This window comes from Zalophus californianus, chromosome 10 (genome assembly GCF_009762305.2).
Source record: "Zalophus californianus isolate mZalCal1 chromosome 10, mZalCal1.pri.v2, whole genome shotgun sequence".
Classification (NCBI taxonomy): Eukaryota; Metazoa; Chordata; class Mammalia; order Carnivora; family Otariidae; genus Zalophus; species Zalophus californianus.
The window spans coordinates 70,445,274-70,578,582 of record NC_045604.1 but is presented as its reverse complement, the minus strand read 5'-3'; the positions used below and the strand labels follow the sequence as shown (position 1 = coordinate 70,578,582).

The window sequence follows — 133,309 nt, the reverse complement described above, 5'->3', positions numbered from 1 at the left end:
AGGGGAGACTGATAATCTGACTACTATTTCTTCAGCGACAGCAGGTCCCCAGCATAGAAAGACCACACAGGGTATTATCTCTGGCCCCTCCCCTTTTTTGAGCTTCTAATGCCTAGGGGACCCAGGATGGCCCACCATTCATAGCAGCAATCCCCTACAAGTCCACAGACCCTAACACCACAGGAATAGGGCAGAGAAGACAGTATCACCGCGGGCGGCCACATCCACATTCGGGAAGCTTTGTGGGCAGTGGGATTCCAGGAGGGCAGAGTGGCCTGGGGAAGGTCTTGGAGTCAGGGCTGAGACAGCTTCAGGAGGGCTCTGGTCACTGAGAATTTGGTCTGAGCTCTGTCCAGCAGGACAAGGGAAGCCATGCAGTGTTTGAAGCAGGACAGTCTGAACACGAATCTCATGTGATCGGCCATCCCCATGGGGTCAGTGACAAAGCCCCCCCCCGCGATGCGTTCTGAAGCATGAGCCACCTGCAATCCATCAAACCCCACCTATGACCCGAGTCTGTTGTGTTTCTGGGTAAGGACAACATGACCCAGAGGAGCCCTTCTCATGCTATGGGGACCGGGGCCTGGCAAGAAGCTGGGGCTGGTTTCTCCCTTCCCTGCCCTGCCTGCTTGTCCTCCAGAAGGGCCACTGGTCCAGCACAAGTACAATCAGGCACCTCATCTGTCTGACAGCATTGTCCTGCTGGGCCACAGAGATGCCTCCTGACCTCCAGCAGGACCCACGGACTGCCCTCACTTCTCTACCCCTGGATGTCTTCACAGGAACCCCATTACCCAGTCTGCTCAGTCTACACACACCCAGCCCCAGCCCCAGCCCCAGCCCTGCCTGTGCTTCACGCCTGTGCGCCGGGCCACAACCCAGGGGCCATCACGCTGCTCTGGTCCATCACTCGAAAGGGCAAAGCCAGATGACACAAACGAGAAAACACCCTTTTTTAAAAGCACGTTGTTCTTAGAATTCCCAAAAGAGCGCTGCACAGTCATTGTGGGGAAAATTGAAAACCCTGTCCAACTTCTCTTATTTTAGTTTTAGTTCTGATTTTGAGTTGTGTGAAGGGAGGGGCTCTGTTAACTTCTCAGCCTCAGAGCCTCTAAAACACTTTGTAAATCTTTTCCTTTTGAAAAGTTTCCCAACCAAAAAACAGAAGTTGCAAGACGAACACATTGCAGGTCATTCACGTTGGGCCTAGACTGACCGCGTTGGCCTTGGGCCACATCTGCTCCCCTCTGTCGCTGGCTCCCTGCCCCCACGATGAGGCAACTACACACCTCGCAGCCCATCCACCTGCATGCACCCCGTGTCTCCTGAGAACAAGGACCTTTCCTGCGGTGACCCCAGGACAATGCTCAGCCTTGGGCGGGGAACCCAGCAATCCCACCACCCAGCCCAGTGCATGCCCAAGCTTTGCCAGTTGTCCCAGCAAGGCCAGAGCCGCCAGGAGCCTTCAGCCGTCCTGTCTCTTCAATCCCATCCCAGAGGGCAGTCCCGGCCCTTCGTGGCGGAACAGAGCGCCTCGCGGTTTAGCCGATGTCCCTCAGTTTGGGTGCGTGTGTGATTCCCCCCCTGATGAGGGCACTCGGCGAAGCAGCTTCTGCAGCAATGCCCCAGGAGCCGTGTGTCCTCCTCGGCACAAGCCCCGGGAGGCCGGGCGGTGCTCAGCCTGTCCTGGGCTCCAGGGGCATCCACCTGACTTCCAAGATTCCTTCCCTTTCCTCGTTATCGGTAACCCGCCGGGAGATACCGAGACCGCGCACAGGCCCGGGCGCAGGAGACCTGCCCGGACGGCGGAGCACGCGCCTGCGACCGGTCATTTCTCCCGCGGCGGCCAGGCTGCCGGGTGTCCACCCGTCCTTCTTCCCGCGCCGATTGGTCGGTCTCCACCTGCTCCAGGAGGGGCTGCCTGCCCGCCTTCCTCCCCCGTCCTCCTGTCCCGTCTGCGCGGAACCCGGCTCCATTCTCCGTTCCTGCCGCGATCCGTTCTCGGGGACCGGGTCCCCGCTGGTCACCCGAGTGGCCGCGGAGCCCCCTCCGCCCAGAGGGCGCCAGAAGTGGGACTACAACTCCCAGAAGGCCCCCCGCGCGCACGACCCTGCGCGGCCGCCGCCGCGCGTCACGTGGCCCGGTCTCGTGGGTCACGTGGCCGCGGCGCGGGTCACGAGAACAAACACTCGGCCGCCGCGCTTTTCCGGCCAGTCGGTCCTCCGCGGGCCATGGCCAACGTGTCCAAGAAGGTGTCGTGGTCCGGCCGCGACCTGGACGACGACGAGGCGGCGCCTCTGCTGCGGAGGACGGCGCGGCCCGGGGCGCCGGCCGGCGAGAGCACGCCGCTGTTGAACGGGGCCGGGCCGGCAGCCGCCCGTCAGGTGAGGCCCGTCCGCCGGGAGAGCCCCGGCCCGCGCCTAGTCTCCCCACCGCCGGGAGCCGGCGTCGCAGTGGCGGGCGTGGGTCGGGCCTTCCCCGCCGCTCCGACTCGGGAGTCAGCGGCTCTGGCAGGCGGAGGGTCGCTCACTGGCCGGTGGCTGGCCCTGTGCCTGGCGGGTGGTGACCGGCTCATCGGTGCTTCCATCGTTCCCCCCCGCCCCCCCCCCCCCGGTGAAGAGGAGGGAATTGAGCCACAGACGGGTGCGGGAACGTGCCCCGGGTCTTCCTTGGCAGATGGCATTTGCTGGCATCGGAACCTAGGCCCTGGGGTTCTGGAGTCTTGGGAGGAAGCTCTGGGCCGGGTGACTGGTGGGGTTCGAGGAGCAGGCCGAGCTCACCATGACACTGTTTTCTGAGCGCGCACGAGCCTCCGCCTGCCGAGTTTTCTCTTGCAGTGTGGGGCTCTGTGGGCCACCCTTCTCTGCAAGAATCGGTACAGGGCGATCTTAGAAATGACAGATATTTGCACCCAGTTTTCCTTACCAACTAAATGAAATGAGAGCGTGCAGACAGACGCTGTAAGCAACAAGTCAGAGTGGTTGCGGTGTGTTCGCATTAGCGATGCGGTTTGCAAAGTCTTTGCATGCACATATGTGTGTTGTGTTCATTTTTATTTGATGGCTGTTTTTATGTGTTGTTTGGTCTTATTCTATTTTTGGTATTGTTCTTCTGTTGTTTAGTATCTGTCCTTTAAACGTTAGAATGGTCCTTAAAAATTAGGAAGGACACAGCGTCAGGCTGTTTCTGTAGGGCTTATCTTCAGGTTCCTCCAGTCCCTTGGAAACGCATCAGAGTGAAAGTGCAAGTCTGTTTTTCGGGTGAAATTTTGTCCTGAAATGCTCTCTCTGTGTCTACGTGAGATGTGATCTGAAATGGCTAATTTGGAGGGGAGCCTTAAGGGTGCTTTATTATTTTCTTCTTGGAACGTTATTTTTTCCCTTTAAAAGAAAGTAACCTGGGGTCTACCAAATGGAATTGTAAAACTGGCTTTAAGGGTCGTCAGGTAAAGAGACTGGAAACGGTGAGGTGGTATTTGGGTTTATCTCAGGACTGAATGTGCGTTTCCCACTTCTCTTTGCAAGTAGATACGGGAGTTGGGTTTTTTTTTTAAGAAGAGCTTTTTGAAGTCTTAAAAAAAAGTCATTCTGTTAAAAAAAAGTTTGCAACTTTTATTGTTCATTTGTGTTTAGCGACAGCCGACTAGTTTCTCTTAAGCAATTAAAAAAGAATTATTATGCACCTACTGTGTGCCCAGGTGCATGCAGTTTGCCTGGAACACGGGTGCAGAAGCAGCTTCCTACTGGATGTAGGCTCGTGAAGAAACACGCCTGGTGCTCTGTGAAGATTGTGTGAGGGGCCCCAAGGGCAGGAGAGGTCCCATTTGGGTCCAGTCTTGAGGAGTGCAAGACCCTCAGGCGGGCAATAGGTGGGAAAGGATGGAGAGTGTGTTTGAGATCCTCTGTGAGTTTGGAAAGTAGATCGGAGTGGGGAGAGAGGCGGGTCAGACCTGTAGGGGACAGCTGCTGCCTTTGAATTTGGCTTTACTTCAGGGAGAGTTCTGCAGGAAGCTGGAGATTTCAGTCTTCAAGGATCCTAGCCCGTCTTGTGTGGACTGGTGGCAAGGGGGAGGCTGCTCCGCATCCCGGGAGGCAAGCCCCGTGGCCTCTTCTGCCTCAGGGTCCTCCCTGCAGGAAGGTGAATGTGTGTGCTGTGCTGAGCAGTGCCTGTCCCGGTTGGTGGACGGTAGCCACTCTCAGTGTATTAGTATTGGAAACAGCAGCACGAAAGCGACTGTCATTGGGTTATCGTTCATGGTGTGACTCTGCTGGCCGCTGACGGGATTCCTTGATGCCGCTTTCTTGTGGGGAAGGTCTGCTCTGGGCCCACAGGCTGAGTTCGGCACTAGGCACTTCGGCTCTGCAGCAGACGGTGGCCTGTAAGCTGCTGTTAGTCCGGGGCCATTTGAACTAAAATGACAGCCCGGATCAACAACCACCCTACAGGAACGTTCTAGTGAATCAGACGTGGGAGCTCATGGCCACCTCCTGGCCCTTTGGGGTTTGTTGCATCATGTCCAGAGTTGGATGGTGGTGGTGTTGGCGCGAGCGGAGCCTGCCGAGCTCCTGAAGTAGCTGCTCTGGGCAGTGTGTGCCATGTGGCTACCCTGCCAGGCTGCTGAGTGCCCAGCGGGGAGTAGGCACGGCCCCTGGCAGGATAGACTGGTGACTGTCCTGAGCTCAGCCTCCAGCTTCCCAGGAGCAGGCTGTTGAGAGCCACCTGTTGGTTGCTGTTCCCTTTGTCAGGCCCCTGGGCCCGTCGTGCTGGAGTGTGGGGTGATGGTGAGTTACCAGCGAGTCACTGCCATTCTCCCGCTGGGACAAGGAGGGGGTGAGGTCAGCCAGCAAGTCATGGTCATATGTGTGGGCAGTGGGAAGCGGAGCATTTCGAGAACTTATACAGGGAACTCTGAGGCAGAAACAGATGCTCCAGAGGTGGAGGAGTGGGGTATTTACAGTGTTTGTAAATGCAGGACGATTCCAGGGACCTCAGCTTTAGGAAGCTCCACCTGAGACACCTTGGGGCCGGCGGGGGGTGGGGGTGGTGCGGGTGTAGGACTCTCAGGTTAGTGTTTAGAGTCAGTTCTACAGATCTTGTTTCTCTGGGAACTGGGTTACCTTTGTGTCCTGCCTTGGCGGCTGGAGCCACAGACCACAGCCTGAGAGTGTCAGGGGCGGGTCACCTGTTGTCCTCACTGACCCCTTGAGTTCTCCTCTACAATAAGTGAGCACTCCGTCTTTCTCCTAGGTGGCTCTCAGCACCGGGCTCAGCTCTTCTGGAAGTTCCTCTGCTTCAGTATCCTTGACCTGACCTCCTCCCTCTCTGTCTCCCTACGCACAGCCTCACTTTGTAGGGTTCAGGCTGGCTGCTGCAGTGCCCTCCCTGAGGGTTCCCCAGATCTGTGTCCCTCCTGCCTTCAGTACCACCGGTGCAGGGTCAGTGGGGGCGGGACAGACCACCGCCTGCAGCAGGGGCGTAGACTCGAGAGCTGAGGGACAAGGCTGGGCCCAGGCCTGGACAGAGGGTCCCAAGAGCCCCCTGCTGTACAGCTTAGTCCTTCTCCTCATTGGGGTTCAGCCTGCAGGCCTCCTTGTCCACCTGACGTCACAGGCTTCCTCACGTTTGCACTTACTTTGTTTACGGGCATCTGTGTGCTTGGCCTGGAAGCCTCTGGCTGCTGGAGCCCTCTGTCCTCCTTGCTGAGCGTGGAGCCTGCTAGAACACATAACAGCCCAGCGGGACAGCAAATGGCCTTCAGATTATTTTTAAACTTGGTTTTACTTTGAGTGAAAACGCATAACAAAATTTACCACCTTGACCAGTTTGAAGCGTACAGCTCAGTGAGGTTAGAGGCATTCATGTGTTGTGTAACCAGCCCCGCCACCCACCCAGGGAACTGGTCCGTCTTGCACAACTGAAACTGTCCCCATGAAACACTCAGCCCAGCCCCTCCTGCCCACCCTTCTACTTTCTGTCTCCATAAACCTGACTGTTCTAGAAATCTGTGCTGTGAGTGGAGTCATATGGTGTTGGTTTTTTCGTGACGGGCTGCTTTCTCTTAGCATAACGTCCCTGAGGCTCGTCCATGTTGTAGCGGATTGCAGAATTTCCTTCCTTTTTAAGGCCAGGAGACTTTGTGTTGCCCGTATGGGCCATGGTAGGTTTATCCATTCATCCGTCAGGGGACACCAGGGCTGCTTCCACCCCTTGGCTGATGTGAATCATGCTGCCATGGGCATGGTGTGCAAGGGTCTCTGGGTTCCCGTTTCCAGCTCTTTTCAGGACACACCAGGGGTCAGATTGCTGGGTCACATGGTCATCCTGTGTTTAATTTTCCAAGGAAGCGCCACACTGCTTTCCACAGCCGCTGCACCGTCGTGCTCCCCCACCCCGGCGTGCAGGGCACCAGCTTCCCCCATCCTCCCCACACACGCTGCTCTGTGGTTTGGCTGGTGGTGTTGAGCACGTTTTCATGTGCTTATTGGCCATGCGTGTGTCACCGTTGGAGACGTGTCTTCAGTCCTTTGCCCACTTTTTTTAACTGGGTTGTTTTTGTTGTTGACTTGTAGGAGTTCTTGACATGTTGTGGATGTAAACTTTCGGGTATGCGATGTGTAATATGTTCTCCCGTAGTGTAGCCTGCCTTCTCGCTCTGTTGTCTCCTCTGATGCACGGAAGTTTCTCAGTGTGATGTGGCCGTCCCTTTTGCATGTACATTTTTAAAATGTTTACAGATAAGTGTGGATTTACAGGAAGTTGACAAGACTATACAGAGAGTGCCCGTGCGCCTTCCCCCAGGTTCCTCCACGGCCTCCGGCCCACAGAATGACAGCACCGAGCTGACACCGGGATGTCAACGTGGGCATGTGGGCACTTCTCCGCCCTTAAGTCCCACGTCTGCACCCCTGCGGTCAGCATGCAGAGCGCGAGCCTCAGCACGGAGCTCTCTTGTCCGGCCTCTGTGGTCACCCCTCCTGCACCCCGATCTGTTCTTCCCCTGGCCCGACGTTTTGAGTGTCAGGTCTGTGCGGCTGATCAGTGTGTTATCTTTTACACACTTTTGGGATTGTCTGCTTTCACTCAGCATCACACCCCAGAGATTTCGTCCGGGCTCTTGTGCGTGTCAGCAGTTTGAGGACCCGGTATGTAATCTAACCTGTGTTCAAGACAAAGAAACAGACACAGCTGCAAGTCAGTCACTGAGCTCTAAGTAAATGGCTTGTTTCATCACGAAAGATATTTCCTGGAAGATGCACTTAAAGCCCAGAAAAGAGAAGTGGGGGGAAGGGAGGGGCCTCCACCTCCCGGTCCAGGCTGCTGTCTTGGGATGCAGGCTGCCCTGCCCCGCTCACATTCTCTTTCTCTGGTCAGGTGCTGAGGACCTGTGTCACCTGAGCAAGTGAGTCTGTGTCGACTAGACCATTCTTATTTTTTTTGTAAGATTTTATTTATTTGAGAGAGAGAGAGAGCACGAGCAGGGTCAGAGGGAGAAGCAGGCTCCCCACTGAGCAGGGAGCCCGGCACGGGGCTTGATCCCAGGACCCTGGGATCATGACCTGAGTCGAAGGCAGACGCTTAACGACTGAGCCACCCAGGTGCCCCTGACCGGACCATTCCTGTCACACCTCTCCTGAGGCTGCAGCCTGGCTCTTGGAAACTGCAGATGTGAGAGGAGATGTGTGATGGGCCCCGACTTTGGGCCCACTTGTTGTGGAGGGATGACTGCCCAGTGTAACCGAGCTTCTTTCCTGATCAGTGGTGGGTGAGATGCAAGTGGCCAGGCTGCCTTTCTCTGTGGCTCCACCTGCTGGGCCGGAGGGCGGGTCACGTTCTCCTGTGCCTCTCACACTTGGACTTTCAGCACTGCCTGGCCTTGCTCTGCTGGGTTTGTCCGTCTTTGCGTGGACATTCAAACCTGCCTGCCTGGGTGGTCTGCGTGTACAGACACATCCCCAGGGACGTGCATTTGGTGTTGCTGTGGCCAGGCTGGTGGCCGGGTGGTGGCCCAGAACCCCCACTGCTTACAAGTGTCCTGTGTGAGTAGAGGCTACAGCCAGGTCCAGGGCCCTCCTGGCTACCGTTGGCTTGAGAACTGGGATCCCTTGCTAGGCCGGCACACTGGCGAGTAGGGCCAGCCTTCCTGCCCGAGGCTTGGAGCCGCGGAGCCCCACCCTGCCTTTCTCATTGGATTCAGCAGTTTGGGGGCATTGTCAGTGTTTTTAAAGAGAAACCCGTATTTCTCTCCGCACCCCACCCCCCGTGTTACTGGTCCTGAGCGCATGCACGTGGAGTAGAGTGCCCAGCTGTGCACAGGGAGCACGCTGATACCACGTGAGCACGCTGCTCGGAAGCTCCCCTTGTTGTGGGACGAGCATGTGCTGCTGTAGCTGAGGTAAGGGGGGGTGTTGGGACGACCGTGTTCACTGTAGGCGCCTGTCTCTGGCAGTTAGTAAGTTAAGCACAGTGAAAGGTTAGGGCAATAACTGGTAACAAAGTAGAACAATTGTAGCAATATACCCTCACCCGTGCTCCTGTGGGGGTGTGAGGTGGCAAATGCCCATGTGATGGTTTCAAGTGAGGAGAGCGGCCCCTTGTGATGCAGCACGAGGAGACTGCTGACCTTCTGACCACACGGCAGTAGGACGGTCATCTGCTTCCTGCTGACCACATGCGCCCAAAGCCTTGGAGCAGGGGGACGATTATAGGATTTGTTCTCGTTGCTGCGGCAGGTTTTCCACCGTGTGCAGAGCCGCCGGATAAACGGCAGGGCGCCCAGCCCCACCTGCACTTAAGAGAAACCACGGGTCATGTTTCCCCGCGGCATCTGGGACCTACTGACCCTGAAACGTGTTTTTCTGAATTGCAAAGGTGGCAGGTGCCTGCGTTCTGCCTCCTAGGCCTCTGCCATGGCCGTGTGGTGCCTGCTTGTCTTCCCCGGTGGCTGGCGGCAGTGTGGCCACGTGCCTGGAGGGCCTACCTGGAGGCCGGGCACAGCTCCCCGCCTGTTGGAGCTCCTCAGTCTCATGATGAGGGGATACGGGAAGTGGGTGGGGTGGGGGAGCCTGGAGGTTGCTGGCGTGGGCACCCTGCAGCCCTTGGTCCCCAGGGCTGGCAGGTGTCTGCAGTCTCAGCCGTGCCTTAGGCTAAGGGAGGGGAGCGGGGCCTCTGGGGTAAAGAAGGCCTGGACTCATGCAGAGTCTGGACTTCTCTGGGGTCCAGCACTGACCGCACGACCTATGACTGAGCACCCCACGATTTGTCTTATGCTTCTAGTCACCACGTTCAGCATTTTTCCGGATTGGACAGATGAGCAACGTGGAGCTGGACGATGAGCTGCTTGACCCGGTGAGTAGTAGACTCATTCCCCATCCTTTCAGTTCTCAGCGCCTACCTGCCCCCAGGAAGGACGAGGCCTGCTCTTGTGGAGGTGCCAAGCAGAGCGCAGGCAGTAAACGCCCAACAAGAAGGTGGTGGACGACAAGCAGGGCCATGCAGAGCAGGAGGGCAGGTGTGGGGAGTTCCGACCGGAGCGGGAGGGCAGGTGTGGGCAGTCCTGTGCAGAGCGGGAGGGCGGGTGTGGGCAGTTCCGACCGGAGTGGGAGGGCAGGTGTGGGCAGTTCCGACCAGAGTGGGAGGGCAGGTGTGGGCAGTTCCGACCAGAGTGGGAGGGCAGGTGTGGGCAGTTCCGACCAGAGTGGCAGTGTGGGCAGTTCCGACCAGAGTGGGAGGGCAGGTGTGGGCAGTTCCGACCAGAGTGGGAGGGCAGGTGTGGGCAGTTCCGACCAGAGTGGGAGGGCAGGTGTGGGCAGTTCCGACCAGAGTGAGAGGGCAGGTGTGGGCAGTCCTGTGCAGAGCGGGAGGGCAGGTGTGGGCAGTTCCGACCAGAGTGGGAGGGCAGGTGTGGGCAGTTCCGACCAGAGTGGGAGGGCAGGTGTGGGCAGTTCCGACCAGAGTGGGAGGGCAGGTGTGGGCAGTTCCGACCAGAGTGGGAGGGCAGGTGTGGGCAGTTCCGACCAGAGTGAGAGGGCAGGTGTGGGCAGTCCTGTGCAGAGCGGGAGGGCAGGTGTGGGCAGTTCCGACCAGAGTGGGAGGGCAGGTGTGGGCAGTTCCGACCAGAGTGGGAGGGCAGGTGTGGGCAGTTCCGACCAGAGTGGGAGGGCAGGTGTGGGCAGTCCTGTGCAGAGTGGGAGGGCAGGTGTGGGCAGTTCCGACCAGAGTGGGAGGGCAGGTGTGGGCAGTTCCGACCAGAGTGAGAGGGCAGATGTGGGCAGTCCTGTGCCAAGCGGGAGGGCAGTTGTGGGCTGTTCCATGCGGGGTGGGGTGGGGCAGATGAGGTGTGGGCAATTCCCTACAGAGCGGGGCCGGGGGGGGGGTACAAAATGAGGAGTAGACCGTGGGGCCGCCAGAGCCTGGGCGACCAAAGAAGTTGGTTCTGAGGGTCCGTGTCCCCTGAGGCTGAGCCAGGTGAGCAGAGATGGGACAAGTGCATCCCAGGAGGGAGCACAGAGCCTGTCCTGTGGAAATGCAGGAAGCAAGGCCAGGGGAGCAGGCACCATGTGTGGGAGAGGGGCCCTGAGTGGCCTGGAGGTGAGCTCTGGGGACAGGGATCTCAGGGGTTAGGGGCCTTTGGACAACGTGATATTCTCTTCTCCCGCCCCCGTGCCACGCTGTCTGGCAGCTACTGGGGAATGTTTTCTGAGCCTGCCCTGCTCTCCAGCCTTGCATGTGATTTCCTCCTCAGGGTTTTGTAGTTCGGACCTGCGTCCCTCTCATGCCTGGTGATGGCCAGTTGATCTTTCCTGTGCTGGTGGCCATGCATGTGTCGTCTTTGCAGAAACGTCAGTTCAGATCCTGTGCCACTTTAATTGGGTTGTTTGTGTTTTTATCATCAGGTTATAAGAGTTCTTTGTACATTAGATGTACATTGCTCATCATGTACGAAATCTGCAAAAAGTTTCTTGCGTTCTTTGGGTGGTCTCACTTTCTCAGTTTCCTTGGAAGCACAAAACCTTTTATTTATTTTTTTTAGAGAGTAGGTAGGTGGGGCAGGGGCAGAGGGAGAGGGAGAGAGGGAATCTTAAGCAGGTTCCACGCCCAGCACAGAACCTGACTTGGGGCTCAGGCCCATGACCCTGAGATCACGACCTGAACCGAAATCAAGAGTCAGACGCTCGACCAAGGGAGCCACCCAGATGCCCCACAAAAACTTTTTAATTTTGATGAAGTCCTGTTGACTGTGTTGTTGCTGTGCTTTTGGTGTCGTATCTAAGAAGCCACTGCCCAGTCCAGGGTCATAAAGATTCTCTTCTGAGAATTCTGTAATTTTAGATCTTCTATTCCTTTTTCGCTAACTTTGTCTGGTGGAAGACAAGCGTACTGTTTCATTTGTGTATGGGTGTCCAGTTTTCCAGGACCATTTCTCAGAAAAAAACACTCTGCCTAATGAGTCGTCTTGGCAAATGTCAGAAAATCAGTTGGCTGTAAACGTGGGGGTTTCTCCCAGGGCTCTGCTTCCACTGATCCCCACGTGTGTGCTCGTGTCAGGGCCACACCGTCTGGAGGACTAGAGCTTCTGTGGTGAATTTTAAAACCAGGAAGTGAGAGTTCTCCAGCTTTGTTTTCCTTTTTTTTTTTTTTTTTTTAAGATTTTATTTATTTATTTTGAGAGAGTGCATGAGCATGACCAGGGGGAGCAGCAGAGGGAAGGGAGAAGCAGGCTCCTGGCCAAGCAGGGAGCCGGATGCAGAGCTCGATCCCAGGACCCTGGGATCATGACCTGAGCTGAAAGCAGACGCTTAATGACTGAGCCACCCAGCCACCCCTGTTCTCCTTTTTCAAGGTCATTTTGACTGCTCAAGACCCCTTGCATTTCCATGTGGTTTTAGGACCAGCATGTCCATTTCTTCAAGGACGCCAGCTGGGACTTCATGCTTAGTCTTCTGACCCGCGAACACAGTGTCTTTCCATTTATTCACATCTCCTGTTCCTCTCAACAGTGTTTTGTGGTTTTCAGCGCACACGTCTTATATTTTTCCGTTGAATGTATTTGAGGAATAAATTTTACTTACTTTATTCTTGACACTGTTGTGCATGCAGTTTTCTTAATTTCATTTCTGGCTGTTCCTTGCAGGTGTGTAGAGAAGCCTTTGATTTTTGCATATCAGTCTCATATCCTTCAATGTTAATGCGTCATTCTAATAATTTTTTTAGTGTATTTTTGGGGATTTTGTGTATATGAGGTCATGTCATCTGCAAATAGTGAGTTTCATTTCTTCCTTTTCATTCTGGATGCCTTTTATCTCTTCTTGCCCACCTTCCCTGGTAGGACCTCCCGGACCTTGTGGAGTGGGCGGGGCCGGAGCAGGTGCCCCTTGTCTTGTTCCTGATCTTAGGGGAGAAGCTTCAGTCTCTCACCATCGAGTGGGACCTCACCATGGGGTTTTCCTAGACGCCCTGATCAGGTTGAGGAGGTTCCTTTCTGTTCTTTGTGACGTATTTTCGTCATGAAGGAGTGTTGAATTTTTATTAGATCCTTTTTCTGAATCTGTTGAGGTGATCGTGAGGATTTTGTCCTTTATTCTGTTGAAATGGTATTGAGCTGTTTTTACTCACAACACTGCAGACACCAAATGTGTGGGTTTTCCTCGGCAAGCAATTTTCCAGTTCTCTGCAGACATCAACTGAGTGTCCTACAATTTAACTCAATTCTGACACTATCTGCCTGGCATGAATGCAGACCCCCCTTCCCCCAGGCTGAAGGCCCCATTCCATGAATTCGCCACCACGTCCAGGCTGTCACCAGCTGTAAGTTCTCACAACCCCCTTCTCAAGTGCCATAATTTGCTAGAATGGCTCACAGAACTCAGGGAAATACCTTACTTCAGCTACTGGTTCATCATCAAGGCTGACTCGGGAACAGCAAATGGAAGACACCCACAGGGCGGATAGGGAAGGAGCACGGAGCTTCCAGGCCCTGCCCCTTGCCAGGCAGTGCCACCCTCCCCCTCCTGGCACCTCCATGTGCCCGGAGGCTCTGGGACCCCTTCATTTCGGGTTACACAGGCGTGGTTGATGAGATCATTGGTCGAGGGTGTTGGGCTCAGTCTCCAGCCCCTCCCCCTCCTCAGAGGTCACAGGTCAGGGTGTGGAGCTGAGAGTTCCACCCTCTAGTCAGCCTTGGTCTCTCTGGCTAGCAGCCCCCACCTGTGTCCGAGCACACATAAAACACCCTCCAGAGAGGCTGCAGGATTTCAGAGTCGGGTGCCAGCACCTGGGACGTGCATTAATAACGTATTTCTCACGGTTCCACAAACATGATGTCATTCGATTTTCGGATGTGTCGCTGGGACCCAATTTGCTGGCACCTTTTCTGGGACATGTGTCTGCATTCTTGAAGGGCGTGGGCCTACACTTCCAGAGTCCTGGAAGGCTTCGTGGGATGGACGGACATCTGCCCCCTCCCCTTCCCATTCGTGCTTTGTTCCCACATGTGCAGGCTGTCAAGTGTGTGGCTCTGCCTCTTTCTTCTGCAGGAGATGGACCCCCCTCACCCTTTCCCCAAGGAAATCCCGCACAATGAGAAGCTCCTGTCCCTCAAGTACGAGGTGGGCCTTCTCCCTCTGCACCCCCATCCCACGCAGCCCCTGGGCCCCTTGTCCCCCTGCCCACCTCCACCTACTGTGAACCCGGAGCGTCGGGGTCAGCCCTGCGTTGTGTGTGCTGTCCTGCAGAGCTTGGACTACGACAACAGTGAGAACCAGCTGTTCCTGGAGGAGGAGAGGCGCATCAACCACATGGTGAGTCTGGGCTGCAGTGTCCTCGCAGCGCGCCCTGCTTACCGGGCTGGGCACAGCCATCTCCCGCTCCCTCTGTGGTCCTCGAGCCTCTGATTCTGGAGCCACCATTCATTCTACTGGTTTGTGTCCTGGAGCCAGAGATGCCAATACAGGACACAGGGTGGGAGTGGGTGTGTTGGGTGTGATGGGAAACGACATGCAGAGTTGGGTGCCCGGGCTGTCAGTCACCAATTGTGAGCTGGTTGGGAAGGCCCACTGCCTCTGAGACGTTGACCAGAGGCTACCTCCCCAGGATGCAGGGTCCCACACGCGGCATGCTGTTGCTGGTGGTGGCCTGCAGAACCCCAGGGGCTGGTGGCACCGTCTCCAGAGTGGCCTGTGAGCAGAGACCACCCCCACTGCACCTGTTTCTGATGGTTGCCCTCCCCGTAGGCCTTCCGGACGGTGGAGATGAAGCGCTGGGTCATCTGTGCCATGATTGGGATCCTCACGGGCCTTGTGGCCTGCTTCATTGACATCGTGGTGGAGAACGTGGCTGGCCTGAAGTACAAGGTCGTCAAGGACAGTATCCTTTGTCCCCAGCACAGAAGGGGGCACGGGCTCTGCCGCAGAACACCCTGGTCCCTGGAGGGGCCAGCGGTGAGGCCTCCGAGCCGGGCGTGTTTGCCAGCCACATGGGGGAGGCATGGCTGCATGGTGGTGTCTCGCGCCCGGGATGGCGCTCTGGCTCAGGAGGCCGGGCTGCAGGAGTGTGGCAGGCAGGCCAGGGGTGAAGCTGCCACTTGTCCTTGATGAGCGCCAGATATCGACAAGTTCACAGAGAGAGGCGGGCTCTCCTTCTCCCTCTTGCTGTGGGCCACACTGAATTCTGCGTTCGTGCTTGTGGGCTCTGCGATCGTCGCCTTTGTGGAGGTATGGCCACCAAGAGGTCACAGCAGGGGTTCCTGTGGGTTGGAACCCTGACTCCTGCCGGCAAGGTTCGCGTGGCTACACTGGCGGGGCCTCTGGTGCAGGCGTTAGGTTTGCAAAGCAGAAGGCGCCTGGGTCCCGTGGTGCCACTCCTGCCCCGCACAGCAAGGACTGGGGGGTGTGCCCAGGCCGTGCAGGGCCTCAGCAGCAGGGCTGGTCCAGGTGGAAGGGAGCACCCCTTCGTTCCGGGACTTCTCCCAGAAGCCTCTGTTCCTGTGGCCTGCCTCTTGGCTTCTCCCTTGTCATGGGTGTAGCATCTGGAAGCTTCTATCTGCAGTGCAGTGTGATGCCCCCCTACTTCCCTTTGGGGACACTGGGCCTCCTCTGCTCCATTCCCGACCCCTCCCATGGCCTGTTCCCCACTACTCCCCATCATCACTGCCTCTGGAATGGGGAGAAGCGGGAACCCCTCCATGGGCAGCTGTCCCCTGCTCGGGCACCGCGTGGCCATGTCCACCTGGGCCAGTGTGGCCTTAGCACGGCCTCTCTCTCCTTCCAGCCGGTCGCCGCTGGCAGTGGGATTCCCCAGATCAAGTGCTTCCTCAACGGGGTGAAGATCCCCCATGTGGTCCGGCTCAAGGTGAGGCCTGGAGCGGACGCTGGGCTGGGTGCTGGGCTGGGCTCTACCGATTTGCCTCCCAGCACCTCTGGGACTTGGCCTCGCTCACTCCCTGTGCTGCCCATGAGCACGTGTGTGCATTTCACATAAACTTTCTTTGGAAGGGGGTAAAATTTTCTCTTACGTGTTTTAAATTATGCACACGTGCTTAAATGGGGCGTCTGCTGTGATCACAAGCTGTGTGGAACGTGTAAAGTTCTGCACGGTGGTTACTATCTCAGGAAGAGAAAGGCTCTGTTAGAGTGGTAGGTATACTTACTGTGAGGTTTTTCCTGTTATTATAGTTTTCTTTTTTTTTTTTAAAGATTTTATTTATTTATTTGAGAGAGAGAATGGGAGATAGAGAGCACGAGAGGGAAGAGGGTCAGAGGGAGAAGCAGACTCCCTGCTGAGCAGGGAGCCCGATGTGGGACTCGATCCCGGGACTCCAGGATCATGACCTGAGCCGAAGGCAGTCGCCCAACCAACTGAGCCACTCAGGCGCCCCCTGTTATTATAGTTTTCTTTGATATTCATTACACTTAACATTCTCGGTAATGCCCCGTTTCTGAGGAGATGGGGGTGTCAGGAGCATGGTTCCTTGATGGTCATTTCCAGGTGTTGGGTTGGCCCGTCCGGGGCGGGATGCTCCTGGGGTCTGCAGCTGTACCAGGGGTGCAGGACCGGTGGTGACAGCCTGAGGGAGCAGGGCGGCCTCGGGGAGGGCCTGTGCCCGCCACACACAGCAGGGTCCACCCTGGTGGGCACAGGGTTAGCAGATAAACCTGGTATGCGTCCAGAGGAGCAGGACTTGCTGCTTTCGGCTCTCTGGGGCACATGTCTTCTCGGGATAGAAAATTGGAAGGTTCGCAAAAGCAGGAAAGAATCGGCCCGAAGCCCAGCACCGAGGATGCCCACTGTGTGCTGGCCCTCCTGTGCACCTTCCTCTGTCTCATGGGTTTGGGGCTGGGCGCATAGTCTGGATCGCTTCGCGGACACAGTTTTGCTACATGTTCTCAGACTGTGTGTGGCCTTTAATCAGAGACTCGACATACCTTCCTTTGTGTTCTAGACCCTCGTGATCAAAGTGTCTGGTGTGATCCTGTCCGTGGTGGGCGGACTGGCAGTGGGAAAGGTAATGGAGCCCTGCTCACGGCCTGTGACCCAAGGCCACTTTGTTCTCTCGGAGCCATGCTTATCTTGAGGGCGGCTGTCCTGTGCTTCTAGGAGGGGCCAATGATTCACTCGGGCTCTGTGATCGCCGCCGGGATTTCCCAGGGGAGGTCAACGTCGCTGAAGCGAGATTTCAAGGTGAGTGCTCTTCTCCCAACGTGGACAGCCCCAGCATCCCCAGGAGGCTCTGCTGGGACCATGGTCTCGCCCAAAGGCGCGTGGAGCCTCGGAGGAGGTCAGGAGCAGCTCACGTGCAGATTGAAGCTGCTTTGTTTTCAGTTTGTAGCGTTTCCCTCAAAAGCCAGCGTTCTGATGGGTGTTGCACTGACTTTACGTGGGAGTTCAGAGATGTTTGCGGTTTTTACAGAACACTCTTGTGTTTTTACATCAAGATCATGTTTTCAGTGGCTCGTTTATTTGGCCTTTGTCCCATCTCCCGCGGGGTTTTGAGTCGTGTGATGGGTCTCTGGCGCGGTCTGAAGGTTCCTCATCATCTCGAGCCTCCTTTCTTGGCTATTGGCCTGTGAGGGCGCGTTCAGTGTGTGCTGCTGCATCTGTTCTGTGGTCTTCGTGAATCCACGTCAGTGGACCGTCCGGAGGCCCGTCTGTGTCCCCTGTCCCTTTCCCTCGGTCCCTGTCTCCATGGTGCTCACCAACCTTGCCGCGCTCTGAAGGGAGCGCCCTTGGGGAAGCTGGCTGAAGCGTCTTCCCTTGTGTCCCCATTGCAGATCTTTGAGTACTTCCGCAGAGATACGGAGAAGCGGGACTTTGTCTCAGCGGGAGCTGCGGCTGGCGTGTCTGCCGCATTTGGAGCCCCCGTGGGTGAGGGGGACGGCTGCATGGGGGAGGCCGTGGTCCCTCCTGTGTGGAGGAGGGGTCTTGGTATTTGCTGACTCTCAGTACAGGGTGAGGGTGCAGGCGCGTTTCCCCGACAGGCCCGGGGGCTGCCTCTGCCAGTCTTGGTGCCCCAGGGTCGTGGGGTGTGAGGCTGCATGGGGGCGGGCTCCCCTGTGTGTCCTGGGGAGCACATCCAGGCTGGGCTGCTTCTGTTCCAGGTGGGGTCCTGTTCAGCTTGGAAGAGGGTGCCTCCTTCTGGAACCAGTTCCTGACATGGAGAATAGTAAGTGCCTGCAGAGGGCCGCTTCCTCGTGGAGGTCAGGCCATGCTGTCCCCTGGGCTCTCTGATCTGCTGTGCAGGGAGCCGTGCCCCCACAGGGCTGCTATGTCCGGCTCTGCCCATCGCTCAACCTGAGCTGCTCACTGTCCTCCCACCACATGTGCCTCCCCTGTCGGCCGTGGGCTTTGTTTGCACCCTGTTGTCTTCCTCATCGGGCCCCCCAGAGCACGCTGCTCACCTCTTCCCTCAGCTCCATCACTGGCTTGGCCCTGACACTTAATCCAGACAAGGCTGCAAAGCGTTCACCCAGCCATGAGGGGCTGGGCACCTCCTGAGTGACGGGAGGGGAGGGTCCCCCTTCAAACCCCCTCAAGCCCGCAACCCCCTCCTGGCTCCCCGGACCTCCCAGCCCCGGGGCTTCAGCTGGGCGGGCTTAGTTCTGATGGCACTTGTGTTCCTCTCTGCCCACAGTTCTTTGCTTCCATGATTTCCACTTTTACCCTGAATTTTGTCCTGAGCATTTACCATGGAAACATATGGGACCTGTCCAGCCCAGGGCTTATCAATTTCGGAAGATTTGACACAGAGGTAATATGCTGTGCTTTCTTGTTCTCTCTTTCTCCGGCTGGGGCCATGGCCATGTACTTAAAGTTCATCCTGAGGATGTGGACTCTTGGGAAATGGTTGCTCTTATCTGCAGGATTGAGCTCTAGGGGCCGGGAGGTGACTTAGGGAAGCTCACAGCTGACCTACCCATGCAGGTTAGGACGCCTGATACCCGCTGCGTGCACTCGTGGTGTCTGGGCTGGGCAGTCTGCAGACTGTCGGATAGGGTGCTGACACCACCTGGGGCACATGGGTGCTGTGCACTGGGACCCTGCTCCCAGGGGTGCTGCGCACGTGGACACAGCAGAGCCCTTGGGTCACTCAGGGTCATGAGATGTGTTCCTGGGGCTCCTCCTCACTTGTGCCCCCCTGATTCCCATTTGGCAAAAGCTCGGGCCATCCCCCACCTTCAGGTGGACAAAGACCCGGGCTGGGAGCAGGCAAAAGCCTTAGAGAGAGTGTGGTCTGCTGTGAACTACCCATGCTTCTCACCCGCGGATGCCCACAATTGTGCATGCAAGTGCCGGAGGCCCTGTCTGTGCTCGCATCAGAGCGGAGAGGGCTGGCGATGCTCTCCTCACAGGTTGCTCGTTCTCTTCTGTGCAGACGATGGTGTACACGATTCATGAGATTCCTATCTTCATCGCCATGGGCGTGGTGGGTAAGGGCCGTCCTGTGAAGGAACGCTTCCTGTCCCTCATCCTCCCCGCCCCAAGGTGGCAGCAGGCGACTTCTAGTGGGGTCAGAGTGTGTGGAGGGGTCAGGGCCTGGCAGACCCTAGGCCTGGCCTGGCTTTGAAGTAGCCGGAGGGGGCTGTGGCCCCCACAGCCCGTGAGCTGTCCTCCCATGCCCCGCCCCGTTCACGCACCCCTAGGAGGGAGCCCACAGCTGAAAGACCAGAGCTTTACCTCTGCTGGAGAAGCCCCTTGGTGGGGCACTTGTCTAAGAAATAGAATGAGCTCTGAACAGTGCTTTCTACTTGGAAAAACCTTTTTCCCTGGAAGGAAGGCCAAGCCTTTGAGAAATTCGCCTGTCCGCCTGCCAGGCTGTGCTGACAAAGAGCACACAATGACACAGAGCCTGTTCTCCTGTCCCTTACATGCTGCTCCTCCTGGTCGTAGGTGGTATTCTTGGGGCCGTGTTCAATGCCTTGAATTACTGGCTGACGATGTTTCGAATCAGGTGAGAAGTCTCCGTTTTGTGGACCTGGGACCTTTGAAAATGGGTGTGTTGAGGGTCTGTGCCTGTGGAGTTGCATGGAAGGCCATGTACCCACGGGCCTCCTCGGTGGTCGTTCGTATCGGGGGTGGAGACAGACCAGCACTGGCTGGGGGGTGCCCATGAGGCTGGGCGTGGCTGGAGGCCTGGGAGGTCCTGAGCCAGGGGACAGTTGGGCCTGCAGAGGCTGTCTTCCTGTGAGGAGAGCAGTTCTGGGAGCTTTCAGGTTTCTGAAACCTTCGGGCGGGCTCTGGGCTCGAGGAAGCACTTCTTTCTTATTCTCTTGCCCGGATTTAAAATGCCATCGACGAGTGCCCCGGAGACGACCTGGTGATTGCGTGTGCTGTGTCACCCCCAGTCGTGCCCTGCGATGGGCTCTCAGGCACGGACTCCGGTGCCATGGCAGCTTCTGGGGAGTCCAGCCGTCCTGAGGCCCGGTCCATCCTGCTGTTGACTCTAGGTACATTCACCGGCCCTGCCTCCAGGTGATCGAGGCCATGCTGGTGGCTGCAGTCACGGCCACAGTCGCCTTCGTGCTCATTTACTCATCCCGAGATTGTCAGCCCCTTCAGGGGAGCTCCGTGTCCTACCCCCTCCAGGTAGGAGGCCCAGGCCCGGTGGGCGGGTCCACCAGGCAGGACAGGGCCAGAGGGTGGCCAACAGCTGAACTCCAGGCTCAAGTGGGCTTCACGGGCCTGGCGGGCATCGGGAGAGAGGACATTATGCTGGGTGGATTTCCCCGGTCCTCCTCCCAGAGCAGCACCCCGCCCAGGGCCACATGGGGACTTCAGAAGTGGGGGCTCATGGGTGTGGACTCGAGAAGCCCTGAAACCCGCACCGACATGCTCGCTGCAGCGTGTCCACGGACTGCGGGGATCAGGCCAAGTGTCCGCCAGCTGGCAAACCGATCAGCAAAACAGGGTTTGTCCATAAGTGGGTTTATTTGGCCGTGGAAATAGCTGAAATCTTGACATGCTGCCACGTGGATGAACCTCGAAAACACCATGGACAGAAGCCAGACACACAGGCCCCTGTGTCATGTAATTCTGTGTATGTGAAACATCTGGCGAAGCCACGGAGGCAGAGCAGATGCTTGGTGGCTGGGGGTGGGTTGGTGGGGAGGGGGACCTAGGTGTCACGGAACCACGCTCCGCTCAGCCTGGGAGGGCTGAGCCCACCGGTGCCAGGGCCCAGGTGCTGACTGCTGAGCCCCGGAGTCCCTGTGTACCCCAGCGACAGACTCACCGGCCAGTGTCCTGTGGACCGGCCCGCGCATGCAGGACCTGCCTTTGAAGCCCTCTCTGTCCCCGGGCCTGGCTCTTTGCATCCTGCCTCCCCCTGAGGCCACGACCTGTCCCAGCAGTCAGTGGTTGCCCCTGGCACCGTGCAGGCCGAGACAAGTCTGCCCCACCGGCCCATTCTCTCTTCCAACCTTACAGCTCTTCTGTGCAGATGGCGAGTACAATTCCATGGCTGCCGCCTTCTTCAACACCCCAGAGAAGAGTGTGGTCAGCCTCTTCCACGACCCCCCAGGTGCGTGCCTGAGCTCCGTGCCATCAGCCACACGTCCCCACACCGGCCTTGACCCCTCCAGGCTACTCTGAGACTGACCCTGGGCCTGGGGGTCCCCTTCCGGCCAGCTGTGCCCTGAGGGCGGAGGTCACCACCTTTGCTGCGGTCGGGGCCCAGGGGTGGGCCAGGCCCTTCCCCTCCTGGAGGGCAGCTGCTGGGGCTGCCTGCATCAGTGATGACATTCCTGTCTGCTCAGTGTTTTCCTCCTGGGAGCTGCTTGCACAGGGCACCCTCCAGCCTCCACGCACACCAGCCACGCACGTCCACCCCCACTGTGGGGCTCAGACTCACGACCCTGAGGTTAAGAGTCACACGCTCCTCCAACTGAGCCGGCCAGGTGCCCCCAGCCGTGTGCGTTTTTAATTAAAAAAAAAAAACCAGCGTGTGAGTGCAGACCACTGCTCTTCAGCACACGTCTTCCATGGCACTGATCTGGGCAGCAGCCTCGCCTTCACCCACAGCACATGGGCCCCCGAGAGCGCCTACTGTATGCACCCATAGACACCAGCGTGTGGTCATCCTGTGACATCACCTTTTCTGTTTGGGGGTCCTTTAGGGCATCTCTGATTGCTCCTTGTCACAAACAAGGTCACTGAGAAATTTCTAGTCTTTATGCCTCTGTGTACGTGCGATGGGTCCCCGCAATTTGCCAGGAAAGCTTAAATATGGGGTGAGGCTAAGCCCTTGGGACAGAGCACCGAGCAGGGCCCTCGGGCAAGCAGCAGCCTCCTGGACTGGTTGGTCCCAGGCTTTGATGGTTTTTTTCTGGCATCTGGAAGTGTCTCCTATGGATTGATGGCTGATGGCCTCCCTCCCCTGACATCCAGGGGTCTGCACATTCTTCCCTTGACCCCACCGGGTCCCACCCACCAGGCGGCCATCCTCCTGCCTCGAGGACTAGGCCTCTGAGATCCGCGCTGTGGCCCCTGAGGATGGGGCTAGTTCTGGGCAGCTGGGCAGGGCGGCTGTGTTCCAGGTGAATCCACCTGGCAGGCCCTGGCCAGCCCCCTCTCCCCTAGGCTCCTACAATCCCATGACGCTTGGCCTCTTCACTCTGGTCTACTTCTTCCTGGCCTGCTGGACCTATGGGCTGACGGTATCTGCCGGTGTCTTCATTCCATCCCTGCTCATCGGGGCTGCCTGGGGCCGGCTCTTCGGCATTTCCCTGTCCTACCTTACAGGGGCCGCGGTGAGTGTGGGCTTCTCCGTGCACCAAGCCTGGGACCCAGGGCTCCCAGTGCAGGGAGGACAGGTGCATCTGAGCCCTGGTCGTTCAGCGTGGCCTCGAGTTTTCTGGCTGCTGATGTTTGATGCGAGCACTCGATCAGCATGGCCGTCCGCAGACGGGATGGACAGATACGCACATTAGGAGAGATGTTCCGTCTTACTAGAGTGCATGATTGAGGCATGTGTGTGCCTGGTCTCTGGGGGCTAGGCTTTCATTTTTTGTATTTTCTTTTCTTATTTGAGTCTTTGAAATAAGATTTCTAAAACCATGGGAGGACCAGGGAGGGTCTCCCGCACCCCCGCCTGCTCCTTTTTCCAGGTTTTGGCCGTGCTTGGGTCACGTTTCCTTCCAGTTGTGGTTCTGGGTTTTTCTTTTTTAGTTGAGAGATGATTCACGTACTGTCAGGCCTCCCGCCGTGGAAGTTTGCAGTTTGGGAGTTGTTCGTGTGCGATAGTTACCTGGATCACACGTCTAGTGTCATACATGGTGTTCTTCTCTCCCCAGGAAATCTGCCCACTGCGATCACTGCCATACCCCCAGCCCCTGCAGCTGCTCGCCCGCCCTCTGTGCGGATCTGCCTGCTGCAGGCATTTCCCAGGGGAATTGCTCAGGCGTGGCCTCTGTGTGGTCTCGCCCATGCTTGTCCGTGCTGGGCTCTCTCTACACACCCAGGGGCGCCGCCGTCCTTCCCTGCACGTACCTGTCCCTCTTCCCTCCTCGGCACTGGGAATGCGTGCTCCTGCCGTAGCTGCTGAGTTGTATGTGCAGATGGCACAGATCCTTCGGGGCCTCCCGAGCAGAGTACACCCAGGGTGTTTCCAGACTTTGTTGATGTAGATGCTGCCACAGACCAGGTTGCACGTGTGTGGGGGGTGTAGGACTTTCTCCTAGGGCTGGCGTTGCTGGGCCCGGGGGCCCCCGGGGCGGGGGAGGTCACATATCTCGGTGGGCTTGAGTAGGGGGCTGCCTCCCCTCTGACACCGCCTCTGTCATCCCTACAGATCTGGGCGGACCCTGGCAAGTATGCCCTCATGGGAGCAGCTGCCCAGCTGGGTGAGTCACAGCTGCCGTGTGAGTGTCCCAAGGTCAGGAGGGGGCACCTTCCCTTGGGGAAGGGAAGGCCGCGAGTCCATTCCGTGGTGGCGTGCAGGGTCGCTGTCTCCACTCTGCAGCCTGCAGGGCTAGACCACTAGGATGAATGGGTGGGGGTGCTGGCACGAACAGTCAGAGATGAGGGTGGTGTCACGAAGTGGCCTGCAGGGGCTGGAGCCTACCCCCAACCTCCCCGGGCAGGTGGGATTGTGAGGATGACCCTCAGCCTGACAGTCATCATGATGGAGGCCACCAGCAACGTGACGTACGGCTTCCCTATCATGCTGGTTCTCATGACCGCCAAGATCGTGGGGGACATCTTCATCGAGGTGTGGCTTATGGGAAGAGGCCTGCCTGCGTTCCTTGCCCCCTGCTCTGTGTATCCCCCCACCACGCCCCCGGCCGGGAGCCTGAGACTGGGGGCTGGGAGGTCTGCAGCGGAGGCGGCGGGAGGGGCACTCCGCCTCTCAGCATCCCCTGCTGCCCCTCCTCAGGGCCTGTATGACATGCACATCCAGCTGCAGAGCGTGCCCTTCCTGCACTGGGAGGCCCCCGTCACCTCTCACTCGCTCACTGCCAGGTATGGCCGGCGGGGGGCCAGTGGAACAGTAGGGAGGTTTGGAAGGGCACACCGGTGTCTGGGTGTCCGGGCGGCTGGCCTCCTGGCTTCTTGTCCCTGGGTTTCCTGCATCTGGCAGCTTCCTGCCTGTCAAGCTTCAATTTTGTTGTGAAGGGAGGGCGTCCGTCACGTGGTCGGTAATGGTGAGGCCACAGCAGATGTTCTTCCTCAGGGAGGTGATGAGCACGCCGGTCACCTGCCTACGGAGGAGGGAGAAGGTGGGCATCATCGTGGACATACTCAGCAACACGGCATCCAATCACAACGGGTTCCCCGTAGTGGAGTTCGCTGGTGACACCCAGGTACCCAGGGCTGCGGGTGCAGGGGGTGGCCGTCCCACATGTGCACGTGGACATCCTGCGCAGGCACATCAAGCTCACCTCCACCAGCTGCAAAGGAAATGGGTCACGCGGCTGGGAGGCGGCAGCCTGGGGGGTGCCAACCACTGCTCAGGGCTGCTGGCGTTTGCGGGCTCAGGCTTCTACCCCAGGCCACGCCGTCAGCCCGGGAGTCGGCGGTGATGCGTGTCGGGAGCCATCTGGATGGACGTAGCGTGGCTGGCGGTGCACGTCTCACCACGGCCTCTTGCTGCCTCGTCCATGCTCTGTGGTCACATCCCGCTGCCGCTCCCCGGACTCTGGGCAGCGATGAGCGCGTGGACTGCCTGCGGTGGGGCCAGTGCCCAGAGTTGGCGGCCACGTGTCGAGGGGGAGCCTGGCGCGGTGTCCCCGCAGCAGATGCAGAGGTCACGGCAGGGTGCCCCGCCCCATGGCGGGAGGGGTCTAGGTCTTGGGCTCCTCGCAGACAATGGTCTCTTCCCGCAGCCTGCCCGGCTTCAGGGCTTGATCCTGCGCTCCCAGCTGATTGTCCTCCTGAAGCACAAGGTAGCTGCCAGGCATGGGGGGGGGGGGGGGGCGGGAGACAACGGGGCCCCGGGCTCTGACGCACTCTGCCCCCCAGGTGTTCGTGGAGCGCTCCAGCATGGGCCTAGTGCGGCGGCGGCTGAGGCTGAAGGACTTCCGGGACGCCTACCCACGCTTCCCACCCATCCAGTCCATCCACGTGTCTCAGGATGAGCGCGAGTGCACCATGGACCTCTCGGAGTTCATGAATCCCTCCCCCTACACGGTGCCCCAGGTGCCTGCCACGGGTTGCTGCTGGGGATGGGGCGGCTTGGTCGTGTCGTGACGGGGGTGTGCGGTCCTGGGCTTGGTCGTCCTGCCTCTGTTCCGTCCTTCTGCGGGTGGGCCCAGCTGGCGGCTCAGCAGAGGCCCTGTCCCCTTTGCAGGACGCGTCCCTCCCGCGGGTGTTCAAGCTGTTCCGGGCCCTGGGCCTTCGGCATCTGGTGGTGGTAGACAATTGCAACCAGGTGAGTGGCCGGGGTTTCCTGTCTGCCCTGCTCACGGCGGGTAGGGGGACTTGCTCTCAGCCCCTGGGGGAGCTCAGGGGTCGGGACCCAGACTGGCCAGGTGCCCAGTTCCGGGGCTCCCCCAGGGCGTGGCGCCTGGTTTCCACAGCAGCACGAGGCTGCCCCCTTGACCCGGCTTTGCTCCCGCAGGTGGTTGGACTAGTGACCAGGAAGGACCTGGCCAGGTACCGGCTCGGGAAGGGGGGCCTGGAGGAGCTCTCCCTGGCCCAGACGTGAAGCCCTGGCCCCTCCCTGGGGCCCCCACCTCGCTCCCCGGGGCAGCAGTGGATACAGCATCCCCCAGTCCTCGGGACGTGTGTGTGTCTGTGTGTTTGTGCGTGTGTGAGACAGCGAGCGAGCCGGCCCCCAGGGCGGGGCCTCTTGCTGCTTCTGTGCTGTCTGCTTCCCTACGGGCCGGCCCAGGGGGACCACACTGTCTGTGCTTCACCAGCTGGGGCCTGGGGGACATGCAGCTGCTGCAGAGCCCCGTAGCCTTGCCCCTTTGACGCTGTTTACGGCCTTGGGGTGATGGGCCTGGACTTGGAGGCAAAGGCCCTGGGGAGCAGACGCAGCAGCGGGCTCTAGCGGGAAGCCAGCTGTTTTCCCAGACTTAGCACGTGGCCCTCTGGGGTCTTGGCCAGAGAGGGAACTGAACCATCTGTGGGCCTGAACACCTCCATTCCCCCCGACGTCCAGACTGATGTCTGTGGCCCCTGTGCACCAAGAGCCTGGCACTCCTAACCAGGGGGGCTCCCGCCGGCCTCCGAGGACCCCTGGCCCAGGGCCACTTTCTGAGGCAGCTCTGGTCCCAGTTCTGGGGCAGGCAGCCTCTGGGATGGGCCGGTGAGCCTGGAGCAAGGGTACTGTGACTCTTCCTGGCTGGTGTCCTGTGTCCCCAGGGCCCCAGGGGACCTTTTCTGGAGGTGATTTCCCTGGCCTGCTTCGGAGATCAGGCTACACAGCCACCGTTGTGGCAGCCTGGCGGCGTGGGGGGCAGTTCACCTTGGTTTGGGCCCCTTTCCAGGGAGCAGGGCCTCGAAAAGCCAGTCCCTTCCTGGCGGGAGCCCTGTGGGGGATGTAGGGAGATGAGGACGGGGGGGGGGGGGGGGGGGCGGGGCTCGGGAAGGGAGAAATAAAGGAATTGTACCCTGATGGCCAGCGCCGGCTCCCTGGTTCCTGCCCAGCACAGACCACGGTCCAGCTGTCGGAGATTTGCAGGGCCACTGAGCAGGGGACATGCGGGATGGGGCTGCCTTGACCACCCCCCCCTGCCCCCCGGAGGAGATGGAGGCAAGAGGCCCAGAACCCCTGTGAGGAGGCAGTGGTGGCCCACGCACGTCTGTGGAATATGCCGGCACTGGCCCCGGACGCCCGGGGGCCCTCGGCCTGGACACCACTCTGGGCTGCGAGGGGTGTGGAAAGGCCCCCAGACTGGGGTTGACTTTGGACCCGTCGCCTTGTCCTGGGGAAGCCCTGGTCAGCCCTTGGGCGGGTCTGGGTCATGGGGCACAGGGAGCACGGGTCCATGCTGGCCTGACATGAACCAGGGAGCACTGGGCCGGGCTTTGAAGACCTGGAGTGGGGAAAGCGGGGACATCGCGGTTCATGTGATGACAACTTGAACCAGCCACTTGGCCCCCACACTGGGTTAAATAAAACACTGGAAACTCGCACCTGTCTCTTTGCTTTCTTACTGTGGCTGCGAGGAGCCTGGAGGCACCACGCAGCCCACGCCTGCACCCTGTCCCAGCTCCCGGGGGCGCCCTGGCTGCATGCCATCCCACCAGCCGGCCCAGCTCTCCTGCCCCTCCCCTGCAGGCCAGCCGCCACCACCCACACCTGCCGGCTCAACAGCTCTTCCTCAGATCTTTCCAGAAATGGGCAGTTGGGAGGCCTTGCAGGGCTGGCAGAGTCGAGGGTCCAGGTTCCACTGGCAGTTGGGCCACAAAGTCACCAGGTTCTGGTGAGAGAAAGATGGTTCCAGAAGAGCCTCTGCTGCGCACCTACCCTGCTGTTGTCTTGGAAGGAGAGATGTGAGGGCAGGGGCTCCCTCTTCACATCCCACGTGCTCCCCAAGGCCCCAGAGCCTTCCAGCCCCACCTTCCCTGCCTCCCTCCAGCCACCCGGGTGTCCAGCTCTGGGCAGCCCTCGGTGCGAGGCCCAGGGCCTCTGGGCAGTGGCTGAAGCTGTACCAGGTGAGCCTGGTGCCAGTAGGGGCTGAGCCAGAAGGACGGTCCAGGGAAGGGCCTGTGTGGGTGTGCAGTGTGGGCCGCCCAGGGCAGCTCTGCTTCCTGACATCTCAAGGGGCCTTACTGCCCCAGGGCTCCCTCTGGAGCTGGGCAGGCAGAGCACGGTTCTGTTTTTGCTTCCTGGTGCTGTGTGTCCTCAGGTGGGAGCCTGGGCCTCTCTGAGCCTGAGCTTCCTATTGTGAGGCAGCAAGTGCTGAGCCCTCCCAGGGTCAGGCTGCGTGACTCAGCAGGACAGGCCAAGGTGAGCTCAGTGGACGTGCTTAGCCAATCGCTGCAGTGATTTGGGTCCCTGTTATCCTGAGCCCCACCTGGAGCCAGCATCCTTCATCAGCCCAGAAGCCACCTTCTTGCAGAGCTGGCTGCTAGCAAACCCTCGTTGGGGGCTTCACCCTCCTCCCAGACAAGCACCATCACCCTGGGGGACCTGGGGCTCCCCCTCGAGGAAGGACCGGCCAGTCCCGAGCTCTTGAGTCTGGAGGAGATCTCTGAGAGGTATGAGTCCAGCCACCTGGCATCCACTGTCTCCATCCCAGAGCGGGACTCCCCCAAGCACTGGACGCAGCTAGAGCAGTGGTGAGCCTGGGCAGAGCTGGAGTGGGAGAGCCATGCCACCCACCCCCAGCACACATGGCCCGACTCAGCCTGCTCCTCACCCCGGCCAGGGTGGCCGACCTGCAGGCTGAGGTGGCGTCTCTGCGGGGGCACAAGGACCGCTGTGAGCGAGCAATGCTGAGCCTGCTTCGGGAGATGCTCCAGCTGCGTACCTGCATGCAGTTGCAGGACGCAGAGCTCAAGAGGCTGCAGCAGGACCTACGGCAGGCAGCTTGGGCCCCAGAGAAGGAGGCCCTCGAGGTGAGCCACCACTGTCCCCACCCAGAGGCGAGGCTCCCCTGCTCCCGGGACCCTGTGCTCAGCTCGGACCCCCGTCTGTGCCAGTCGGGCTATGAGGCTCAGCCTCCCTTCCTCCTTGCAGTTCCCCAGCCCCGAGAACCAGAACCAGATGCAGGTGCTGGACAAGAGGTACTCCCCCACCCCACCAGTGGTGCAAGCCTTAGTGGTAGGGCCAGGGGCAGTGGGAAAGCAGCAGCTGGGGCGGGACCCCAGGGCATCAGCCTGCCCCCTGCTCCTTGTCTTGCTCGGGTAAGCAGCATGCCTCCACGGCCCGACTCAAAAAGGCCTGGGTTTGTATGAACATGGCGGGAGGCCTGCTGATAGGGCCCCTGGGCCAGGACCCTGACCCCCAAAGGCAGGCAGGAGGGCCGGTCGGGCAGGCCCCAGGCAGAAGCAGGTCTTGTGTGCCAGGCTGGTGGAGGTCCGGGAGGCCCTGACCCAGATCCGGAGGAAGCAGGCACTCCAGGACTCTGAGCGGAAGGACACCGAGCAGGAGGCCAACCTCAGGTGGACGCCGCCTGCCTCCCTCTTGGGGGCTGGCTCTGGACCCACCATGTGTGGTCACTGAGAAAAGAGGCTTGAGCCCGGAGTCCCTGCCCCCTCCCCCACCCAGTGGCCCTGGCCCAGGCCGCTCCCAGCTCCCCACCTGGGGACATAGAAGTCAGTGTCTTGCCCTTGTCTGTGTTTGCCCAGGTGGGGTTATCCACCCCATGCCTTGCCGGCCTGGAGGTCAGCCTGGGCCCCCCAGCGGCAGGCCTGGGCTCCCCAGCGGCAGGCCTGGGCCCAGGAAGCATTCTCAGTGTCTCAGGGCCCTGCCAACTTCCCGGTGGCTCCCCAGCCAGGCCGGCCGGCTGGACTGCTGTGACCGGTGGCTGGTGCCCTAGGCTGGCCGAGCTGGCCGGGAAGCTGGAGCAGGAGGGACAGTTCCGGGAAGCGGCCTGCAGTGCCCTGCAGAAGAGCCAGGAGGACGCGAGCCAGAGGATGGACCGTGAGGTGGCCAAGATGCAGGTACTGGGAGGGAGGCTGGGCCCGGGCAGCCAGGCGAGCCACCTTTCCTGGCAACATGGTCGGCCATGGGGGGGGTGACCCCGAGGTCCTGCGCGGTCCGGTCTGTGGCCACCAGCCGCATGTGGCTCTGTCTAGAGAAAGCTAACATTTTTGGTCCCTCGGTTGCATGAGCCACGCTTCAGGGGCCTCACGGCCACGTGCAGCCCGTGGCTGACAGTTTGGGCAGCGCCAAGATGGAGCTCATGTTTCATCACAGAAGGTCCCTCCCTGGCAGCGTCTCCGCCACGGGTCCTTCTCCGTCGTGGGATCCACACCCAGATCTGGAAATAGAGCATCGTAGGCCTGAGGCCCCTTCCTCAGACATTCCCGGGGCGGCCCCACCCCTGGCTGGTGCAGGTTCCCCTCCTGCCCGAGACCCAGCCTCTTCAGCTCTGCAAACAGAGCCCAGGGACCGCGTCGCCCGTGCAGCAGGTGGGGGCGCCGGCCCAGTGCTCCCCAGCTGCTGCCCACATAGCTCGGCTGCCCAGCTTCGGTGGCCTTCCCCTTGCTGCTGCCCTTTGGGGAGTTCTTGTCTTGGCCCAACCGAGATACTGCCCACCGCTGCGGCCGGGAGCTCCGGAAGGCACCAGGCCCGGGGATTCCTGCTGCACCAGGCATGCACGCAGGGCACTGCCTTTCCCCCCACCTGCTCTCTAGGCCGGGGTCGGCACACTGTGACCACCACCTGTTTTCGTCAAGTCTGATGGGCACGTGGCCACACCCGCTCATTTACTATAGCCCGTTCCTGGGTTTGCACTGGAACCACGGAACTGAGGACCCCGGGTCCTGGGGCTCCTTACAGAAACGGCCTGCTGACCACCCTGCATGTGGTGTGGGTGCCGGCGGGGGCTTAGGACGCACCTGCCCTGTGGCCGAGGGAGCTGGGGCCTCAGGCCTTGACGCCTTGTCTTGGGCACACTCAGACCCTTGATGCCCAGGAAGGGAGCCGGCAGGGAGAGGGGGAGGGGAAGGGGCCCCACCCTCGGCCTGGAGGGGCAAGGGCAAAGTGTGTGTGCACTCATATTTCCTTGGCTTCCCTGACGGAGGCTCCCAGCTCAGGATGCGATTCGGCGGCGGCTGAGCCCCCTGCCCTGGGTGGCGTCTGTGGTCACCGTGGGCACCAAGCATAGTCTGGATCCGCACGAACTCGGCCTGTAGGCCCTTCACAGCCCTCGTACCTGGCCCTCCGGGGGGACATGTGGGCCCTGCCTTCCTTCCTAAGGAGGGTGTGGTGGGCCCTGCCCTGCGAGACTCAGGGACAGCAGGGGACACAGGGCCCGGAGTCCTCAGTGATGGACACGGTTGGGCAAGAAAACAGACCAGCCCGAGCTCGGCCAGGGGCCAGGAGGCGGGGGGCAGGGGATGGACGAGGCAAGGAGAACGGTCAGATCGCATGGCAACCACACTGACTCCCACAGGCCCAGGTGACCAAGCTCGGTGAGGAGATGAGCCTCCGCTTCCTCAAGAGGGAGGCCAAGCTGTGTGGCTTCCTGCAGAAGAGCTTCCTGGCCCTGGAGAAGGTGGGGGCCCATGGGCCTGCAGCTGGGCCGTGCTGCCCACGCCCCCGCTCACGGCAGGCGGGCCGGTCTCCCCACAGAGAATGAAGGCGTCAGAGAGCACCCGGCTGAAGGCGGAGAGCAGCCTGCGGGGTGAGCTGGAGAGCCGGTGGCAGAGGCTGCAGGAGCGGGCCGAGGAGCGCATGCAGGCCCTGCAGGGGCAGCACGAGGTGGGCAGCCCAGGGCCGGGGGCAGAGGGGCAGCGGGGGCATCCGTGCGGGTGTCCAGGGCAGGGTCTCAGGGCCACCTCTCCCCACAGCAGGAAGAATTCCGCCTCCTGGAGCAGTGCCGGGGCCTGCACCAGGCCGTGATCCAGCTGACCAAGTTCGTGCGGCAGAACCAGGTGTCGCTGAACCGGATCCTCCTGGCCAAGCAGAAGGCCTGGTGAGTGTCCAATCAGCCTTTCTCCCCAGCGCCCAGTGCCCTCGGACGGGGGCTCCTGGTCCCCTGCAGAGGACTCTGCACCCACCAGTGGACGCAGCCCCGTCTGGGGGGCCCTGTAACCATTCTCTATCCCCTGCTCCCTGGGGTCTCCTGGGTGGTTCTGGAGCCAGCAGCCAGGCTCCTCTGGGCCCAGCCCTGAGAGGGGGGCAGCCTGGGCCGAGGGACAGCCTGTGTTGGCACCAACCCCCAGGGACAGCAAGGGGCACCTGGAGGAGAGCCAGGCCAGGGAGCTGGCTGCCTTCCTGCAGGAGAGCCTGGAGGCCGGCCAGCTGGCACAGCAGGAGGCCCACAGCACGCTGGAGCTGGTGAGGGTAGCAGGGGGGTGGTCAGCGTCCCCAGGGGGCTCCCGCCTCCCCAGGCAGCCATGTTAAAACCCCCCTCCCACAGCTCCAAGAGAAGAGCCAGGCCCTGGAGGTGTCGCTGGCCGAGCTGGGGAAGCAGGTAAAGGACCTGAGTGACCACTTCGTGGCCCTGAGCTGGAGACTGGATCTGCAGGAGCAGACGCTGAGTCTGCGGCTAAGCGAGGTGAGTGCGGTGCTGGGGGAGCCGCCAGCCCCAAGGCCCGCCATGGCCCCCAGCACGCGGCGGCTTCCACAGCAAGCCCTCGTGCAGGGGCTCATTCCTCTTTCTTGCATGGTGTCACTGACACACGGTTCCTACGGCGTGTGGTCCACCCTTGCGAAGCCTGGGGTTCGGCAGCTCCTCATGTCCTCGGGGCTGAGCTGTGGTCATGTCACTGGGACATCTCCGTCACCACAGACAAAGCCCTGTGCGGCTAGCGGTCCCTCCCCACCCTGCGGTCCCTGGCGACCACTGACTGGCTGCCGGCCTCTGTGAATTCGAAGGGTGGTCTCCCTCTCCTGCAGCTGTGGGCAGCTGTCCATCCCCGTCCCTGTCGACTGCTGGCAGGCAGGGGGCTGAGCCAGGCCTTCCTATGGACGTGGTTCTGTTCAGCCTGGAGTACCCAGGTCCCCAGAGAGCTGTCTGTCCCCACCGTGCAGACTGTGGGGAGCTCTCAGCTACGGGGTTGACCCTCTTGGCTCCAACTCTGGCTCTAGGGGGCCCCATCCCTCTGTCCGTCCCCCTCCATCCCCCAGCTCCGGCCCTCACTGGCATCTGTGTTCCAGGCACAGAGAAAGTGGGAAGGCTCAGAGCAGAAATCGCTGGAGGGCCTGGCCCAGAGTCAGAAGGAGGCCGAGGCGTCCCTGAGGGAGGTGCGGGAGCGAGTGGACAGCCTGCCCCAGCAGGTGGGTGAGGGCCAGGGGTACGGCCTCCCAGCCCCACTGGGCTGCCTGGGCTGCCCGTCCACCCTGCGTCTGTTGCAGATAGAGGCCATCTCTGACAAGTGCATCCTGCACAAGAGTGACTCAGACCTCAAGATCTCAGCTGAGGGCAGAGCCAGGTGAGGCCCCAGCCCCGGCCGCGGCCCCGAGGACTGCAGCAGCTGGAGGTGCATCCACGAGGCTTCCCCTCCCGCAGCCCCGGCCCCTCTGTGGCTCTGGGCTCGGCTTCCCCCAGGTGCAGCCCACACAGGTCCTTGAGCTTCACTGTCTATCACCCACTGGGGACCCGCCAGGTCCCACTGGAGGGGTGGCAAAGATGAGCACCCACCCCCTGCACAACCTGCCCTCCTTCCGCACCTGCCCTGTCCCTGCCCCCGCCCCCCCCAACAGTCTCTTATTCCGACAGAGAGTTCGAGGTCGGGGCCGTGCGGCAGGAACTTGCCACTCTGCTTTCGTCCATGCAGCTGCTCAGGGAGGGCAACCCCGGGCGGAAGATTGCCGAGATCCAGGGCAAGCTGGCTACGGTACCCCTGGGGCCCCCATGCCCATCACGCTCAGCAGAGGGGCCCCAGAGAGGCCCTGGATCCCAGACACCTGGAGGTCAAGTGGCTCACAGAGCCAGTGTGAAGTGAGGGGCACCTGTCTGGAGCCCCCACATGCTGGGGGTGTCGTTACGGGGAAAGGAGCCAGCCTGAGCGCTGGCCAGGTCCACCGGGTCACCCAGCAAGGGGCCGGGACCCAGTATCAGAGGCTAGATCCTGCCCTGGGGGCCTGGGGTGCAGGCTGCCCTCGGGCCGGCCGACTCGCCACGTCCGGGCCGACAAACAGGGGCGGCCTTCAGTTTCAGAACCAAATAATGAAATTGGAAAACAGCATGCAGGACAACAAAACCATCCAGAACCTCAAGTTTAATACAGAAACCAAGCTGGTGAGAGGCGGCCCCTGTGCTGACCCCGCCCCGGAGGCTCCCAGCCCCTCACCCCTCCCTGCGGGGCCCCTAGCTCTGTGGGCTTCCCTACGGCCATCGGTCTGCGTGTCTGGCCCAAGCAGGGTTTCCTGGTAGATAAGACCCAGGTCTGTCCAGAGAGAGATAAATCCTGGGGGCTGTCCTGTCCCCCTCTGGCTGGATTCCTGCGTTCCTGCAGCAGCCCCTCCTCCCAGCGCCCTTGTCCGCAGCGCATGGAGGAGACGGCCAGCCTGCGTGAGAGCATCATGCGCCTACAGAGTGAGGAGGGCCCGTGGGCCCTGCGACTGGGCAGCAGGAGGGTCCTCATGTCCCTGGGGAAGCAGCAGTTCTTCGTCAAGGACGCGGCCCCCGGAGAGGTGGTCCCCGTGAACCGCTGGGGCGTGTATCAGGCCGTGAGGTGGGCCGTGGGGAGCTGCCTTCTGGAGACCCCTCCAGGTCTGGGGCGGTCCTGGGGGAGGTCCCGAGGCCACTGGGCATGAGCTGTGTCTCGGGCAGGTGGCTGCAGTGGAAGGCGGCCCTCATGAACCTGGGGGTCCAGCAGAGGACACGCGCATTCCTGGAGAAGTCCTTCCGCCAAGAGGCTGCCTGACAGCTCCCATCCTTGCCCCTTTCCCAGAAATAAATCTGCCGCTCCTGTACCCGTCAGCGTCCCGAGCTCCTCCTTCCCAGGAGCCCGACTGAGCCCCAGGCCTGGCGCCTTCCTGGGCTGTCCTGCCCTCAGCTGCAGCGTCCTGGAGCCCCACCCGCTCCTTGCAGGCCCCCAGAGGGCCAGCTGGCCCAGGCGTGGGGTCCCGTGGCTCCTACCCCTTGGCGGCCGGCCGTGCCCTTCACACCCGCACCATGGCCAGCAGAGGAAGTAGCTCTTCCTGTCCTAATCTAGGGAGCAAACAGCTTGTTTGCTCACACACTCAGGCAGCACCCCTTCTTCCTGCCTCCAAGAAAACCCTGCTCATCCCACAGTAGCTGGTCCTGCCACTTACCGTGGGGCCTGGGGGACGGGCAGCCCTAGCACCAGCCAGCCGGGCGGCTGCCGACCTGGGATCTCAGGGCTGGTCTGGATGGCCAGTGGGCCTCACCAGAGTGGGGCACAGTGTGCAGACCGCCTGAGCCCAGGGCCTCCCCTCCTGGGGGCAGAGCTCCGAAGGTTGAGGGCCAGCATGCCTGGGATGGCAGCTCCTGCCCATTCCCTGCCCAGGTGGCCTCTGGCAGTGGTGGCAGCTCCGGGCCGCAGGAGGAGCCTGGCCTGTCCTCCCGGGCCTGGGAAGTCCCTCCCTGAGCTGGCTGGTTGGACGGCCCCTGGGCTCTGACAGAGAGAACGTGACAGGTCCCCCTCCTTAAGGAAAGGCGAAGCTGCCGCCCCGCTCGCCCCCACGGACCCTGGCCCACTGGCTAGGCCTCGGCCAGCTGTACCCCGTCCAGGGCCTGGCCACCCCCCGCAGGCAGCTCAGGGCCAGTCTCCGCTGACCAGCTGGCCAGCAGGTCGCTGAAGTCGGGCGTGCCAGGGCGGAGCAGGCCCAGGGGGCCGGGGGCCGGTTCCTCCCAGAAGGAGAGAGGCAGCTTCCTCTGGGTCATGGGGACGATGTGGCCGTACTTTCGCTCCAGCCTGAGCCGCCTGCCGGCCAGGGCCCCAGACCCTGAGTACTGCCGCAGCCCATAGTCGAAGAGCTCGGCCAGGGGCCCCAGCCCGCGGGCCTGCCCCTCGAGACCCCTGGGAGAGAGGACTCCAGGCTCCGCAGCCTGGTCGCCGTCTGGGGGCCCGCCCGGGGCCAGTCGCGCCAGGTCAGTGCATGGGACGTCCCGGGGTGCGCTGTCGTCCGCGTAGATGTCGCAGGCGTCGGGGTCCTGCCCCCTCTCCTTGCGGCCAAAGTACCGCTGGATGTCGCCACTGATGAGCTCGGAGAACCGCAGCAGCTGCAGGGGTGTCTCGGGGCTGCTGGGACCCGGGGGGCCTGCTTCTGGGGCCCAACCCGAGGCTTGGGGGGCTGGGCTGCAGCCGCCTGGCCCCTCCGGCTCCTCCTCGTCTTCCTCGTCCTCCTCGTCCTCAGAGGTCTCCTGGGGCTCCGGGTCTGAGGGCAGGAAGGGCCGGCGGGTGGGCAGGGGCAGCCGGAAGTCACAGAGAGGTCGGATCACGCCCGTGGCCATCTCCTCGGGCCTGCGTTTCTGCGGCAGCAGGTGCGACTGGGGAGGGAGGTGGAGAGCGGACAGGTCAGGACAGGTCAGCCCGCAGGGCCCAAGGCCTGCCCAGCCACACTTGTGCTTGGAGCAGGTGTCGCATTCGGGAGCCGGGGAGGTGTGGAGAGAGACTAGGGCCGTGGGCGCTGGGGGCCGGGGTGCAGAGACGGTTCTTGATCAACAGGCCCACCTGCTGAGGGGGCATCTGCCCAGGTGCTGGCAGGCGGGGGCCCCTGGGAGCTGGGCCTGGCTGTCTGGATCAGTGCGCTAGGTCCAGGTCCCAGAGCCCCTGAGGCTTCGGGGGTCTTGCAGGCTTAGGGCAGCACCCAGAGCCGGGTGCTGGTTCCCCCGCGCTGTCTGATGACAGGGATACAGTGCAGGCCCCAGGCTTTCATCTGCTCCCTGGCCCCTGGGGTTTGGAGGGGTCGGCAGGTCAGCAGGAAGCAGGGAAAGTGTGTGGGTCTGGGGCTCAGGGCAGGGTGGGTGGAGTGGGATTTGGGGAGGTGACAGAGACCGGGTGGCCTGAAGCCAAATGGGGCTGACTCTGAGCTTTGGGAGTGCTCTGGCCCCTGGGGACGAGTGCGGGGGGCGCGGCTTGCAGCGGGGAGGGCCCTTTTCCCTCCCTGCAGGAAGGGAAGAAAGGGAGGGTGGTGTGGACAGAGGGAGAGGGGGCTCCCAGCTTGTCAGAACTCCCACCCCAGGGAGGCTCACTTGGGCGGGGCCGCCCTCCTGCCTGCCGTCTGCCGTCCATGCTGTCCCCTGGCTCTCGCTCACCCCGCTGGGCCCCTCGTCCCTGCCAGGGGTCCCATGGCCCCAACAGTGGGCTGTGGGGAAGCCAACGTGGGCGCCCCCTTCCCCAGCCACGCCCCTTGTCCTACCGCTGGGTGGGTGGTCCGCACGGCCCACCTGGCCAGAGGGCCCACGGCCTTCCGGGGAAGGGGGAGGAGGCCGGTCCCCGCCACCAGCTCCAGCACCCTCCCCGCCCGCCACCTAGCCCGGCTCCTACCTGCCGAGGCCTGCAGCTCCTGTGGGGCAGGCCCACCTCCACCTGGGCTCAAGCATTTATAGCTGGGCTCTGCGGCCAGCGGGCTGGCAAATATTTGGTGACTGCATTGTCATCGCAGACTGGGCAAATAGAGCCCGTTTGCTTTAGCGCCCAGCAACCAGGGCCCCGCGGGGGGAGCCTCAACCTGCCCGGGGACCGTGGAGTGTTTGCTGCAGGCCCAGCTGGCTCACACCCGGGGCCGAGGACCCTTATCTCTGCCACTGATTGGGACCCGGACCAAGCCTTGTCAAATAAGCGGAAAATTAAATTTCATGCTATTTTGACTTCTGGAGTAGCCTTCTCTAGAGGACATCCTGCTTCTGCGGTTCTCTGGGTAAACGGTGTTCCAGGCCGGCAGTAGGAGCTGGGCAGGCCAGGGACCGGAGGCTGTGGGGACCACTGGCCAGGGCCCGGGTGGTGGCCTCTCATATGCAGGGGGCCGCCTCCAACTGCCGGGCCCTCCTGGGCGCTGTGACCAGTCTCAACCCTGCCAGGAGTGGCTGCAGGACTCCCAGCCCCTCCAGCCAGCTCCTGCTACCCCAGAGCTGCAGATGTGTTTACAACAAACCCAACTCAGCCCCTGCTGCCCCCGACACAGGGCCTCACCCCCAGGGCCCAAGCTGGTCCTGCGCCGCTGCACCCCGCACCGCGGAGCCCACCTAGGGGCATCCCCCATGAGCCTCCCTGCAGGGTTATAGCTGACACCAACCGCAGGACCCCGGGGGGCTGCTGCCTGGAACTGCCTGAGTGTCCTGGGGCCACGGTAGCCAGTCACCCAAATTGGGGGGCTAGGAGCAGCAAAGGGGTGTCATCCAGGTGGGAACCCACGCTTCCCTCCCAGCGTCCACTGTGGGGACGCTCCTTGGCTGCAACCGTATCACCGTAACCTCTGTCTCTATCCGTGCATGGCCTTCGTCCCACGGGAGCCTGGGTCCAAGTTTCTCTCTTACAAGGACACCCATCATTGGATTCAGGGCCCACCGGGATCCAGTCTGACCTCGTGTTCATTACAGCTGCAAAAACCCTATTTCCGCATGAGGCTCCATTCCGGGGTTCAGGTGGACGTGAGGTTTGGGGGACAGTCATTCACCGTACATGGCTTCTGCTAGGTGCCTCGCTCCCAGCTGGGAGGACTCCAGAATCCTGTCCGCTGTGGCTCAAAGCCACCCCTGCTTTTGGGCCAGCCAGGTTCTGAGGATAGGTTGGTAGCCCCTTCCCAGCTTGGCAGGCCCCCGGTCCCTGATCTCCCTGCCACCAGAGAGGGCTCACCCTTCCAGGGACACCCTCCCAGTCCTCCCTGGGCCCTTGGTCTTGGCTCCAGGCTCTGCTCCCTTCAGGCAGGAGCCAGCACCTGTCCTACCTAGTGATGCCCCATTACACGTGGGGTGTGGGCACAGACCCAGACATTTTCTGCAAGTGGGGACCATGGGGGGATAGCTGCTGGGCATTTCTTGGGCATTCGGAGGGCCCGATGCAGGAGTCATGGTCAGGACGCCCAGGTTTGGGGGAGTGACAGGGAAATGAAGTGTGGGACCCACCTTGGGCCAGGCTGGTGACTTGCCGTAGGTGGGTCTTTGGAGCTGCCAACATCTCCCAAGCAGGTGGTCTAACTGGGCCAGGGCCCGTGCAGGGAGAGTGCAGGGTGGTGCGGCATGCCAGGCCTCCTATAGCCTATGGTTCGTGGTTTCCTGATCATCACGGCCCCTTCCCCACGTCCCAGGGCGAGGCCGGGACACAAGTAATCTGTCTCGTGAGTCCAGTCTGCATTTGGAGCTCGGTCCCCAGAAACTGACTTCAGGCACGGCCACAGTTCTGCCCCGAGACTCCGGTTTCGATGACACTGTTGTCCAGGCTCCAGCCGTGGGGCAGACCTCCCCCAGCCACTGTCGTCCCCTCTGACCCAGCACAGTCAGCGTCAGCCCTCTGGGACGGCCCAGGTCCCCAGGGAGGGGCCCAGTAGGTGCCCGGACTGTGGCCACAGCGCCCCCTGCTGCTCCTCGGGAAGGACTGGGGCCAGGACCTGGGAAGGGTGTCGGCTGGGGCAGGTGTCTCTTTGCTTAGCTGCCCAAGGTGGGCCCCGAGGACTCGAGGGGAGCGCAGTCTGGGTGGAGACTCCAGGAGGGCATTTGGGCTCGGTCTCCAGCCCTCATCGGTGCCCTGTCTGAGCTGGGCAGTGTGGGGGCTCTGGGGAAGGATAGATATGGCCCTGCCCGCGAGTATGTCCCCTCTTGTATGACCAGAAGAGGGGCTTCATGGAGGAGGTCATTTGGTCGGCGCCGATGGGACCAGGAGCTCACCCGGTCCATCTGCGTGAAGTGCAGGTGTCCAGCAGAGGAGACGGCCTGCAAAGGCCTAGGCCACAAGGAGCTGACACCCCATGGTTGGTGGCCCTGCAGATGTCCACACCCTAATCCCCTGGGACTGTGGACATGTTATGTCACAATGCAAAGGGCCCCACAGATGTGATCCTGGATTGTCCTGGGGGCCCAGTGTCATCACAGGGGTCCTGACCAGAGGGAGGGCAGTTAGGGTCAGAGGGGGAGATATGAGCAGAGGGGCAGGGTCCCTGCTGGCTTTGAAGGTGGAATGGAGGGTCCCCGCGTCTGGAAAATGCAAGGAAGTGATTCTCCCCGGAGCCTCCAGAGCGCCTTGGGGGCTGCTTTGGACTTATGACGTCCAGGACAGCAGGATAATGCATCAGCGCTGAGCCCCTCTGTCTGGGCTCTGCAGCCACAGGACACTCCCAGCTGGAAGCATCGGCTGGACGGTGGGGTGAGGTGGTGGCCTGCAGGGCCTCCTGGCTGGGCCATGGAGTTTGGCCCTTTCTCCAAGGCAGCCTGGGCACTCAGCTCTGCCCTCTGTGGCTGGAACAAATCTCAGGGTGAGGGTGAGGCTCTCCCAGAGAGGACCCACCATGGTCACCACCCCCACCCAGGGCCCACTCCTTCCCAAGGGCACTTGTTCCCCAACCCCCCACAGGCCTACTTCTCCATCCTGGCCTCTGCCTCAGGCCCCTGGTCAGTGGAGCTGGGGCTTTGGTGGGGGTTTGGGTCCTGCAAGTGGCCCAGCGAGGAGATGTTCACTAATGCCAGTCATGGGAAGACTGTCCACAAATAGCCAGATTCTCCCTGTCTGTTTCTGCTGGCATAATCCCAATGCTTTTTTCTGCCTGACCAGAGACCAAGGAGGAAACCCCAGCCTAGGACAGAGAGTTTTAGATTCGAGGAGACATCAGAGCAGATAAAGGTTTAGCAAGAGGAAACTGGGCAGTGCAGAGTGGGGTGGGCATCTGGACAGAGGAAGCCTGAGCCTGGAGACCAGGGAGGGTGCTATTGCACTAAGTCCCAGCAGTCAATGATAGGGCCACACAAAGCACAGCCTGAGGGAGTAAAGTTGGGGGGACAGGCATGAGAGGGATTTAAGAAGCAGATGTGAGGTCTTATTAGGGGTGTGCATGAATTATCCCCATCCGTGCCACTCCTGAGTCTGAGCCATGTTTAAGAGGAACACAGGAGTCCAGCGAGTGGAGGCTGAACTCTGGCTTTTGTTACTGGCAAGGGTGGGTTGGTGGAGACACACTTTCCCAGAATCACTGTGCACACAGTCCAGCCAGGTGTTGGGTGACGAGGGCCAGGCCAAGTGACATGGGTGTCCCAAGCCCCCTCCGCTGCCCACCAGGACCCCTGGAGTGGGGCTGGGACTGATGCACTCAGGCTGCCAGGCTTGGGCCCCCGCACATGTCCCAGCACCTGCCGCCAGTCAGCTCCGGTGTGGGCCATGCCTGGCCTTACAGAGCTCAAAGCCCTCGCTGGCCCCGCCAGTCCCTGCCCCTGTGGTCAGGCCTCCGTCCCTGGAGAAGAGGCTCTGCTCTTCAGAAGGCGTGGACCTGCCTGTCCCCACGCCCCCCATATTGATCTTCCTGGGGAAAATCAATAGCCCCAATATGTCAGCTCTCAGGTGAACCAGCCCTGCCATTGGGCGCACAAGGGCTGGGTCCTCCCCGCCCATTAGCGAGACATTAGACCCCAGAGAGGTTTCTCTGTGTGCTTTGAGATAATGAAGGCCGAGGCGTTGGTTTATGCCCTGAGGGGGTGGGGGAGGGGGGCTCGGACCAGACCAGAGCCGGCAGCGCCTGGCAGCCCAGCCCCCGGCACCTGTCACCCAGCGCCCTGCCAGGGGAGTGCTGGGGTCGGGGAAGGGGGGCGTGGCTGCCTCAGGAGGAGGGTGTTGGAAAGGGCTGTGGGTTCGGGCCTGTGTCATGCGAGGGGCTTGGCTCTGGGCAGCTTGCTGTTGGAACACAGGGGGCTCTGCGACCAGGCGTCCTGGACCCGCATCCTGGGGCCACAATGACACACCCCGGGTGATTTAATACAACAGCAAGTTCTTCTCTCAGTCTGGAGGCCAGTCTGAAGTGAAGGTGTTGGCACAGCCACCCTCCCAAGGGTCCAGGGGAGGGTCTGTTCCGGGACTCTCTCTCTCTCTCTCTCTCTTCTGGTGTTGCTGGCAATCCTCAGTGCTTCTTGGTTTGGGGCCTCTCCGCATGGCCTCCCCCATGTGTCTCTGTGTCTTTTCTCCTTCTCTTAGGAGGACACCAGTCCTTGGATTTAGGGCCCCCCAATCCCGGGTGACCTCCTTAGACCCACATCTGCAAAGACCCTATTTCTAAATAAAGTCATGTGCTAAGGTTCCAGGTGAATGTGAATGTGGAGGGACAGAGTTCAGCCCCGTATGGCAACCTAATGCATCTTATCCAGGAGGGCAGACGTGCTTGGGGGGCTCCAGACGTGCTTGGCAAAGAATGGTTTCCTTTCCATCAGCCAGGATGGGAGGAGGTGTCGGGTCTATTCTGGGCTGTGTATTTTGTGTGTTCAGATGTGATTACAGAAAGGTCTTGTTTCGTCATGAGCAGTCACGCAGTAGTCTGATACACACTTGTCCTCGGAAGTTGCTTATGCCCAACAGGAAAGACCCAGCTATGCACCAGGCCAGCTCCCAGAGGCCAGGGGCTCTCGCCCTTTTCGGACTCTATGCGACCAGGGCGCCTGGCTGGCTGTCGGTGAAGCTTCTGCCTTCAGCTCAGGTCACGATCTCCGGCTCCCTCTGCCCCTCCCCCATCCCCATCCCCCACTCATGCCTGCTCTCTTTCACTCTCTCTCAGGTAAATAAATAAAATCTTAAAAAAAAAAGACTCTACAGGACCTATGTTTTTTGTTTTTTGCATAGTGCTTTCACCTATAATGGAGACCAAGTGGCAGCAGGATTTGGGGACAGAGGGGGGTCATTTGGATACATGGATTTGCTTTTTTTTTTTTTTAAGATTTATGTATTTATTAGAGAGAGCATGTGTGCAAGAGAGAGAGAAGGAGCAGGAGAGGGGCAGAAAGAGAGGGAGGGAGAGAATCCTTGAGCAGACTCCCCACTGAGCAGGTCCACCCCTAAACTCGGAGGTCTTTGATTTCCATCTCCTCCAGGAAGCCCTCCAGGCTGCACACCAGGATGATTCCGCCTCACTCTCCCACAGTTTGAGTCCCCTCCTCCAGTCCGCAGCAGGGGCTCCTGGGGTTGCCTGTAGGTGAGTTGGTTTGGCAGTGATTTCGGATGGGGTTCTGAGGTAGATGAGAGAAAAGCTCTCTAAAGTCTGATATACAAGGGAAGCCACTTTAGATTTCTGTATTGGGATGACTTTACATAAACTTTAAATCCAAAGCCTGACTTAAGGCCCTCCACACACCCATTGTTACATCTGTTTTGTGAATGAGTTGCCTAAGGGAAAACCCTCTTGTCTTTTGAGAGATCATCCACACTCCTGCTCCCTGCATTCCTCGAAGTTAAAATTCATAATTCTTGCTTAAACACTAATCTATAATCTTCTGAGCTTTTACAAGACGTAAAAAAGTATTTAACTCTGTAAAAACAGTTCATTCTCCAGAACTCTTTCTTCCCAGTTAAGATCTGTTTCCTGGGCAGCTCTCCTAACTCGGGTTTGAATAAAACTCTGTTTTCTTTTTATATTCGAGCGTTCTCGCTGGTACATTTGCATCGACAGGGTGGAACAGGTGGGGTGGGGCCCAGCGAGGAGGACCCGGACACACAGGTGCCTCTGTTGACACAGTAGCTCTGAACACAGTCCTGGGCTGGGAGCTGAGCCCAGGGCATCAGGGGCTGGCTTCCCAAGGTCGGCGGACTCCCAGATGTTGTTGCGCCGGGAACATCTCCAGCCTGCCACCCTCGCCCTACTTTCTGGAGAGTCCCTGGCGGGGCGGGGACGGGGCGAGACACAGAACCGGTCTGGTGTCTCTCCGGGAAGCAGGTACAGGAGAGAGGCGCTCCAGAGATAAAGATGCTGAATTAGGGAGGCAGCACATCAGAGTTCACAAGGTGGCCTCGTGATCTGATTTTGTCACCAGTCACCCCCCTACACACACACACATCCCCACAACGTCTGTGATGATGCCTGGATGCCCTGCGTGGTCTTCTGACGGGAAAGATCAGCCACACCAAGGCCAGTCCGCCCTGAGAACAAAAGCTCCAGCAGCTTTCCCACCGGGCGGAGTACAAAACCCCGGGACAGCCCGAAGGACAACCCCCAGCCTGATTCGGGAAGGCGGGCGGGAAGGTGCCCCAAGAGGCAGCGCTCTGGGCCCCACGCACGCGGGCACGTGTTCCGCGGGCCCCGGGCGAGCAGGCCGGCCGCGCGGGGAGCGCCGTGAGCGTGCCCTGCGGCGCCAGCTGACGGACCGCGGCCAGGAGGCCGAGCACTGCGCCGAAACGCCGCCACACAAACCGTCTGGGGCTAGACGCAGCTCTGGGTGCGCTGCACGGAGCAACGCAGAGCACCAGGACGTGGGCGAGGACCTGCGGTGACGCAGCCGCACGGGTCCCGGGGTTGCGCCTGCACCGCGGGAAGGGTGCGGGGTGCGTGGGGGTCAGGGTGACGATCTTGCTCCAGCCGGGCCCTGCACCCAGGGCCCTCACGGCTCCTTCCTCTTCGGGCTGGGAGCGAACTACACTTCCCGGCATGCCCTGGCGGCCTACCGAGGGTGGCTGGCTGCGACGGAAGACACCGCCTGAGAGTGCGCGTCATTTCCGTCGCGCGAGTGGACCCACGTTCTGTAGTCGTGAACGGAGGCCTCGAACGGCGTCCGGCTTCCGGTTTCGCGCATCGGAAGTGACGCAAACAGGCCGCGCCCGGGCGCCGAGTGTGGAGGTCTAGTCGCGATGCGCGGCGTCTTGTGTGTGCCGGCGGCTGGGTGAGCTGTGCGGCTTCTCGGAGGGGCCGAGGGTGGGAGCCACTGACGGGCGCGCTCACGGCTGTCTCTCTTCTAGGGCCGTCCGGGCGTTTAGGTTCGTGCGCTGGGCTTCCCGAAACCAGCCGCCGCCCGGTGGCCGGGCTCAGGCTCCGCCCGCGGCCGAGGAAGAGGACGACCCTGACCGTCCCATTCACTTCTCCTCCAGCAGAGCCCACCCGTCCTGCTGGACGGTGCAACATTCCCTGGGAAAGGAGCAGCAACGGCCCTGGTGGAGGGTGTTGCCCTTCAGCCTCTCCCTCACGGTTCTGGTCATCTGGTGCTTCTTTAGGCAGGAGACCGGCGCGGACCGGTGGTTGAAACAGGTGTTGGGAGAAGAGGAGGCGGAGCCCGGCGATGGTTCGCAGGAGGCTGGAGCTCCGGCTTCCCACCAGGCGAGAACGTAGCGGGCTGCTCGCGGATGCTAGCGGCGAGGGGACAGGCAGCCGCCCTGATGCTTTTGCCATCGCGTTTGGCCGTTTCTGCTGTGGTTATGCGCGTCCCCGGAGTGAAGGACTCGGCGCACCTGGCCACGCTGACGTGCGTTGAAGGCGGAGCAGAACGTTGTCACGTCGGAACCGGCTCTTTTCCGAACACTTGATGCCCAACGAATACGTCCAAAAGACATTTCATTTTCAGATCCCCAGAAAAGGTTTCGGTTGCGTTGTGTGCTGTTGAATTTTTGATACGTCTTTCTACAACGTGATCATGTTTCCAAAGCAATTCTGGTGACACTTGTTTGCAGGTCATTTGCTTTCTGAGACAGAATAACTGCCAGAAAAGTTAAACTTTGACTTGCAATGTACTGTAGTGTGTAGAAATTGATACTAGTTTTACAAACTGGCAATACATTTTAATTTGGTAACGTGGAATTAAGCCAATCCCTTCCCCTTTTTTGCATTTCATTAAAAAGAGGGGGGGGACTTTTAGTCCTTTCCAGTTCCTTTTTCTGTTTTTCCAGAATAGGAACTGAGGAAAGAAATCTAAATGTAAATTGTGGAATTTACAAAGGATACCAGAAATAATGAACTTTCTCAGCTCTACAAATTTTTATTTTTAGCAAGGTGACAATTTTCTGAGCAGAGTAAGATTGATAAGTTTTTTTTTTTTTTTTTTTCTTGACAAATTGCAGGCAATATTTTTGGGTATCTAAATGATATGCTTTTCAAGTACTACTTAGTAAGAAACTGTTTATTCTGAATTAAATACAAGATGCACAAAAGGAAGGTTTTTATTTACTTATGCTTCTAAGTGGAAGGTTTTATCTTGGCATGTCTGTGGTGCCAAAGTTACCTGGAGGTCTCTTTCATTCAGGTGTTGGAAGGCTGCTGGTTACGTGCCAGCATACTGGCTTCCGGAAGGGTCTCTATGCCGGAGTACTCTCAGTGTCCCGCCCACCTGGGTAAATTAGGCTCGTTATAGAAGTGGAACGATACAAGTATGTTCATTATTTAAACACAGGTCAAGATTTGGAAAGACTGACCTAATTGTATCTCAGGCTGCATTGTTATCCCAGCGGGAACAAAGAAGTTAGCCGTCCTTTCCCTAACCTGGCATGGTTGTTAATCTGTTTCATTGTGAACTATTTTGTTTGAGCAAGTCATTCAAACCTGAACCCTTCCTTTTCTCTCCCTAGTTCCTGCAGGGGAAAAAAACGTCAGACCTAATGAAAAGACTTTTTGGGTTTTTTTGTTTTTTAAGATTTTATTTATTCATGAGAGGCAGAGGGAGAGAGAGTGGGAGAGGCAGAGGGAGAAGCAGGCTCCCCGTGGAGCAGGGAGCCGGATGCTGGGCTCTATCCCAGGACCCAGAATTACAACCTGAGCTGAAGGCAGACACTTAACCAGCTGAGCCACCCAGGCACCCCAAGAATTTTTGTTTTAATTAAAATTCTCATATGACAGAAGCAATGTGATTTATCTGGAAAAGTTAGATACTGTAATAAGCAAAAGGAAGAGAATCAGAAACATTAAAAATCTCACACCTAGAGCTAACCACTGTGAAAACTTTGTTGTTTACCTTTCCAGATGTTTTGTGTGTATATAAATACACAGCTTTTCAAAACACAAGGGTGGGTAGTACTGTTTTTGATGATACATCGTGTACCACATGGGAACAAATCCTGAGTATCTCCAGGGCAGCCGCCAGCGAGGGGTGTTCTGGTTCCGGACTTCACACCCCAGACACGGGTGGGCCTTGTCATGAGCAAACGGAAGACCAAGGCCAGCTCCTGACCTGGGCTTTTCAAAGGCGCAGGGGCAGAGCAGGTGGACAGGTAAACTGTTATGTAAAGCCTTTTATTATTTAACTGTTTTTGTCCTTGCCCAGCCACACTTCTTCAAGGGCTTGTCTTGCTGTAGGTCACCAGCGTTGTGGGTTTCTGTTCAGAAAATGTCCGCCCACTCCATGGGCTCTGCCTTATTTTAATTTGCTTCTTAAGAAAATTTTTAACTACCAGCCAGGTTGAACATTTTAAAAAATGTCTCATGCCATATATTTACAAAACAGTGTGCTCTGGGCCTAGGTTCTCCCTCCTGAAGTGCACACCCTCGTTCCTCCGGGGTCACCTGGGCAGGACCCTGCTGCTGCTGCTGCTTGCTTCCGGGAGTGCCCCACCCCCTGTGCGTCCCCACGCACCCTGCTGGTGACGGGAGGGGCGTGTGACTCCCCCTTGACTGTGAGCTTTTTGGATTATTTTTTAAAATCAGCGTTCTTGATACATAATTCACATGCTATTCGATTCACCCACTTAAAGTATATAATGAAAATGTTTTCATATATTCACTTGGAGCAGCTGTGACCACAATCTAATTTGGGGACCTGTTCGCACTCCTTAAAAGAAAGCTGGGTAGCCATAAGCAGTGGCGCATGGCCCCCCACATCTCCCACACCCACCCCTAAGCAACTGCGTCCATTCCTTGCAGCTCCGCACCCAGCCCGCGGGTTAGAGTCGATGAATGAGTGGAGTGCGAGTGTGAGCAGCCAGCCTGCTGTCTCCACGCGGGGGACCTGCTCCGGGTCGCGCAGGGCGCTGAGGGGTGGGCCGGAGTCCGCCTGAGCGCCGGCTGGGATGAACGGGGACGAGGGGAGCCCGTGTTGGCGGGGGCGGCACCCTCGGGGCGTGTTCCTGCCAAGCCGGACGCTGGACTCGATCGCCAGGCGGGTCTGGGGTCCGCCGCGCGCCGGTGGGGGCGGGGCGGGGCGGGGCGGGGGCGGGGCTGGCGGGCGGGGGCGCGGGGGGCTCGGCGCGGGGGGAGATCCGGAGGGGCGGGGGCGGGCCCGCCTGGCGCATGCGCGCTGCATTGTTTTGACTGAAAATGCCGTCGGTTTCGAAAGCGGCGGCGGCGGCGCTGAGCGGGTCCCCCCCGCAGACGGAGAAGCCGACCCACTACAGGTCAGTGGCCGGGCCGGTCGCGGTGGGGACGGGAGCGGGGCGGGGGGCGGCCTCGTGCGCCCCCCGGCTCGCGCCCCGCGCCCCTGGGCCTGGGTGCCGCCGCCGGTGCGGCCTGGGGCCCCGCGCCGCCCCCCGCCCCGCGCCCGGGCTCCGGGCGGGTTGACCGCCGTCCGACGCCGTCGGCCGCCGCTTGAGGTCGAAAGGCGGCACCCAGGGTCTGGGGCGGCACCTGGGGGCGGGGGCTGAGGAGCGCGGCAGGAGGCGGGGGTCCACGCGCCTCCAGTGGGGGGTCGGGGTTTTGCGGAGAATGCGCCTGGGGTCGGAGGGCGGGCGGCCATCTGCACCCGGGGTGCCTCCGCCTGGGATCAGGGATGGCGCCAGAGCTTGGGGGTCGGGGCGTGCCTGGGGTCGCTGTGTCGCTCCTGAAGTTGGGGGTCGCATCAGTGGCCGAGATGGGGGATGCTGCGGACCGGGCCCGGGGAATCGCATCCGGGCTGGGGGTGGTGGGGGGACGGCCGTCTGCACTTGGAGTGGGTGGTCCCGCTTGGGGTCGGGCGTCGCACCTCGGGTCGGGGATGGACCAACGCGCCTGGGCTCGGAGGGAGGGCAGCCATCTGGACTCGGGCTGCCTCTGCCCTAGGTCAGTACGCGCCTGGGGTCGCTGTGTCGCGCCTGAACTTGGAGGTCACGTCAGTGGCCGGGATGGGGGGTGCTGCGGACGAGGTCCGGAATCGTGCCCGGGCTGGGGGTGGGGTGCGGCTGCCGTCTGGACTCAGAGTGCGGGGGGGGGGCGTCGCACCTCGGATCGGAGATGGTTGCCTGCGCTTGGGGTCGGGGACTGTGCCTGGGATCCGAGGGACGCTCTGGGGATGGGGGGCGGCCGTTTGGGGTCATCTGCCCTTCAGAGTGGGGGCTGCCTCTGAGTTTGGGGCACCTTGGCTTGCGGGGTCCGGTCCCCGCCCACGAGTCCCCGAGGCCGCCCGCCGGCGGCGGTGGCGGCGGAAGCGACCCGCAACGCTGTTTGTCTTTTTAGGTATCTAAAGGAGTTTAGGACAGAGCAGTGCGCCCTGTTTGTGCAGCACAAGTGCGCCCAGCACAGGCCATTTACCTGTTTCCATTGGCATTTCCTAAATCAGCGTCGGCGCAGACCGCTCCGCAGGCGGGACGGCACCTTCAACTACAGCCCGGACGTGTACTGCTCCAAGTACGACGAGGCCAGCGGCGTGTGCCCCGACGGCGACGAGTGAGTGTGTGTTGGGGCCAGGCGGGTCCCGTCTTCCCTCGGAAGCCTTCCCGCGGCCGCCGGTCGGGGGCAGGCTTTTCTCCGCCTTGAGGGCTGTTGTCTCAGGGACGCCCCGTGCATGGTGCAAACCCGCTGGCCTGCCCACGTTGGACCCAGTTCCCTGCCTTCTCTGCATTAGAACCAACCCTCATAAGGTGCACCTGTTAAGTGTAGGGCCACTCTGTAGTTGTGGGTCAGAGAGTGTGCTAGAATGCTTGCTCACACTGTGTAAATCATATCTGGAACGTTTCCTTTCTTGTGGCTTATCTAACTTCTCTTTAAAAAATTGATAGGGAAGTTATCTTATTTGTAGACTGCTTTTTCTGTAGCACTCTTAAAGTTTAAGAAACTAAGGTTTTGTTTTGGTTGTATTTTTTCTTACAAGTTTCTTCATGGTGTTATGAACAGATGTATTTATTTAGCAATATGTAGACTGGGAAACAGGCAAGCACAGAGTGTGTGTTCACAGAGTGGGCAGAAGTTCGTAGCCGGAGGTTTTGCACTTTTCTCCTGGACCCTTTGAGGCAGGAGGAGGGCTGATCCATCTCTGCCTGGAAGTGGGGTAGCCTCCCTGAGCTCCAGGGCCTCCAAAAACTGCTGCTTGCTCCTCTTCTGTTCAGATCCAGTGCTGATTTGAGGGAGGTCCTTCAGGCTCCATCCCCTGATCCTTTGAAAGGAGCGAGGTCTCCAGGAATGCTCCCTTTGGAAGACCACATTCACTCTGTTGCACGGAGAGTGGAGTGATGTCTGCTGTCTTTCATTTCCTAAAGATGCTCAGGCCAGGGAGTAAACTTTTCATCCATGCGTTATCATAAACTTCATACACTTACACACTTACTGAAAGTGTAGTTGAACATCAGATAGTTAAATAGGGTTGTTGTTAAGGCAGCTTGAAGCCTGCTGAAGAAATGTGCCCAGCTCCTCCTCCTTTAAGATGGAGTTATGCTCCTGTAGTTTTTTTTCTTTTTTTTAAGATTGGGGGAGGAGCAGAGGGAGAGGGAGAAGCAGGCTCCACACTGAGCAGGGAGCCCTGTGAGGGGCTCGATCCCAGGACCCTGGGACCATGACCTGAGCTGAAGGCAGATGCCTAACAACTGAGCCACCCAGGTGCCCCTATTTAATTGCTTCTTGAGCTGATGTTTTCTGTAAGCGGGTCTTCAGGAGGGATGTGTTTGTTAGCTGAGGCCTGGCATCAGGTCCCCCATTTTCTTTGGCCACGTCAGTCACCCCCCTGGGCCTTGGCTCCTGAGTTACCCCGGGGTGGGGGGAGCACTGCTGCTTGACCCTGGTGCAGGGATCCAGTCACCCAGCATGTTTGACTCCGTCCTAGAGCCCAGTCAGTACAAAGGACCAACTGGCAGTATTCACTAATGCTCTTTTTTTTTTTTTTAGATTTTACTTATTTATTTGACAGAGAGAGAGAGATAGCAAGAGCAGGAACACAAGCAGGGGGAGTGGGAGAGGGAGAAGCAGGCCTCCCGCGGAGCAGGGAGCCTGATGCAGGGCTCGATCCCAGGACCCTGGGATCATGACCTGAGCCGAAGGCAGACGCTTAACGACTGAGCCACCCAGGTGCCCCGACTGATGCTCTTAATGCATGTGGACAAAGCCTGTTTGCACAGCTCTTTGGGGTTCTGGAGTCTGCATGTCCTGGTATTGACTCAGTCCCTCTGCTGGGTGTTAGGATGGCAACCAGTTCTTGCAGGATGAAGCATCGGCAGTGGACACCTACCTGCACGTGGTCATTTCAGTCGGGCTCAGTAGTAATTAAATAGCACACAATTATTGATTACAGGAATATTAATGTGTAATCTAAATGACAGAGGTCATCATTGAGAACCAGGATGAGTGGGAGTGAGCTGCCTGTTGGCCCTTTCCTGTTGTGGGTACATCCTGTGACCCTGCATACAGTGAGAAAGTCACATGTCTGAGTAAAGATTTGTCCCTTGTCTTAAGCTTCAGCCCTTTAGGAAGTGTTTGGTGGGGAGATGTCTCCCCTAGGGATCTCTCCTTAGTCCTGCTGCACTCCATGGGAGAGGGGCTTTCTCATCCCCCACAAGTGGAACGGCCCAGAGTTTGTCCCATGGGACTACATAGTCTGGTTTATGCTGCATCGTCATGGAATTTTTTTTTTTTTTAGATTTTTTATTTATTTTCTGACAGAGAGAGACACAGTGAGGGAACACAAACGGGGAGTGGGAGAGGGAGAAGCAGGCTTCCCGTGGAGCCAGGAGCCCGATGTGGGTCTCCATCCCAGGACCCTGAGATCATGACCTGAGCCGAAGGCAGACACTTAACGACTGAGCCACCCAGGCGCCCCTGTCATGGAATTTTTAAGTAGATAGTCCCTTTCAGAGCAAGGACAGAACCTCCCTTTTATTTCAGTTCTTGGGTTCTTGAGAGTTCTGGTTGGGGCATATGTACTACCAACCTGTTATTTATAAAAGCATGAACACTACAAGAGAGCAAAAACCCTTCAGGGCTTGTCGGGTGACACAAGCATCCAGCACTGTTCTTGGCTGGGGGCGCCTTGTGGCTGAGCTGTGGGGCAGGACAGGACCAGAGAACCCCGGAGGGATGGCACCCCTGCTGTCACGGCCCTTCCTAGGCTGGCGGTCACCTTCTCCCCTCGCTGTCACCCCTCCTCCTGTGGCCCCCCTCCCCCACCGACACCCCTTTTACTTGGCGGGTGGTCACCCTTTCCCTCTCACCATCACCCCTTCCCTCCGGGCCCCCCTTGGCCCCGTGGTGCTCCCTGTGTCACCTCTGGGTAGACCTCCCGCTGTCATCTCTCCCTCCCCAGGGGCACCCCTGCTATGACCCCCTTTTCTCGGCGGGCGGGCCCCTCCTTTGGCGGGGGGAGGTCAGTCTGCTCTGGCGGCCCGCGGTCCTTGCTCTCTGGGGGCGGTCCGCTCTGGCGGACACGCCCCTTCCCCGGAGCCGGCCGCGATTGGCCGTGCGGGTCACGTCCTCCAGCAGCGCGGCGGGGTCAGCTGCGCGGGGTGCGCGTTTGGAAGTCCACGGAGAGGGCAGGCGGTGCAGGAAGCCGCTTCCGAGCCTAGGGTCTGGTCCAACTCCACCAAGTCGGTGTTCCCACTTGTGAGGATCCATCTCAGGTACTTCTCAGGCTGGGCTTCAAGGAAAGCGACTCCTGTCCGGAGGGTTTTCGTGGTCCGGCCCCATCCCGAAAGCTGGTCTGAGAGAGGCATTGGGTGTGGACAGCCCCAGACCCCCCGCGGGCCCTGCTCCACCCCCGCCGCCCCGCACTCGCCAGGTCGCCGACCCGCGGGGCTGGTGTGAGTGTTCGCACCTGGAACCCGCGTGTGGTGGGCCCCTCCCACTGCCCGAGAGCACGTACGCGCTCCTGGGGATGATCAGGTGCGTTCGCAGAGGCGGGCTTCCAGGGGTCTGCAGGGCCTTTCCTGGAGAACATTTTCATTGGGAAAACAATCAAGCAGCCCCCAACTATGTCGAGTACAAAGTAACCAGTCTCCTCCGCTGATCCGCCTCCTGCTCTGGCGAGTGGCCCTCCCGACCCCCAGTTACAGATTTTCTTGCTGAAGAAGAGATGGGCCTGACCCGTTCCTGTGGCCTTATATCTTCAGGGCTCCCCTGGCAGGCCAGGCTCTTTCCCCCACATCCTCCTCCTCCTCCTCACTGCCTTTGGAGTCTGTTGGGGACACAGGCCCTCGGCCAGGTGGGCTGTTGGTGTGTGATTCCATGGGCTTTCCCCTGACCGTCCCGGTGTGCTGCTGGGAGCTTGCTGGCCCAGAGCGGCTGTCCTCAGTGTCTGCTGCACCACACCTGTCTTCTGTCTGGTCTTTCCGCCAAGACCCGAGTGTCTCCGGCCTCAGCTTTCGGTGCATCTCCCTGCGGGGTAGCTGTAAGCTTCCTCCAAGCTGGTCTCACCAGGGAACTCTGCTTGGGCACTTGGGGTGAGGTGAAAGCCCAGGGCAGGTCCTGAACATTAGAGCCAAATAGCCTGTAGCCAGGGGGCTACTTATGGTCTGGAAGACACAGGCTTTTAGGGGACACATTAGCCAGCTTGAGCGGATTACATCAGGTGACTGGGTTGGCCTGGGAGAGCCCCGATGAGCGAAGGTGCAGGGATGGAGGAGGCGACCAGGAGGCCCCTGGCACAGGGAGGTCCCACGCAGGCCGGCGGAACCTTGTGTCTTCCAGACGGGGAGTCAGCTTTGCGGTGCAGAGGGAGGAGTGACACCTGTTGCTGGTACTAATGATCCCTGTTAGGGACTAACGAGGGGTCACTGTCCTGGCTCCGAGGTCCAGAGACTGGGGGTGCAGAGTTGAGGGGATGGACGTGGTCAACGGGTTAGCTGGCAGCCCCCCTCCCCTAGCATCCAAGAGGAGGGGCGCATGTGCGATGACAGTTGACCTTCTTCCCGGAAGCCCCACCTGCCCACCCCCCACCTCCCTGCCCCCACTTGTCTGTGGCCCATGGGTCCTCCCTTTGTTCATGTTTGTTGTCACCCATGTTCCGTGGCCGCATCAGGTTACTCAGCTTGTGCATTTTGCACTTCAGTTATTTGTGTGCTGTGTTCGGGTCTCCCCCCACGTCTGAGCCCCTTAGGCGCGGGCAGGGAGTCAGGTTGCACTTGAGCATTCCCTAAAGCCCAGCAGCATCGACGTCACCTGGGGTCCTCCTGCAGGTGGGATCTGAGGCTCCCACCTGGATGGCAGCATCAGACCTCTGGGACTGGCCAGCCCTTCCGGGGCTTCTGACGCACACCCCAGTGTGCTCCTGGCCGGTGCTGGCGCGCAGTGGGGCTGGGCTTTGGTGGGCCACCTCTGTCCCCTTTGCAGATCCATCGTGGTGAGGGCTGCCAGAGGGAGGGGTCAACTTTAGGCTCTCCTGGAGAGGTAAGGGCAGTCTTGAGCCCCCGGTCTGTTCCTCCTGCTCCCCCCTTCCTGGCTCCTGGGTTCTAGCGTGTTGGGGTTGTGCGGGTGTCCTGCATGTGCTGCTGCATCACACCCGTGATGGAACCCTGGTTGAATTGCATTGTTTGGTCACTAATCGTGGTGGATGGCTTGAGAACCAAGGGGCTCACCTGAATCTGGTGCTCGGCAGAACCTAGTCACACCTGGGTACATCGTGGGTGTGGCGGGCTTCTACGAGGAAGAATCTGCATGCAGTGTTGGGCTGAGCCCTGGTTCTTTCTTGCCCCAGGGAGAGTTCTGGCTTTCCCGCTGTGTTCTGTCTGAGGCCTCCCTTCCCCTCTCAGACCTTCCAAAGGTGGAGCCGTTTTTCTCCGTTAAGAGCCCTCCAGTGTCTTGAGGTCATGCCCTGAGTGAAATCATAGTGCCTGCTCTGTGCTTGGTGCTCGATGCTCAGTGGTTGTGCTCGGTGGTCATGCTCGGTGCTCCATGCTCAGTGGTTGTGTTCGGTACTCGTTGCTTGTGGTCAGTGCTCCGTGGTAGGTGCTCCATGGTCAGTGCTTGGTGCTCCATGCTCAGTGCTCAGGGCCAGGCAGGGGGACTGGGCTGGGCTCTGGTTGCCTTGGCAACAACACCAGAGAGGAAACCAGAGGGTGCTTAGCACTCCCCCGAGGGGCCGCTAGGAAGTGAGCGAGGGCTGAGATGTGACATCGAGACATCGGGATGGGAGGTCAGGCGGGCACCTCCAGGGAGCGTGGTTGGTGCCCTTTGCAAGTGGTGTTCGGTCACGTGAAAAGCAGGGGCGGGGCCCCGTGTTCTCCCCCAGGCTGTCCAGTGTGGCTGAGCTCTCTGTGACAGCCTTGGCCACCTGGCTGCCCAAAACTGAGTCACAGACCAGTGCCGGGACATGGTGGTGTCGAGGTGTGAAAACGCTGCACGAGTGCACTTTCCTGTAGGGATAGATCAAATCTCTCTCTCTCTTCTCTGGTCCCAGTGGGCTTTGTCGACAATTACGGTTACACACATATGACGTGAAATGTGTCATTTTAACTGTGTTTCCTTGTGCAGGGTAGCGGCAGTGACGACTTTCACCATGTTGTGCACCCATCCCCACTGTCTGCTTCCAGATTCTTTCCAGCTGTGCACATGGGAGATGTGCCCATTCTGCACTCAGTCCCCGGGGGTCCCCGAGCTGCTCTGCCCATGCTCCCATCCCCTGTTGCTCTTTGACTTCCTAGGACTGCCTGGAGACTTCATCCTTTCGTGTCCGGCTTCTGTCACTGAGCAGAATGTCCTCGAGGTGTACATGTTGTAAAACGTGTCAGAATGTTCTTCCTTTCTAAGGCTGAGTAACGTCCTGTTGTCTGGATGGGCCCCCCTTTGCTTCCCCGCTCATCAGTTGATAGGCATCGGGGTTGTTTGAGGCCGAGGCTGTCGTGAATCCCGTGCTTCCGGCGTTTCTGGGTGCACCTCGGGAGCAGAACTGCCCGGCCCGCCCGCTGGCTTCTTTGGTGGTTGCTTGGTTGGTTCTGAAGGACCCGGCCTCGTGGGCATGGCGTCCTGTTTGTCTCCTTGTGCTGTGCACACCCCAGGTGCCCCAAAAGGTCTGGGGTGCTCTCTGCCAAGGTCGAACCTGCATGTCCTTATCGTAGGAGATAGGGGTTGAATGTGAGTGGCCCCCGAGTCGTTCTCTCTGGGTCTCATCTGTGCTCTGGGGAACCTCATAGGGCAGTGAGGTGGGACTGGGCCTTACCCAAGCCTCATGTGGTGCTCCCCGGCCGTTGCTGGAGGGGACGGGCAGTGACAGGCTCCCACCTCACTCCTTGGGTGGCTCAGGGACATGGCTGGCTCAGACTCCTTTTCCTCGCTCTTCTCTGTCTGTGGCTCTTGTCTAGAGGGACTGACCGACCTTGAGGTGGACTCAGGGACCGTCTCCACGTGTGCTGGCCACCCCCCTGCAGCGTGAGCCCTTCGCTGCCTGGGGAGCTGCGTGGACTCCCCTAGGAGTGAGTGGCTTGGCACCTGCACATGACCCTGCCCATCCCCCTGTATCTGCTTCTCTCTTGTCCCACTGCTGTCCCCCTCTAGCCAGGTCCAGGCCCCTCCTTCCCTCGAGGGGTCCCCAGAAGTCCCTGGGTGGGACGGGAGTGACCATCAGCCCCTCATCTGATAACACTTGTCAGGAACAGTGAAGGCACAGATTTATCCAGGGGGGAGCCTCATTCGTCCATACTTACAACATGATGCAGGGTGATTTTCAGGGAAATCGGGTATTTTATTTTCTACCACAGGTATTGAGAGATTTGTGGGGATCTGAGTGCCCTGGGGACAGGTGCTCTGCCAGGGGTGGCAGTCCTGTGGTGAGAGCAGTTGTTTGTGGGCTGGGGCAGGTCGATGCTGAGGGTTCCTCCAGCCCCAAGGCCTCAGATGGCCCGTGTCGGCCCCTCTGCTTCCCAGGTGTCCGTACCTGCACCGGACGACTGGGGACACTGAGCGCAAGTACCACCTGCGTTACTACAAGACGGGCACGTGCATTCATGAGACGGATGCCCGGGGCCACTGCGTGAAGAACGGGCTGCACTGCGCCTTTGCTCACGGCCCGCTGGACCTGCGGCCACCCGTGTGCGACATCAGGTGCGTGGGGTGTCTGCACTCCCCTCCCGGTGCCGTGGGCGCTGCCAAGCACAGCAGCGCTTTCTCCCGGCCTTGACTTCATTCCTGACGAGATGGTTTCCTTCCTTCTGACGCGTGTGGTCGTGGGAGCTCACGGGGCTGAGCTCGAGGGAGGTGGCCAGATCCTCGCTAAACACACAACTCAGCTCTGACGGTGTTGGATTTAGGGTTGTGCCCGAGGGCTGCCCGTGTGTAACCTTCTAGGTGGCTGCACAGAGTGACGGAAGCAAACGATTGTCTCCCCTTCCCGAAGGGCGGAGGCAGACACGCGGCAGAGTGGTGACCACTGTGTGGTTTGATCGTAGGGAGCTCCAGGCCCAGGAAGCCTTGCAGAACGGCCAGCTCTGTGGTGTGGATGGCATCCCTGACCTGCAGCCCGGGGTCTTGGCCAGCCAGGCCATGATTGAGAAGATCCTGGGTGAGGACCCCCGGTGGCAAGGTAACCCCGAGGCCGCCATGGAGGGGGGCAGGGGGCATTCGTCTCTGTCTGCAAAATGACCACAGAGTGGACGTCACCCCCTTCATTCAGAGACCAGATGGGGAAACTGAGTCTCCAGTTGCGTACATTACCCCCAGTCCCTCAGGTAGCGGCCGCCAAGTGGGATCTGAACCCACACGTCTGGTCCCCAAGGCTGCTCTGACCTTTACCCCGGCGTCTCCTTGGTGAGGTCAGCCACTGGCTGCCACCAGGGAGAAAATTGCGTCGCGGGCACAGTTCCTTCCTGGGCTTCCTATCCCAGAGCTGGGCTGAGGTGGGGTTTGGCTTTTTCATTAGTAGATTTTATTTTGGGGGCTCTCCAGATTTACGGAAAAGTTGCAGATAGTACCGAGTTCCCACGTTCCCCCCCCCCTTTCCATGTTATAAACACCTGCACTGACCTGATACGTTTGTTACAATCAAGGAACCAAGATGGATACTTTATCACTAAGTACTGAGCACAGTTTCCCTCAGGGCTCCCGGTGGCCTGGGGTGGGGGGTGGGCTTGGACAAGTCAGTCTTGTGTCTGCCCTACCCTACAGGGTCCTACAGGCTGGTGCCACTGCCCCAGCCCCTGGTGACCCCTGGCCCTTTACGCCATCGTTCTGTTCCATGGCTTTTCCTTTTCCAGAATGTCATGTAGTTGGAATCATCCAGGATGTAGATTTTCAGACGGGCTTCTTTCCTCTAGAGCCACATCGTCCTGGCTTGCTAGCGCATGTCTTCTCCTCACTTATAGCCCACTGTTGGGGCGGACCACTGTTCCTTTGTCCGTCGCCTCCTGAAGGACTTTGGGGTCATAGGCTGTGTTTTGGTTGCCTTCTGCCGTGAGTGTGGGATGTGTGTGCTTCTGGTGTATGTTTGCACGCCTGGGTGTGTGCACACCACGTCCTCACCGCCCCAGGAGCTGGGACTGCGTGCTCGCAGGAGACTTTCTGGATGCCTGGCCTTCATGTTTACTTTGCAGCTTTGAAGGCATCGAGGAGCCTGTGTCTCCTGGTTGCTGTGAACAGCTCATTTCTGCCTGTTTCATGGCACTTGGCAGGATTTTGTGTCTACCGGGCAAGCGGTCAATACTTGGGAATCAATATTCTATAATTTTTATCTTCTTAAAGTCGGCCTTTTTGTTCCTTAAACCCCTTTTGTTCTCTCCACACCCTCCTATGTGGTTTACCTTTCTTGTTTTTTGATGATGTATTTGAAATTGAATTTGGTGCGGCTGGACTCGGAGACGTTTCTTAAGGGCCATGTGGCGTGGCTCTGGGCTCTTGGGCTGGGCTGTCCCTCCCACTGCTGCTCTCTGTCCCTCAGCATGGAGCTCAGCACTGTCCGTTATTAACCAGCCCAAGAGTGGTATGATTTTTAGGAATAGTCTCTCATTAGTTTCTGCTTTTAAATGACCCCAGTGGTTTTTTGGCTTGTTTTTGCTTTGAGATAAAATTCAAAGAGCATGAAATTAATCATTTAAAAAATAGACCTATTTTGGGGGTAGTTTTAGGTTCCACTGATGGGAAAGTACGGAGGGTTCCCACATACCCTGTGACTCCACGTGCTCTCCTTTCCCGCCGCTGTGGGCCATGTGTCCCCACCTGCGAGCTGGCAAGGACTGCATGCCCTTACCACCCAACGTCCATCGTTTACATCAGGATTAAAGTGTCCGTTTCAGGGGTTTTCAGTATGTTTGGGGTCATGCAGCCCTCTTGGGAGCTAGTTTGAGACTCTGGCCCCCGCGGTCAGCCCCACCCTCTCCCCCGCCGCACCTTGTCCTTCCTGTCTGTGGATCTGCCGCGCACACCTTTCCTGTGGTGGAATCACACGGTCACTAGACTCCTGTGTCTGGCCTGTCCCCGATCAGCAGGTTCTTGAGTTCATCTGGTTTGTAGCAGGTGTGCGTGGCCGTGGGGCAGACACAGTGTTATCCATCTACGGATACTGGGGATGCTTCTCGCTCTGGCCATGTGAGCATGTGTACACGTTCCCACATGTACCCCTGTTTTTCAGACACTAACTTCGTGCTGGGCAGCTACAAGACGGAGCAGTGCCCAAAGCCCCCGCGTCTGTGTCGCCAGGGCTACGCGTGTCCGCACTACCACAACAGCCGGGACCGACGGCGAAACCCCAGGAGGTTCCAGTACAGGTGAGCCCCTGGGGCGCCGGGCCCGTCCCAGCCTGAGCCCTGCCGTCGTCTTGCATGGATTCGATGCTGCCTTGTGTGCCCGAGAGCGCCCGCGCTTGTGGCGAGCTGGTCCGCGACAGCCAGGGTCCTCTCTCCGTGTCGTTTCAGGGCTGAGGGGCAGGGAGCTGCACATTCATAGCCTCCAGGTGTTATTCACCGGAGGTCAGGTGGAGAAGATAAGACAAATTTACCATGTATTGAAGGGTTAGAAAACGTGCTAGATAATAGTAAAATCTTATTTCCTCCTGCTGTTAATTTTTTCCGTAAATCCAAAGAAATGAGAATAACACTGCCAGTAAGTCCACGAGGAAAGAGGATTTGGGTTGGGTTTTCACACTGTAGGATCAAACATCTCAGATTTGAGGGAGTGTGCAGCGTGCGAGTCTGGGCCCGGCCTCCCGTCTCCCCAGCTGCTTCCCCGACATGCTCCACACGTCAGCATGGGGGGCTCTGACTCAGATTTACTTTATGTTTTGTGGAAAATAAAAACAGGCCTCCTGAGTCCGTGTCTGGGTTTAGGTGGTGCTCAGCCTGCTTTTGCGTGTCCTGGTAAGGAAAGAGGTGTGCGTCCAGGGCCACGCGCGCCATCCTGCTTGCGAGGGGAGCCCCGTGACAGCTGGACAGACGGGCAGCCCCAGGCGTGCAGGAAGGACGCCTGCTCTGTGTTCTTGGTGACCCCGCCCCGTCCCCCCAGGTCCACCCCGTGTCCCAGCGTGAAGCACGGTGACGAGTGGGGCGAGCCTGCAAGGTGTGACAGCGGGGACAGCTGTCAGTACTGCCATTCCCGCGCGGAGCAGCAGTTCCACCCCGAGGTAGGAGCCTGTCAGCCACGGGAGCCACAGCCCCCCTCCCAGCCTGTGCGAGCGTGGGTCTCCTGTGTCTGGGCTCCCCGGGGACCACCCACAGGTCCGTGACTTGGTAGAAGGACGCACAGAGCTCAGCAGTGCTGTGGTGTCCACAGTTAGGATTGTTACGGGATGCAGGCCGAAATCGGCCGAGGGCGGGGTCCCGAGGGGGGCGGGATCCCTGGGAGACAGGCACCGATGCCCAGCTGTGTCCTCCAGTGGGTCATGTGGACAGCGCCCACTTCTTCCAGCAGTGATGTGTCACCAACCAGGGAAGCCCCCCTGGCCCTTAGTGTCTAGGGTTTTTATCAGGGGTCATGTGTACATGGCTGACCTTGGTCTCCAGCCCTTCAGTGGCTGAGCTGACACTGCATGGCCCAGAGCCGCCACCATAAGTCATGTTGTTACTGTCTCATGTGGCCCATGACCAGGTAAACGGAGACACTTCCCGGGCAGGACTTTCCAGGGGCTCAGAGGTCACCCCCCCCCCCCCAGGAGCCGGTGAAGGCCAGTCCTTCCTTGGGAATGTGCGGGGTATGGTCAGCTGAAGCTGAGCTAAGCAGCGCACACTTGGATTTGTGTTAAAAACAAACCAGCAGGGGCGCCTGGGTGACTTGGTCAGCTGAGTGTCCAGCTCTTGATTTCAGCTCGGCTCTTGATCTCAGGGTTGTGAGATCAAATCCTGCCTTGGGGGTCTGCGCTTAGCAGGGAGTCTGCTTGAGATCCTCTCTACCTCTTTCCCTGCTTCCGTGCTCACTCTGTCTCTTAAATAAATAAATAAATCTTTAAAAAACAAACAAAACCAGGCGCCTGGGTGGCTCAGTCAGTTAGGCGTCTGCCTTTGGCTCAGGTCACGATCCCAGGGTCCTGGAATCGAGCCCCGCATCGGGCTCACTGCTCAGTGGGGAGTCTGCTTCTCCCTCTGCCCCAATCCCCTGCTTGTGCTCTCTCTGTCAAATAACTTTTTAAAAAACAAGTAGAATGCCAGCAAATCAGCCCCCCTCTGGGAGTGGGACAGTGTGGGGACCAGGGCCAGGCTTCCTGCCAGGAAGGCAGGCAGGGAGGGTGGGATGTGCCGATCCCTGTGAACCAAGCTCGCTTGCAGGAGGGGGGCCATGTGGGGAGAGCAGGGGGCAGGGGTGGAGCAGTCAAGTCGGAAAGCATGAAATGGGGACCTGTCAGTGCCCAGGCCAGGTGATGGGCCTGGGCAGAGGGTTGCTCTGTGGCCTGTGCTGGCCCATCAGGAGCGAGACCCGTCCTATTCTGGCTGAGGGCTGCTCCTGGACCGGGGTCCTTGCAGCCCCAGCGAAGGAGGGCGAAGAGCCCAGGGGAGTGGCATTTGTGGGGGAAGGGAGGCGGGAGGCCTGGGAAGCCTTCCGAGGGTGTCGATTGGGATCTGGCAGGGGTGCGGAGGGGCCTGGGGTCTGTTCCTTGAGGGTCCTGGTGAGCTGGCGGCCAGAACCAAGTGTCATTGGCACCATGAGAGTATTTTTGACCCAAGTGTAGTGGATCAGGGCTGGCTGTGGAGCTCACACATGTACTTGTGTCAGGGGCATTGCTTGAGTGCCTGCTGTATACCGAGCCCTGAATTGGGTGCCTTTTCAGGAAACGCCAAGTGGTCAGTTGACTCCGTGTGATTTCAAGGACAGTGCAACCTGCTCTGTGGAAGGCAGGGGATTGTGGACTACGGTGTGTGAGGCACAGGCCGCGTGCCCACCCCCTTCTCAGGAAACCCCACTGAGATTTGGAGTAGGGCCCTCTGCACTGTGACGCAGTAGCTCCTGGCTTCCTGCAGAAACCCGTTCCCAGCCGCCGAGCGGGGAGCCCGACTCTCAGATCATGACCTGAGCCGAAACCCAGAGTCGGACGCTTTACCAACGAGCCACCCAGGCGCCTCTGTTTCATTTTTAAACTGTATCGATTTTATTGTTTTACTTTTCATTTCTTAGATCTACAAATCCACCAAGTGCAACGACATGCGCCAAACCGGTTACTGCCCGCGGGGTCCCTTCTGCGCTTTCGCACACGTGGACAGTGAGTGCCCGATGCCTGCCGGTTGTCTGCAGCAGGAGGGGAGCCGGCAGCCCCTGGCATGCCTTCCAGGGCACGTCAGGCCAGCCCCCCGCCCCAGTCAAAGGCCGCCCTGCCCTGCGGGGCCCAGGCTTCTGGCTCAGTGATGACAGTCGCAAACTCCAGCTTCCCCTTCTGCTTTTCGTTTTAACGGAGAGGTTGGCTAGTCTTGTTGCAATTTCCTGTCTTTGTCGTGGCACTGCCGCTGCCCCCTCCCCCCTCCCATCGCTTCGGAAGACTGTTGTCGCCAGGCCTCCCTCCCTCCATCGCATGGGAGCTCCCGGGACCGGGTCACCCTGCACACAGCTCTGTTTCCAGCCCATGGTCATTCAAAGCCCTCTGCCTCCCTTTCTTGACAGAGAGCCTCGGGATGGCCAATGGCTGGGGCTGCCGAGACCTGGCCCCCGCCCCCACCAGCAGCTCCACGGCCAGCAGCGGCCAGCCCGCACACGTAAGTGGACAGCACCTGAGGCATGAGCACTTAGGGACACGGACAGAGGTGGTCTGCCTGTGGGGTCGGCGGCTCTTTCTAGAAGTCCGTGGCGGGCTTCTGGCCTGGGCGGGCGGGCTGACCCAGCTTCTCCAGACACGCACGCTTCGGCCACGCAGGACAGTGGTGTCAGGCTAAGCGTCAAGACAGGGCCCCAAGTTTGGGTGGGGCTCCTCATGGGTAGACAGCCGTGGCAGGAGGGGAGGTGTCCTGGCAGGGCTGGTCCCTTGATAGCGGCCGGGACGGCGGCCCCCAGCGCTGCAGGTTTGCTTCGGGCACAGAGAGGTTTGGGGCACTCACATCGGGGCCCTCGTGTCTGTGGGGAGGGGGCTCCAACCTGGTGCCCGCCCTTCCCGCTGGCTTTGCAGTGGGCTCCTTCCGTCTGCTCCCGCTGGATGCTTGCAAGAGGGCGAGAGCCACCCCTGCGGCAGGACGGAGGCGGCTCAGTGTTAGGGTGGCCGGGAAAGTGCCCACATTCGAGGAAATGGGAAGCACATGGGCATTTCCCCACCCACCTTCCCATTTGGTGCTTTAAAAAAAAAAAAAAAAACCACACACACAGGAAAGGTGAGAAAAACCTGGGTGGAATTTACTTGTGAGGAGCCCAGCCGGTGAGACACCCGGTCACGGTCTGTTCTGCTCGTCCCTGTGTCCTGCGTCAGAGGTGGCCTGGCCGTGGTTGCGCTCCACGTGGGTCGGCACACAGTGGCCTCTGCATACGTGTCTGAGCCCAGAGCCCAGAACGGTCGTGCGCCTGCTCTGTCCCTGCAGTACTGGCTCCGAAGCACCGGGGTGTCCAGCGTGATCCCGGCTCATGTCCCCGTGCCCACAGCACACAGGTTCCCCTCACTGTGCAGCCCTGGCGGGGCCCAGTCCTCATGCCACTGACTGTCCCCTTCACGCCCAGCCAAGTGTCCCCTGGCGGACTGAGTTGGGGAGTGTTCCAGACCACCAGCTGGCCCGTAGCCTAGCCGGCGCTGGGCATGGCAGGAAGCCCTCCCTCTCTCCTCTTGGTGGCTCCCAGGGGCCGTGGCAGTCGTGGGCTTAGGTGGTGGTCAGAGGGCCACTGGCTTGGCCTCTCTGAGGGCCTGGCTGAATGGAGCCGGTTGGGGGGATTGTACCCAGGAAGGCAACATGCAGGATGGAAAACCCGGACCCCTTGGGGGACAGTGCCGGAACAGTGTGCCCACGCCTGCACACGGGGTCTGGTGAAGGCATCTTTTATGTTTTGTTTTTCTTAAATTATTTTGCAATTTAAGAAGTCGGCCTGCTAGGGTGCAGAGTGGGGGCCAGGGCCACGGGCGAACTCCTGGGGGGGGATGGACGTGTGAACTGTGCGGAGCTGATGGTCACACAACCTCATGGCCATGCTGAGTGCCACGGAGCCCTTCACTTCGGAAAGCTTACGCTCCTGTGAGTTCATCTCCATTAGAATAAAAGGCCAGCAGGCCAGCACTCTCTTGTGGGCCCGCTCTGATCTCTGGGGCCCCACATGGACCGTGTTGGTGGCGGCTCAGGGGCACGGCCAGCCTCGCAGCTGCCCACCTGAGCTCTCCTGCTGCAGCGGCCCCTCTGGGAGGGCCAGGCGGGGGGCGGTAGTGTCACTGGCCACCCCAGGGCACCAGGTCTGGACGAGGAGATCACCCCTCACTCCCAAGTCTCGTTGTTTGTAAGGATCGACGTCAAACCCCATATCTTGACTTGTGCACCACGTGCGTCCCCTGCTACTTCCTTTGCACCGTGAACAGTGTCTGTGTAAGTGGAGGTTCAGCACAAAAACCACGAGCCTCTGGTGCATCCTCAGACTCACTCCTGCTGCACTGACCACCACATCCATGCACCGGGCACGCCTGAGAAGCACCTGGGGTCTCATTGTGTGTAGACGTGGTCCTGGGTTTGAGGAATCTGGGTTTGGACTCCCCTGTTTCCAAGCAGGGGAGGGAAGGAGCATCTCCACAGCACGTTCCCTGCTTTGGGGCCTGAGTGGGCTGCGGGCCGGCTCTGTCCGCCCAGAACACACCGTGTGCTGATGTTCCTCAACAGGATCAGGCTGTGAAATCCTAGAAAACACGTATGTTGTTCCTGATATAGCTCTTAGAATCCTTGTAATTTCCTGGGTGATAAAAACGTCTTGTTTTGAGGAGGTGACTCTGGGTGGGTTTCTCATAGCTCCTGGACAGGGGCCAGTCACTGGGAAGGCCAAGCCACGGTTAGAAGCTTGGAACCTTCTGTGCCACCCCACATGTTCCAGGGGGCAGGAAGGGGCCAGAGATGGAGTTAATGGGATGAACCTCCATGAAAATCCCCAAAGTACAGGTTGGTAGCATCTCTGTGCTGGGAAGGTGGCACCTGCCTGAGCTCAGGACTCTTCTGGACCTCACCTGATTTGTCTCTGGCTGTGTTCTTTGCCCTATCGTTTGTCACATAATAAATCGGTAAATGTAAGTAAGTGCTTTCCGAAGCCCTGTGAGCTGTTCTAGAAGGTGGCTGGGCCCAAGGAGAGTCGTGGGCGTCCTGATCCAGTGTGGTCGGTCACAAGCACAGGTGATGGGGCCGACCCCAGGCAGAGGGTGTCGGAACTGGACTGGCATCGGGACAGCTGACGCTGGGGGTCAGAGTGCGGTGTGGAGTGTCCAGGCCCCAGCAGTGGGGAGGAGCCTGGACGAAGGGGCGAGGTCCCCCGTGGGGAGCCCTGTATTCCGAAAGCAGGCAGAATGGTTTCAGGATAACCTTGCTTTCCTCACAGTATCGCTTAGCCTGGAAGCATATGATACTCAGGTCTTTCGTCAGTGACTTCGGAGGCCTTCACCCCACTCTGCCGGTGGGAGGTCACTTCTGGATGAGAGAGATGCAAGGGACCCAGAAATACCAGGATGACCTCCGGGTTGAGCCCATGGCCAAATGTCCTGTAGAAGGAAGGGGCCCAGTCAGCGCTTGCCTGGACACCTTCCCCTCCTCTGCCCCTGGTGATCACTCTGGGTTCTTTTGCAAATCCAGAAACCAAAAAGTGAAAGGAAGAAAGGCCAGGATGACCTGAGCCACCACTACGAGTTCACATACTGTAAAATGAGTCTTAAAAGTCAGGATACTCCTTAGATCTGAAGGACATCTTGGTCTGCAGTTTTGTGTTTATGTTGACCTGTGGGAGTACTGGTCCTGAACTCTGAGCAAAGCCTTCATTGGGCACAGTGTTCCTGGCAGGTAGCTCGTCAGAATCACGATTTGTATATGTGTAGGGCAGAAAAAAATGTTTCCCACTACCCTCTTAGGTTCAGCACCGGGGCCCCTGCAAATTAAACTGACAAAAGATAAACAGGAGGAAACGGTTATTACTTACCTGTTTGTGAGGCTTCATAGAGAAGCAGTTAGATCTGGCAGCTTAATACCCTTTTAACAAAGAGCAGTAAATCGTGCAGAAGTGGCAAGATGAAAGAAAAGGGGTTTCTGTTTCCAGGGTGGTAAACTGGGACGGTAAATGTATGAGGGAAAGTAATGTCAGGTCAGGGTTACTTGGTGAGGTCTGTCCCGCAGCCACTGTGTTGGCGAGGGAGTGCTCCCAGGTATGGGGGAGGGGAGGGCATGCCTTCACAAAGGAAGCTTACCCTCCCACCCCCCTGTGTTCAGCACTTTCAACGGAATAACCCTTTGCTTCAGGCTTGGGGGCGGTGGGCACAGCGTAGAGCTCCCACCCTCCCTCACGCTGCCCAGAGGTCAGAGGTCACTGAGCAGGTGTGAGAGATGGAGTCAGACCTGATGGAGGGTAGTGACTTGAACACCTTTGCTGTTTTCCGAGACTTCCACACTCTGCATCTTCTCACTTGCGAGCAAAGCGTAGGTGTCTGTGTGTTTGGAGTCTATTGCTGCTTTCTTCTTCTGTTGCAGGCAAAGCGGAGAGAGGCCCCTGCTGAGGGCAGCCACCGGCCCAGCGAGCAGGATGGCAAGCAGGTACGGCAGGGGGGCAGCTCAGGCTGCTGGGGTTCACACGCCTTCCCTCTGACCCAAGAGCCATCCGGCCATTGTCTGTTTGGTGCGTCATTATGTTTCCACTCACCTTCTTTTTAAACTGGCCTGTTGCAGGGTCTTTTGTTTCAATGGTCAAAAAATAACTGGTGTTGCATATTGGAAACAACAAAACCAAAACCCCGCGGGGAGCAAGGGGTGCCCTTCGTGGCCCGTCTCCGTGTGTCCTGGGGCTGCCCAAACAGAGCCCGCCCACGGGGCTGCTTCAGTGACAGCCCCGGACGCCCTTGCGGTCCGGAAGTCATCCGACCGGCCCCTCTGTCTTGCCTGATGCTCTCCCCTGCGTCTGGGTCTGTCTGCGATTTCCCCTTTTCATGAGGACACGGTCCTCCACTAGCACACTGGCCACTGCTGCTCTCTGCACTCAGAACACCGGTCTTTCTCCGTCACCATCCGCACTTGGAAGGCCTGGGGGCTCCATGTGGCAGCCGACGTGCCCCCTCTGGGTGAGCACGTGGCCTCCTGTCACGGGTCTCTGCTATGGTCTTTATTCCTAATTCCTACACGGACAACGCATCCGGTCCCCCTCTGCCCTCCTTTCCCCAGCGCCCACCTGAGGCCACCCTCAGAGGACTCTCCAGAGCGTCCAGAACAAGTTGTGTAGGTTCTTGTCTCCTCTCAGGAGCTTTGCAATCAGAAAGGGAGATGAAAGTAAAAATGCAACATAGTTATTTTGTGATGTTTCAAAGAGATTAAAATGGTAAGACGTTCATTAAGAACCTGAAGCTTGATATGTTGGCAAAACATAGCAGGTGCACAGGGGGACTCATGCACCTGCCAGGCCCAGACACCCCAGGGGCGGCTTTGCCGGTGTGTGGGCCACCCCGGGGACGTCGCGCTGGCCCGCCACTGCCCAGTGCGTCCTCATGTACACCAGCAGCCAGGAGTGATTTGCCAGGCTCATCTTCAGTCCCCCGCCTGCCTGCGCCCGGAGACGTCCTTTGTCCCATCCCAAAGCCAGCCTGGGGATCCCCAGGTCAGCAGAGTGGCTCCCAGCATTTCCCTGGGACCCCCAGTTTTAAAGGCCACGTGGCTGGAGGCCAGCCTGGCGGCCCTCTGGAGACCCCTTCCTTGCTTCTGGGCACCTCTCTACCCGCCGGCTCCAGGCCCTCCCTCCCTGTAGCCTCAGGGAGACACCAGTGAGGGTGTCCTCAGGTTTCAGGATAAAGTGTCACCTGATGTCTTTGAGGGACACGTCTCCCTGCACTATGGATTTTTGGGTGGATGAAGCCACAGCAGGTGCCTCAGGCCAGCAGCTTCCAGCCTGGCTCAGCGTGTGAGGCAGACTGTGGGGTGCCTGCACCGCCTTCCTGCCTCAGCTGGGGACGCACGCAGCCCAGAGGAGGGATGGAGTTGGGGGATGGAACAGGCAGCCTGCGGTGTGGAGGCAGTGGGCCCACCTTCTGAGCCTGAGCCCAGGGAGCGCCGGGGGACCTCGCTCTCCAGACTTGTGCGGTTCAGGTTCATGTAAAACGGTGGCAGTCTTTCGCAGCGTCCCTGGTGCTCGTGGCTGATGTCTGCACTGGGGGCCCCTCTTGAGCACAGCTAGCCGTCCAGGAGGAAACACTCAGAGAAACTATCCTGTGTGAGATGTCTCTCCTTCTCTCACGAAACATGTATTCTTTTATTATTATTACTGTAGAAAATTTCACTTAAGCCAACAAACTAGTAAAGCCCTCCCCGCTTTGGATTGTCTCATAGCCCCTGCACAAAGCTAACTTCTGTCTCGTTTTGAAGCAAAAACCAGATGCCACACATTTCCCTCCAGTGTGGCTTCTGGTCCCCGACTGCACGGTGACTGGGGCGCGCTTCAGCCACCGCATGCGGAGCCCCGAGCCCTGGCTTGCAGCCCGTCCTGTGGGTCATTAGTGTGCCGTCCACACTGCCGGCCGCCTTCCAGGACCGTGCTGGTTCTGATCTGTTACCAAATAAAGATCACGGGCGTTGCCCCATGCTTTTTACCTTTCTCAGGTAACAAGATCATTTTTTCTGTTTTCAGAAGCTGTGTTGGTTCTCTGCCGATGCCTTTTGGTGGATTTTTTGTTAACCACCATGTGTCTGCTCTTGAAAACCATTTCTGCAGAAAAGCTCACTAAATAGGACACTTTCTAGATGCATTTGTGCCCGTCCCTGGGTGAGCAGCAGCTAGTAACTCTGTCCTGGTTATCGTAACCAACTAGGCATTTAAAGCTCCTCTGGGATATTTGGAAGAGTGCAACTTTATATTTTGCTTTGCGGAAAGAAGTTAGCCAACCATCCCGTCCGTGTCCCCTCCCACCCCCCCCGCCGTGGCCTCCGTCACTGAGCTGTCACGTTGCTGTTCTCCGCGCGCATCTGCTCACCTTGTTTGTGTGTCTTTGTGCAGAACCACCTGTCAGTGTCCACAGTGGCTCACCCGCTCGCCCCCAGCGTGGGTTCCAGCGTGGCGTCCAGCCTGGCGTCCAGCGCCGGCTCCGGCAGCTCCTCCCCGACCACCCTGCCCACCCTCCCGGCCCGCGCCCACCTGCTCGAGCCCCCCGGCGGTGCTGCCGAGCCCCCCCCAGGTAGGTCTAAAACTTCCCCCTCGTCTCCCGAGTTCTCTTTGCACCTAAGTTGTATTTATTTCAAGACACATGGCACAATGCTCCTTGTTGTAGGAAAGCCACCTGTGCTCTGGGAACCCCCCACCCCCACCCCTGGCAGCAGCTACCTGGCCCTAAGACGAGAGTGGAGGAGCGTGGGGTTGAGGACGGCCAGAGGCCGTGGCACGCTGAGGGGCCCTTAGCTGCTGGGAGTCTTCGAGGGTTTGGGGACTGATGACCCACGTGATTGCAGCCCGGCCGGAGGGAGGGGGTTGTGCTGAAAGCACCGGGTGAGGGGAGGGGCATGGAGATGGAGGGGGTGACCTTGCTGGGCTGTGCAGGCCCCCAGCCCACGTCTGGGTGGTCCCACGTGTGGCCACAGCTGCGGAGGGCTCACGTTGCCGGGCTGACCTGAGCCTGCATCTCTGTCCTGGTAGAGGGAGACTCGGCAAGGGCTCTGTTTGTGGCTCTTTCGGTGTTCTCAGTCCCAGGGTGGGCCGGGACGGTGTGGCCGTGGGCAGGACAGGGAAGCTGCTCCAATGAGAGGCCCGGCCCAGTCAGCTCCAGCGCAGTCGGTCCTTGTGCCCGGGGCCCCGGAGCACACCCCTTCTTTTCCGCCTTCTCTCCTGGGGACTGGGGAGGGGGGACCGGGAAGGCCCCTGTGTACCTGTGTCAGGGCTCCGGGTGGCCAGCCCCGAGATGGTTTTTTCCTACCCAGAGATAAACGTCTGTGGCTGATGGCCAAGGAGTGTGTGCACGTTGTTTTCCACCCCCTACAACTCGTGCACCCTGGTCACACCGCCAGCCTCAGGGCCCGTAGCTGAGACGCATAAACGTCTGTGGCTGATGGCCAAGGAGTGTGTGCACGTTGTTTTCCACCCCCTACAACTCGTGCACCCTGGTCACACCGCCAGCCTCAGGGCCCGTAGCTGAGACGCAGGTGCAGATGGCACCAGCCCAGGTCGGGGAGGAGAGGGTGTCTTTCCAGTGGCCCTGTAGATTGCAAGTCCTGGACTTGAAAGGGGCCGGGAGCCACTGTGGTCCCTCCTGCTGACGTGAGGGACACCTGGCAGGCATGCGCAATCCTGCCCCGGTGTCACAGCCGACTCCTGGGGCATTCTCCGCCTTTCCGCCACAGCCTGGCCTTCCTAGAGCCACTGTGCTCATTCTGAAGAGGTTCTTCAAAGGTCACTCGTCTAGAAGCCTGGAGACATTCTGTGGCTGGGTGTGTCTTCCCGCACAGCCCTGGCGTTCCCGCTCGGGCTCTGCTGTGGAGCTGTTTCCTCTGCCAAAGAACCCTCTAGAATTGAGCTGTCCCCGCCCCCTAGGAAGGGACGCTGTGGGGAGAGAGGGCACCCTTGATGCAGCCACCCCCTTCCCCTACTGTTTTTTTCCGAGCCCTGACTTTCTCTCCTTGCCGGGCACAAACATGTGACCCCCGCTTCCGTGCTCTGGGCTTTTGTGGAAATCCTGTCCACGTGGGTGTGAAGACGGCCCACCGCTGTCCTGGCTCTGCCTTAGACCAGGGGCATTTGTTCAGGTCTTACCTCCTTCATGGGTAGGTTCTGTGTGTGTGTTCTTTGAAGCACCAACACACACGAACACTGGAGCTTGACCTGGAATTGGGGTTGAGCGAGGTGTCCCTCTTGAACCACAGAGGTCTCTGGTTATATGTGGACTCGACGTGGCCAGCGGGCTCGAGAACTCAGCCCTGCCTCTCACCCGGAGGCCAGCTGTGCCAGCATTTGCACATCTGGCCAAAAGCCGCCGCGGGAAGGCAGCCCCAAGCCGTCTGGCCACTGAGCAGGTCCCCTTCGCACTCGGGGGCTGAGTGGTTGGTTATTCAAGGAGCACAGTCTGTATGGTGTCTCTCAGCGGCTGCCCTAGAGAATTCTAGACTCTGGTGCTTGGCTGCCCTACCCGCGTGGTTAAAGCACACGGGGCAGGTGTGTTTCCACCTGGACAGGAGCCGGAAAGCCATTGGTATGAATGGCATGTTTGATTTTATTGTTTTGGGTTTTATGCAGAGTTTTTAAAAATAAAGCTTATTTTCCCCAGTTTAAAGGCAGTAATAGTAAAATTGGAGCATCCTAGAAGTCATTAGGCAAGACACTCCCTGCCCTAAACGGCTGAGGCCGTACTCAGCTCTGTTCCCCGAGGAACAGATAGAGCTGGGTGCACCTGTGCTTTGAAAGCGGCCTCGAGGCAGGTATGGCAGCTCCAGATCAAATCCATGTATTTTCAGTGTGCCCAGCTGTCATCCTTCCAGCAGGGGGTCCTCAGCCTGTTTGCGTGCGTCACTGAGCATTTTGCAGGTCCTTCTTTCCTTCACCTAAATGTTCCATGAACCAGCTACCCAGAGTGAAGACGTTAATGTCTTTTCAGGATCAACTTTGCTTGTTTACAGATAGTACATTTTTGTTGCTGTTAAAATCATGAGCTGCCGCCATCGGTGGAACCCTCCTGTTCTCTCCCGAGATCACGTGTTGTCATACCCCAATAATACGGGCCCAGTTAGGACTCCCCAATACTGCCCTCTGGCCCCAGGAGGGCCCTAGCCAGCCACCTTTCTGCTGCTCAGGGGCGCCGGGAAAGAGCCCGCCCTACCTCCTGAGGCTGGCAGATGTAGACCGGCTGGTTTCTCCTTACATAGGGTAGTGTGGCTCGGGTTCTGTCCTTACCAGTGCACTGCCTACAGAGGAGTAAACTCTAAAATAAATAGACTAATTGTGTAGTTAATGGATTTAGTGGAATAATTTCAGGGCCATTTGGCAGATTCCGTTTCCTTTGCCTTCCACTTCATGTGAGCAGGTTTCAGATTAAAATAGTGACCATTGAAATAGTCGTCTGCGGAGCTCACTGCCGGGAGTGGCTGGGAGTAAAGGGCGGGAGAGCCTTCATGCCGACACCAGACGGACAATGGAGGGGCCGGAGGGCCTGGCCGCGGGGCCGCGGGCTCGCAGTGACCTCGAGGGCAGGGGCAGGGCGTGTTCATCCTGACCCCGGCTTGGCCCTGGGCCACAGCGTGCTCACACCTGAGCCGGTCCGCCCCGAGCGAAGACCCTTTCCCTGAACAAAAGCGGCCCTGCCGAGCGAAGCCCCCGCGTGCACCTGGACCTGGGGTTTGGGCACGCTGCCTCGAGGCGCCAAGAGGCTGGAGGGGCAGGTGCCTGTGTCAGGAGGTGCGCGCCCCGCCCGGGGCCCACACACAGGGCGGCGAGGGATTGGGGGTTCGGAGGACTCAGGCTGGCTGGCCCCGCCCACGCGCACCTGTCCGCGGCCCTGGGACAGGTGCGGCTGGGCCGGATCGGGTCGGGTCAAAGGGCTGCGTCAGAGGGGGCTGGGCTGGCGCGGGGCGCGTCGGAGGGTCTTGACGTTCGGGGACCAGGCCGGCACGGCGTGGGTGGTGCGGGTCTCAGGGTTACGTCACTCGGGGCGGGGCTGACGCGGGGCCGATCGAAGGGTGCGTCACCCGGGGGCGGGGCCGGCACGGGTGGGCGGGCGGGTCTAATTTACGTCACCGGGGGCGGGGCCGACGCGGGGCGGGCAGGGCGCGGGCTGCGTTTGAATCGGCGGCGGCGCGGGGGACGGTGAGTCAGCATCGTCAGCCCCTTGCCGTTTGGGTGTGGGTTGTCGTTATGCGGAACTGGCTGTGCACCCCGGGCGAGGTGAGAGCCAACCCCCTCTCGACGCGCCTCCCTGCTAGGGGCGCAAAGCCCCTTCCCCGGTTGCGCTTCCTCTCCAGGTGCCCATGCCCCCAGGTTAGGTGCGTCTCTCACCTCCCCGCTCCTTCCACCTCCCCGGTGTGCCTCCTCCCCAGGTGCACCCCCCCACCCCCCGGCCAGGCTAAGAGTGTCTCCTCTCCCCCTCCCCCCGCCCGTACCTTCCTCCTCCCCAGGTGCACTTCCCCTCACCTCCAGATGCTGCTCATACCCGTTGTAGTTGCCTGTGTGCAGGGCAGGTGTGACAGCCAGGGGTCAGTACCAGGTTCCTTGGAGGCTGTGCAGGGATGTGAATGCAAACATACCCTTTTTGGGAACCTGCTCTGCAGAGGCGCCCGCTGGTTCCCTGCGTGGGCGGGAAGCCGCGGGGCTTCTCCAGGGGGAGAGGTGCATCTTTTGCTCCCCAGTGAGGCTGGGGTTCCTGCCTTGTCATGCCCAGGATCGTCGCCTGCACTGTTGGAAATTCAGGCCAGTGGGTGAGTGGGTTTGCCGGCTGCTTCTCCATCCTGTATTAGGGGAGGACGGTGTGCTGGGGGGGCATCCGGGCATCAGGGCTGCCCTGTGCTGGTCTTTAATTCTGTGCACTGTGCGCATTGTCCCTGCGTGTCCCTTGACCCCGAAGGACCGCATCGCCTCTTGAATGTGCTGTGTCACGTCAGGATCTGGGGATTGCCAGGGCCATTATTCAGCAGCTCTCCGCTAATTTCTCATGAACATCTGGGTGGTTCCTGGTAGTTGGGCCAGGAGGGTTCTGGGTCAGATGGCACGGCTTTCGTAATTTGGCTCTAGATTTTGAGTGCTCAAGTCTTCTTAAAAGTCTGTTCTTCCTTTGGGAGAATATCCCGGAGGACCTGAGTCTGACTCAGCAGTGAGGTGGAGGAGACAAGGGTCTTCCCCTGAGACGAGCATCCAGTGCGCCCCGGCACGCTGGCTGCGCTGTCATGGGCAGGCCGGCCCCTCTGTGTCCCCTCTGCGCCTGAGGCTGGGGGAGGGGGGTATCTCTGCTGAGTCATGGGGTGGGGGTGGGGGACCGTGATAAGATAAATCTTTTCCAGGTGAGGAAAGGCTCCTGCTTCAGTTTCTTCTCCCCAATCTGTTGGTTCATTTGTGCTTTTGTTATTCAGAAAGTGTTTCTAGGACTGTCGGGTTAAAGCATACCGTACCTAACCTGGTGCTGAAGGTTAAGTCTCCGTCGTCAGGTCTGGCTGATTTGCATGTGCAGGACAGAGGCTTGGGACCCTAGGCCAGCACAGGAAGGGTGGGTTTGGGCCTCCATCCTTGTGGCCACAGCGCAGAGCGTGGAGCAATGGGGGCAGGGCAGATGGTGGGGGGCAGTGCTTGCTTTCAGCAGGTGAGTCTTCATGGGTTCCAGGTTCCCTTGAAGTCTGGGCCGACATGCAAAACAAGGGTTTGTGAGGCTGAGCAGAAGTTCTCACAGGACAAGGGGGAGCTGATGGAAGGTCTGCCAGGCTGCAGCCTACAGCAGTGTTGTGTGACAGAGAGGAAGATCCGCAGTGGGGGCTGGGTCTGGCCTGAGTGTCTACCAGCACGCCAAGGGGCACAGTCTTTCTGGGAGGAAGGATTCCTAATGTGCTGGGGGATTGGCATCATAGAAAGGCCACTTGAGGGACAGGGCTGGTGGGGCATGAGGGCCAGCCTGCTGAGATAGCTGGAGCTTGGAGCCCTCACTGGTGCAGGTTCAGGGAGGATGGAGGGGCTGAGGTCTCCTGCTGGGCTCCTACTGAGTTCATGGGCCCTGGTGCACCAGCGAGGGAGGCCCTTGTGTCCACAGAGTTTGAGAAGCTGCTGATGCCGCAGTTGGCCTCTTCCTGGTAGGAAGCGGCAAAGTGCACTGGGGGATTTTGGCATCTGAGGGTTAGGGCCCGAAGCTGGGTGTGTTTGGGCATGGAGCAGGCACTGGAGGGGCTACCAGGCTCCTCAGAGAGGGTAGAGGGGCAAGGTTGGGGGGGGATGCTGCCTTTTCAGGGGGGTACGGAGGCATGGGTACAAGGCTGGAGAGCAAGGCTTGGCAGTTTGGAGTGAGGTGGAGACAGGATCTCAAGAAGGGGTGGGGGTTGGTCAGCGAGGGGTGGGCTTGGGTGAGTGGTGTCAGGGTCTGCAGTGTCTGCCCCAGAAGCAGGTGCACCCTTTGGGCGGTTCACAGTTCTGTCCGGGGAGGGTGCCAGGAGTTCTGAGACTTTGGTCTACTCGGGAGATGCCTGTTCAAGCACCAGAGCCCCTGAGAGGGTGGTTAGGCAGGTGTCTGTTCATGGCTCCCATGGCTCCCATTATTGCCGGTTGAATTATGTGTGCTCAAAAGGTAGGTCTCAGTTCTGATTTTTTGTCTGAGAATGTGATTTTATGTGGAAACAGTCTTTGCAGATGCAAACTAGGTAAAATGAGGTCATTCGGATGGGTCCTAACCCAGTGTGATGTGTGTCTTTATAAGAAGAAGGTAGTTTAGGGGCGCCTGGGTGGCTCAGTCGTTAAGCATCTGCCTTCCGCTCAGGTCATGATCCCAGCCAGGGTCCTGGGATCGAGCCCCACATCGGGCTCCCTGCTTGGCAGGAAGCCTGCTTCTCCCTCTCCCACTCCCCCTGCTTGTGTTTCCTTTCTCGCCGTGTCCCTCTCTGTCAAATAAGTTAAAAAAAAATTTTTTTTTAAAAGAAGAAGGTAGTTTGGCCCACATGCAGAGGGATGGCTGTGTGACAGTCGAGGCAAAGGCTGGGGTGATGTGTCCACCAGCCCAAGACGGCCAGGGCTTGACAGCAACACCAGCAGGCCAGAGCCTCCCCTGGAGCCACTGGGGGAGCTGGCCCTGCAGGCCTTGGTCTCGACTGACTTCTAGGTCCCGACAGCGAGAATGGATCTGTGGGGCGCTGTTGGAAGCTGCCTCCTGTTGTGCTTGGTTTTGGCGGCCCCAGGATTCAAATGCCCCTGTACTGGAGGGAGCTCACTGGCAAGCAGGTGGGGGATCCAGAGAAGCCTGGTTTGGGGGAGCCCACAGGAGGAAGGGGCTGCGCAGGCCCCAGGCGGGCGGTGTCTCCCCGAGGGACTCATCTGTCCGTTCTCCCTGCGACTCTTGGTTGCTGGGGGTGCAGAGCCACGGCAGGCTCCCTGGCTGTCTTGGCATGGGGCTGGGGGGGGGGGGGCACGGCTGCTGTCCGGCATGCTCACCTCCTTCCTGGATGGGACCTGTGGGACCCCCTAAAACCTTTGTTGGAAGGGTGTTTTCTTTGGAGCGGGCAGGTCCAAGGCCAGGGTGATGGGTGGGGCAGCAGGCTTACCTTGGTAAAATTCTTCTGGGGGCTGGGATCCAAAGCAGGGCTGGGGTGGGTGTGGGGGGCCGTGCCTGCATAGTACCGCGGCTCTGTGCTCCTGGCCGCATCTGCGAACGGGCGCAGCGGCACTGACGGAGTGCACAGGTCTCGCCAGGCGGTGCAGCCCCCTGGGGTCCCAGCCCCGGCGAGCACGTCTCCCCTCCACCCGCCAGGGAGGCCAGAGCCTGTGGCCCGAGGACGGTGGATGTGCGCCTGCGCTCTGGGGACTTAGGCAGCACTGGGCCGCCTCCAGGACGCTGCGGTCCCCACATGGGCCGGACCTCAAGTCTGCTCTGCATGCGTCCCGCAGCCGGCGGTTTGGAAGTCTGTCTCCCCCCGACCCCCTTCCCAGTAATTACAGTGAATGCTTTTCTTTTTTTTTTTTTTTTTTTTTTTTTTAAGGTTTTATTTATTTGAGAGAGAGCACATGACAGGGGGGAGGGTCAGAGGGAGAAGCAGACTCCCTGCTGAGCAGGGAGACCAATGCGAGACTCCATCCCGGGACTCCAGGATCATGACCTGAGCCGAAGGCAGTCGCTTAACCAACTGAGCGACCTAGGCGCCCGGTAAATGCTTTTCATTTGAAGGGGTAGTAGCTTCTCTGCAGCCTCCGGCAGGTTCAGCCTTCGCTCCTGGATTCTAACGCAGTCGTTTGCAGAGGTCACGGTCCTGCTGCTTCCTGGCATGTCCCTGGCACAGCGGCGTGTCTGACATGGCCAGGAGTCTGGGTCCAGCCGAGGGCAGGACGTGGTCAGAAATGACCAGTGGTTCTGACTTGCTGTCATTTGTCAGACACAGTTCAGGGGACTTTGACACTAGGCTGCTGGGGGCAGGGCAGAGGCAGAAGGCTCTGGAAGCTGGGCTCACGGACCCAGAACAAGCAGGCTCAACTAGGGCCTCCTCGGTGCATTCCCTGGGCTTTGGAAAGGCGGTCTGTCCTGGGGGCCTGGGGACGGGGGATGCTCTGTGGCCTCCAGAGACGGTACCTGATGCATCTGATCGGGCAGCAGGGGGTGAGCAAGGCTCAGCCACACGGGAAAGGCCCACCTGCTTCTGGGAGGGTGCATGGTGGGGGCAGGGCAGAGCCCAGCTGACCTCCTTGTGCTGCGCCTTCAGTGCTGGGGGCTCTTCTGCAGACCCTGGGCCGGGGAGACAGCAGCAGCTCAGGCCCAGCCGGTGTCCTGGGAGTCACACGGAGGGCCAGGTCCTCTGGCCACTTTTTCCGAGTCGACTGCTGTGCAGCTGCTGAATTGAGAAGCTCTGGGGGCTGGTGGGCCTGAGCTGGGTCCCCAGGATCCACTGTCAGGGGTGGGGGTGAAGGGAGGGAGGCCCCTACTTGTAGGAAAGGGAAAGCTTTGGGAGGTGGGGGGCCCCACATTGTTCGATGCCTCTGATCCTTTAGCAGCTGGGCCTAGAGCGTACCAGGGCCCCAGAGACTGTGCTAGCGCTGTGGTCTGGGGGAGAAAGCGGGTCTCCCCATGGGGCCAGGCTGCGGTGTGGCCCCATGCTGACGCGACGTCTGGCTCACCAGGTTCTGCTCTGGAGCTTCATCTCTGTGACGTCGGCCTCACAACCCTAGACAGAGAGCTGGAAGAGCATGACAGCGGCGACCTGGGCCCGGCAGGTAGGAGGGCACACCACGGGCTCTTGCCAGGGCCGGACTTTCTCCTCAGAGCCCTGCGGCGGTTCTCAGGTGGGCAGGTCCCCAGCCCCCGGCCCCTCGGGGTACCTCCATCTCAGCAACATGGTCTCTGCAGAGAGACCCAGGCGTGGCTGCTGCGTCCCTGCACCGTGGTCATGCTGCCCCCACCCCACCCGCTAATTTGGCTTCCCTGCTCTCTGCAGGTCCGAGGTCACTGGGGGGCTCGGCACCCGTCAGCATCCCGGGCTGCCTGCCCCGCTCCCCATCCCTGCACTCGTCTTCATCGCTGTCCACCTCCCCGCTGAGCTCCCTCTCCCAGTCCCTGTCAGGGCCACTCGTCTCCTCAGCCATGACGCCCCCCCAGCAGCCGCCAGCCCTCAGATCAGAGCCCGGAGCACTGGGCTCCTCGGCTGCTTCCTACAGCTCCTTAGGTGAGCAGATGCTGGTGGGGACATGCCTGCCCTGCGTGATGTCCGTGGGGGGGGGTGTGCGTTGCACCCCCACGTGGTTGCACTGCCCGATCTCAGGGGCGGCCACCGCCTGAGGGGTCCCCTGTCCAGTCCACTGAGGGTGCCTTGGGGCGTGAACACGGGATGGCCCCAGCTGTCACCTGTGCGTGGTGGTGGGCCTCAGGCCCTGGGACCTGTGATGTCACTAGAGACCTGGCGCCAAGCACACTGACCGGCACAACAGTAATGGCGCCAGTCCTTGTTGTATTTTTTATTGGGAGACGTTACCTTGTGTAACTCATCCAAGGTAACTCATCGTATTTTAAGAGTATTTTAAGTATCACTTTACTCTCGCGCGCGCACACCTCTACCTTAGGCGATCCCCGCAGCTGTGGGGCCTGCCGACTGAGGCGGGGGGTGGGGCTCGGGGGCCAGGGACGGTGCAGGGACAGCCCCGACTTCATGTCCTCTTCTGCTTAGATGCCTGAGCAGCTGGGAAGGGGGGCAGGGGCAGGGGTCACTGTCAGCGGGGCCCAGAGGTGGGGGTCTCAGCACCATGGCCAGTGACCTTTCCTGTCCCCTCTGTGCTCAGGCTTGAACGGCGTCCCCGGGAGCATCTGGGACTTTGTTTCCGGCAGCTTCTCTCCCAGCCCGTCCCCCATCCTGAACACCGGCCCCGCCCCGTCCTCAAGTGCGAGTCCGAACGGCGCAGAGCTGGCCCGCGTCAGGCGGCAGCTGGACGAGGCCAAGAGGAAGATCAGGCAGTGGGAGGAGTCCTGGCAGCAGGTGCAGCAGGTGAGTGGGGCGGGGGCAGGGGTGGGGCAGGCGCGCCCGTGACGGGGGGCACCGCGTGTCGCTGCTGCAGCCCGCCCCTGCCCCGGGTTTCAGGCCTGTGACGCATGGCGGCGGGAGGCAAAGGAGGCGAAGGAGCGGGCTCTGGCTGCAGACAGTGCGCGGGACCTGGCGCTGCAGAAGAAGGAGGAGGTGGAGGCCCAGTTCCGGCGGCTCCGGGAAGAGCTGGAGGGCCGGGGGCTGCAGCGCTGTGCCGACCTGGGTGCCGTTCCTCTCCCCAAGCTGCACTCCCTGCAGAGTCAGCTGCGCCTGGACTTGGAAGCCGTGGATGGGGTGAGTCCTGGTTCCGGCCCTGGACGGCACCCCGGTCTTCCTCACCAGACCCCATCCATCCCCCCTCCCCGCCACCTCTGCTCTCCGAGGACAAGGTGTGTGCCCCTCCCGCCCCACGGGGTCGGAGCTGGAGCAGCACCTCTGTGAGGTCACAGAGGTCGCCCTCTGGGGTTCCTGGGTAGATGTCTGTCTGCTTCCATCCTTCACCTTTACTGCCCTCGGCTGTTAATCTCTTTCACACCAGGGCCTGTGGTGAGACCTTGGAGCATTTGGAAGGTTCCACGGCCCTCACATTCTCTATCCCTCCAGTGGCCGTTGAGGCACAGTCCCCCAGGCTTTGGCTGCTCTTGTGGCCGGAGGCCCGGGTCCCAAGTCAGGGTCCCCATAAGCCCAGACGCTCAAGCCTGCTGGCCACAGCACGTCGGTTGGGGGCCTCTGTCTGGGCCTAGGCCTTCGAGGTGGCCGCCTGCCTGGCTGCCCCTTCCCACGCCGGTGTGGCAGCTCAGCTCCTGGCGTCTTGTGAGGGCTCTCCCGCCCCCACCTTCGTTCCGGGGGCATCCCTTGGCCCTCACTCTGCAGCTGGGGCCACATTCCCCGATGACCCACGGACGGCCCCATCCATGGCTTTCCTGGGGCCTCGGTTCTGCTGGATGCCACCCGACCCCACCACCACCCGTGTCTCGCCCTGCAGGTGATCTTCCAGCTGCGGGCGAAGCAGTGTGCCGTGTGCCGGGAGCGGGCCCGCGACGCCGTCCTCCAGCCCTGCCAGCACCGCGTGCTCTGTGAGCCATGCGCCGCGGGCGCGCCCCCCTGCCCCTACTGTGAGGGTCAGCCCCTCCCGTGGTGACCGCTCTGGCGCTCCCACCCCGGGCTCCGGCCTGCTCCTCTCCGACCTCACGGGCGCACCCCCAGAGCCCACTCGGCCGGCCCCATGGGCTTGGGAATGACGCACTGTGACCCCGCCAAGCACTTTGTAAACCGGGGCGTTAGACATTCTGAGTTGCTATAAGCTGCTTCCTAGGTTTGTGTTTTTTTAATATGCGATAATATGAAGCTTTATATGTGAACTGTGAACTTATACCATTTCCTATCAGTTTATTGTTAATTCATGGTATGGTAAAGATCTTAGATTTCCTATCCTGAAATTAGTACTTATGAAATGAGCATTTTATCTAGTAGTGAGAAATGCCTAGGATTTTTTATAGTTTTCAAATTAAGTGCAAATCGTATTTATAGCAGTGATACCGAAAGACACATTTAGAGGTTTTTAATTTTGTGAAAGGGACTCCTAATTGCGTGCACACGCACATTAATTGGAGTTTTATATTCCAGGACCATGCAGTGGCGCTGAGCCCAATCATGCTCCGTGACCCGCGGCCGCTTTTCTAAGTGCCTGAGCCTCGCACGAGGGGCGGAGGACGCCCTTCCCTCGGGTTTGTGTGTTCCTCTGAGGGGAAGCGCGGCCCAGGGCCCCGATGGTGGAGGCTCTCATATTAACTTCACAAAGCCGTGCCTGAGCCTCTGTAGCCTCGTGAGCCTGCTAGGAGGGTGTCCTGGCTCCCACTCGGGTGGCTTGAGACCAGAGGCTTGCCCACGGCCGCTTCCTGCAGCCGGATGGATGCCAGCTTGCAGGGGTGAGGCTCCCAGGCTGCAGGGTAGCCTGGCGATTACCACAGCCACTCCAGTGACCCCGGGCTTGCAGAGAGAGCCCAGCCGCCCAGCCATGGCAGAAACGCTCCTGAGAACGGGTGTGGTTTTGGTGAGGACTTGAATCTTCTCTGGTCTGCATTGGGTCGTTTTTCCCTAGAAATCTGGGGAGAAGCAAAGGATGTCTGTAGTTGACCCAGACTTTGTTCTCCGTGCGGCAGCCAGAGCTGGGGGCGGGAGCAGGGGCTGGCCCTCTGGCCTGGAAGTCTCGGCCCACCCGTGGCTTTGCCAAAGACGTTTAATAGCATTTTGTAAACTGCAAAGTGGCTCGGTAAAAATTTTTATCAGTAACCAAATATTTAGTAAGAGGTTGAAAACCTTTTTTAACGTAAGATACACCGATAGCTCTGTTTGAAGGTGGATCCATGACGTTCTGCAGCTAGTGCATTACTAAAGGTGACTATTGACTTGGTTTTAGTGCATCTTTGTTTTTAATCATAGTGATGATTTATTAGCTCTTAGAAATGTATATTTTGTGCTACTGTTACCACCGTTTAAAATTATTTTTTTTAATATTTATGCACTTGTTTCCCATTTCAGGCCTATGGTCGTCTTTGGGAAACAGGACAATGTTTATTACCAATACGTAGCCTAGACGTTTTCAAATTATACACAACTAAGGACAGTTAAGCTTGAGGTCTATGTATAAGCTACTCTGGTCGGTTCTTGCCACGCAGTGAGAGACTGGAGCTGCGGCGTCGTGGGGACCCCTCCCCCAGTACGTGCGCTGAGGCGCCCCCCCCAAGAATCTCGTGAGTGGAACTTTTAGGACCCCCCCAGGGGACTGCTTGTTGGGCCCTCCGAGGAAGCCTTCCCTGCGGGCACCCCGGGGCCGCGCCGTCCTGCCTCTTGGCTCTTGTGGTCGCAGTCCAGCCTCTGCTGTTTGTGTGACTGGGGTCGCAGGAGACCTCGGCTCAGTGTGGATGCTTCATGGGGAGTAATTTATGGAAGCCTCCATCTAGGTTTGTTCTGAGTATTTAGATGAGAATGTTACTGGAATGGAACTTTAACCCAGAAGGTAGTATTTATAATGCATAATCTATAATGCATAATCATTTACTCGTAGTGAATTGTTTCAAGTTAACACTTGTTTAAATTTTTTTACACTACAGCATTTATGCAATGGTTTACAGAATTCATGGAATTATTTTTATCAGTACAGGAATTAAAACTTTGCATCTTTATTCTGTCGCCTCTTTGAGCTGAGCCTGAGAGCCCACGGGGCCCTGAGGCAGAGGAAGTGGCCCCCACCTGCCTCCCCTTCCTGCCAGTCTCAGGTCACAAGGTGTTCCCATGCAGTCCTGGGTCGCCTCGGAGCGGCTCCGCTGTCCCGTCTGGGGGTGTCTTGGGGCCCACGTGCTCGGAGCTGGAAGTCTCTGCCAGAACAGTGAGCAGCAGGGGTCAGCATAGAGCCTGGCCCGCAGGCAGCAGGTCCCCAGGTGCGCTGGGGCCCTGCACGGGGCACGACTCACCCGCAGGCCTGGTGTAGGGGATGCCGTGCTGGGTCAGCACGCTCTTCAGTCTCCTGAGCTCCTTCGCCAGCTCTTTATGTGCCTACAACACAAGAGTTCCGAGGGCAGGGCGTGCGGCCCAGCAGTGGGGGCCAGCTCGGGGCCAGGCACCCTTCCCTGTCCCTACCTCACGGCAGCTCTCTAAGGTCTGGAAGGCCAGGTCCTTGGCGCCTCCTTCCAGCACCGATTCACTTTGTTCTGGGGTCTTTAGGTAGCCGGCATCCTCAAAAAGCACCCTGAGCCACTTGTCATAGCCCTGGCGATGGAGGAAGAGGGAAGAGCCAGCTCGCGGCTGCGCCACGCCCGGGCGAAGGGGTACCGGCCCCGTACCTCACCTGGGCGGTGATGAGCTCATCAGCCAGGTCCTGCTCTAGCTGGTCCCACCGCTGCTGCAGGGCGGGGGGCAGGGCCGGGTACACTACAATTCAACAGACGCCCCCTTAGCCGAACTCCCCTGCGCCCCCACCTGCACCCCGGGCCGGCCCCAGGGTCCTACCTAACAAGGAGTGTGGGTGGCAGACGAGAGGCGTCTCGAACGTCAGCGCATAAACACAGGTGCTCGGCTCAGACACGTGCGCCAGGCGGCTGCTTTTCCCACAGGTAAGCTCCACCTGTGGGGAAAGCCTTGGTGGGCAGGTGGGGGGAAGCTGGGTCCCCGCATCCTTGGGCCCTTCCCCCATGGTCCCACCTTGCTCTGCCTGCTCCGGGAGCGGCAGGAGTCGCCGTCCCTCATCCACATGCCCCTGAAGGTGTTGTTGGAGATTTCCCACTCGTTCCAGATGCTGAGGGAGAACACGTGAGGCGGGATGGGGGGGGCGGGCACCAGCCCAGGGGCCTGGGACCACCTGCCCGCACGCCCCTGGCTCACCCCAGGATCCCACTATAGGCGTTCCAGCGGAAGGTCTGCTCATGCTGTGTCACGTTGTGGAACGGGCAGAACTCGTACTTGTACCTGGGGGCACAGGTGCGTCAGGGGGGGTCCCGGCCCCCGCCCCCGCCCCCACCTCCCCTCACTCACGTGGACTCCACCAGGCTGAAGCACTTGCCAGAAAGCCTGAAGAGGTGCGCGGGCCCTGGAAAACAGCACAAGAGACCAAGTCGAGTGTGGAGTGCAGGTGCGCGAACAGCCCCCAAGACTAGACCTTCCAGAGAAAGGCAGGTCGGTTTAAACTTGAGACGAGCACAGGGGCCTGACTGACGTAAGGAAAACAGAAGAACCAGAAACCAGCTGAACCAACCTTATGGGAGTTCTGAAGCACCAGAGGGTGACCACAGCCAAGCAAGCACCAAGCCACCTTCAAGCTCGTGGGACCAGTCCTGGGCTGTCTGTACTTGCCACTGCCCCCTGGTGTGGTGGTGCAGGCCAGCTTGTCTGCAACTTCCCAACAGGCTGGGGCTGACTGAGGACTGGTCTCCGCTTTGCCTACCTTGGATCTCAAGCAGGAAAGGTGGGCATGGCTCACGAAAACTGCAGGGGGCATAGAGCCTTGCAGGAGTTTGGGGCAGGAGCTTATGGGGGGACACTGACGACAGAGCAGTGGGGGGAGCCTGGGAAAGGCAGGCCTCCGAGAGCGGCCACACGCACAAATGGCTGACGAGGAGCCCAGCACAGAGCCCTGTTTTCCACAAATTCTCACAAGGCAGCAGGGGAAACATAGCCGTGACCAAAGGAAAGGACAAAACCGTCCCAGGAGCAGCCCAGAGGCCGGACTTAGGAAAGATTTCCAAACAGTCTTAAATATGCTCCAAGAACTAAAGGAATATGGACAAAAACATATTACAAGAAGAAACCAGAAGAGAAATGCTGCAGCTGAAAAATACAAGCCAAGTAAAGAAGTTGCAGGAAGGGTCAACAGCATCTGAGCAGATGGAAGAACCAGTCAACTGCCGCGGAGCTGTGGGCACCACATGGGAGCCCCCGGAGGACAGCAGGAGCCCCAGCAGAAACTTCCCAACTGGACAGAAGACGTGAATTTACAAATCCAGGACGCTCACTGAACTGCAAGCAGGCGAGGCTCCGACCCTCACCGAGACACCCGAGAAGATCGTGAGAAATCCGAAGACCGTCACACGTAGGCAACGTCCCCGAGCTTCTCAGCGGGGCTCCGCACAGATGGCGTGCGGGTCAGAGGGCAGCTCAACGGTTCCGCATCCAGAACAACCCTCCCCACGGAGGCAGAGTTAAGTCGCCGCAGGGTGCCGGCTGAGGGGTTCCTGATGGCTTCAGGGTGCCCGTCCAGACGGAGCAAGTTTGTCTGCTTCTCCAGTGAACATGAATCCACGGCCAGCCTGCACGGCCGGGAGGATCAATCTACAGACTCTGGAAGACGGATGCATGACACGGCATCACAAGCCTTTGCTGGTGGCACCCAGTCCAAGGGGGTTGCCCGTGGGATTGGTGACCGGGCTGGGGGAGGGGCAGAGCTGACGGGAGTGTTTGTATGGGATCTGACAGTTGAAAAAATTCAAATTAGAATTTAGTCACTTCCAATGTTACTAACCCCCATGGTTTCCACAGAGAAAATAGACATGGGATATACACAAGCGGAAATGAGAGTGAAATCAAGTGTGTCACCTGGAAGAAAATGTCAACGGAGTAATGCAGCAGAGGAAAGACAGAGAAGCCACAAAGCCGAGCCACTTTGGTTCCACAGGGTATGTCCTCTGAAGTACATTCCGAGGGTATGCACCAGCCCGGAGAGAAGCACCCCCGAGCCTGGACCCCACCGCAAACAGACCAGACCCTAAGCAGGATGTCGTTAGGAGACCAAGTACGCTCCATCCGAGTTCTTACTAACCTTAGGTTATACCTATGTGCTTTCCTTCCTGATCACAGCAGGGGCATGTGTGGGGGATGCACAAATATATGGGAATTAGCATCTTAACCACTGGGTCAAACAGGAAATCACAAGGGAAATTAGAAAACACTCTGGGACAGAAACAGTGACCACAGGGTTCCAGGGCTCACGTGGCACGGTGCCAGCAACGCCGAGGGGGCTCGGATACGGGCGACAAACCAGACCCTGAGTCTTTACACCTTCCAGAACTAGACAAAGAGCACACTGAACCCAAAGCTAGCTCAAGGAAAAAATCATAAAAGGTTGGAGCAGAGGCAAAAGGAAAATCAGTAAACCCAATACTGGTTCTTTACAAAGATCAACAAATCGATGAGCCTTTAGCTAGATTGGACAGAGAACCCCACACTGAAATTCCTAAAATCAGGTATGAAAGGGGGGACTCTGCCAACTCTGCAGGAACAAGACAGGAGAATACGATGAGAAACCTACTCCAACAAATTGACCACCTTTGTGAAATGGACACATTCCTAGAAACCCAACTGATCAGTCGTCCTCACATGTTCCCAGAGCCTCCGAGGCCAGTGTCACCCTGGCACCAAAGTCACGAAGATCCATCATGAACACGAATGCAGAAAATCCTCAACGAAAACACCAGCAAATGCACTTTAACGGCACATTAAAGGGATCCTACACCAAGTGGGGTTCATTCCCAGAATACGAGGACGGTTCAACATCTGACAATATAATCCATAACAGAAGGAAGGGGGGGAAACCCCACGGCCACTTGGCTGTTGCAGAAAGCAGCGCCTGACAGAATTCAACCCCCTTTCATGACAAACACTCCACAAACGAAAAGCAGAAAAGCGGCAGCACAACGGAGGCCACTGAGGCAGACCCCACAGCGTGCATCCTGTGGGCAATGCAGGGCGGCGCGAGACCCAACGCGCTCCTCCTCAGATCCAGAACAAGACGACGACGCGCTCTGCACTGCACTCCCTGTTCCAGCAGCACACTGCAAGTTATAGCCACAGCAATTAGGCACAAAAGAGAGAAAAGGCATCCAAATTGGAAAGGAAGAAATACAACTCTGTTGCCAGGATCGCGTGTGGAGAGAGTCCACAAAAGTCTGTTCCCAATGTTGCAGGACATGACACTGACAAACACCAGGTGTGTTTCCCTACACTAACAATCCACAAAGGAAATTCAGCAACTCCATATAAAGAGTATTGAAAAGAAAAATAGTCGGAATTAACCAAAAAGGCAAAATACTTGTACAAACTACAGAATGCAGCTGACTAAAATTAAAGATATAAATAAATGAAATAAATAGAAGCCCTGTGTTCACGGACAGGAAAACTTAATCTTAAAATGTGATAGTACCCTAAATGACCTAATTCAGTCTGTATCAAAATCCCAGGAAAATTTGTTTGCAGAAATAGGAAAACCCATCCTAAAATTAAAATGGAATCTCAACCCCAAATAGCCAAAACTATCTTTAAAAGAACAAAGTTAGCTGAGTGGCGCCTGAGTGGCTCAGTCGTTAAGCGTCTGCCTTTGGCTCAGGTCATGGTCCCAGGGTCCTGGGATCAAGCCCCCCCGCGTCGGGCTCCCTGCTCCACGGGACACTTGCTTCTCCTCTCCCACTCCCCCTGCTTGTGTTCCCTCTCTCGGTGTCTTTCTCTGTCAAATAAATAAATAAAATCTTAAGAGAAAAAAAAAAGGGAACAGTTGAAAAACTCAATCCCTGATTTCAAAACGTGCTTCAAAGCCACAGACTGAAACAGTGTGGTGCTGGCATGCACACAGGTGGGGTGATGGAGCCCAGAGCCCAGAGACGGTCCTGAACATCCGTTCTTATGATCTGATGTCAAGACCATTCAGTGGGGAAAGGGCCATTTTCTCAATAAATGGTGCCGGGAAACAATAACCAGACGTAGAGGAAGAAACCGGAACCTTACTTTACACCATATACAAAAATAACTCAAAATGGGTTTGAGGCTAAGCCTAAAAAAGCGCAGTAGAAAAACGGGGAAAAATCCTTAGGACATTGGCTTTGGCAATGACTTCTTGGCTATGACCCCAAAGGCACTCTAAGAAACAAAACCAATGAATTGGACTTGGAAACAGAACTTCTGTGCATCAGAGGGCACTATCAAGAGAAAGAGACAACCCACAGAACGCAAGAAAACACTTGCAAATTCACACTTCCAGTAAGGGTAATCTCCAGGACACACACAACTCCTGTAACAACAAAACATCCCCAAACCACTTCATTCCAAAATGGACAAGGATTGACTAGAGTCTGAAGCAGCTCTACAAACACAGTGCACAGACATGGAGGGTGTGGTCATCAGGGAAACCTTCAAACCCACAACGAGCCACTGCCCTCCCGTTAGGATGGCTGTTCTCACACGCGCGTGCACATGCACGTGGGAAAACAGCAAACTTCGGTCAGGACGTGGAGGAACATACCGTGGTGATCATTTTGGAATATGTACAAATACTGAACCACGTATTGTACACTTGGAACTACAAGAATGTTCTAGATCTACTTTCTCTCAATTTTAAAAAAGGACCAATCAACGGGCCCCTCACAGGGAGCACAACAGAATGGGATGAGGCAGGAAGGGTGGTCTGAGCGCACCTGTCTCTACAGCTTTACGTGTGCACTGTATGAACGCGTTCACATGTTCAAAGTTAAAAGGATGACTGTGAGTCCCTACAGCTAAAATCAAAGCAAGTGAACCAAACTGTATAGAGGAACATGACCTTGCAGGAAAAATCCCTCTTACGGATTTAAGAGCACGAACTTCCATGAGTTAATGGTAACAGCCCATGAGAGTTCTGACATCCTCATCTGTGTAGAGAGAAGCAAAGGACAATGTGAACCGTATCAGAGGCCACCGCGGCTGACACCAGGCCAACCCTCCTGCAGGGCGCTCCAGAGCCCACCCCAGTGTCACGGACCAGAGCGACAGGGACGATGGGGGATGACCCAGCAGCTGGGAAGTCGGGGCAACACAGGAAGGCAGTGGGCCCCGAGGATGAGCCCCCAGGGTTTTCCTTCTCAGGGCCACCCCCAGGAAGGACAGCGGCCCCAAAGCTCAGAACGGATGAAGAGTAACTGCTGAAAGGCATTTACAGTCAGTGTTTTCAGATCAGCCCTTCAATTCTTTAAACTCGAAGAAAAAACATGTACTTGACAGAATTCAGCAGGTGCCATGCTGCCAGGCCCCTGAACACGGGCGCGACCCCACAGTGCCCTCATGGGGGTGGGTACACTTCCTCGGTTCACTGTTTTGTTTTTTTTTTTTGCTGTCATTACTGAGCACAAAACAGACAAGTGAAGTCATGGAAATGTTTGCAATTAGACAACTATGGAAAAGAAAACCCTCATTTTCAAACTCCACAACTGCAGGTGGTGTCTGAAAACCAGTCGAGCACACACGTGGCTTTTGAAAAAGAAAACAGCACTGGTTTAGAAGCTGGGGCGCTCCTGGCCGCCTCAGTGGGAGGAGCTTGCAACTCTTGATCTCGGGGACCTGAGTTCGAGCCTCATGCTGGGTGGGTAGCAGTTATTAAAAAAAGTAAATAAAATTAATATTTTTACTTTCAGAAACTACAAGTTAGATGAGCCGTTTGGTTGTATCTGGGAGAAGGCAGCTGGCTTACTGTTGGGTGTAGGCTCTTGCTTAGAAGACATTTAATGTCTCCAAAATTTTCTCATGGTTTCCTGCTGGAAAAGACAGACAGCCCCCTCCACCCCCATGGGGGCTCTCCCTGCCCGACACCGGGGTGGTTCTCTCTCCCTGCTTCGCTAGGACATCAGAGCCCTGGGCAAACTACTGATCATTCTCAGTCTTCCATTCTAAAGACACAAGACCAAGATCAAAGCTCACGTTCTGGAAAACGTGGGAAATCTGCACATGAACTCTGGGTTCCGAGTCCCACGGAATCCCGTGAGACCTGCCGCCCACTGGGATCAGTCCTGAGCTCACTGGTGCCCGGGGTCTGAATGTCCACACTCTTTTGCTCACCTGTGTTGCTTTCAGCTCTTCTAAATCCACGATTAACTTACATTCCCTTTTAGAATTATGACTTAATTGCTGAAAGAGATTACTTTTGTCATAATGATGGGAAATTTTTTCACAGAACTTTTTTAAACTGTATTTGTTGTGTGCTTCACGTGCTCAAAATAGTGGTTTTTAAAAAATTCAGTAAGAGATTGAAAACTGTGCAGTGTAACTGTTGTGATCTTTGTGTTTTCACTTTAAATTTTAAATGCCAGACTTTACAAAATAGCTAATAATCTTCAATAGAACCATTGGGTCTCTCCCGGACATCTGATTTTAATCATTAGCTTAAAGAAAATCCTTGCACTACATTATTTTCATAAAACTCAAGATTTTCACATTAAAGGTTTTGTTTTGGAAAAAATACTAGTGGCTTTTAAAAAGCAAAGCTTAATTAATAGAATGGGCTTTTTCTGAGACTGCTTTCTCTGTGTGTCTCACCGCCCTGCTCTGGATTAGAGGTAAAGTCACCTGGTAAATACCGAGCCCTTCGCTTACCTTTCCTAAGGCAACCTTTGGACACCTGTTTTGGAAGCCAGCTTGAGTCACAGTAAAGGACACACATTTGGGTGGGGAGGAGTGGTAAAACTGGAAAGCTGTGTCTTAATTACTTGAAAATAGCTCTAAAATATTTTGTAGGAAACTATTTGAGCTGCATAATCCAAACACATCAAGCGTCCAGTGGGACTACTTTTATAAATGCACACGTCTTCATGGGTCAGAACTCTTCAGTCTATAACAAATCTCATCCAGATGAAAGCCATCTGTCAGAAAAGCCTCGCTCTGTTGAGAATACGTGCTTTAAAGCTTCAGACTGAAGCAGAGCAGTGCGGACGGGAGCGGGCCTTCCCCTGGCTGAGGGCCATACTGAAGAAAACTGCTCACACCCTTTTCTTCCGCCTGGTAGAGAGTTTTTTTGTTTGCCCACTCAGCATTTTTAGAGATTGTACATTTGTTCAATCACGTTAGTTGGTTTGGGAATAAGCATTTTCTAAAAAGGGACAGTCCTGAAAACTCAGTGTCTCAAGAGTTTCTGAAGTCACCAGAATGGACCCAGCCTGGGGCGGGAGGCCCCGTGCCCCCAGCACCAGCTCCCCACTGCACGTGCAGTGCCCAAAGCGCCGCTGGCTTTGACGGCAGTATTGTAGCACCTTCTTTTCACATCTTTGGAAACAACTACATTAAAAACCTTATCAGGAGACCTGCAAAGATTAGGTTTGCTTTCTGAAGGAATAGCCCAGTGAGGTGGCTGGAGAGGATATTTCTGCCTAACTCATGTACACCCGATACTTCTTGGGCACACTTTGTAGAAAAATAGTTGGACCTTTGGTACATTTTGAGCAAATGGGGCCCATTTAAGAATCTTAGAATAATTTAACATTCACCCTTTATACCTGTTTTGAAAGCCTTTACATTTTTGTTGGGTAATTTTTAAAAAAATTTTTATTTGAGAGAAAATGCGCATGTGGGGGGGCAGAGGGAGATGGAGAAACACTCCTCGCTGAGCAGGGAGCAGTCAGGTAATTTTTTCCAAGCCATGAATATAATCTATTAAACCATGTTTATGCTATCCATTCTGTTTTTTAGTTGGAAAAAAAAGATGTTAAAAATATTTATGAAGAAGAGTTTAAATATTTTTAATCTTAGGAGCACCTGGGTGGCTCAGTCGGTTAAGTGTCCAACTCTTGGTTTCAGTTCGGGTCATGATCTCAGGGTCGTGAGATCGAGCCCCGTGTCGGGCTCCGTGATGAGCATAGAGTCTAAGTCTAAGTCTCTCTCTCTCTCTCTCTGTGCCTCTGCTCTGCCCCCTGTCCCCTGCTTGCTCGCTCTCACTAAAATAAATCTTTACATATATATTTTTAATCTTAAAAAAAAACAAAAAGAAATGCACCACAGGGCAGCCTGAAACTGCCTACGAGCCCTGCGGGGCTCCCTGGCCCAGCCCTACACACACACACACCTGGGGGGAGGCCTGCAAAGCCAGAGACCCAGCAGGGCCCGAGTGTGGGCTCAGATCTGTCTGAACAGATCATGCTCTTCAAAGGAGCACAGCCGAGCCCGCGTCAAGAACTTACTCCAAAAATATGAGATGTGTGAGCACGCAGGCAGTGCGAGCCACACCGGAGAGAAAAGGAAAACACCACTGCGGCTCAAGCCCGACACGGCGCAGATGCTGGCAGCAGAAGAGAATTTTAAAGCAGTTATTACAACATGTTTAAGGGAGTAAAACAAAACAGGAATAAAGTCTCAGCAGTTATGTAGAAAATAGAAAAAAACTGAAATTCTAGAAATAAAAAGCAGGTCAGAAATAATTAGCAATTTAAATCCAGCAACATATAAAACGTGTGGACTCATCTTGACCGAGTGGGGTTCATTCCAAGGATACAGGATTGGCTCAACATTCACAAATTCCCACTAACCACTGTATAAACAGCCGGAAAAAGCGAACTCTCTGACCATCTCAATAGGTACAGAAAAGCATTTGACACAATTCCCATCCATTCACACAGTGAAAACTCAGCAAGCAGGCAGAAGAGGAAACCTCCTCTCCCCGACCAAGGGGGGACGCCTGAGCCGACAGAGGGATGCTGAGCAAGGAGCAAGGAAGGGAGAGCGGCTCTTCAGCAGCACAGGAGGCCTGGCCCGTGCAAGACACACGAAAAACAAATGAAAGGCACTAGATTGGAAAGGGAAAAAAAAAACACAACGCTCTTTATTCCAGCGAACACGAAAAAGAAATGTTAAGCACCACAGGAACGCAATGAACAAAATTCAGAATGTGGTAAACAACTGACCCAGTTTCTTCAATAAAGAAATTATGAGCGAACAGGGAGGGGAGCTATAGATCCAGAGACAAAGTCCATGAGGCCACAGCACACGGAGCAGAAACACCAACTTGGACAAACCAGCTCTTAACGATGAGAGACCGTTAGAAACCTAAGGCACTGACAGGATTTTTATTGAAGGAATTAGTGGTGGTGTTCGTTTTTTTAAAGCGTGAAGAAGATAACATGGCTATGCCCTTAGGACGACCAAAAGATTTACAAATGAGCTAAGTGGTAAGAACAGGGCTGCCGGTGAGGGCTGAGGCTGAGTGCCGGGATTTGGGGCCTCAACGTCCTTCCCTCCCACTTTCCCATGTGCTCCAAATCGGCCCTATCACAAAACTGTTTAAACTCAAGGAAAAACCGGGGCACCTGGGGGGCTCTGTCGGTTGAGCATCCGATTCTTGATTTCAGTTCAGGTCATGATCTCAGGGTCATGGGATCGAGCTCCAGGTGGGGCTCTGGGCTCAGTGAGGAGTTTGCCTGGGATTCTCTCCCTCTGCGGCTCTCCCCGCCCACCCCGCTCTTGAGTGCTTTCTCTAAAATAAATGACTCTTAAAAAACAAAACAAAAACTTAAAAAAGGGTTTTAAAGTTAGTGAAAATCGAAAGTGAAAAAGATGTATAGCAGGCACTACCACTGAGCACAGGTAGAAACATCTGACCCAAAGTGCTTGTCAGAGAGATTAGACACGGATGTGCTCAGCCTTGCACCACAGAGCTCTGACATCTGTCCCTGGTTGGACACATCCTAAAATGAACTGCATAAAAACCCAAGCCTCACCCACTCATTTCATGTTACTAGTAGTATTGTTATTATAATCCCAAAGCTATTTTCTGTGATTATGGGAGTTAGCCAGTAAATATATTTGTGATTAAGGAACCCAGCTTTTCAATGTTAGAAAAACGTAGGGAAAAAACCCCAGCCCTGTAATACTACATTTCAGTTGGAAACTTAAAGTCACATGGATCTCCCAACATAAACACATATATGTGTGTGTATGCTTTTTGAAATAATGAGACTTACAAGAAGTTGCAAAACTCCTACTCCACGGTCCACGTACCAACACGCAGCCTCTCCCAATGCTTACCCAGCTCTGGTTCATCACCTCAACTAGGACACTGACGTAGGCATGACAGAAGCAATTATGGGCCATACTCAATTTCAGTTCTTACATGGACTCACCAATAAGAAAGAACAGTGATACACAACAGTGATACACAACAACACGGATGAGTCCCAGAAACACGAGGCTGGAAAGAAACCAGACACGGGAACGCACGCTCTGGGACTCCATGTAGCTGGAGGCCAAGCACGAAGGAGACTCATCTACAGTGACAGACACCCGAAAGCGCTAAGGAGGATGTGGAAAGGAACACAGCATTTTCTGGTTGATGAAATTGTTCTCCACCTTGTTTTGGGCAACAAGGACATGGATGTGATCAACTGCCACATTTCATCAAACTGAATGTGTCAACCATAGCTCAATAAAAATACAGTTTCAAATGAGCCGATACTGGTCTTCAAAAAGAAAAGAGGAGGGGAGAGGAAGGGTATTCTTTGTCAGAGGCCATCTGCTAGGAGATGCAGCGGCATGAGAGAGGCAGAAAGTAGGCACGCACTCTCCTCCCTCGGGGAAGAACGCGAGACTCCTGGGCGCAGCGGTCACTCAAGAGCCCAGGGACAGCTCGCAGCCCGCACGCCAAGAGCAGAAGCCCGTGTGGACAGTGGAGGGACCCTGGCCACAAAGCACTGTCCTCCCACATGAGGCCACACATGGTCCACTGCCTTGCTAGGAAGGATCCATGTCCAGACCACTGACCCTGACCACCTGACAGTAATCAAGCTTCCCAGCCTATCTCCCCACTCACGGAGCACACACCAAAGAAAGGAGAACCAGGCAAATGACCTAAACCAGAGCAATCCAGGTCATTCTGTAAGACAACTGGCCCGGACTCCTCCAAAATCAAGGTCATGAAAGCCTTTTTTAAAGGGGGTACCGTGTAGAGGGACCTGTTGCAGATTTAAGATTACAGACACCTGATTAACCAAATACACGTGTGACCCTTGACTAATCCTGGGGCAGGGGGGCTTGGGACAGCTGTAGAGGGCACTGAGACGACTGGGGGATGTGGACTGTTTACACACTTACTACTAGTTTTGGGGGGGTAGGGGATCCATCCTGGAACTATTTACAGATAAAGTGTCATAATGTCTGTAATCTAGTTTCAAATGGTTCAGCAAAATGGAAATTCACATTTTTCAAAATGATGAAAGAGAGGAGGACCAGGCAAATGTGAACCGTTCCCAGAGGTGCAGAGCACACAGGTGTCCACTGTCCCATTTCTCCATTTTTCTTTTCAATACTTTTCGTAATAAAAAACGGATAGAATTGTTCAGAGTGAAATCTCACACCTGCTCCCTGAGTGCATCCTACCCACGCCCAGTCCCTCCGGCTTGGGCGTCCTTGCTGGAGGCCTCCGCCTGCCCCCGGCCCTTTGTGGGACTCCTCTTCCCACAGGTCCCCATCCCTCCCTCACGTCCTTTCCTCCTTCAGCTTCTGGCCAAAATGTCATTTCTCAGCTTTTTCCTGAATCCCCTATTTAAGTGGCTCTGTCCCTACAGCATATGACTCTTGATCTTGGGGTCTCGAGTTTAAGCCCCACACTGGGTGTACAGTTTACTTAACAAGAATTAAAAATAAAATAAACAGGGCGCCTGGGTGGCTCAGTCGTTAAGCGTCTGCCTTCGGCTCCGGTCATGATCCCAGGATCCTGGGATCAAGTCGTGCATCAGGCTCCCTGCTCGGCGGGCAGGAAGCCTGCTTCTCCCTCTCCCTCTCCCCCTGCTTGTGTTCCCTCTCTCGCTGTGTCTCTTTGTCAAATAAATAAATAAAATCTTAAAAAAAATAAAATGGCAGTTCCCAAAACAACGCTCACCTCTTCACACACACTTTTGTCTCTGCTTTCCAGACCGACAAGAGTATTTCTCATCAAGCATTCTACGTTTCACCCACTTCTTTATTGGCGCACACACGCACACTCCCCCCATTAGACTGTCACGAAGAGAGAACAAGCCCTCTACGTTTTGCTCATTTCTGCATTCCCACCACAGACCCTAACACACAGTAGTGCTCAATAAAAAACATTACTGGGTTTTTTGCTTCCCGTGTTTCTCATTTGACGACCCAGCCATTCCACTTCAGGGATCCTGCCTTTGGAAACCACGCACACAGCCTAGAAACAGACAATCCATACGGAAGGATGTTCTCCACAGCATTGCTTCTAACGACCAACAAATTTAAACGTAACATCTGACGAGAGAAGGACGCAGCGCCATCCTATGAAAGACTAAGTATCAAGTGAGAAGAGTGAAGGCCAGTGTTCACCACCATGAAGGCACACGGCGAGCAACAGCAGCAAATGAGCAAACCTGTGTAGTCCGTGTTCAAAAAAAGGCAAAAAATACGTTTTAAAAAATAGCGGCAGAAAGCACCAAACCACATTAATGCACGTTTTTCCTTGTACACTTACGCACGTAAAAGCACAAAAGACGTCTGTGGCCAACTATTACCTGAGATCACCTTCACAAAAGGAATTAAAGAGGACTAAATCCGGGGGTAACTATTTAACTTGTACTAGAACGTTCTGGAATACTAACGGTGCACTCAAAACTCTGAAAGGCTGACAAACGAATGCACGAGCCTCCGGGCCCTTTCAGGGCCCTCATCCCAGGCTGCCCCCGTCCACCCGAGCCGGGAACCCGCGCCGGCTCCCCGCTTCCCTCCCTGGCCGCCCCCATGTCCGCGGCCAGGGTCCCGCACTCACCAGACACGGGTGAAGGATCCCTCTTGGGTTGGAGGCGACTAGTCTGGGGCAGGAACGGGTTGTTGAGCCTGCGAGGAGCGGCAGGGTCAGGGGGAGCCGGGCTCTGGGCTGTCCCTCCGCGCCCCGCCGCGCCCCGCGGGGCCGCTCACCCGAACGCGTTGGGCTCCTCCACCACCTTCATCTTGGCGGCAGCGGCGGGCGCGGGCCCTGCGGGGAACGGGGCGGTGAGGAGGCGGGCGGGTGGCGGCGCACGCCAGGGGTCCCGGGACGCAGGGACACTAACCGGGCGCTGCGAGCCCCAGCAGCAGCAGGAAGCCCGCCAGCCTCGCCGCCATCGCTCCCCGCGCGCGCGGTCACGTGGGCGCCGCTGGGCCGGAAGTGGCGCTCGGCGCCTGCGCAGACACGCGCGGCCCGGCCGCTGCCGAGCTGTGAGCCCCGCGGAGTCCGAGACCCAGCTGTCAGCCATGGGCCGGAGGAGGACGGCGCGGGGGCTGGGGGCTGAAGGAGGCCGCGCTCGCCACCCCGCGGGCCGCTCCCTGGAGGCCTTCGCGGAGGAGGTGGGCGCCGCGCTGCGCGGTGAGTGGGGCGCGATTGCGGGCCCGGGAATTGGGGGCCGGGGGTTGAGGGTGGCCCCCGAGCTGCGCCTGAGGCTCGGTATCCTTCCGTCCCCGGTGCAGCGTCCGTGGAGCCAGAGGCGGCCGAGGACGAGGGCAGCTCGGGCCCGGCGCGGCTACCCTGCACGCTGGCCATGTGGGAGCTGGGCCACTGCGACCCCCGGCGCTGCACTGGCCGCAAGCTGGCCCGCCTGGGCCTGGTGCGCTGCCTGCGCCTGGGCCACAGGTTCGGCGGCGTCGTGCTCAGCCCCGTGGGCTCCCAGTACGTGTCCCCCGCGGACAGGTAGGAGCGGGGAGGCGGGGGGGGGCGGGCGGGGTCCCTAACTGGGCTCTGTGCTCTCCCTGAGCCGGGGACCCTGGCGCATCCTTCTTGCCGGGCTCACCTAGGTGTACTGGTCTAGTTTGCCCCGGTTGCGTAGCGCAGGATAAGTCGGTCTCAGTAAACGAGTGAATAAAGGAGTCTGCTGCAGGGACATACACTGTTGGGGGTGCTTGGGGGCCGAAATGATGTTGTTGTGTCCCTGGTGAGGGCAGTCTCCAGGGACGTGGCCTCCAGAACCTAGCCCTGCTCTGCTCCTAACAGACAGCTGGTGGCACAGAGTGGGGTCGCTGTCATCGACTGCTCCTGGGCCCGACTGGATGAGACCCCGTTTGGGAGGATGCGCGGCAGCCACTTGCGGCTGCTGCCCCACCTGGTCGCTGCCAACCCCGTCAACTACGGCCGGCCCTGCAAGCTGTCCTGTGTGGAGGCTTTTGCCGCCACCTTCTGCATCCTGGGTGAGCACCAGCCTGCTGCCAAGTCTGGCTACACTGGTAGCTATGGGTTTTCTGCTGGCACCTCCCAGGAGTCATGTGAGGGTGTGTGGGGTGGTCGAGGTGGACAGGCCAGGATTTCAGCCCCACCTCTGTCACCCCTCAGCTTGCCCTCAGAGAATGTGTGGTCCCTGTGGAGGCTCAGGGGGCCCCATGAGACGTGGGGAGAGGGCCTTCACGAATGGCAGAGGAGGGCAGGCAGGCTGTCTGCACCATAGGATGGTGTCTGATGGGGAGTTTCAGGTGTGGGGACAGCGTTGAGGGTGCTGGGAACACACTTGGGATGGGAGAGGTATTGTTGACATTCTTGGGTTTCCGGTGTCCTTGCCATCAGGCTTCTCGGACCTTGCTGTCATTTTGCTGCGGAAGTTCAAGTGGGGCAAGGGCTTCCTAGACCTGAACCGCCAGCTCCTGGACACTTATGCGGCCTGCAGCAGTGCAGAGGAGGTGCTGCAGGCCCAGCAGGAGTTCCTGGCCCATGCCAAGGAGCGCCCCAAGGAGGAGGAAATCGGTGAGGCCTGGCGTGGACACAAGCCCCTGGTTGGGAGCCAGGACCCTCCAGGCATGCCACCTCCTGTTGAGAAGCGGGGCGGGGGGGGGCTTCCTACTCCAGCATTTGGGGGGCTTGGTTGTGCTCTGAGCTCATCCGTAGGTCCGTTTCTTGCTTGGTTTCTCTGTTCAGATCCTTTTGACGTGGATTCTGGGCGAGAGTTTGCAAACCCCAACAGGCCAGTGGCTGGCACCCGGTAGGTCCTTGGGCTTCCCAGGGCTCTCCTCTGCCTCTGGCCTCAGCCCCTCCTGCGGATGGCAGGGGTGGGGAGGAGGGGTGGATCCCTCAGCAGCACGAGGGTTTTGTGACTGTGTAAGAGGGAACGTCCCATTGGAGAGGTGTTGGTTTTAAGAACCTGGGGAATAGAATCTGCCCTCAGCTGGGGGCTTTTGTGAGTGAGTGCGCCCGTAGGGAACACACCTGTCCCTTCCAGGCTGCTTGCAGACAGTGGCGACAGTGACAGTGAGGACGAGGAGCGAGGGCCTGGTGCCGAGGACAGAGGAGACAGCAGCAGTAGCTGCTCTGAGGAGGAGCGTCCTCTGGGACAGGGGGCAGAGGCCAGGGCCCCCACAGAGGTTTGGAAAGGAATCAAGAAACGGCAGAGAGACTAAAGGTGGCAGACACATTTACTTTTCATGGCGGAGCAGTAAGGAACTGGAGACGTAGCAGGACTTGTGGGGACACAGACGGGCCTGGCATCCTCAGCCCCCGCAGCACTGAGCAGCACTGGACTCTGTCCCCATGCTGCTGACACAGCTGTGCTCTGGGGCCTTCCAGCCCTCCCAATGAAGCTGCAGGCCAAGGAGACCCCAGTGTGAGCCTCTTTCTTTGCACTTGACCTGGGGATGGGGGGGATGGCATGGGGATGACTCAGTCTCCAGTGAGGCAGAGCCTGCCTGGGAAGGGTCTGGACCGTGGTGATGCCGGGCGTGAGGCAGGTCTGGCACGGGCAGGTGTGTATGGACACAGAGAATACACTGCACAGCTGCGTGGCCGGCACGGAGCTCCTTACACTGACCGATCAACTCTGCGTGATGTCCCCAGCTTCACAGTGACACCCGGGGACCCTCTCCCAGGCCTCAGAGCCAGGTGGGGAGTGAGACCTATGCAGTTCTTAGGAAACCTGTCCGTACGCCCTCTGGGTGAAGGGTTCTGGGTGCCCACCTTCCCCTCCACCAGGGCCCCAGGGAGCTGTTTCCCGCCAGCTTGTGTGGTCCAGACTCAAACCTGAGCCTTTCTGCCTCTTGGCCAGCAAGGCTGTGCCACACTCCCCACCCCAGAAGAAGACAGAGCTTCCTCTAAGATGAGCTCTTGGCTGTGGCACTGGTAACATCTGGGAGTGGCCCATCTTTGCTGGGGAGAGCATCCCTGGTCTCACCACTAGTGCCAGCAAGACCTCCCTCAGCCTGTAGTTGTAACCACCAAAAATGTCTCCAGACACGGCCTAACTCTCCCGGGAAGCAAAGCCACCCCACTGAGAACCCTGCTCTCAGACCGGTGCCCGCCTACTGGGGCAGTGGAAGCTGAGGGAGCAGATGGGGAAGCTCACCTGGTGGCCGGGCCTGCTCTGCTCCGCATCCAGGGGGACAGCTGCTGACCAGGCCCCACCGAGTTAGTCCCCCAAACCCAGGATGGGGGGGGTGGTGGTGCCTGCTGGATGCAAGGGATTCACAGTACACAGCACACAGGGCCAGGGCAGGGAGGAGGGGCTGGAGGGCCAGCTGCAGCATGCACACCACACAGCGGGGTGAGGGGGGAGCGAGCCCTGGCTGCACAAAGCTGACTGCAGGGCAGGGTGAGGCTAGTGCAGGGACTCGGGGAGGGCCTGGGGCAGGAGGGGCTCAGGGGTCCGCCTCCATGCACTTCTCCAGCTCCTTAAGTCTCTTGACAAACTCCTGCGCCTCCTTGTTGGTGCGGCCTTCCAGCATCCTCAGCGCTGACTTCACTGCAGGCAGGCAGGAGAGCAGGAGCCAGCATGAGTCCCGACCGCCATCAGACCCTCCACCCCTGCACCCTCACTCACCCTGGGCTCTGGGCCGGCACAGGTGCAGGGTCACAGGCTGCCTGGCCCTCGCGCTCCCTCCCACCTGGGGCCGCGCTATGCCACCGATGCTGCCCAGGCCGAGGGCCGCCTCCCCTGCGAAGTCGTTGGTGGACAGCCAGTCGTGGTCCATGACCGTGAAGAGCACGCAGGCGCTGCGGCGGCGGCACGCCTCTGCCGGCACGGAGCTGCAAGCAAGGGGCAGTCGCCTGGAGCTGGTGCCCCGCTCGGGCACGGGCGGTCTGGGGGCAGGGCGAGGGGGTACACTCACAAGTAGAAGAGCTCGTCGTACACAGGGTGCAGCGTCCGGCTCTTGACCTGCGTCCTCTGGCTGCGGACCAGTGGGAAAAGGTGTGGTGGGCCCAGCTCCACAATCACAAAGGGGTCGCTCAGGCCTGAGGGGCACAGCCAGGGGGCGCCGTGAGTGCCACCGTCCGCACCCCGCCCGCGCCCTGTCCACCAGCAGCCCCTCACCGTTGGCGTCCAGCGGGGGCAGGTCCGCGGCATGCAGCACCTCCACAGCCAACCTCTGCTGTGCCGCCTCGTAGTGGCAGCGGACACTCAGGCGCCCGGACCGCTTCTGCTCCAGACACCTCTGCGCAAGGGCGCAAGGGCGCAAGGGCTCAGGCTGCTGACCAGGGCTCGGGGGCCTCGCGGTGGGGGGAGGCCGAGCGCGCCCCCGGGCCCCGCTACCTGCTTGAGCTTGTCCAGGTAGTACTGCTCAATGCACTCGCGGGTGGAGCACTGGTGCAAACGGAGCTCCTCCTCCAGTCTCTGTGGGGGCGCAGGGGTGCTGAGCGCGGGCTCTGTGCATGCTCCCCTCCCCCCCGTCAGAGGCCCTCACCTTGTAGCTTCCGTCCCTCAGGCTCTCCAGGGGCAGACCCTGACCCTCCGCATGGAAAAAGTTCACCAGGGCCTGGGGCAGGGCAAGAAGGCAGAGCCAGCTGAGGCCAGCAGGCTGAGACGGGTGGAACCAGAGCCACTTCTCACACCCAGCACCCCCCCTACCCCCCAGCTCAGAAGCCAGCCCCCCCCCCCGCCTCCCCCTGGCCAGCGGGGGGGGGAATGTCAACGCCTGGGGCGGCCAGGTGCTGCTGACACAGGTGGGCTGGCAGGCAGGAGCCATTCGGACCAGGAAGGCCAGGCCACCCAGCAGAGGGGCAAAGGGGTGCTCAGCAGCCTTGGGGCCCGGGGACCGCCAGGAAAGGCCCAGGCGCCCCGGCAGGGATGGCTCCTCCATGCGGCCCTACCTCCAGCGTGAAGTGGAAGCGGCCGTAGAAATCCGCGGAGACATCGAGGTTTGCACCAAGGGCCTGCAGGATGGCCTGCAGGAGCAGCTCCCAGAGGGCCTCCAGCACCCTGCAGGGACACTCTGCGTCAGTGGCTACACTGCAGGCCCCACGCTGCTCCCCGCCCCCGCCCCCCCCCCCCGAGCCCTACCTGCTCAGGTTCTCCTTCACCAGCGACGCATTCAGCAGGGCCAGCTTCTCGTCCAGGTACTTCATGAGTGGGGCCACAGCCTGCGGGCAGCACCCTCAGCGCCAGACAGCCCCTGGGCCCCACCCCATACACACTCAGCCGGCCGTGCACTCACTTCGTCGTTCTGGATGGAGTCCGGCGACAGGCTGATGTGCTGTACGTACTTCCTGATGTCGGCCACCATCTGTGGGATGGCAGCACTCAGCACCAAGCAGCAGTGCACGGGGCAGCCAGCTCCCCAGCCTGCCCGCCCACCCACCTTGGAGGTCAGGTGCGCCGTCACGGTGTGGACCTCCTGCTGCAGGTCTTCGTCCAGGGCCTGCGCACAGCTGAGCAGAGGCCGTGGGAGCACCCCCTCCAGCGCCGAGGTCGCCTCCGGCCATGCCAGACCCCGCAGCGACTGCCCAGCAGCCTTGCGGAGGAGCTCCACGTTGTTGAGGACCACACAGAGCTGGGGAGGCATGCCAGACATGGGTGGTGCGCGGGCAGCCCCGTGCTGGCCCTACCGGCCCTCCGCCCCCTGCCTGCCCACCAGCCTGCTCACTGGTTCGCTCACTGCCTCGCCTGCAGCCCCAGGCTGAGCGTCCACCTTCTTTCGCAACAGCTCAGTATAGAAGAGGGTGGCCTCGCACAGGTCCTAGGGTGGGACACAAGGGCTCAGAGCTGTGGGCTGCGGCCCTGGTCCTGCTCCCCTCCCAGACCTTGCTCTGCAACCCACAGCCACACACCTGGCTGAGCTGGGTGCCCAGCACCTGGGCCTGGGCAGGGTCTGGCCACGCCAGGCGGGCCCACAGTTCCTGGATGAGACTGAAGCAGAGACTAGCAGTGGTCGCGGAGCTGCTGTGCTTGCAGGAGGCATCCATGGGCTCCAACTAAGAGGGCAGGAGGAGGCCTGGATTGCAGGGTGGCCCTGGCTGAGCCCAGCAGCTTCAGGCCTGGGTGCTTACTCACTGTGTCCACATCCACGGCTCCCTGAAGTCTCCACCTGGCCTGGTCCCGCAGCACCTGCAGCCAGAGCTTCACGGCGGGCAGGAAGGGGGCATGGATGCCGGCCAGAGCAAGGGAGCGGCTCTCACTGCAACAGGAGGCCCGTCAGAGCCCGCCCTGACTCAAACACCTTCGGCCCGCACATCTCAGCTTCCCTCCTTCAAAGGGTCCTTGGGATCCTGTCCCACAGGCCTCCTAGAGGAGGCAGGAGGACAGCTGCGGTGGGGGGACCGGGAGGGGTGGGTACAGGCCTGGGAGACCCATAGTGGACGGAGACAGATGGGGGCATGGAGGGAAAGGGACAGGCTGGGGCAGGACACCCACCGGCCGGGGATGCTGCTCCAGAAGCTCTGGATGTCAGCCAGGGTCAGGTACAGCTCGAAGAGCCCCGAGGCCACCTCGAGGGTCATCTTGGGGCTCAGCTCCTCCGTCAGCACCCATGCCTCCTCGGCCACCTGCTCAGGATGGCGGAGTCAGGCCGCCAGCAACAAGGAAACCGAGGCACCTTCCCAGCCGGCGGGGGGTTTCTCCCCACTCCCCCTCCTCACCAGACGCTCCAGCTGCCGGAAAGTGAGGGTGAAGAAGTCGATCTCGACGATGCTGCAAGAACAAATTCCACACACCTGCTTGCCCCACGCCCAGCCTGGAGGCAACATGAGGGGCTGGGGGCAGGGACCCCACCTGTGGAAGAGGCTAGCGTAGATGCCATAGCAGGACTGCAGGTCCTCGTAGACGGCGTCAGCCAGCTCCACCAGCCCGGCAAGGCGCATCGGCCCCGGCTGCGAGGAAGCCCGGTTCACAATGACCTTCTGGCCCGCACCTCCTGGCCGACCCCTTCCCTCTCCTCCCCTCCCCTGCGGCCAGGCCCTCCCCGAGCGGCACCTGCTCGCGAGGACTCTTGGTGTTCAGGAGCCTGTCGTACCACTCACGGTTGCCTCTCTGCAAGACAAGTCATCGAGACAGTGTGGTGAATAGAGAAGGCTAAAAGGGCAGCAGAGAGTGGCTGAGCAGGCCGGGCCGGGGGCCAGGGCGGGGCAGGGCAGGCAGCTGGGGCTGGACACACCTTCAGAGCCGCGGCGATGTCCATGTTCAGCTCTGTCTCGAAGGGGCAGATCTCGAAGGATGGCTGGAAGAGCTGCATCTTGCTGAGACACCTGGACAGGGACCGCCCGCTGACTGTGGGCTGCCCCGTCCTGGCCCTAGCCCACCCCAAGCACCGGCGGCTGCACCCACTTCAGCAGCAGCTCCAGGCGGTGGACGGCTGTGCTGTTGGTGGCTGGGAAGTAGTCTCGGAGCTGACGTAGCAGCTGCAGCCCAAACTCCGAGAAGGCACAGAAGCTGTCAGCTAGGCTCTCCTCCTGAGGACACAGGGCCCATCAGAGCTGGCCCTCACTGCCCGCCCCACAGGGTGGGGGCGGGGGCAGCCTGTCTGCAAGGGCCTCCAGCAGCCACCCACTGGCCTGGCTCTGCTACTTTCTCCCGCAGCCTCAGGGCCTTTGCACCACCAGTCCCCCCCTACCCAGCAGCCAGTGCCCACTCCCTCTGTCCCCAGCCAAGGGACGGGCACGACCTCCCTCTCCTGGGTCCAACCCATCCCCTATCTCAGCACTGCCCAGTCTTGCTCTGCCCTGGGTCATGAGGTTTGTTTTCAAGCCCAGGGCACCCTGCAGGCCGTGCGCCCCATGAGGGTGGGCCTCCGCCCAGCGTGCCAGCAGCCCACGGCACACCCTCCAGGAACAGCACTTTGAGCCGACAAGGACGCGCTCACCTGCTCTTGGGGCAGGGAGGACGCCTCCTCCCAGTGGACCTGCATGTCCTCCAGCAGCCCCAGCAGGTAGCCATAGTCCAGGGTGCAGGTCTGATGGTGGCGGCTGCTGACCTGCCAGTGCCTGGGGAGTCAGCCCCGCCATGGTCAGGGCGGAGTCAGGGCTGCGACCCCCAGGAGACCCCTTGTGCCCCTCCTCCTTGCCCCTTCCCGTCCCACAATCCCCTCACGGCACCGCCCCGTTTCATTCCTTCCCACTCAAAGCACTCCTTCCCGTGCCTGTCCCGCCCACATGTGGCCCCGCCCACCACAGGCCACGCTCTTTCCCACCCCATGACACTCCCCTCGCAGCACGACCTCTCCAGCTCCAACGCTCTCAGCTGCTGCCACTCACAGCGCCCCTTCCCAAGCCCCTCCTCACCCCAGCGCCCGCCTGCCTCTTCCATGACCACGCCCACTTTCCGTCCCATCTCCACAGCCCTGCCCCTTCCCGGGGCCCGCCCCTCTTAGCCGCCCATTCCCTCCCATAACCCCGCCCCTCGTTCGCCCCGCCCCTAGAGGCCCCGTCCCTGGCACGCGCAGCCCCTCCCACCCACGGCTCGCCTTCCCGCACCCCGCCCCTCCCGCGGCCCCGCTCACAGCACAGCCAGCTGCAGCGCAGACAGGTTGCTCTGCGCGCCGTGTAGGCAGAGCACGGTGGCCGCGGGCCCGCTGAGCTCTCCGCGCCAGCCGCTCGAGTTGGGCTGGAGGGGATGGGCAGGCGTGAGTGAAGGAAGGAGACGCCAGCCCCTCCTGACCCCGGTGCCCAGCCTCCCCTTCTGTCCCTCCGCGGCCCCGAGGGCGCGGCTACCTCCTGGGATCGGTGCTCGAACTGCAGCAGACGGCTGAGCAGCAGCATGTAGGACAGGAAACCCGACCGTCCGCGCTGGCTCATGCCCGTGTCCCTCTGGAATGCAGGGCCCGCCCATCACCAGCCCTGCCCCAGCCGGAGGGCAGGGGTGTAGGGCCGGAACGCAGGGCAAGGGCCTCACAGCCCCCCACCTGTGTGGTGATCAGCTTGAGGACCAGCTGGCAGTCTCCCTGCACTCGGGAGGCACTGGAAACGCGGTTCCAGCTTGAACCAGCGGTCTTCACCCGCCACGGGCACCTCCTAAGGGAAGGGGGTTCAGACTGGCAATATCTCCTCCTGCTCCCTCCCACAGACCTCTGTTTCCCACTGAACACAGGCCATCAGCACAGGGTGAGCACTCAGGGGTGCCTGGACACCAGAGGCCCCAGGACACTGTTCCCCCCCCTCCCCTGCAGCACAGTGCCCCCACGCAGCCCAAGAAGGATGGGAGCAGCTGGGGGAATCACAGGACATAGCCACCAGCAGTGTCCCCGGAGGGTGAGATACCACAAACGTGCTCTGGGAATGAGGCCCTGGACCCCACTCACCCGGATGGGTATGTTGAGACACCCCAGGAAATCATCAGTGTGGTCCTCCGTGGGCCCTGCTGTCCCATTCGCACGGGCCGACTTGACAATCTGTTTGAAATACCTGGGCAAAGCAGGGTGGGCTCCCACCTGGGGTCCCTGGGGAGCCCCACCTGCTGGCCCATGTCTGGGGGGCACCCAGGTCCCACCTGTCATACCTGCTCATGCCCTTCAGGCCGATGACTTCATTCAGCTTCCTACATGCTTCCACCAGAGACACATCATCATCATGGTCCCTAGGGGTGGGGAAAGAGGGCAAACCTCATCTGGCTGGGGCCTGGCTGGGCCCTGAATGTCCCCTCCCACCGCTGCACCCCCACCAGACCAGGTGCACCCACACCCCCTGCCCTGCAGGGCCCAGGGGCCTATACCAGATGTCCAGGTGCAGCTGGTCGGTGCTGACATCCTCAATCTCACTATAAGGAAAACAGAGAGATGGCCAGAGGGTGCAGGACGATCCTCTGCCCAGGGCTAGGGGAGGGACAATTTCCGGGAGCTGCAGGAAGGTATCCATGAGCTCCAGCTTGTAAGACAGGCTGCCTGGATTTGAATCCTGACTGTGTGGCACCTCACTCCGAGGTGATGATGTCCTCTGGAAGGTGGTCCTATGACCAGCCCCGCTCCGTTCTGAGATAGCACGCATCCTGGCATAGCAGGCAGCCCCCCTCCCCCCCACCCTGCCGCCTGGCTGGAAGAGGGGCCTTACAAGAGGAAGTTTTCCTTCCAGACAGGGTTCAAGGTGCTGCTCTTGACCTCGGTGACCTGAATGCACTTGGCTGGCAGTGGGCCTCCACGCTTGCTGCCTTTACGGAAGCTGAAACGCTGCTCCTTGTGCGGGCCCGGCTCCCGTGGGGCGCCCGAGGCTGGCAGGATGCCCAGCATGCAGTATGGGTCGCTGAAGCCTGAGACACCGTGGGCGGCTTAGTCCCCGGTCCCAGGCCCCCCAACCCCGTCCCTCCACGGTCCCTCCACAGCCACCAGGACTGGGCGCAGCCAAACTCCTGGCTGGTCCCCACTCACCATTGGGGTCTTTGGCCATCAGGTTCTTCGCACGCATGACAGAGACTTTCAGGGCATACGTGGGGGCCTGTGGGCCAAAGGTGCCGAGGGGCCTCTTGAGGGAGGCTCCGTGTGGCCAGGACAGGGCCCTGCTCTGTGTCCTCTCCACCCCTGAGCCCTAGCACTGTGGCCGGTCAGCGTCTGCCCAGACCAGGTGGCAGCCTCACCTTGGCCTTCTTCACACGCTCAATGGCCTCGGCGTGCTCCTCGGGGCCGGTACCAAACACCTGTACAGGGTGGGCAGGTGTGAGGGCCTAGGGACCCCCAAAGCAGGGCTGGCCAGTGTCCCGGGGGCCTCACGGAGCAGATGAAACACACCCAGGGGAGGAGGAAAGATGTATTTGTCTATCCATCCATCCTGTGTGTCTGTCCCTCTGTCAGTGTGTCCTTTCTACCTTTCTCTGTGTGTCTGTGTGTTTTTCTATCACTCCATCCTTCCGGGCAGGCCGATCAGCCTGTATGTGTGTCTGCCTGTGCACACACGTGTGTGTGTGGGGGTGTGTTCTGTATGTGGGGCAAGCCTGGGTTATTTGGGTGATGGTGACATCACCAGGCAGACGACAGGGTTGGGAGAGACAGTGGTCTCTGTTTTCCCCAGAGCAGGGTGGGGCCAGGCCAGCAGGGAGGGTGGAGCCAGTGGGACTCACCTGCTGCAGGTAGCCCAGTAGGGTCTCCTGGTCATCCACCTGGTCAGGGCCCATGGTCCCTGCACGGTAAAGGACTGTGTACAGGGCTTCCTCATAGAGCATCTCCACCTGTGGGCAGGGAGCGGGGCGTGCCCTGAGTCCCAGCCACCCCACCCCTGTCCACCTCAGACCCGGGCCTAGAGCCCTGGCCACTGGGGCGGTCCAGGCACCTTGGTTCCCCACTCCACCCCCCACAGCCCAGCCCGCAGGAGCTCCACCCACTGGCAGAGTCTGGTCCCAGCATCGGTACCTTTGCATCAGTTGGGCCCTCCATTGGTCTGACCCCCGACTTCTCCTTACTGGCTTCCACGGGAAGTCCTGGCCCTCACCCCTGCCACCTTTGCTGTCTGCCTGTCCCCAGAACCTGGGCCTGGCACACAGGAAGTGCTCCCAGACTCTCCCTGGGGCCAGAACCCCATCCCCCTTACCTCCTCCTGGGTTAGGGCTCTCAGGCCACGGTTGGGGTCCACAGGCTCGGCAGGGGCTGGTGAACCACTGCGCAAGAGGACCTGTGAGGGGCACTCGGATGAGGGCCTCCTGTGGGGACACTCCAGGGTGGGAGGGAGCTGAGCTTGAGGGGTGGGGGCCTGCTGTAGAGGGGGCTGGGGGAAGGCCCAGCATGGTGCCCCCACACTGGGCAGCAGCTCCGAGCTGTCCTCACCTCGGGGCACGGCAGGCCCTGTCTGCCTTCCCCCTTCTTCAGAATGAGGCGCATCTGCGCAAAGAACTCCACACCGTCCCCAGGCTTCCTGCAGAGAAAGGCCAGGCTGAGGGTCAGCAAACCCTCCCTGAAGCTCAGGGCTCACAGCACGCACCTGTCCCCTGCCCAGGGCCAGCCACCAGGCCCTACAATTTGAGGGGACTGCCTGGGTCTCCACATGATCGAGGGCCCAGTCTCATGTCCACAGTGTGGCCCCCCCCGCCCTCTGGCCTTGGTATCACTCCCCTGGGCTTCCCCAAGAGGTCGTGCTGGGGCAGTGGGAGAGTGGGGCAAGAGGAGGGCGGCCAGGTGCATGTGACTGTGCGGGATCAGGCGTGGGGCACCCACCAAGCCCCTGCGGCGGGCTCCTGTGGGTCAGCACTGGCGCTCCCAGGCTCTCCCTCGGTCCTCCGGCGGAAGGATGGGCGCGCCTGCACTTGCCTCAGCACACTGCTCTTGATCTCCAGCAAGGTCGTCATGGTGGGTGATCTGTGGGAGAGAGCCTCTGGATGTCCATCGGCCAGCAACTCTGCCGTGCTGGCCCAGGAATCACATCAGGTGCACATCCAGCAATGATTGAATCAGCCAGAAACCGACAGGGGCTGCGTTCCTGGCGGCCGGCACAGGTAGCGGTGGGGCAGGAGGGGGCACCTGAGCCTCCCTGGAGCTCAGCCCCCCTGCTGGACTGCACTGGGTACCCAGGGGGCCAGTCCCTTGGTCTCTCTAAGTCTTCATGGCTCATCTGCAAAATGGGGCATCCCTGCTGGGTCGATCTGGGGATGGGATGGAGCCGTGAGAGGTGATGGTGGTGCCCGGCACAGTCCGCGCTCCGTTGCTGGGAACTGCTGGAGTCCACCACATAGGGGGGCCCGTTCTGCCATACCCCCACCTGCCACCCATCCAGGGCTGGGTCCCCTGGCTGTGTCCCTGGGATCCGAGGACAGCTCAGCAGCAAGGACCGGTGTCTCTTGGGGGCTCTGCTAAGGGGACAGAGTTGTGGGGGAGGGGTGCCCAGGTCAGCCAGCCTGGAAGGTCCAGTCTGGGGCCAGGGCCGACAAAGCTCCTGCAGGAGGCCAAACCCTCCTCGGGACCCCCAGCGTCCTTGTCCTGAGGAGCTTGGGCCAGAAAGGGCCAGTGGGGCTGACTCCAAGGGGCCAGCATGTGCAGGAGGGGCCACTGGGGGTCCTGGCCCACCAAGCAGGGCCAGGGCAATGCCCCATCCTCACTCCCTGGGCCACCCTGCAGACAAGAGCTTGCTACCTGTAGTCAGTAGAAATGAAACTGTGGAGCACGTCCTGCCCCTCCTCAGAAGTTTGGGGTCTGGGGCCACCACTCCCTGTCCCTCTCCCATCTGGGAACGAGCCCCACATTGTCCGGGTTGCAGCAGCCCAGATGTCACGCCTGGGACAAGGAGGGGCCCCATGGCACGAACTAGAGCCTGGGCCAAGGGGCCCTTGTCGGTGCACCTCCTGAAGCCAACTCAGGCCTGGTCGCTCTGCTCTGTGCAGACAGAGCCTAGGGCGGGAGGTGGGGGACAGGCTTGGACAGCAAGCCTGCAGCCCTGCAAGGGGCTGAGCCGGGGCCCTCAGAAGTGAGCATCTCTGAATCGTGGGGGACACCTTGCTGGTCCCTGCCAGCCACTGTCACACCGGCTCGTATCCTCCAGGGGATCCAGGGTCCCCTGCAGACCTGGGAGGAGGGTGGGGGGGACCATAAAGCTGCCACAGGCCCCCACCTCTCCCCTGGGCTAGGCAACAACCTGTGCCTCCCCCAAAACCCCAGGGTAGTCTCCTTGCACCCCTGTTGAAACCCGCCAAAGTGCCGACCCCCGGGCCGGGCTGAATCCTCCACTCGGTGCCCACCCCTTGGGCTCCCTGCCCTGGGCTTGCTAGCCTCTCGTGTAGAGCATGCATCCTGCTCCCCTCAGTGCACCACAGGGCCTTTGGACTTGCTGCCCTGGTCCTTTTCTTGGCAGAGCTCACTCGTCCACTCACTGAGGGGACCTCTAGGACCCGTGCGGAGGAACACCATGATTTCATTGACAAAATAGGAAGTGGGAACTCAGCTGGGTACAACTATTCTTGCCCCAGGGCGGTTAGTGGTGAGAGAGCCCGGAGAGCCCCACCCCTGCCCTGTGTGCCCAGGCCAGCATCCCAGGGATCATGCCCCCATCCCTGCGAGTCTCTAGTGAACATCTGCTACCTCCTTCTCAGCATCTTATGCCCTGTTGGGAGAGCTGGAGCCAGGGCATGCCGGGCACCTCCCGAGTCCTAAATAGATTCCGTCGAACACACCAGATCCCCGCCCCCCGCTGGGTCGGTCTGTCTCTCCGTGGCCCCAGGGCTGCCATCCCTGCTCTGTACACCCTGACTGGCTCAGGCCACCCCTGCAGACAGCACCCTAGCCTGCTCCCTGATGGAGCCCCGGGGAGTGCTGAGCTCAGAGGGTCTCATCTGACCAGCTTGAGAGCTGGGGACAGAAAGGGCAGCTGGCTGACGCCCTGAAATGAGGCCCCGCCTTCCTCACATTGACCACTGCCTGCCCCTGGGAGCCCCCCTGCAAAGATGGGGGGATATGAGGAGGGGGGCGCGGCGGCATGGGCATGCAGTCCTACAAGCTGTCGCCCCTGTGGTCAGCAGTGAGGTCCCGAGGCGGCCGGGCACCAGGACCCCCCTTCCCCTCTCTAGCTGTGGGGAAGAGGCTGCTACCCCCACAACCCCCCAAAGCCAGGGAAAGAGCCACTGCTTTAGCTGTTGCCAGGGCAACCACCAATTGCGTCTGCCGAGTGACAGGGGCTACAGGGGCTCACGGTCCCAGAGACAAACATGACGCAGGAGCCAAGTGGCTGCAGAGACAGGGTGCCTCTGTGAGAATAAAACGCTCAAGACAGAGGGGGCCACCTCGCCCCATAATCTCAGCCCCGGAAAGGGGTACTGCTCTGCTCCTCCCATCTACCTGGAGAAACTGAGGCCCCGGGCTTAGGAGCTTACTCAAGGCCACAGAGCCAGCAAGTGGCCAGGGATGGAGCCCACCTCTGACTCTGGTGTCCAAGCTCTAAGCTCCTGGCACGTCCTGAGTTCTGGGGTCCAGGTAGGCTGGCCTCCCCCTCTGCGGCACTCCCTCCCTCAGCCCTTGACTGGACTGGGCAAAAGCGACATCTGGGCACAGGTATCTGGGAAAGATGGCTCCTCCTTGGGTGCCCAGACACTCCTCTGGTTTCCTTGGAAACCCCCCACTGCTCGAGTACTGATATTGCTGCTCTCCATGGCCTGGGGGTCCCGGGAGCCAGCCAGCACCTCGCCCAGAGCCGCGCCCGCAGTGGGTGCGCAGCTGACCCCCAGGAAGCTTTTGTGGGCCACAGGGACCCTCCGTCTGTCTACCAGGCCCCCAACAGAACTCCTCCCTGAGCTCTCTATGTCCCCCCTGGGCCTGGGCAGGAGCACAGAACAAGATGTGCCCGCATCCTTGCTCACGCCTGGCCACCAGGGCCAGGATCCCAGCTCCCGTTTGTCCAAGGGGCGAGGTGAGGGTGGCCGAGGAGCTGAATGCCACACTGGCACTGGGACCAAGCCAACATTAACAGGCCTACCTTGTCCCCTGGCTGTCCCCAAGGCCCAGGTTAAAAGAGAAGAGGCAATCCTGCAAAGTGGGTATCACTGTCCCACTTCACACCCCGGTGCTGGGGTGACCTGTCTGGAGCCAGGACTCAAACCGAGGGCTCTAAGCCACACTGTCTCCTGCTAGCCCACCTGGGGGCTTAGGTGGCACCAAAGCAGATGGGTCTGGGGGCAGCTGAGCTGTGCCGGAGCCAGATCTGTCTCCCTCGCCAGTGTCCCCTGTGGCCTGCTGGTCACCCGCACAGTGAATGGAATCCTTTATGATAAACATCTCAGAGCACTAGGTCCCTTCTTATCAAGAGTTGGTCCCTGGAGACTTGGGGGCAGGGGTCCCCTGCAGCTACCCAGGGTGTGTAGGGGGAGTGACAGGATCTCTGGTCCCACATGCTGGTCTCCTTGTCACCCTGGTGGTCTTGTCTTCCCAGTCCCCCTCCCACACCCCCCTTCACTTTTCCTATTGGATTTCCGGCTGTCATGTCCGGGCGGCTCCCCAGCCAGTGCTCCCAGTACGCAGCAGAGCAGTGGCCCCAGGGCCCATTACAAATGAGCTCCCTGAGAGCCCGGGGAAGGGCCTGGGAACGTGCATTGTAAGCAGCTCTAGAGCGGACCTAAAGCCCTATGACGCGTGGGATCAACTGTAAAGGGCTACCCAGATACTTCTAGAATGAACGCATGAAAAATGAAACCCCTCCATTCGATCTTCCTCCGAGGCTCCCTCCCCCGGGCCTGTACTTACCTGTCTCCACCGCCGTGTTCCGCCCACTTCGCTCACCGACATCCCTTCTCGCCGCTCCCTCCCCTCCCCGCCCCTCCCTCTCGATGCTCCCCTCAGAAGCCTCGGACCCCCCCACCGAGTTCCGTCGAGGCTTTTCCCTCCCTGATGAGCAGGGCGTCCTCGGGCGGCTTAGAAGCCTGGTGAGTGCGCATTGTTTTATACCGTTCCGGCCCCTGGAGGGATTTCGTGGAGACGAGGGGTCCTCAGACGACTGGCGGCAGGGAGGGAGGGACCGGGCGCCGGGGGCATCTGCGTGTTGCCCGGAGCCCCCGCGGAGCGTCTCCGAGGTCCCCGGAGGCCACAGGTCGGTGGGGGCACCGGGGTCGGAGGGGAGTCCTACTGCACCCCCCCATCCCCGCCGGCTCCGGCGCCCCCGGGGACGCGGGCCGAGAGAAGTGCCCGCGATCCGTCCCTCCGAGCACGCGCCGGCCTCAGTTTCCCCGGAGCCGGGGGCGCGCCTTCCCCACCTCCCGCCGCCCTCCTCTCCCCGCGCCCCTCGGGGTCCGCAAACGCAGGAGCCGGACCGGGCGCTCGGCGGCGGCGGCGGCCGGAGGGGACGGCGCCCGAAGCCCGTCCGGAGTCCGCGCACTCACCGTGGGCCGGGGGCTCGGGAGACGCCGCGCTCCGCACCCGCTCCAGGGACGCCAGGAACAGCGCGCTCGCCGCCGCGCGGACAACTGAACACTGCGGGGGCGAGGCCTGGTCGATAGCCCCGCCCCCGGGCCCGCCCCCCCGCTCCCGGCCCGCCCCTCCGCGACCCCCTCCCCGCGACCCCCGCACAGCGCACGCCGGTCGCCAGGGGTTTCGGGCCAGGGAGCCACCGGTGTGTGCAGAGCGGGGAGCAGGTTCTGCTGTGTCAGGACCCCCTCCCCCGGGAACCCTCAGGAAGCCAAAGTCTCCGAAACCGAGGAAGACCAGCCCCGGCCGCTGCGCAGACTTTTCTGGAAGGGCCTCCCAGCCCAAGCTCTGACCTCGGCATCGACTCCGCCGCCAGTCTGCCCCCGGGGCGAGGGGTGCTGCAGGCATCATCCCAGGACGCTCCGCAACACCCCGTCACCTGTTGGGTCAGCGTCCGCACGGCGCAGGGGAGGCCCCCGACGCCCCGGCCTCACAGCCTGCTGGAACCTCCAGGCCTGCGCTCTTCGTCGCCCACCCTGGACCGCCCTCTGAAGCTTGCGCGAGCACCGCACCGTGCCCGCCTGGAGAGCTCGTAGAAACAGACTGCCGCGGCTGACTCCCAGAGTCTGGCCTGCGGCGGACCAGCTGCATTTCTGACAAGCTCCCGGGGGTGCTAGGCCGGCCGGAAGACACCCGGGGGCTGCTCAGAGGTTCTGGAGGTCTGAGGTGCACCTGGTCCCCCGATCCCCTTTGGCCGATCCTGCTGATCATCAGAGGACCTTGTACTTAGGGGATCCACCGATTTGGAGATGTTTTTAACCCCAAGGACCTCATCTCTAATGGTGGGGCCCCAGGCAGTGTGGGAAATTGAAAGACAGGCCCACGGGGCGCCTGGGTGGCTCAGTCATTAAGCATCTGCCTTTGGCTCAGGTCCCAGGGTCCTGGGACCGAGTCCCGCATCGGACTCCCGGCTCCGCGGGAAGACTGCTTCTCCCTCTCCCACTCCCACTGCTTGTGTTCCCTCTCTCGCTGTGTCTCTGTCTGTCAAATAAATAAATAAAATCTTGAAAGAAAGGAAAGAAAGAGAGAGAGAGAGAGAGAGAGAGAGAAAGAAAGAAAGAAAGAAAGAAAGAAAGAAAGAAAGAAAGAAAGAAAAAGAAAGAAGAAAGAAAAAGAAAGAAAGAAAAGAAAGAAAAGAAAAAGAAAAGAAAGGCCCAGAACACAGAGGCAAGAACGGTTTGCTGGGGGGACGCCAGAGGGAGGCTGAGCTGAGGGCCAAAGGTGGAGGCCCAGGGTACCAGAACAGCGGCTCACTGGGCCACAACTTGACCGCTAGGCTGTGAACATCCCGCCTTGCAGGCAGGCCCATCCCGCCCATTCCTCGGAGTTGGGGGAGGGAGTGCGGGGAGAGCAGGGCCATGGCTCACCAGCCCAGGGGCGACCTGGCACCTCTCCCATCACCCCCGGACGGGGCGGACACTGCTCGGATGGGGACACCACCTGTCTCAGCTCCTCGGTGCAGACCCACACATGTCCACGCCGCCCTGGAGGAGACATGGACCCACCAGGGTGGATTCTCCTTCTGGAAGCTCTCTGCTTGCAGGCACTGCTTCCATCCAGGCCCAGCACAGCTAGGCACATGGGGACAGAGGTGCTCAGGAACACGCATCAACTGCTTGGGACGGAGATAGAGTGGGCACTGCCTTCTGCACCGGACAGGAATCGGGGAGGGGCAGCTGATGTTCTCCCCTGGGGACTGGCACGTCCTGAGCCAGGATCTCAGAGCCAACGCCTGCCCACCCCTGCAGTCCTTCGTGGGGTCCTGCCAACCTGTTGGAACAAACACAGGCCTGGTTGCCATGGTGATCATAATGGTTTGGGGTGAAGAGATCCTGCAGCTGCTATAAACAGGAAGTTAGGAGGGGCCCCTGCTTGCCCCCACATCCAGTGTCCTTTGGGGAGCATGCGCTGGGGGCCAGGAGCACAGAGGCACCAGCCCCAACCCTGTGGCCGTTGGGGTGGAGGCCTGTTGGAGACCTCACCACCCTCTTTGACAGATAAGAAAACTATGGAGAGGGGAAGGGCTCTTCCAGGGCCCCACAGCAACTGGGGGGGGGGGTGCCGAGCCCAGCCCTGGGCCTCAGTTTCCCCAGGAAAAGATACCCAGACCCTCCATGCACAGATACTTTCTGGGGAGGGAGAGATGGGCCCACTCTTCCTCAGTCCCGTCCTCCTCCCCACCTAGGTCAGGGCCCTGCCCCGTCACACCCCTTTGCTGCCCTGGACCTCAGTTTCCCTTTTGTCTGTAAATGGACACAGCAGCAGCATGCACCCCTCAGCGAGGGGGGGGAGCTCTCAGTGAGGAGCCAGTACTGGGTAGTGTCAGCTGCACACCCTCCAGGTCCACATGGGATGGGGACCGTGGCCATGGCTGGCCCTCGGGGGACTCAGTTTCCACCTCTGTAGGTGGGGGAGGGGGATGACCCCACAGCAAGGGGAGAGGGTGGGGGAGGGGGCAACGTGGAGCATGCACATGTCATAGCAGGAGTTGGGGCACAAAACACCTCACTAGAGGGGTCAGGCTTGGCAGGGCTGGCGGGGTTCACACCCTCTGGGCTTTGGGCAGGCAGAGGCACACGGTTTTCCCTCCTCAGGGCCAGAAGAAAACCCCCAGGCTCTGGGGAGATGCTCCGGGTGGCTGCGGGAGAGCAGGGAGGTGAAGGCGCATCTCTGTAAGGCCACACTACCCCTTATGGTTTAAAGACGCTTGGGGCACCTGGCCGGCTCCACCAGTGGAGCGTGCAACTCTTGATCTCAGGGGTGTAGGTTCGAGCCCCACGTTGGTGTAGAGATTACTAAGAAAGAGAAAGGAGGGAGGGAGGGGGGAGGAAAAACAGAAAAAAAGAAAGACAGAAAGAAAAAGAAAGAAAGAAAGAGAAAGGAGGAAGGAAGGAAGGAAGAAAAAGAAAGAGAAAGAAAGAAAGAAAGAGAAAAGAAAAAGAAAGAAAAGAAAAGAAAGAAAGAAGAAAGAAAGAAGAAAGAAGAAAGAAAGAAAGAAAAGAAGAAAGAAGAAAAAGAAAGAAAGAAAGAGAAAAAGAAAGAAAGAAGAAAGAAAGAAAGAAAGAAAGAAAAAGAAAGAAAGAAAGAGAAAGAAGAAAGAAAGAAAGAGAAAGAGAAAAAAAAGTTAAAGACGCTTGACCTCATGCCCTAATGCCCTCTGGTGGCAGCTTCTGGAATTGCAGGCAGAGCTCCTAGCAGGCCGGCCGCACCTGGGCACCAGAGGCGTGAAGACCGGGGCAGCCATGGAGAATGACTGGGGCATGGCCCAGGGACTTGGGCCAGGACACTCGGGACTGCAGGAATCTGTCCCATTGCCTGTGCCTTCTGGGTGGTTCTGCCAGAAGAGGGGGCCCCAGGTGGGAGGGGGTCTGGCCCCTCACCTGAAATGCTTCTGGGGCCACGACACCGGAAGCCAACACCTGCACAGGTGAAGCCTGCACCAGGCCCGGGAGCAACTGTGCGGCTGAGGTTTCTGTGGGGCTGGGGGAGGGGGTGGGAGCAGAGCAGCGGAACCACACAGGGCTCTGCAGGTCTCCGCGAGGGCCGACCACCTGGCCACCGAGTGCTGTCCACTGTCTGTCCACTGAGCCTGCCCATCAGCATCTGGCCCAGAGGCAAGTGCACAGGGCCACCTCCCAGCAAGGCCCCTCCTACACTCAGCCCTCTGTGAGGGGCTCTGGAGGGGACAAAGGCCATACCCCCCATCAGGAGGCAGAGCTGGTGGAGCTGAGTATTCAGGATCATTCTCTTTACAACGGGGGGCGGGGGGCAGGTTCTGGGGCTCCAGGAGTGGGAGGGGCAGCATGGGCACCAAGGGCCCCTCTCTTCAAGAGGGTGGTGGGTAGGTCCCCTGGAAGGAAAGAGGTCAGGGAGGGAGATCCGAGGCCCTAGGCCTGTGACTTCCTGACAGGTGCTGAGCTCCTGGGGTCTGGGGACAGCAGGGTGGATGGGACTGGTGCTCCAGCCCCATCCCTCCCCATGATCCTAAACCAGCCCCCTCAGTCAGGGCCAGGGCCTCCACAGATGGGGTCCCAGCGTCTGGAGGACTCCAGATGAGCCTCGTGGGCCCCGGTGGATACACCCCAGACTGAGCACCAGGGTCTGCTGGGGATGGATCCTGGACCAGCCATTTCTCAGGCCCCTCCCTGCTGAAGCAGGCTCAGACCGGTTCGAGCTGGCCCAAGTCACTGTTCAGCCTGGCCCTCCAACCTGGCAACGTGTCGTCATGGCAACTCAAAATGGAGGCTGCCCATCCGCAGAGCTTGATACGTGCCGAGAGTTTTAGGCAGCCCAGTCAGGGAAGGAGGCGACTTTGCACGGTGGACAGACGTGAGGGTACAGCTCTGGCCTGGGCGGGACTGTCCAGGGAGGCCAGGGGGACTCTCGGGGACCCATAGCCCATCCGCCCATGGCCAGGTTCTCCGAGGAGCCCCAAGGCCAGGTCCGAGCCCCAGCCAGTCCTAGACACACTGTTGGGGTCTGAGTGAGGACTCACATGCAGCTGGGCGCTCCCTGAGGAGGCCCGCCCCAGGCATGAAGGGCAGCTCGGGGTCCCCGGAGGGACGCCCGGCTCCGGCAGGCTGGGAGATGCAAGGGGGGGGGGGACTTGGCCACAGGGTCAAGGCCAGGGCAGGTTGTGTGCCTGGTCTCAGAGGGGATCACAGGGGGCGTCCCACCCTGACTCCAGGGTCACCAGCCCCTGCCCCCCACGGACCCCTGAGGGTCTGGCGCCAGAGGCCAGGGGGAAGAGGTAGCAGGGGTGGCCCCGGGTGGGGCAGGGCAGGAAAAGGACACAGCCTGCAGGCAGCAGTTTGTGGAAATGTTTTTAATCAGAGGATTCTTAGATACAGTGGTTAATGTATTGCCCACAATTCCTTACTAATTATTAGGCGCCTCATGCTGGGAACACACGCTCTTCCCTCACATCAGAAACAGGATGGGCACATTCCATACTTCTCCTGTCACAAGAGTCACATCTTTGTTAAGCCAAGGACTGTGGCACAAAAGGACATTTCATTAGTCGAAATCATGACAATTTGCTAGAAACATTGATTACTTTAGAATGCTCCAACTAGAAAATATATTGAATTTCCATATATATTAACCATATACATGTGCAGCTATTACTAAGTGTAGCTCAGTCATTACAAAATAAGACATTCTGGGAGAGGCTACAAACACACAACCCAGCTGAGTCCCCCGGAAGGCCCTCTGCGTTAGAAATAAATCACCAACATCAAGCGTTTAGCTCTGCTAAACGTCCAGCTAAGCGAGTGAGCAAGGCACTGGGACCCGAAGCCACGCACGTACTGTGGCCGAGGGCCCGTAGGCGGCCACCTCCACCTTCCACTGCCGTCCTGCTGCTGGGCCGCGTCGAGATGCCCTTCCTGACTGAGGGTCCTGGCGACCAGCCCTCCCGCCCCGGCTCCGTCGGTGTGCTGGAGCCACAGGTGACCCGCTTGGGAAAGCGAGGGTCCCCAGGGTGGAAAGGCGAGGTCAGCTGGTGCAGGGCACTGTGCTCACTGGGCCCGGCCCCTGCCGCTCCTGTCTCCGTTTAGGGCACCTCGTGGCTGAGCCGGGACCCAGACCTGTTTCCCAATTGAGCAGGCAGCCGACTTCGGGAAGCTGTGCAGTGGGCTCAGGTTTCAGGGCGCTTTCTGAGAACAGCCCCGCAGGCTGACCGAGCTCAGAGTCCTTCAGGTAAAAAGAAGTGCCTGCGCACGGTGGCCTCAGACCGGACTCCAGGGCGTCCGTCCCAACGCCAAGTGTCCCGCACCCAGGGTGGGGGCTGGCGCGCGGGCGGGCGCAGGAAGCTCCCGGGGCAGCTGGCTGGCTGGGCGGCGGCAGCCGGAGGCCGCAGGCTCCCCGAGGCGGGCTCCAGCAGGTGCCAGGACGAGGGGGAGCTGCTGGTGCACAGTCTTCCCTGGGGCTGGGTCCGGCCCGCGCCAGCTTTAGAAGGCTCCTGACGCCAGTTCCAACCTGACCACATCTGCTCTCTGCGCAGCCCGAAGACCTGGGGCGGGGGGCCAGGCCCTGGACACACGCCGTCCTTGCACACAGCACTATTTACAGAGGCCCAGGCCGAGCGCAACGCGGGTCCAGGCGCGGCCGAGCACAGCAGCGAGCCGTGCTCCTCAGGCTTGCAGCCGCGTGGGGGGCCGGGCACCACAAGGCCCTCCTCACGCTCTTAATGACGATAATGCAACAAAAACCTTTATATAAACAGTTTATTTACTCTAAACAGCAACACAGACAAAACGCCATATAAACACAAAGGAAGTGATGCGGAAACGAGACGCCGGCTGCCTTTGGATCTGAGGCTCATAAGCAACACAACCCGGGTTCTGCGGGGAGCGAGGCGGGAGGGGGGCCGGCGGGAGGCTACGTGTAGCGCTACACGGTGGGAAGCATGCCTGCATCCGCGAGCAAAGGAAACTAGCTCCTCGGGGCTCATCGAAGTATAAAAGTTTATAATTTTACAGCAGTTGAAATACTGACATCAATATTAAAATAAAAGCAAGTTTTACATAACAATCAAAAATACAAAAGACTGAAGGAAGAGACCCTGTATGAAAAACCGGGCAGCTCAGCGAGTCGAGGACTGCGTGCCAGTGGCGGAAATGGAAAATGGCGCCCGCCCACCCTCCCAGGTGACTAGTAATTGTACAGAGCAACGTTAGATTTGCAAAAATGTTGTAAACAAGTTCTTGCCAAACCAATCCCTTCCTTCTTACGCTGCCACGCGGTCACCGCTTATGAAGGTGCGAACTTCTTGGCTTGTGCTCGAACCCTCTTCTCGTACTCCACTCTGTTTTGGCTGAGAAGGAGGTCAAGAGAGAGACAGGTCAGCAGGTGCAGCCCCCTCGAGGGCCCAGGGCGTCACCGGACGCGAAGTGGGCTCAGAGGGCGGCCCCTGATCAGGAAGGCCCGTGGGGCAGCCGGACACTTAGAGGTCCCTAAGCTAGAAGCAGCTACCATCGTTCCGGAGTGACAATCCAGACTCCTGGGCACTAGTCTCTGCTACAGATGGATGGGACTCATGCTGCTTTCACCGGGGGGCCCCAGGGGGTCAACAAGACCTCCAGGGCTGGCCTGGGATCCTCCATGGAGCCCAGGACCAATGTGTGCATGTGGGGACACCCGCCTGGGGGTGTGGACTGCTCCCCATAAGGAAGCTAGGGGTCCCGCCAAGCTGCGCTCTTTCCATACACGCCTCTCAGGGCACTGCTCCGGGTCACCTGTGGCCCAGACCCCGGGGTGTGCAGGGGCTCCCAGGGTGGAGGGACATAGGGCCCCCGAGAAGCCGTCCCTCAGCTGGCAACAGGCTCCAGGGTGTGCACCACAGAGGCAGCCACGTGCCCGGCCACCGAGAGCTGAGTTGCAGCCACAGGACACCTGTCTGAGACCCGGCCTGGCCCCAAGGCCCCAGGGCAGCCCCAGCACAACACTGAAGCGTTCCAGTTTGCTCTCCGAGGGGAGCGAGGACGTGACAGGACTGGCAGCAAGGCGCCTGGGGGTGGGGAAGACACCAGCAGCCCCGGGGGGGGGGGGTGGCCACACACCCTGCTGGGCCGGCTGGTGCACCACAGCAAGCCCCTGGTCCTGCGGCCCCGGCACTGGCAGCGCAGGCATGAAAAGGGCTGCTCACAGTGTGGCCACCGCCAGCCCCCACATACATCACCCGTGACGAGGCGCACACCAGGGCCAGCAAGCCCTCTGACGGCCACGGGGACCTCAGCTTTGCAGGCCACTTGGTCACGAGAACGCGGTGTGTCCTGAGGGGCCTTGTATACCACAAGGCTTGGGCCACGGTGCCACTGCGGATGGATGTCACGGTGACATCGCACAGCACCCAGCTCGGGCAGAAGGGCGGGGGGACAGATCTCAGGAATCGCTGGTGCACAGCCGCCAACGGGACACGTGGCCTCCCGCTGAGCCCCACTGCAGACGCAGGCCCGCCCTGGCTGGAGCGTCCTACTGCCCCTGGCCAATACTGGGCTGGGCCTAGGGCCCTGAAACCATTTTTGGGGGGAGAAATGCATCTCCTGCAACCTGGCATTTCTCTCAGCCGGTCCCCGGACGTGTCATCTGCCACTGCCCAGAGCGGCCACAGGATAGTCCTGACCTCGGCTTTGACCCTCGGCACGGCTGATTCCAAAAACGTCCCCCAGAAGGAACATGCCCCTGCCTGGCCTCTCCCTTGTATACTAGCCCCGCTGGTCCCAGGTTTCCGAATGTGGAGCAGTGGGGGGTCAGAGCCCCCAACCTGGCATAAAGCTCCCCCACCCACACCAGCCCAGGAGGCTGGCTGGCACGGCCAGGGTACCCAGGACCCACAACCATGAGGCCTCTGCTCAGGGGCAAGGGCTCTCCCTGCTGCTGACCGGGCCAGGCCCACAGGTTTAACCCTTGTCGCTCCCCCTGAGCCACCCCAGGCCTCCCTCCCTCAGCACAGGCGGGCACCACGGTGCCATGCAGGAAGGGCTGGGGCAAGGAGTGAACGCCTGGCATCTGGTAGGCACATCATGGCAGCTGGGTGACCAAGAACAAGCCAGGCAGGCCACTCCCCTACAGCCCACACCCAGGCCTGGGAAGGTCAGCAGGAGGGCCACGGTGGGAGGTGTGGGGCCCCTGCCATGCTACGGGACATGCCTCCTTCGGCACCCACACCTGGGGGCCTTGCCTTCTGAGCTGGACTGGGGTTCACCGAGGCACCTGGTTTGCCTGGCTACAGCTTATCAGGCAAAGTAGCCAATGGGAGCCCGTGTCACCTGACCCCCACCTCCTGACCGCCCCTCTTACCACAGCACTGTGGCCACACTAGCTCTGTTCAGCCGTTCTTGCCCACCACAGGCTCTTTGCACACGGAGCTGCTGCTGTCTACAGGGCCTGCCTGCTTGCTTGCTGGCCTCAGATGCTTCCCTGACCACTTCACTCGGTCTCCCACTCACGGCTCGAGTCTCAGGGCCATCCAAGCAGACAGCCAAGAGCGGCAGCCTCGACCGGACTTCCAGGCAAGCGCGTGCAAGCCAGTGTGCGGCCACAGCGAGTGGGGCCAGACCAGTACTAACCAGTAAATCGTGTAGGCCTCTGCTTGAGCTGGGTCCTGGATATTTGGTTCATTTAGAAGTTCCTGTATTCCTAACAAGATCTGTGTAAGAGACAAAAAAAACACGGAGCTCAGTGTTTAGAAAGGCAAGCTTTCCTAGGACTTCGGCCCCAGCTTTGGAGCCAGACCACCGTCCTCTGGCCCCACAGGAAGGCTGAAGCCAGCTCCCCACACCCCATACCTGCTTAATCGTGATGGCTGGCCTCCAGTCCTTGTCCTCCTCAAGGATAGACAGGCACACTGTTCCCGAAGGGTACACGTTCGGGTGAAACAGTGGTGGCTCAAATTTACCTGGAGCACAGGAAGGAAGAAAACGTGATTCTGTGGCAGCCCGCTGTCCCCTCCAGGCACCAGGTCCCCCCCTGTACTGGGTGTGATGCTGGTCAGCAGGCATGCCGCTAAGAACCATGGCCTCGAAGTGGCAGTTGGGGGCAGGGTGGGGAGCACACATTGTTCCCAGACTTGGGCGAAGCCATGTGCTTGCCCGGGTCCCCACCCCCGGTCACCCCCAAGCCAGCCCAGACTCGGAAGGTGGGGGGGGGACGCAGCCCGTGAGGACAGTCCTGGGGGCACAGCCGAGGGCAGGAACTCTGAGGCCCTTCCAAACAAGTGGCTATTTTCAGACAAATCATTCTGCTTCAAAAAGAGAGGCCTGTAGGACCCCACACTGTCCCCCTCCACATTCTTTCTTTTAAAACACAAAACTTAATTTTCTTTTTAAAAAATGAACACGTGTAGGAAATTATAAAACATAAAAGAGCAAGAAAATTGCCTCGAGCCCACCCTGGGGCTGTTCCCCACAGCTGATGTTTGAGGGGGTTTCTGGGCACCTTCCCCTTCTCTTTATGGTAAAACATCATTGAATCATATCCAGAAAAGTACAAGGAATCTAAAAACAGCTTGACGAATTCCAAAACACACACAGCTAGAAAAACCCCGAGCCGCTCTTCACCCCCTCCCCGTCAGCACCCGAGCAGCACCCGGGCGAGGGCTTCTCAGACATGCACCCCGCAGCAGATAGTGCTCCCCGCACCGCCCCCCCCCCCCCCAGCGACCGTGCCATGCACCCATCCACCCGGCCTCCGCTGACAAAGCCATGAACGTTCCCGAGAGAGCTTTCTGGTGCACGTGTGTCAGTCCTGAGGCGGAGGCATTGCCCGTTTCCAGTTCCCGCGTGCCCAGCAGGGTTGGTCACGGAGCTCAGCCATCCTGCTACAGACTTGTGGTGCCCGGGTGACCCCAGGGGCCGGCACCTTCATTCACTGTGATGCATGGTCTGCTTCTTGAGATTCCTGCCAAGTCTCTTGTTCATTTTTCTTTTTTTAAAAGATTTTATTTGACAGAGAGAGCACAAGCAGGGGGAGCAGCAGAGGGAGAGTGAGAAGCAGACTCCCCACTGAGCAGAGAGCCCGATGCGGGACTCGATCCCAGAACTCTCAGATCATGACCTGAGCCAAAGGCAGACGCTTAACAGACTGAGCCACCCAGGTGTCCCTCTTGTCCGTTTTTCAACTGGGCTATCTCCTGACTCGCCGGAGCGCCGGGTACATTCTGGCTACAAGCCCCGTCAGGTGAAAGTCTTGCGGGAACTTCTCCCACTCCATGTATGCCTTTTTGCTCCTGATCGGACTTCCTCATGAGCACAAGTCCTTAATTTTCATTTAATCTGAGGGGCCGATCTTGTTTCTCATCCAGGACAGTGCACCAGCGGGGGGCAGCAGCTTCCCCTGAAGCCTTGACCCCGACTCTGGTCACTGCTTCCTCTGTCCAAAGAAGTCCCCTCCCTGACCATCACAGGGCCTGCTGCTGACTTCCAGGAGGAATCCGGCTCTGACCGCACATCATCATGTCCGGGGGCTTCGCCGTGTTGTGAGCACCTGTGGGTCCTGCCCTCTGGCAGCTGTGGACCATCCCCGTTGCTCACCCACGGGTTTGTTCACGGACGCTTGGGCTGCCTCTGGCTTCTGGTGAGCGTGCGTGCATTTCTGCTGAATATTCACTTAAGTAGAGCAGCTGGGGCCTGGGCAGGCCCAAGTTCAGCTTCTGGAGACATGGCAGATGGCTTTCCCAGGCAAATAGTCAAAATTCACACTCTCCAGAGAGGCTTGTGGGCTTCCGTGGCTCTGCCCTCTCCCACCCTGGCTGGGTGTCCGGTGATGAAGTCGGGCACCTTCTCCTCTGCTGGCTGTCCAGGAGGAGAGCCTCTCTTGGGAAAGGCCTGCTGATCTGATGGTTGTCTGCCTTTTCCTTACTGATTCATAGACGCCCTTCACGTATTCAGGGTAAGTGCTGATGAACACACAGAACCTTCTCTCCTGCTCACTCCCACCAGTGTCTTCTGGTGAAGACCTGGTCCTGAGCGTCATGCAACCCCATCCACCGTCGATCTGCCTCCGGGGGCAGGGAGGGCGCCCTGTCTGTGCTTCACTGGTTAAACCACCCCAAGTGATGAAAATGCCACCCCCCCCACCACCATCTTCCTCTAAGAGCTCTACTGCTCCACCTTTGTGTTGGGCATTGAGATCCATCTGGAAGAATGTCTGGGGTGGAAGGGGGATTCCTTTCTTCCGCTGGGATACCTTTGGACAGAGTCTGTTCACTGGACCACCCTCTCCCCACATCTCTTGTTGCTTTTGTCAAGAACGGAACCACCCTACACATGGCCTGTCTGGACTCTGCTCCTGCAGGCCTGCGTCTCAATCACCAGGTCCCTGCGGCCAGTCCAACTAGCTCACATCTTGCCCATCCTGTTAATGGGGCCAGATACCCTCGACTGATTAGCCCGAGGCCTCACAACCACACCTGGCACTCCAAAGTCCATGGCTGTTCTCGGCCCTGTGCACTCCTGCACGTCAGGGTTCCCATGGCCATTTCCACAAAAATGTGCTTGGATTCTGACGGATCACATGGACCCGCAGACGGGCTTGGAGAGAACGGACATCTTTACAACACTGGGTCTTCCGGCCCATCCAGGGGACCCAGGTCGCCCGTCTCAGAGGCCATCCTTGGCTTCTCTCAGCCGTGTTTCGGAGTCTCTAGTCTAGAAGTCTTGAACCTCTTTCGTTGGATTTATTCCACAATATCTGATGCTACTGTAAACAGTCTGGTTTAAACACTTTCATTTGAAGCAATTTTAGGAAAATAGGTTTTTGCATGTTAATCTTTTATCCCACAACCTTCATAAACGGACGTCATGAAGAACATCTGCAGCCCGTCTCCCTTTCTTGCTCTTCTGTGGGAATTTTTTCTTCCTTGTTCCATTTGCTTAAATTCCAGTATCATGTTGAACAGAAGTGAAAAAAGCAACTATAACTTCTCTCATTTTTAATTAAAGTGATTAAAGTAACTCCTGCACGTGGCAAAAACTATTTGAACAGTAGAGAACCACCCCAAATAAAGTCTCCATCCCAGTGGTTACCCTGCTAATCATTAATTTTTAAAAATCTTCTGATAGATGCCCTTATAATGGAAAATGTACTTCTACCTTCTAAATTAGTAACTGCAGTGTAAACATTTACACATGGCCTGGCCTTGCCATGGGCTGTGCCGGACGCCTCTGCACACACGGAGGCACGTGGTCACTCACTCAACTAACCAACCGTGGACAGGGTTGGTGGCTCTCCAGCTTCGAAACAGGAGGGACTCCGTGCCTCTTTCCACCCGCGTTTTCCAAAACCACACCATGGTGCTCTAACCAGCACGGTGTTACACACCGCCTCGGCCTTCCGTCCTGTGGCCCTCTCTGGAGGCTTTGGCGCGCTGTCTGTCCAGGCTGCACACACGGCCACAAGCTACACATGAAGCTGTAACCAGCGGGCGGAGCGACACCAGGTGAGGGAAACAAAGCCATCGGAGTGGGGAGGCTCTGGACTGTGGTCCTTCGCACGCCCATCCCTGCCGGGGCTGGAGCTATGGCACCTTGTCCCCGAGAGGCACAAAAGGCCCCGGGGCCTCCCAGGGGATTACAGCCAGGATCTGCGACTGAGCCCATCACGTGCACCTTCCAGCCCGGGGGCTCAAATGGGCTCAGACCCACAGCTAGGCTCAGGGACGGGAGCCCCTGGAGTTGCCCCCCAGGGAACATGGGACTGCAGATCTCCACTGGAATATGCTGGAGCAGACGGACTCTGGAAGACTTCACTCTACTTACATTTTGGGGGTGAGGATGGATAATCATCTTTGAAAAGCATCCGTAGCTTAAACAAGCCTCCTTCCCAGGGAGTCTGTTGGGAAGTGAAGCTGCAGTTAGGAGGGCTGTAGCTTCCGTGGCGCGTCCCCGAGCACCGTCCCCACAGGAGGTGGACTCCTAAACTGGCCCAAAGACCAGGTGCCTCCATGACAGGACTGTCAGTGCCTCCATGGGTCCCAAGGGGGCCTGGAAAGAGCTCTCCCCAGAGAGAAGGACTGGAGCTGGACTTCTGGGAAGACAGGCAGGGGCCTGGCAGGCTGCCCCCCCAAGACCCCAGAACGAGGGGTCAGAATCTTCATCTAAGCAGCTGCAGCGAGGCCCCTCCCTCCAGCTCCATGATCCAACAGCCTTCCCCAGCCTCCTCTGGGAGGGACACAGCCACGCCTGCCTCAGCCTCGGACAAGGGACAAAGAATGGTCTTAGCAAAGGCAGAGGCGCAGACTGGGTGCTCAACAGATGAACCCAAACCACATCACCTTGCAGACAAAGCCATGTCCTAATCCCACCAGCTTAACAGAGGGAGAGGAGGCTATTGGGGACCATCGAGGCTGAGCTCCCATGACAGTCACCATGAACCACAGGGGGAAGAAAACAGAGGCGACGAGGCCTCTGGAACAATGGGGACACCTCGGGGACCTCCTCTTTCCTTTGGGGTCACCGAGGAAGACCCTCACTCCCAAATGCTTCAAACATGCCAGTCCTAACCGGCCCCGGCATGCTCGGGCCACACACGGCTTTCCCAGGTGGCCCATGTGGGGTGTCGGCATCTGAGGGTCAGCAGCCGCCCCGGGCTCAAAGACTGCCAGGACCAGCGTCACAAGGTCAGGGCTGCTTCGGCTGCCGCACGTCCTGAAGGACAAACATGAAGGCCCTCAAGGCTCCTCTTGCCTGAGAGATGTGGCAGGGTCTGGCCCCCAGGCTTGGTGGGGGTGCTGTATCCACCCCCTTCTGCAGCCCAGCTCCCCTTTCTGAATTAAAACTGCCCCGGGGCGGGGGGCGGGGGGGGAGTCACATGTCACCCTACCCTTGTTCCCCCCCATCTCACACCCCCCTGCCAGGGCCCACGGGGCTGACACAGGGGATGGGCAGGCCAGCGGAGCCTTACCCCTTTCTTCCCTGGAATGGCACACTCCCAGTTCATGAGGTTCATCGTGCCGTCAGGATTCTTTGTCGGGACAGCCACAAAGCCCTGCGAGAAAACAACACAAGCACATCAGCGCAGTGCATCTCGTCTCACCCGCTCGCAGAACCATCCCGTGACCCCCACGGGCCCTCTGCCCAGAAAATGTGATAGGCCCAGACTGGACGGGGACTTCAAGGCTTCCACCGAGGGAAAGGGATCCACTCTGCTGCGTGCAGAAATAAAGCTTTCCTTACAAACGGGTGGTCCTTTCTCCAGGCTTTCCTCTCCTGGGCGAGTCTGCTGAGGGCAATCCCCGACATGTTCAAAGTCCCTGGAAGAGACCAGGCAGAGCGAGCGGTTAGCCGAGGCAAAACTCAGGCTCCTCCTGCCCCTTCGCTCTCACACCTCACTCCACACAGACCCGCTCGCAGCCTGGAGGCTGCGCGGGCACCAGCGCCCCACAGCGGCGACCCCAGCCTCCCCCCCCCCCCCACCCCAGGGCCCCATGGCACAGCCTGTGGCCTCCAAATCACAGTGATCCCGAGATGCAGGCAGGTGAAGGCACCGGCCTGGGGCCATACAGCTGTCAGGTGCTGCACACGCAGGGCTCGCCAAGCACTCCCGGCAGATGCCTGCACCCCCGTCCTGCCCTCTTGGGTCCCGTGGCGGTAGGCTAGAGTGACAGGGATGCCAATCCCACTGTCAGACTCCAGGAAGGGCAAGACAAGGTGGGGCTGTCCTGAGGACTGGGGCTGTCCTGAGGACGGGGCGTCATCAGGCCCCAGGTTAGAATTTAGATTCAGGTCTGGCCAGGAGAATAACCCTTATTCTTGAAAGCAAACGAGTAGAAAGGTGCCCCAGGGTGGAGAGCAGGTCATCATGGACAAGTCCCTGGACCATGCCTAGCCCACAGCACCCAAGAGACCTATCTCTCACCAGGGCCCCGAGCGCTGTCGTCTGTCCCCTCTACTTTCGCGCCCCACAGCCCCCTCCCCAGCCCCGATCCCCCAGCACTCCATCATAATAAATGGATCAAGGCCTGTCTCCCATTTACTCTGGGAGAGTCAGCAGAGGGTGGGGCTGCAGCAGGCAGCACCAGCAAGCCCCGAGAGCCAGCAGCCCGCCCACTGTGTCCACCTGTCCTGTGAGGTGCTGGGGGAGACGGCTGCTCCAAGCCCTGCTGATCCAGCACCTCCAGACCACAGCCCCCAAGGCCTGGAGCCTTCAGCCGTTCACAGCAGCGGCCTAGAGCCACTGTGCACAGCCTTGCGCTGCCTGAAGGTGGAGCAGACTCTCCAGGTTGCTGCTTACCCAGCAGAGCTCAACAGGCCAGTGCCCCCAAGCTGCCCTCAGAATTTGACCCTAAGTCTGTTTGTTGGTCTTCAAAGTCCGCGGAAACGTTGAAGATACCCAGAATCCAGCATTTACCATAAACAAGGCTTTAACAAGACAAGGCGTGTGTCTCCTGGAAGGGGATGACCAGCAGCTTGCCCCAACCCTTCAAGCTTCCATGGAGAGCTGGCAACAAGTCTCCTTGCTGCTCTTGTGGGGGAAGAAGACCAATACCTCACATTCCTGAGTACAACACGGGGTTCTCCACAACCACAAGGGTTCTCAGCCAGGTTCAGAAGAATCACCTCCCAGCCGTATTTCCGGGCTCAGGCTCACCTACCCCCGTCCCCAGCCAGGCTCAACACAGACCTGGGAACAACCAGAAGGGAGACCCAGAGGGTATCGTGCTGGCTAAGTGTGGAGCCTCAACTCAAACCCAGCTCATGCCCCCCTCCTGTTAACTACTCCTATGCAACACCCCCCAACCTGACTCAGGCTGACCCTCAACTGCCCCTCAGCAATCCAATCCAAACCACATTCTTTGCCCCAGCATCCCCCCCCCCCCAAAGGGTCCCCGAGCAACACAGACCCTGCCCACAGCCCACATAGTCGTGCAGCAGGGGTGAGGCCAACAGCTCAGCAGAGACTGGGCCTGGACTCTCCAAGTGTGGCCCTGGGGGCGTGTCATAAATGCACATCCCCCAGGGCCCCTGTGGCCATAAGTGAGGAACTCTGGGTGGGACCCAGTGCTCAGGGTTTGGGAGGCTCTTCGACAATTCTTTTCCCAACAAGTAAGCCAAGTGGGAGGAGGGATCAGGGAATCACAGAGAGCCACTGCAGCCCCTGGTGTCATGCAAAAGCCCAGGTCTCAGGAAGCTGGCTGAGTTATGACAAAGCGCCAGACCAGCCAGATGGGGTCCCACTTTAAGAAACATGTGTACTGAGGTTATTCTAAGAAAAAGTCAAAAGTCAAAGCCCTCCACTCAGGAAGCATGGCCGTCAGGAAGAAGTGACAGATCCGACCCCAGGACACACTTTGTTGTTACAGGCTCCAACTTTACTTGACCTCAAGATTATTTCCAAACCAGACTACACCGTGCTGGGACCAAAGAAGAATTCCAATTCACCACCCCATGATCCCAGCCTTCTGGTCTGCCCCCTTCGTCCCTATCCCTGCACAGGCCTGACTGCCAGCAACACGACGCCATGGACTGTTTGGGACCCCGAGGCACACACCTGCCCAGAATCTCCCTCACAGGGCAGCACACCTGTCTGGAGTATTTGTTTGGGCAGCAGTGGGGCCCAGGAGCGCAACAAGGGTGGGTGTGATCCGGAGGATGAGGCCCTGGGCTTGCAGGAGGCAGGCGGAGAACCCGGGGCGCATGTTCTCTGGCCAGAAGCAGGCAGTGACCCTGATGCCTGAAAATCCGTCATCTCCACATGTTTCTCAAACCCCTGACCAACCCCAGGGTCAGTGGAGATGACCTTCCCTTCAGGAGACTTGAGGGCACAGCACACTCAAGCTTCTGAAGCGCTCCTGCCTCCCAGCACTCCCCCCTCCCCAAGCAGACAGTGCAAGGTGGCAGGACGCTTCTGTTGAAGTAACAAACATAGGTTCAGTGACCAAAGACAAGCAGCCTAGTGAGCAGTTCTTTAAGTGAGAGGGGATGCAAGGTCCCCAGTGAATCCGAGCTCAGCCAGGCATCAAAACAGGTTCCTGAAGACCCAGGCCAGAGCTCCACACGGCGAGCAGCCATGGATACCAGGACTCAGGGTGCTCTGCAGGGGCTGGGAGGAGGCCCGGCTAGGGCTCGGGAAAGGCGAGCAGGGCAATCCTGAGTGCTGTCTGCTTGCTGACCATGTGTCACAACCCTGCCACAGGCCACCTCTTCTGCCCCGAAGACTGGAAAGTGCCGCCTACAAAGGCCCTGTCCCAGTGCCTAGCTGTGTGAGTTGTCCCAGATCATGGGAGGTAATGAGGGGTGGTCCCGTGAGAGTTCCCGCAGCCCGCTCGTCAGGGGTGCTGATGGGCCAGACTGGGCACCAAAGTGGGTTTCTGCCATCAGGGCAAAGAGCCACTGGTGCACATCTGCCCAGTCTCAAGCAGAGACCCGGTCTCTAAGACATACTCCCCCTCCCACTGGCCTCCTGCTGTCCAGGACAAAGCAGCCAATTTGTTACATTTTAACTACAACAGGGAACCACTCATTCAGAATCCCACTTAAAACCCAATCTCCCTTCCCCAAGCTAACAGAGAGGCACTTAGGGAGCAGGTAAACTACAAAGCAGCAGTGATGAGATGCAGACAACACATCTCAGAAGCACCAGAGCCAGCCTGCAGGACAGGAGCCGGGCTCTCCAGGGCTCCCACAATGGGCTGTACTTGAAGGTACGTGCTCTGCTACCGGAGGGCACAAACCTCAGAGCCACTTCCTGGCTGCCCGGGTGCGGGCAAGGTGCTTCTCCCCCCCTTCCTCAAGTTTCTCATCTGTAAAATGGGTGATAGCACTGTGACCCCACAGGCTCGCCCAGGAGAAAATAGATTACGGATGGGAAGCCGGGAACCACCCTTTCCCACCAAAAGGCAAACCCCCCGGGGGGGGGGGGGAAGGCATTTCTGCACCTGACAGAGGCACCTGCCCCAGGATGCATGTTCCCTATGCGCTGCCCATACAACTCCCAGAAACCCTCTATTTCTGAAGCCAAGTCCTTAACCTCAGGACTCACCAGACAAAGGTTCAACAGCAGGCACAATTCACCCCTAACCACCCCCTAAAAAAGGCCCTCAGCAACGCTGAGGAAAGGATCCATCTCCCTTTCCCGTGGAGTCACTTCTCTACCCAAAAGAAGTGTTTCCTTAATAGCAAGAAACATTTAGGGCTACAGACTCAAAAGGAAACAAACGAAAGACCAACTGTGCAAACCCAGGGACTAAGCATATTTTCAAACTACAGCAAGCGAACCAGGTACCGCCGCGATTGCGGGACAACGGCAGGCCGGGATCGTGAGCCCGGCTAATCGGGCCCTTTCCTCCCTCCTACTCACGTTAACTACCAGCTCCGACCTCCGTTCAATCGGTATAAAGCAACCTCCTAAGAAACTCGCGTTCGGGGTCCCACCAAGTGCAAGCGGCGCTTTTTAGAGGAACGAGAAAACTCAGACTGTTTTGGTTTCTAGACCCCCGCCAGACGAGCCAGCGCTGTTGTAATCGCCACTTTCAACTCTTTCTGCCGTGCATGCTCTCCCCGGCTGGCGAGCGCCACAGGTCTGTGTGCAGACCGTGACCCCGGAAACGAATTTCCCTGGGGCGGAGGAGAGCCCCGGCGGCCGGGCGGCCCAGGCTCGCGTCCCTGTCAACAGCGGCCGCTGCCAGCAGCACCTCGGGGACGCCGCCGAGCACGCGCCAGGAGGCCGTTCTCCCTGCTCCCGAACGGGCGCGCGGCGGGGACTCGAGGGGCCGGCCGGCCACGACCCCAGCCAGGCCCGGCGGGGGCGGGCCCGAGGCCGGCGGGCCCCGGGAGGTCCGGGGAGGCGGGAGCCACACGGTCGCGACTCCGAGGCGGACCGGCTCCCGGGGGCCCTGCCCGGCGCGGGGGTGCGCGGGGCGGGCCTGGGGTCGGGGGGGTGAGGAGGCGCCCGCCCGGCCCGGGCCCGACGGCGGCAGAGGCCCCCGCGCCCCGAGGCCGGCCCCGCCCGCGCCTCCCGCCGCCCACCCGCGCCCCCCGCGCTCACCTCGGGCGGCCGCGGCCCGGCGAGCGAGGCGGACGAGGCGGCGGCGGCGGCGGCGGCGGCGCTCCTTTGTCTCGGGACTTCCCTCCCGAGCCCGCTCCGCGCGCAGCCCGAGCGCTCCGAGGACCCCGGCGGGCGGGGCGGGGGCGGGGCCTGCGAGGGCTGCCCGCCGCGCGCCTGCCCCGCGCGCCGCCGGCACCGCCCCGCGCCCCGCGCCGCCCGCGCCGCCGCGCGCCGCCCGCCGCCCGCGCCCTGCTGCCGCGCGCCCGCGCCCCGGGCCCGGCCCGAGAGCCTGGTCCGGGTGCGCTTTCCAGTCAGGCGGCACTGCGGACACCTGCGCCCTTAAAGGAGCCGCGTCCCCCGATTG

The 133,309-nt window shown here is 59.3% G+C and overlaps 9 protein-coding genes across 21 annotated transcripts; 5 read left to right on the top strand and 4 right to left on the bottom strand.

Annotated features, from left to right (window-relative positions):
* Positions 1–2,156: 2,156 nt before the first annotated feature.
* CLCN7 (chloride voltage-gated channel 7) lies at positions 2,157–27,087 on the top strand. Of its 3 annotated transcripts, XM_027612232.2 has the most exons (25): positions 2,160–2,384; positions 9,274–9,345; positions 13,533–13,604; positions 13,731–13,796; positions 14,229–14,361; positions 14,599–14,708; positions 15,265–15,345; positions 16,436–16,498; positions 16,591–16,674; positions 17,265–17,358; positions 17,592–17,656; positions 18,125–18,241; positions 18,866–18,920; positions 19,381–19,441; positions 19,938–20,076; positions 20,917–21,010; positions 22,069–22,238; positions 23,279–23,330; positions 23,571–23,698; positions 23,864–23,949; positions 24,161–24,290; positions 24,813–24,872; positions 24,949–25,125; positions 25,277–25,357; positions 25,547–27,087. In XM_027612232.2, exons 1-25 carry the CDS (start codon positions 2,232–2,234, stop codon positions 25,631–25,633), a joined length of 2,430 nt encoding a protein of 809 aa, XP_027468033.1. In that variant the 5' UTR covers positions 2,160–2,231; the 3' UTR covers positions 25,634–27,087. The 3 variants fall into 3 exon arrangements, with proteins under 3 accessions (XP_027468035.1, XP_027468033.1, XP_027468034.1); XM_027612233.2 differs by lacking the exon at positions 9,274–9,345; XM_027612234.2 differs by lacking the exons at positions 23,571–23,698; positions 23,864–23,949; positions 24,161–24,290; ... (2 more) ...; positions 25,277–25,357; positions 25,547–27,087 and having other exon boundaries at positions 2,157–2,384; positions 22,782–23,307.
* A 283-nt stretch (positions 27,088–27,370) lies between these two features.
* Positions 27,371–35,119, top strand: CCDC154 (coiled-coil domain containing 154). The gene is made up of 18 exons (XM_027611893.2): positions 27,371–27,429; positions 27,516–27,591; positions 27,977–28,218; positions 28,308–28,497; positions 28,619–28,665; positions 28,948–29,043; positions 29,421–29,544; positions 31,002–31,103; positions 31,181–31,309; positions 31,399–31,523; positions 31,774–31,888; positions 31,971–32,108; positions 32,711–32,830; positions 32,909–32,985; positions 33,273–33,390; positions 33,708–33,794; positions 34,043–34,230; positions 34,329–35,119. The coding sequence occupies exons 1-18, from the start codon at positions 27,371–27,373 to the stop codon at positions 34,420–34,422; spliced, it is 2,127 nt and encodes a 708-aa protein (XP_027467694.2). The 3' UTR covers positions 34,423–35,119.
* Positions 35,120–35,199: 80 nt separating this feature from the next.
* PERCC1 (proline and glutamate rich with coiled coil 1) lies at positions 35,200–39,020 on the bottom strand. Its single transcript, XM_027612413.2, has 2 exons — positions 38,589–39,020; positions 35,200–36,011 (listed from the first exon to the last, which is right to left on the bottom strand). Exon 2 carries the CDS (start codon positions 35,973–35,975, stop codon positions 35,223–35,225), a length of 753 nt encoding a protein of 250 aa, XP_027468214.1. The 5' UTR covers positions 35,976–36,011; positions 38,589–39,020; the 3' UTR covers positions 35,200–35,222.
* Positions 39,021–44,154: 5,134 nt separating this feature from the next.
* C10H16orf91 (chromosome 10 C16orf91 homolog) lies at positions 44,155–46,422 on the top strand. The gene is made up of 2 exons (XM_027614067.2): positions 44,155–44,300; positions 44,377–46,422. The coding sequence occupies exons 1-2, from the start codon at positions 44,269–44,271 to the stop codon at positions 44,741–44,743; spliced, it is 399 nt and encodes a 132-aa protein (XP_027469868.1). The 5' UTR covers positions 44,155–44,268; the 3' UTR covers positions 44,744–46,422.
* Positions 46,423–47,614: 1,192 nt separating this feature from the next.
* On the top strand, positions 47,615–80,946 carry UNKL (unk like zinc finger). Of its 8 annotated transcripts, XM_027611129.2 has the most exons (16): positions 47,617–47,730; positions 48,764–48,973; positions 56,366–56,542; positions 56,887–57,020; positions 59,061–59,196; positions 59,930–60,047; positions 62,030–62,114; positions 62,510–62,601; positions 66,523–66,585; positions 69,026–69,203; positions 77,795–77,887; positions 78,109–78,336; positions 78,947–79,149; positions 79,243–79,479; positions 80,171–80,261; positions 80,812–80,946. In XM_027611129.2, coding segments are annotated over exons 1-16 (2,124 nt in total). In that variant the 5' UTR covers positions 47,617–47,653; the 3' UTR covers positions 80,814–80,946. The 8 variants fall into 8 exon arrangements, with proteins under 8 accessions (XP_027466934.1, XP_027466930.1, XP_027466929.1 ...); XM_027611133.2 differs by lacking the exon at positions 80,812–80,946 and having other exon boundaries at positions 47,615–47,730; positions 48,867–48,973; positions 80,171–80,590; XM_027611128.2 differs by lacking the exon at positions 80,812–80,946 and having other exon boundaries at positions 56,887–56,999; positions 80,171–80,590.
* GNPTG (N-acetylglucosamine-1-phosphate transferase subunit gamma) lies at positions 80,732–96,587 on the bottom strand. Of its 2 annotated transcripts, XM_027611138.2 has the most exons (12): positions 96,504–96,587; positions 96,370–96,427; positions 96,221–96,288; positions 83,716–83,770; positions 83,566–83,649; positions 83,386–83,479; positions 83,194–83,308; positions 83,033–83,115; positions 82,825–82,953; positions 82,659–82,740; positions 82,438–82,562; positions 80,732–81,290 (listed from the first exon to the last, which is right to left on the bottom strand). In XM_027611138.2, the coding sequence occupies exons 1-11, from the start codon at positions 96,553–96,555 to the stop codon at positions 82,465–82,467; spliced, it is 918 nt and encodes a 305-aa protein (XP_027466939.1). In that variant the 5' UTR covers positions 96,556–96,587; the 3' UTR covers positions 80,732–81,290; positions 82,438–82,464. The 2 variants fall into 2 exon arrangements, with proteins under 2 accessions (XP_027466939.1, XP_027466938.1); XM_027611137.1 differs by lacking the exon at positions 80,732–81,290 and having other exon boundaries at positions 82,227–82,562.
* A 33-nt stretch (positions 96,588–96,620) lies between these two features.
* On the top strand, positions 96,621–99,004 carry TSR3 (TSR3 ribosome maturation factor). Of its 3 annotated transcripts, none has more exons than XM_027613870.2 (6): positions 96,621–96,796; positions 96,898–97,096; positions 97,418–97,611; positions 97,982–98,209; positions 98,330–98,393; positions 98,631–99,004. In XM_027613870.2, exons 1-6 carry the CDS (start codon positions 96,685–96,687, stop codon positions 98,806–98,808), a joined length of 975 nt encoding a protein of 324 aa, XP_027469671.1. In that variant the 5' UTR covers positions 96,621–96,684; the 3' UTR covers positions 98,809–99,004. The 3 variants fall into 3 exon arrangements, with proteins under 3 accessions (XP_027469671.1, XP_027469672.1, XP_027469670.1); XM_027613871.1 differs by having other exon boundaries at positions 96,898–97,117; positions 97,982–98,158; XM_027613869.2 differs by having other exon boundaries at positions 96,898–97,117.
* On the bottom strand, positions 98,904–114,271 carry BAIAP3 (BAI1 associated protein 3). Its single transcript, XM_027613864.2, is given in 37 exon segments — positions 98,904–99,036; positions 99,747–100,142; positions 100,221–100,426; positions 100,510–100,633; positions 100,713–100,833; positions 100,932–101,012; positions 101,083–101,154; positions 101,489–101,597; positions 101,679–101,758; positions 101,833–101,901; positions 101,977–102,168; positions 102,262–102,354; positions 102,446–102,589; positions 102,669–102,792; positions 103,029–103,159; positions 103,253–103,304; positions 103,386–103,483; positions 103,587–103,643; positions 103,768–103,858; positions 103,938–104,062; positions 104,473–104,593; positions 105,109–105,212; positions 105,320–105,415; positions 105,511–105,570; positions 105,572–105,619; positions 105,907–106,009; positions 106,104–106,181; positions 106,317–106,361; positions 106,652–106,847; positions 106,966–107,032; positions 107,172–107,231; positions 107,652–107,759; positions 108,119–108,199; positions 108,352–108,439; positions 108,739–108,879; positions 113,376–113,466; positions 113,754–114,271. Coding segments are annotated over 36 exon segments (3,618 nt in total). The 5' UTR covers positions 113,812–114,271; the 3' UTR covers positions 98,904–99,036; positions 99,747–100,038.
* A 5,399-nt stretch (positions 114,272–119,670) lies between these two features.
* On the bottom strand, positions 119,671–133,071 carry UBE2I (ubiquitin conjugating enzyme E2 I). The gene is made up of 7 exons (XM_027612084.2): positions 132,946–133,071; positions 128,136–128,212; positions 127,864–127,947; positions 126,720–126,792; positions 122,751–122,860; positions 122,532–122,611; positions 119,671–120,277 (listed from the first exon to the last, which is right to left on the bottom strand). Exons 2-7 carry the CDS (start codon positions 128,199–128,201, stop codon positions 120,214–120,216), a joined length of 477 nt encoding a protein of 158 aa, XP_027467885.1. The 5' UTR covers positions 128,202–128,212; positions 132,946–133,071; the 3' UTR covers positions 119,671–120,213.
* Between the last annotated feature and the right edge of the window lie 238 nt (positions 133,072–133,309).

Bases quoted from the DNA above. Each gene is read 5' to 3' on its own strand.
- CLCN7 (XM_027612232.2), top strand. From the start codon at position 2,232: ATGGCCAACGTGTCCAAGAAGGTGTCGTGGTCCGGCCGCGACCTGGAC. The intron at 17,657-18,124 runs GTAAGTGCCTGC...CTCTGCCCACAG, and splicing joins AGTTCCTGACATGGAGAATA to TTCTTTGCTTCCATGATTTC. The intron at 25,358-25,546 runs GTGAGTGGCCGG...TTGCTCCCGCAG, and splicing joins TGGTAGACAATTGCAACCAG to GTGGTTGGACTAGTGACCAG.
- CCDC154 (XM_027611893.2), top strand. From the start codon at position 27,371: ATGGTTCCAGAAGAGCCTCTGCTGCGCACCTACCCTGCTGTTGTCTTG. The intron at 31,524-31,773 runs GTGAGTGTCCAA...ACCAACCCCCAG, and splicing joins CTGGCCAAGCAGAAGGCCTG to GGACAGCAAGGGGCACCTGG. The intron at 34,231-34,328 runs GTGGGCCGTGGG...TGTCTCGGGCAG, and splicing joins GGCGTGTATCAGGCCGTGAG to GTGGCTGCAGTGGAAGGCGG.
- PERCC1 (XM_027612413.2), bottom strand. From the start codon at position 35,975: ATGGCCACGGGCGTGATCCGACCTCTCTGTGACTTCCGGCTGCCCCTG.
- C10H16orf91 (XM_027614067.2), top strand. From the start codon at position 44,269: ATGCGCGGCGTCTTGTGTGTGCCGGCGGCTGG. The intron at 44,301-44,376 runs GTGAGCTGTGCG...TCTCTCTTCTAG, and splicing joins TTGTGTGTGCCGGCGGCTGG to GGCCGTCCGGGCGTTTAGGT.
- UNKL (XM_027611127.2), top strand. From the start codon at position 47,654: ATGCCGTCGGTTTCGAAAGCGGCGGCGGCGGCGCTGAGCGGGTCCCCC. The intron at 56,543-56,886 runs GTGCGTGGGGTG...GTTTGATCGTAG, and splicing joins CCACCCGTGTGCGACATCAG to GGAGCTCCAGGCCCAGGAAG. The intron at 66,586-69,025 runs GTACGGCAGGGG...GTCTTTGTGCAG, and splicing joins GCGAGCAGGATGGCAAGCAG to AACCACCTGTCAGTGTCCAC.
- GNPTG (XM_027611138.2), bottom strand. From the start codon at position 96,555: ATGGCGGCGAGGCTGGCGGGCTTCCTGCTGCTGCTGGGGCTCGCAGCG. The intron at 82,741-82,824 runs GTAGGGACAGGG...CTTGTGTTGTAG, and splicing joins CCTTAGAGAGCTGCCGTGAG to GCACATAAAGAGCTGGCGAA. The intron at 82,563-82,658 runs GTGAGTCGTGCC...CTGTTCTGGCAG, and splicing joins CCCCTACACCAGGCCTGCGG to AGACTTCCAGCTCCGAGCAC.
- TSR3 (XM_027613869.2), top strand. From the start codon at position 96,685: ATGGGCCGGAGGAGGACGGCGCGGGGGCTGGGGGCTGAAGGAGGCCGC. The intron at 97,118-97,417 runs GTAGGAGCGGGG...TGCTCCTAACAG, and splicing joins TACGTGTCCCCCGCGGACAG to ACAGCTGGTGGCACAGAGTG. The intron at 97,612-97,981 runs GTGAGCACCAGC...CCTTGCCATCAG, and splicing joins CGCCACCTTCTGCATCCTGG to GCTTCTCGGACCTTGCTGTC.
- UBE2I (XM_027612084.2), bottom strand. From the start codon at position 128,201: ATGTCGGGGATTGCCCTCAGCAGACTCGCCCAGGAGAGGAAAGCCTGG. The intron at 126,793-127,863 runs GTAAGGCTCCGC...ACTTCCCAACAG, and splicing joins CCATTCCAGGGAAGAAAGGG to ACTCCCTGGGAAGGAGGCTT. The intron at 122,612-122,750 runs GTATGGGGTGTG...TCTCTTACACAG, and splicing joins CAGCCATCACGATTAAGCAG to ATCTTGTTAGGAATACAGGA.